Source organism: Schistocerca gregaria, chromosome 4, assembly GCF_023897955.1.
Source record: "Schistocerca gregaria isolate iqSchGreg1 chromosome 4, iqSchGreg1.2, whole genome shotgun sequence".
NCBI lineage: Eukaryota > Metazoa > Arthropoda > Insecta > Orthoptera > Acrididae > Schistocerca > Schistocerca gregaria.
This window is the reverse complement of record NC_064923.1, coordinates 567,119,498-567,263,676: the sequence shown is the minus strand read 5'-3', so window position 1 is coordinate 567,263,676 and position 144,179 is coordinate 567,119,498. Positions and strand designations below refer to the sequence as shown.

Sequence of the window (144,179 nt, the reverse complement as noted above, 5' to 3'; positions counted from 1 at the left end):
GGCAATGTGGAACGACGTGCTGGATCCCAACGTCCTAGCAGTCGAGATGACAGGCATCTTATCCGCATGGCTGTAACGGATCGTACAGCCACGTCTCGATTCCTGAGTCAACAGATGGGGACGTTTACAAGACAACAACCATCTGCACGAACAGTTCGACGACGTTTGCAGCAGCATGGGCTACCAGCTCGGAGACCATGGCTGCGGTTACTCTTGTCGCTGCATCACAGACAGGAGCGCCTGCGATGGTGTACTCAACGACGAACCTGGGTACACGAATGGCAAAACTTCGTTTTTGCGGATGAATCCAGGTTCTGTTTACAGCATCATGATGCTCCTATCCGTGTTTGGCGACATTGCGGTGAACGCACATTGGAAGCGTGTATTCGTCATCGCTATACTGGCGTATCACCCGGCGTGATGGTATGGGTGCCAGTGGTTACACGTCTCAGTCACCACTTGTTCGCATTGACGGCACTTTGAACAGTGGGCCGTTACATTTCAGATGTGTTACGACCCGTGACTCTACCCTTCATTCGATCCCGGCGAAACCCTACATTTCAGCAGGATAATGCACGACCGCATGTTGAAGGTCCTGTACGGGCCTTTCTGGATACAGAAAATGCTCGACTGCTGCCCTGGTCAGCACATTGTCCATATCACTCACCAATTGAAAACGTCTGGTCAATGGTGGCTGAGCAGCTGGCTCGTCACAATACGCCAGTGACTACTCTTGATGAACTGTGGTATCGTGTTGAAGCTGCATGGGCAGCTGTACTTGTACACGCCATCCAAGCTCGGTTTAACTCAATGCCCTGGTGTATCAAGGCTGTTATTACGGCCAGAGGTGGTTTTTCTGGGTACTGATTTCTCAGGATCTACGCACCCAAATTGCGTGAAACTGTAATCACATGTCAGTTCTAGTAGAGTATGTTTGGCCCAAAAATACAGGTTTATCATCTGCATTTCTTCTTGGTATAGCAATTTTAATGGCCAGTAGTGTAAACTGTTTCAAAGCATAAGCGAATGGAGCGTCTGTCGGAAACGCGTCATTGTAGCTACGGTTTCTTATAATAAAATGAGAAGAAACGACGTATTGACAGGTGAAGACGTCGTGTAATTGACGTTTTTAGTATTATAACATGCATGTCACGAAACTATACCATTTCAATGATTCAGCACAATGATGATCTATCAAAAGCGTATGTTTTTGCTATAGTTTCCTTTTTAAATATCAAATAATGATATCTGTTTAAACAGTCTTTAGAGTATAGACAAGTCTGTACCATATACGGAGGCATGTTTTTGTGTCGATGGTGTAGCGTAATTGATAGCGTCATAAACTACTCAGGTGTTAGGTGAAATGTAGGAGGTAGGCGTACACTTACTTGCAGATTTCTTTACCTTTTTCTCTTCTAAAAGAGTCGAGGTCTTTATTATTTAATACAAGTATAACCCCTAAAGTCGATGTTATTTATCATAAATAACGTATTTGCTGCAATTCTTGTTGCAAGGGCCGAGGACTGGAATGCTCTTCTAGTGGCCAGAAACCTTAACGTGATAGCTTTTGTCTGAAGATAAACGCAATTTAGACACTGGAAGTTTTTGCTATTATAAATTTATCTGTAAAACAGATCTCTGGGTTAATGGACTGGCTCCTGTCTATAATATGCCGGTAAACATCTTTTTCATTGATGTTGAGCAGTTTCGAAAAAATCTCCTATTCCATTCGAATAAAATTACGAAACGAATCTCGATCTTGAACCCTATGTGATGAAGTACGTTATTTCAGAGTGTTGACAATCAATGGGCAAACTGATATTATACACTATAATTTAACCATATTCAATTTAGAATCGAAAATGGGATGGTAATTCAATTGAGTTAACGAATAACGTCTACTAGTACGTACCTCAGATTGTTGTACAGCAATATGTAGTATTCCTCATCCAGCAGTTCGTTGTTGCGGGCCGAGGACGAGTTCAGAATATTCCTCGTGATTTTTTCCGCTATTCTTTGACAATGGCGAACTGAGTTAACGCAACCATTCCGTACGCATCCATTGTCGTAGAGGAACTGTGTGGTCTGCGAGCGAAATACAGCCGACGACGGCCGCTGGAGAGCGCTGAGAGCGCAAATCACGTTATGCAGCTCGTCCCTAGCGAGGTCGGGTGTTCGTCTGTGACCACGTTAGCTGCATCGTTCAGTGTGATGACAGCTTGAGCAGCATACGCCAAGACTATGTATATTTGACTCATTACTGCGTAATCTAGTAGCCATATTATTTATCAGATTGTGGATATGTGTAAATTGTAAATATTCACTACTGGCCATTGAAATTGAAGCGTCAGGAAGGACAGCACATAACGAAATTTTACTTGTGTGTATGCAATATAACAGGAAGAACATATGACTAAATTTGTTAGTGATTGTGGGTTATACACAGTGCGAACTTTAGTACACCCACAGCTGCCACCACCTGCAGTAAGAACAACTGCACCAAACCTGTCTTCAAACTGAAGACCACATCAGCACATAGATACAAAAACTAACAGCACATGGGAACTTTTAAATAGGAGATGTGGAATTGTCTGTAGCCATCAAACTGCTCACATTACGTAGATGAAATCCACAAGTGGAAGTTGTGGAGTGTTTGTATGCCGAACTCCCTTAAAAAAGGAATGTTTCTGTGGTCAAATGATCAAATGAACAGTGACAAACATTTTATATTCCTGAAAGTGAGGATGTATGTGGAACTTTCTTAGAATGACTGGATATTGTGCGAAAACAAGATTCGTCATTGCTATTGTCCTTGAAATGCTTTCACTGAATTGTATTCCGTGGTACATGTTTTGGATCAACTCTGAGCATTGCGAGAGAATATTTTTAGCCCAGGAAACTGCAGTCAGACCATAGTTCAAGTGTCAGAATTCCCTGACATCCTTGTAAACGTACTGCTTTGATTTTTGGCGTTAACTGTATGGATTCATACGGCAGAGGAAAGGTTTCTGCACTGATAACAGCTCTTTAACCGCTGTACAGAAATGTATGCCCTATTCTACAGATTCCAATTTAAGTATACTCCAGCAGAACTAAACAATTTGAGCAACTAACAATGTCTTATCAATTCTAAGTTGAAAGAGTCATTTGTGTGCACGCTCTCGTATCAGAAGAACGCATGTCGCTTTAATAACCTATGAGGGGATCCGTGCGAAACTTTCGCACTTTCATAGTTGAAAATAATGACAGTTTTCGGAATAGGTTTAGTCACTGGCTTATGGGCAGTTGTGGGAATGAAGAGAAAACATCTTTAAAAATGAAACGAACGACGTGAACTAACAATCATGAATTTATGATCCATCTTTGTATATACATCTAATTTTGAACAAAATTCTTTACAGAGCATTACACTATCTTGGTGTAAACGATAATTGACGTAAGAATGTAATCCACGTGTACTTTTCATTTTTCGTTTTCTTTAAGGGATACAAACATGTTGGTTTATTTAGTTACCATTGAAAAGGCTCCATACAGTTGTGCGTGAGTAAGGACCGGATACGGTAAATACAATCCATTTCCTTAAGAGTTTGTTTCTGTGACTTGTTTGATGAGATGGCGTTAATGTTATCCCTAGTATTAGAACAGTTTTCCCGGTGCCGGTTAGCTGAGCATTAATTGTGAATTTATTGAGTTCCGTTACAACCAAGCCAGCTTCATTTCCTGAAGCCTGTTCAGAGTTCGGCTGTCTGATCAACATGACAACAGTGTTTTTCTTTAGTATATGAGGCGGTAAACCTGACGGCTCTAATGAATGTTAAGACTTGTACGGGACATAGTTGGTTGTCAGTCCCCGCGTCGGACTGTACGGATTCACAACTGTATACAAATTATCCAGTTAATAAATACTTTAAAATAAATAAAATGAAATTTGTAATACGACAACATGAAAAAGGAGTCCCTTTTTCGTGATTAATAAGTTAGCTTAGTGAAACATATGGATGAAGCTGGTCATCCATGACGCCCTTTTGCCATTGATAGTTAAGTCCCATTTATATTAAAATTTCCCGCAGATAGTTTTAGCACAAAATCGGTATGCAGTGTCAGAAACAAGTTAAAAAATCTTTCTAGCGTTACCTCATTCATCCCTTTACTGTTATGATGTGTTGAGAAAAAAGGATGTTGACTTGAGAAACAATATACACAATTTGTTGAATAAATTATAGCAAATCTTGGTTGTATATTTATTATGCTACTATTTATCTTTTTTTAATGTCTTCTCACAATTCTGAAAATAATGTTGTTACTATGTCCACGACGGTGTATCATCGGCTATCACGGTCCCGTAGAATCCGAAAATAAATGTTAATAAAAGAAGCTATTCTTTTGCAACGTGGTTCTCCACTTGGCGCAACTCAGTTAGCAGGCTCGTGAACTGTAAGCGTGCTAATCAGTCTGGAGAGGTCACGAGGGCCCCGAAGCGCTGCCGGTGCAGCTTCTCGCTCGTGCTGGCATCGCTAAGTGCGTAAGCGGATGAGGGGGCTCTGGGCAAGGCGAGACTGCGGCTTACGACCCCAAGCTGACAAGACCGCACGGCAACACACGGGTCTCACAAGTACTGTACGTAATTCCCGCAAGCAAACACCGCTGGAGTTACATATTCCTGGAACCTAGCGAGCAACCAGTAGACACACAAACTTGACTTTTCTTACTTTGCTTGTAGTAAAAGTGCAACTGGGTACTATCACAATAAAGAACCATTAATATAGTGTCCACTGTGTTATAACGGTGATGTAGCTAAAACACCGAAACATGTCGAGGTGCGGTTTTCTCTGAGTTACAGTGGACAAGGTGACCAATTCTCTGACGTATGCATGCAATTTATAACGTTCATAGCACCGACGATAAAAGAAATTACGCAGATAGTTCAGAGAGATGAAAATGTAATTGTGATGGGAGGCTGGAATGCGATAGTAGGAAAAAGAAGTGAAAGAAAAATAGCAGGAGAACATGGACTGGGGATAGGTTGAAACAGAAGAAATTTTAGAAGGACCGAAAGTTAAGGAGCCGGAACTTGAATGAAATGAAAGAAAAGAAAGTTACTGAAAGTTTCGGAGGAAGCATTAGGCAATGGCTGACTGCCGCAGGAGAAAGCAACGCAACAGAAGGGAAAGGAATAGAGAAAGAGAAGAAACTGTGAAGGCGGCAGAGGATCTAATAGGCGAAGAGACAAAACCCGATAACAATACTTCGATGTTGAATGTAAATGACGAAAGAAGAAAATATAAAGAGTGCAACTTCACCTCTGCTTGGGCAGCTTTACCACTGTCAAAGTGCATAACTAATGGAAAGATAGATAGCGACTACAGGAAAACTGAAGAGTCGTTGTACGAATGACAATAGCTCACATCACAGATTTAAATCAGATTGGGCCAAGTCGGCACCGTACGTAGGATGATTGGTGACAGCGAAGCCAAAGCGTCGGATTGTTGCAGACGTAGCAGCGCATGCAGCGCTCTGGCGTTGTCATGTGAAAGGCCAGCGTGTGCCATGTGTGCAGGAACTCTTCGAACTCGGAACTCGATTACAGCGCGATGGTTGGCTCTGAGCCTTATGCGACTTAACATCTGTGGTTCAGTCCCATAGAACTTAGAACTACTTAAACCTAACTAACCTAAGGACATCTCAAACATCCATGCCCGAGGCAGGGTTTGAACCTGCGACCGTAGCGGTCACACGGTTCCAGACTGAAGCGCCTACAACCGCACGGCCTCACCGGCCGGCACAGAGCGATGTTTTTCATGCACCAACATAGGGGTAAGATATATACTGCCTACAGGAAAATTAAAGAGACCTTTGGAGAAAAGAGAACCACTTGCATGAATATCAAGAGCTCAGATGGAAACCCAGATCTAAGCAAAAAAGGGGAAAGCAGAAAGGTGGGAGGAGTATACAGAGGGTCTATACAAGGCGATGTTCTTGAATATAATATTATAGAAATGGAAGAGAATATAGATGAAGATGACACAAGAGATATGATACCGCGTGAAGAGTTTGACAGAGCACTGAAAGACCTAAGTCGAAACAAGGCCTCGGGAGTAGATAACATTCCATTAGAACTACTGATAGCCTTGGGAGACCCAGCCATGACAAGACTCTACCATCTGGTGAGCAAGATGTATGAGAAACGCGAAATACCCTCAGACTTCAAGAAGAATATAATAATTCCAATCCCAAGGAAAGCAGGTGTTGAAAAATGTCAAAATTACCGAATTACCAGTTTAATAAGTCACGGCTGCAAAATACTAGCACGAATTCTTTACAGACGAATGGAAAAACTGGTAGAAGCCGACCTCGGGGAAGATCAGTTCTGATTTCGTAGAAATGTTGGAACACGCGAGGCAATACTGACCCTACGACTTATCTTACAAAATAGATTAAGGAAAGGCAAACCTACGTTACTAGCATTTGTAGACTTAGAGAAAGCTTTTGACAATGTTGAATGCATACTCTCTTTCAAATTCTGAAGGTGGCAGCAGTAAAATACAGGGAGCGAAATGCTATTTACACTTTGTACAGAAAGCAGATGGCAGTTATAAGAGTCCAGAGGTATGAAAGGGAAGTAGTGGTTGGGAAGGGAGTGAGACAGGGTTGTAGCCTATCCCCGATGTTATTCAATCTGTATATTGAGCAATCAGTAGAGGAAACAAAAGTAAAATTCGGTACTGGAATGAAAATCCATGGAGAAGAAATTAAAACATTGAGGTTCGCCAATGACATTGTAATTCTATCAGAGACAGTAAAGGACCTGCAAGAGCAGCTGAATGGAATGGACAGTGTCTTGAAAGGAGGATATGAGATGAACATCAAAAACGAGGATCATGGAATGTAGTCGAATTAAATCGGGTGATGCTGAGGGAATTAGAGTAGGAAATGAGACGCTTAAAGTAGTAAAGGAGTTTTGCTATTTGGGGAGCAAAATAACTCATGATGGTCGAAGCAGAGAGGATATAAAATGTAGATTGGCAATGGCAAGGAAAACGTTTCTGAAGATAAGAAATTTGTTAACATCGAGTATAGATGTAAGTGTGAGGAAGTCATTTCTGAAAGTATTTGTATGGAGTGTAGTCCTGTATGGAAGTGAATCATGGACGATAAATAGTTTGGACAAGAAGAGAATAGAGGCTTTTGAAATGTGGTACAGAAGAATGCTGAAGAGTAGATGGGTAGATCACATAACTAATGAGGAGGTTTTGAATAGAATTGGAGAGAAGAGAAATTTGTGGCACAACTTGACTAGAAGAAGGGATCGGTTGGTAGGTCATATTCTGAGACATCAAAGGATCACCAATTTAGTATTGGAAGGCAGCGTGGAAGGTAAAAATCGTACAGGGAGACCAAGAGATGAATACGCTAAACAGATTTAGAAGGTTGTACGTTGCAGTAGGTACTGGGAGATGAAAAAGCTTGCAGAGGATAGAGTAGCATGGAGAGCTGCATAAAACCAGTCTCTGGACTGAAGACCACAACAACAACAACATAACTATGTTGCACAACGCCATGTTACACGCTACAGCTCGGAGACTTGTAGCGGCCGAGGGCTGCAAATATGTAGAAGAATGAAGATGTAGACAGTAAATGATGTTTTTATTATTTAAAAATCCTTAAGAGTTATCTCGTAAAATATTCGGAGGCATTACTTTTTAGCACACCATCTTAGAAGCAAGTCAGGCAATACTGATCCTATGAGGTAGGCTGGAAGATACATGTAAAAAGGCAGACGTATATCTATAGCATCTGCAGGTCTAAAGAAATCTTTTCAAAATGTTAACTGGAAGACATTCTTTTAAATTTTCGAGGAAGCAGAGATAAAATGTAGGGAGCGAAATTTATTTACAACTTGTGCAAAAACCGGACTGCCCTTAGGCCGAATGACATGAAAGGGAAGTGTTAGTTGAGAAAAGAATGAGAAAGTATAAGCGTCTACAGACAACGTTATTAAATCTTTACATTGAACAAGCAGTAAAGAAAACCAAGGAGAAATTTGGAAAGGAAATCAAAGTTCAGGGAGGATAACTTTGAGGTTTAGTGATGACTTTTATAAAACTTATATAAAACTCGAAATGTCAACAGCAGGAAATCATTTCTGAAAAAGAGAAATTTGTTAATATTGAATTCAAATTTAATATTCAAGAAGTACTTACGAGGGTTGTTACCCTGAACGTAGACTTGTAAAGAGATAAATTGTTCTGCCAAGAAGAGAATAGAAGCTTTTGAAATATGGTCCTACAACAGACTGCTGAAGTTTAAGTGGGTAGAGTAACTAATGAGGAGGTGCTTAATAGGAATCGGGGACAAAAGTGCTTTATGGCATTACTTAACTAAACGAAGCGATTGGTTGACAGGGGACATCCCGAGGCGTTCATTCAAAATCAGGGAGCAACCATGTCTGGGACAGATGGTTACCCGTCCTCACAGCTTTAATTCCGCCGCCAGTACCTCGTCTCCTGCCTTCCAAACTTCGCAGAAACTCTCCTGCGAACCTGGAGTGCTACTTCTGCAAGGTTCGCAGGAGAGCTTCTTTTGGAAGGTAGGAGAGGAGGTACAGGTAGAATTGAAGCTGTGAGGACGGTTCGTGGGTCGTGCTTGGGTAGCTCAGATGGTAGAGCACTTGCCCGCGAAAGGCAGATCCGGCACACAGTTTTAATCTGCCAGGAAGTTTCATATCAGCGCACACTCCGCTGCAGATTGAGAATTTCATTCTGGATAACAGAAATTAATCTGAAACGTACTTATAGCCCGTGAAACCAGGGACTGAAATAAGAGGGTAATTTCTTCTGCTCAGTACAACAAAAATATAAGTAAACATTGTGCCATATAACAAGAATGATAGTTTACAGTGTATTACCCTTGGCCATATACACTAAAACGCCGAATGAAAATAAGTTCCACAGATAACCATGTAGAACAAACAAAAAATCAGAAAACAACTCTCTGCCTTAATTAGGGCTTATTTATGTGGCCCCTTAACTAAATCTAGATCTTCGGGCACTCACGGCACCAAATCCTTACCTAAACAATGCTACCGTCAACTCACTAGAATACTTACAAACTACGCAAATTTCGCTCATAGCGTAATGATAATCATAAATATTTTTCTGTGTTAGATACTGTATATAAAACTGATCACACTAACAATGAAAATTACAAAGATCAAAATAGCTTTCTCTTAGAGAAAATAACCATATTTCCAGCATGGTAACACAAAATAACCGCCGGCCGGGGTGGCCGAGCGCTTCTACGCGCTACATTCTGTAGCCGCGAGACCGCTACGGTGGCAGGTTCGAATCCTGCCTCGGGCATGGATGTGTATGATGTCCTTAGGTTAGTTAGGTTTAAGTAGTTATAAGTTCTAGGGGACTGATGACCTCAGAAATTAAGTCCCATAGTGCTCAGAGCCATTTGAACCAACAAAATAACCTCGAAACATCGTACTGTACACATGGAGTGTCGATGTGAGGTATTAGTGATGATTCACCACACTGAATCTACTGAGTCTACGCTTCAAAAAATGGTTCAAATGGCTCTGAGCACTATGGGACTTACCATCTGTGATCATCAGTCCCCTAGAACTTAGAACTACTTAAACCTAACTAACCTAAGGACACCACACACATCCATGCCCGAGGCAGGATTCGAACCTGCGACTGTAGCGGTTACGAGGTTTCAGACTGAAGCGCCTAGAACCGCACGGCCATACCGGCCTGCGTCTACTCTTCACTATACGTTATGTTCCACCGACCAAAATGACAATGTTGATCGCTAAATCACCCTTCCAGTGCTCCTGTCGTAATGTCAAAGACCCCGTCTGCGTTTTCTATTGAATCGCTGTCCTCTCACCTGGGAAAAGACAGCAATTGCCCCATAGAGTTGCTCTTGTCCACACAGTAGGCAGGGCCCGTACTGACATTTTGTGAAGTCGCATACTCGGCTCCTCCACGCATCAGTTTTGGAGGAAGCTTCCCGTTCTTGACTGTCCACAGACTGACTCCACCAACCACTTTCCTCATGCCTTGGTCCCAGAGGCGCTCGTTTCATCATGTTCCAAAGCATCCCGCCCTCTAGCAGCGCGACACAGCGCCAAGCTGCCAAGCTCAACAGTGGCCGCGGGCCAAACAATCGTGTTACTCAACAATGCACCAGTTCTCTTGTGTTACATCTCTAGCAAATAGTAATGTGATGCCATATTTAAACCGGAATATGCTCTTTACACATGACACCCGTTTTTATGAACTGTCTGCTTGGTGTTGAGATAACTCTCGTGGGCAGTAAAAGTTCTAGGTTTCTCCACTTGGGATTTTACTTCTGTCCCACTGTCAGTATCCAGGATCTTCGTAAGTGGTACATACTGCTAAATTGTTTGAAAATTTGACTCGATACTGTAGCCACGGGGAAAACATCTCATAGCCTGTCAGCTTGTGCAGTTTCACTTCGTTTTCTCCTCCCTGCTGAGTGCATTGTCAGGCAGTGTAGTTCTAAGTCAACAGCCTTGTCGCAGTGATAACACCGGTTCCCGTCAGATCGCAGAAGTTAAGCGCTGTCAGGCTTGGCTAGCCGTTGGATGGGTGACCAACCGGTGTACTGCTGTTGGCAAGCGGGTGTGAGAAGTAGTGGCTCTGGTCTCTTAAACAGACAGACGGACAGCTGGAGAGGGGTTTGCTGACCGTATGCCCCTTCATATCCACATCCGGTGTCGTCTGTGGTCTAAGGATGACACGGCGGCCGGTCGGTAATGTTGGGCCTTCATGGAACTTTCCTGCTGCGTTTGGTTTTAGTATAGTTGTGAAAACAACATTAGCAACCAATTTTATTAGACATGCCAGCATCCCGTCATAACAGCGAAATGCTAACCTTCGGCTGTCATGAATTTGGTCCGGTGGCACCGTATAAAATTTCTGTCTTGGCAATCAGAATTTCTTGCATTGAAAGATATGTTGAGTCATCAGCGCCAAAGCTTACTCCGATTAGAATTAATTAGCATGGTGTGTCGATGAGTGTATTGCTTGTCACCCACAAGCAGCTCCATCAGCCAATGCCCTTGTGACAGGTTATCGACAGTGCAGTAATATGTTGCACAAAGGGACTAGGCTAGCAAAGCACACTAACAGAGTGACCCCGCTCGCTCTATCCCGTCACACCTTGTGTGTAGGGTGTCCAAAACAACTACACCTCTTGTGTTAGGTTGCTACATCATTAATACTTTCAATACTGGGTTATTTCTTATATCCCATACTGCATAAATAACTGTTAGAGTTTTTCTTGAATGAATTCTGAATATGTGAATTCATGTAATTTTCCCACATTATTTATAATTCTTACATTATATTAAGTGGAACATAACATGACACTGGACATGAGTTAAGTTTAAGGGAACCACTTTATGAGGAAAGGGCGTGGGATCTGATAATCATGAGTATAGCCAGCAGTAACTAGTGAATATGATTTAAAGATTCAAAAGTTAAGAGCTATGTATTTTTTCGAAGCAAGGATGGAAATATCTACTGTCATTTTGTAATAATTAAATGAGATATTAGTTATTATCTACTACTTTTTGTGCTGCATTGTTTGCATTACCTCCTTGTGCTGTGTACTAGAAGACATGCTTCTACCGCTTATGCTCACATATAGTCAGAAATTTCATTAACTCCTGTTTTGTGAGAAAATCTTGTCGTATCCTTCTGTTTGTCTTTCATCTATGTGGAAATGGCCGTTTGACAGCAAAGGAGAAAAGACCTAAGTCACAATGACTATTTTTGTTATACGAGAACGTGCTGAAAAGGAATGCCTTCGTGAATAACACAAACGCTATCAAAATTCTACCTCCATATTTGCATGCCTACACATTTGCTATCTGCCGCTAGAGGGCTACAAATTGTAGCGTTTAACGTGGCATTGAGTAACGTAAATAAGTCGGTACCTGGAAAGCAGTATGCTGTAATCGTGTTTCGAATTCGAAGAGTCCGTCCACACATGTAGCGCCCTCTCCTTTAGCGTGAAAATGCCATGCTACACGTTAGCGATATCTGCAACAATCCGGCGTTTTTGGTTAACTGTCATCGATAAACGTCCATACTGTCCCGACTTGGCTCCATGTGATTATCATCTGTTAGCAAAACCTGAAGAACGCCTCCGAGGACTTAAAACTTCGACTATGATGAAGTAGTGCAAGCAGATGGAGTTTGTGGTGCCGTCAACAAAGTCAAACTTTCTAAAGTGACGATAACAACAAACTGGTCTCTCACATGGAGGTACGTGTTCGTCGCCAGCCTGTCTGTTGAGAAATAAATATGTAAGCGTGAAAAATAAAAACACAGAATATCAGTAACGTTTCTTTAAGGGGAGCAGGAGGTGGTCAAATCCAAAAATTTACGATTTTTTTTTTGCTACCGAAAATTAATTGGAATATTCCTCTTTAATGTAAACTTTGAATTATTGTTCTACTCGCCGTAAAAGTGGAATTATTACCATTTTCCCCCACGTCTGCAGAGGAAATGGGCGGCTGCCGAATGCATCTAACACCCTCTCGTGACTTCCTGGCGAACTGCTTGGGATTTTCTCGGCCTGTTACGCATACAGCGCCTTATGTTCCGCATACGGTCAGTGTGCAAGGGTTGGCTACATTGTTTTCTGTGACAAATGAAGCGCTAAGAGCGCGGAACACGGTCTCTTTGCTCTTTACCGTTTCGAATTAGTTCAGTATTGCGCCTGTTGTTGGTAGTATTATACTTCTTGTGTAAAGCGTTGTTCTGGTTACGATGCCATGTTTTAGTAACCGTGTATATAAGAAGAGGAAGAACGTAGGGAAAAGAAAATTAACACTAATACCAAGTAGCGATACTACAATTACTGATACAGTGCGTTCTTGCACTAAGCAATACATGGCCGGCCATAGCCCTCTGACATCTTCTAACAAGAAGCTCACTGGTGGAAGTGACAGATTTCGTGAATATGTTACTTATAGTGATGATATTAACGAAGTACTGAATATTGGATTATTATCTTCTGTGCTGAAAGAAAGTGTTCTGAGCAAAATGTGTTCAAGTGTAGGAGTGAGACTAGAGATAACAAAGCACTTTGGTTTAGCTTGTGAGATGAAGATAATCTGTGCATGTTGCAAGTATCAAGTGACTTTCTACAATCCACATGCCAGTCTCTTTGGTGAAAATTGACGATCTAGAGTGTTTGACGTGAATGTTCGACTTATGTATGGTCTTCGATCCATTGGAAAAGAGTCTGCTGCTGGTAAACTGTTTTGTGGTATTATGAACTTGCCATCGCCTCCAAGCAAATTTGGGTACTTCTGTGAACTGGTAGGATCCTCTGTTGAAGATGTGGCTTTGAAAACCATGAAGGAAGCAGTGGAGGAATCTGTAGAAATGAACGGTGATTCTAGGGATTTGGTAGTGGCATTAAATGGTTTCTGGCAGAAGAGGGGTCATAAATCCCTGAATGGGGTTGTAACTGCTACTTGTGGTGATAGTGCAAAAGTGATACATGTTGCAATATTATCAAAACATTGTAGGTGCAAAAATAAAATCATAGGAGAGCATAGTGGAACCTGTGAGGCAAATTTTAGTGAATCAAGTGGAGCAATGGAAGTGGGTGGAGTGAAACAAATTTTTGAACGTTCAGTTCCCAGATACAACGTTAGGTACAAATACTACCTTGGGGATGGCGACTCCAAAGGTTTCAAGACTATAGAGGAATTGAAACCATATAGAAATGAATTTGTAGTTGAAAAGTTGGAATGCATTGGGCATGTGCAAAAGCATATGGGTGCACAGCTTCAAAGGCTCAAACAAACTTTGGGTTCAAGTAAGCTGAGTGATGGAAAGACAATAGGAGGGAGAGGCAGGCTTACCGATGAGGTGATTGAATGTCTACAGAAATACTGTGGGTATGCTATAAGGAAAAATACTAGTAATGTTAGTGACATGCGAAAAGCAGTGTGGGCATTGTTCCTTCATACTGCCTCTTCCAATGAATACCCTCAACACAGCCTGTGCCCAAAAGATTCCTGGTGCAAATACAATGCAAAAAAGGATTATGATCATAAACATGGTTTGCCAGCAGCTGTGACAAATGCAATAAAACCAATTTTTCATGACTTAGCACAGCCAGAATTGTTACACAAATGTCTACACGGAAAGATGCAGAATCTTAATGAGAACGTAAACATTTTAATTTGGAAAGTGATTCCTAAAAGGGTGTTTGTAAGCATAAAAACACTGCACTTTGGCATTTATGATGCAATAGCAACCTACAACCAAGGGAACAGTGTGAATTGTGAAGTTCTGAAGGCATTAGGATTTACAGCTGGGGTGAACACTGTACGAGCACTAAGAAATATTGACAGAGAAAGAATAAGAGGAGCAGAAAGAAGAGAAAGGCATATGAAGAGGAAGCTTTTGGAGGATGAAGAAGAAGACCCTGATAATCCATTCTATAGTGCAGGAATGTATTGAGGAACTTTGATAGCCATTTCTCGTAAATTAGAATTTTTCGAATATAAGGAACATTTTCTCAAAATCCACTCAAGCTAGAGAGATGAAATTTTTATACAGCACTCTTAGTGGTCAAACTTACATTGTAACACAGCCATTTGGCAATAAGTTCAGTAGTTTCATTTCAGTTTAATTATAAAGCAATTATTTGTAAAAAAATTTGGGTCATGAATAAAAAAAATAATTGGAATTAAACTAGAAAAGGTACTGTAATATCCCTCTGCCATAACTGCAATACTAAACCACTCTATATGTAAAAAAAATCGAAATTTTCTATTTGGTAGTTTATTCATAAATGTTCCTCAGAGTTAGTGGTTTTAACATGTGCAGCATAGGCACCTCCGGCTCCCCTTAAGCAAAAAGCTGTAAGAGTTGTCACATAAAAAATTCGAAAATTACTTATCATCACGCCCTCATAATTTCATGCAGTAAGAATGTTCACTACTGACTTGTGGAAGGGAAAATAAAAATAGACAATTCTATGTTTTAGAGACTTAAGCATATTTTTTGCGAAGACAAAAGGAAGTACAGTATTCTGTAGAAAAACGTTAGAATATAAAAGCTTAATTTGAAATGCAAATAAGTGGATGAAAAGTTATTTCCTATCCGGACAGGCTGAAAACAATCAGACCGGTTCAAGAATAATTTATCTCCAAAAATGGAGACAGCAGAGTCGTCGTCGGCTGACACTGGATTCCAAGATTACATTTTCCCACTGTGTTTGCATCACTGCATCACAATTCTGCTGTGGAGATGGCAATGACGGCGCAGTATAATAGTCTTGGCACGAAACAAGCGGCGACATAGGTTACACATAGTCGAGGGCGGAGGGCGTGGCTGCGCCTGGCGAAATTTGCATCTCTGCCGTTTCCCATTTTGTAATTTTCTATGTAACGGCTCAAAATCTAAAGCAGTATGTGAAGTACTGTAGTTGTGAGCCAGCGAGTACGTCCTTCTGCTGTGGCACACCAATTACTTGGGTTAATTGCTTTATGCATTTACTTTCATAAATACCAAATTTTTCGTACTCCTGCGTTAAATAAGGATTTCTGATTCGGATTGAAAGGTTAACGCCAACGGCCTTGCCGCAGTGGTAACACCGGTATCCATCAAATTGCCGGAGTTAAGTGCTTTCAGCCTGGGGCAACACTTGAATGGGTCTGCCGAGCGCTTTTTGCAAGTGGGATGCACTCAGCCCTTGTGAGGCAAACTGAGGAGCTACTTGACTGAGAAATAGTGGTTTTGTTCTCGTAAAGTGACATCCGGCCGGGAGAGCATTGTGCTGACCAAACGCCGTTCCATATGCGCATCCCAGTGACACCTGTGGGCAGAGAATACATGGCAGCCAGTCGGTACAGTTGAGTCTTTATCGTCTGTTCGGGCAGAGTTTAGTTTAGATTTTAAAAGGTTAGTTACTGGTGTTGCATTTTAAATTTATGTTTCAATAAATTAATTATGACTTTTTTACTTAAATTTGTCGAAGCTCCTCTCTTTCTTCCAGCTTTGAGGTAACAGGCGAGTTGTGGCGCCCTGGAAATATTCTAAGTTCGGAATTGGCGTGGCCACAAAGGGGCGTCTAAGCAGGCCGCGACCTGGCAGCAACCACATGGTGCCGAACGTTAGCTGAGCATGAGGGGTAGTCCCAGCGCATGGTCCATCGGCCGCGTGCCTGGGATTTCTATGGTGGCGCTGTGTAGATGAAAGAGACTTGTATGCGGAGAGTGCCAAAGATGGTGGACTTTGTGAAATCTTAATGGCAGACATTTCACAGTTCGTATAGAAATTAATATTAGCCAGATGAATCATGATACCTCAAAAAGAAACATGTACATTACCATTATTTGGACGACGATTCTGATGGTGTAATCAGTATCTGACTAAATTATACAAGTGACTCCCAGCAACGAATTTCCAAAATCTAAACGGTTCATTAGATTTTGTCGATGGAAGTGACTTTAGAAAGCTATTAGTGTAAACCTAAATTGGTATAAATTACAGGCATGTATCTTGAACAGTACATGAGTTATTGGAGGTCAAAGTGGCCAATTATTATCGATCGTGTCAGGCTATAAGTACCACAGTTACACGAAAAAACGGTAACAGCATGCTTGTAAATATATTTATTCGTCTATTTCTTTGTTTATATCTGAGATACACTATTCATGAAGAAATTGGTTAAATATTTACTGTGTTTTAGAAAGCACAGAGACATTAGGCTGCTGGCCTACCTTCTGTTTCTACTCCTTTGATATATGTTTATTTTATCTGTTTATGTATTTAATAATGTGTTTTAGAGCGTGTTTATGGTCCAGCCATAGGAATATTTATTTAATTTCAAGTTATTTAAATGTAAGTTCAGTATTTCGAAAGTGTTTTGTGTTTGTGAGTGTACGTTTGCTTGAAGACATGGCGGGAGCGCTCTAGCCAATCACAGCACTCGTGAATGGGAAGACTCGATGGAAGTGGCAGGACAGTCGCACAGGACACAGGGAGTTCAGGACAGTACGGCGCAACGGACGCACGGTCGCGGAAGAGACTTGGAGAGAGTGGAGCGGATTGCCTGTATTCGCGGGAGATAGAAATACTTCGGAGTACCGACTTGTGCACTTGTGAGATTTCCGTAGCTTCTACAGTGAAGACGTAGTGTGCATTTAGAAGTGAATATCTCGCGAGCTATGTTGTTGTTCATAGCTAATTACGTGCAGTAGGAATCTATTGTTTCCCTGTTATTCAACTTATATTGTATTTAATTGCTGGACCATCGACACCAATAAGTATTTTGCAGAAATATACCGCATTCTCAAAAGTACTTCTACTGTCGTACTCATCATTTAAAGTCGTTTAGATAGTACTGCAGAGTTTATTTAATTGCAATCTTTCATTTACAAAATTGGCAATTGCCGAGTGATAGGAACCTTCGACCATTCGATTCGTGTGTATGTTCATATTGTATACTGTAGACTTGTAATGCGGCAACTACATACCCCAGACCCTAGACAACAAAACCAGCCAAAGCTTTTAATGTTTCATCTCTGAGTCAGAGGATACGTAGTTGAGGGCCACACTACACCATCAAATCATTATTTATTATTTGAAAGTTCGCACCGATAATTCTCTTTCGGTAATGCTGTGTTGACTTAGGACTAGAAAGCAATATGATATATTTTTTAGATTCATCGATGACTGAATCAGTTGGTTTTTAAGCCTGTATTGTCAGTTGTCGAAAGTGTTTCTTTCGCAAGAAATATTTGCCATCATTCGTTAATGTCCTTTGAATTTCCGTAATACAGTTAATAGGAATCTTCTTGCTGATATTGAGTATCGCACTGAATTTATCCCTAAGATCACTTTCTGCTCACTTACGTAATTGACTCCATTCGCAGTTCCCATGCCCCTGAACATTTCGACGTTTTAACCCACGCCCAAAGTTCACTTTTAGGTAAATGTTTATTCACAAACATCGGGGGAAAAACGAACCAAAAGCTACTCATTGGTGGTTCCGCTCATAACTGTATACAGCAGGGAATGCGTATAAACAGATTTTTTACAGTGATATCTAGAGATAAGCTTAACTGTCAAATGTGTGAAGGTGAGTTGTACTTTCTGATGCTTGTGAAACGATGTAAGCTTCCTGTTACTTTACAAATGCGGTAAATGTTAACTATTTTTTATGATTTCTATGTACTTAGCCATTAACGTAATTTTCCTCACAATGTATTTATAGTCCTTTTACAAATAGATGAATGAGGAATCCCTAGTTCTGGACCGGTGGAGGTTGGTAGACCTCATTCGAATTTGGCCCGCTCTTGTTTTCTGTCTGGGCCCTGCGATACTCACCGATCTAGTACAGAACCCTGCGAATTGATTAATGTGCCGTGCTGTGGTGTTTCGCAAATTATTGCATTTCTTGATGAATGCCCATTCGGATCTGGCCCCCCAGTTCTTGGAGAAGAGCAAGTGACAGGAAAGCAAAAACCAAGAATTAGTGTCGGCCTGATTGGAGCATGATTTGATTTGCGACGGGGAGTGTATTGGCAGCACTGTATGACATAAGCGCGACTTGGTTTCGCTCTCAACCCTCTGTAGCCCATGCACTGAGAGTCGGTGGGCAGGGCTGCCTTTCACCGCTGCCCACATAACCCCCCCTTCACCCCCCCCCCCCCCCCCCCCCCAGAATTCCTTCATCTCGTTGAGAACAGACTACGCCTGCTACTCAAATAAATGGCAGAAAAAGTGTTTAGGGGTTACAGTCAAATGATGTTTAATTACCGAACATCATCAAATCTTTTCACGAAAACAGTATGTTAACAGTTGTTGAAATTTGGGAATGTTCCTTTTTTTTTCATATATAGGACTTTATGCTCTACTTCGTACACGTCAACTTAATTAGTTACACGTTAATTTCATCTGCAACAATTTAATCTAAAGCAATGTATTACACAGTTTTAAACGATGAAAAGAAGAATTACTTATCTTATTAAATGAAAATGTATAATGCTTGTTTTAACTTTGGTATACCCTCTGAGAAGTGTACACCTACACCTAGGCGTAGCGTTCTCTCTACGGTTATGTCCACGTTGGTTGTGTATCACTGATTTACTTCAACTAATGAAAGTACTGCAGACTGGTTTCATTCAAATGAATGAATGGATGGATCATTCAACTAAATCACTGATGAGCGGTTTCATTTGAAAGAACGAATACAGAGTTCAGTGTTCAACTGACAGAAAAACTAGAGACTTGCTTGATTTGAAATGAATGAATTAAGAATTCAGCAAGTATGGAAAAGTATAAGGTAATGTGTTGGCTGTTTTCATTCGGTTGCTTCCAGTGAGTTGCTTCACTCAGAAGAAATGAATGAGTAAATAAACCATCTGATTCAAAACTGTAACAAAATTAGTCGAGTTTTTTCATTCGTTGGCTCCCACAGACTGGTTTCACTCAAAGCAACGGATGAACAGTCCAACTGATACGTAAAACTGCAACCAAATGAATCGATGGTTTTTATCCGGTAGCTCCTGGAGACTGACGAACTGAATGAATGAATAAAGGAATGAATAAGTAAACCGATACTTAGAACTACACCGGAATGAGTCGATTATTTTCCAGCAACTGACTGAACCGATTGTTTTCAGTCAGTTGTTCCTGTCACTACCGTAGGGCGAGGACCGCTCATATTCTGTGTTGTGCTGCTGGTTGTTGGGTTTATGATCTATGCTCGTTATCAATTGACAGACGTCATAATGTTTGCACGTTGCTATGTAAGTAACCACACAGACTCAAAGCTGCTTATTCGCCGTGATGCCTCGCTGCCGTGTTCGCCGTGTTTACAATTAGCGCCCTGCTATCTACAAATAACTGTATGATGTTGAGATTGCTTATAATATTGCTGCATTACTGGGATGACACTTAGCTGCTATAATTTGACAACATTTTAACCCTTTCATGATCAGTGACATACACGGATTCCACCAACCCACTCGGTTCCCATAGCCTGCAGGGCCAGGAATGTCCCAACCCCAGGTGACGCTGCAATCTCTTGTTGGGTTGATAATCTTTGTGAAGCCATTAGGCCCATTTTTGTGCTGACTGGAGCTCCGGTTTTCACTTACTTGTTACTATGGCTGTGATGTATCGAGCGTATCTCGTAAAGGTGGTTTCCGCCATTTAACATCTTTTTGTATGAGAGGTAAAGTCATTGAAGATATTTACTATCTGTGTGGAGTCATTTGCTACAAATACACTTTTCGGCAAGGAATGTTACAAAAAGTTTCGGCTGCCATGAACCCTATGTAGAATTGATTCAATCTCTTCGCGTTGATATGTCTGGGCGAATGCTGTACCAGAATGAATCGTCCGACAAATTACATGTTACTCATTGGAACAAAAATGAGTTCTCATGTCAGTACTGTTTCCCTGCGCTTCGAGCCAAGTTTTATGAGACAGCTCTGTAAACAATGCAGGAGTAGAACTTACAAAATAATTGCTCAATGGACGTGGAAAACAGAATACGTGCTGCGAATGTTACTTTTGGGCATCTCTCTCATCGGGTCTTCCTGAATTAATATCCGACACTACTCATCAAACAGGTGTTGCATGAAGTAGTAATTGTTTCTGCCCTGCCCAATGGTTGTGAAAGCTGGATGTTGTAACGCATAAATCGTAAGAAACTAAAACACTTCTACCAGTAGAAGCTTAGATACCTTAAGAAGATCAAATGGGATAACTTCATATCAAGCACAACTGTTCTTGAAAAGACGTAAATGGACATTATAGAAACCTCCGTCACTGGTCACTATATAAGATGGATTGGGCATCTCCAGTCGATGAGAAAATGAGAAACGATAGACTTCCTCGACTAACTTTGTGTAGTGAAGTGAGCACAGGTAGAAGGTCCCATGGTGCTCCGCTGAAGCGATACAAGGTTCAATTCAAGGAGAACCTAATGAGTTCAAACATTCTTTTTTAGAAATACACTTTTTATTCACCTCTCCATGAAATAAAATGCTTTATCTGACTCAAAAGTTGGCAACCTTTGTCACGATTGATGTGCAAGGTCACATTGAAAAGTAACGCCTCCGATTCCTTATATGAAAACTCATAAAGCTTTTTAAATATAACAAACATTATTAACATTCTACATTTTTGATCCTCATGTCTACATATTTAATTCTCAACAGTGTTACACTAGCGATGAACACATTTCTGCCAACTAGAGACCAGTTTGCTGGTACCACCACTGTAGTACGACTTTGTTGACGGAGACACAGCCTCACCTTTACCTGCATAGCTTCATAATTAACAAAGAGAAGTTGTCGTAGATTTTCTTTAGGTTTTGGAATCAGATGAAAATCGGATGGGGACAAGTCGAGGCTGCATGGAGGATGATCTTTGACAGTGAACCCAAGGCGTCGGATTGTTGTGCCCAATTCACACCGGCATGGCTCCATGTTAACAATGGAACAATTCACACAGAGATGTACTCGTCGCTTCGTGGTCCACGGCAAGTCCGTTTGTCGTCATCAGTGGTGCACCGACGGGATGCGTGATGGAGACAATATAGGCCCTGAAATATCATATTTAGCCGCCGACACCGGGAAAGTGACTTTCAAGACTTTAATAGGGGCCACCGCTCGCGATAGGTGGTGACTCGGGGTTCGAGTCCTGTGCTGGCACAAATTTTGGGTAGGGTTGTTTGGGGGAAGAGACCAAACAGCGAGGTCATCGGTCTCATCGGATTAGGGAAGGAAGGGGAAGGACGTCGGCCGTGCCCTTTCACAGGAACCATCCCAGCCTTCAGCGATTTAGGGAAATCACGGAAAACCTAAATCAGGATGACCGGTCGCGGGATTGAACCGTCGTCGTCCCGAATGCGAGCCCAGTGTGCTAACCACTGCGCCACCTCGCTCGGTCACACAGATTTTCATCATTTCATTTTACAGGTCACGGTTATCCATAATCGAAACTGCGAACACATTTCATGAAAGCTACATCCTTATCTGGAGAGAGTTTCTCAGTAAAACTGTTATCTTCCGCGTAAAAAATTAAAAACCACTGATCTGGGATTCACACGTGTTCTCTACTATGAAAAAATTTTTTGTTTTCGACATCTTGTAGTCTGACATCATAGCTCAGTGGTGAACCGCTTTTATTTTCGCTGTTATCCACAGTTATTGTGATACATTCCAAATACGAATTTTGAGAAATTTACAGTGAAGGATCTAGTCAATGGTCCGTTTATGTTCGGTAAGTTTTAGGTCATAGGTTGCTGTGTTCAAAATGATAACTCTTTCAGCTCCCAAATCAATAAGTTATATATTTTTGCTTTTGGTCGCGACGTGCTACAACACGCAACATTCTACGTTCTGGCCATGTACTAAGCGGATTTGTTGCTCTTGTTTATGAAGTTAGTTACAATCACATTTTAAGTTAGTATTGCATTAAAGATTATTTTCATTTTCACCCTAAAGGTAGACGATATCTTATCCAGCGGCACAGTTAGCTATATACCATGTGCGTAAATTGTTCTTGTCTGCACTAACAGTTTAATTCACGAAAAGTTCAGTAACTATTTTCGTTCACATGTTGTCGAACAAATGGCATGTGTTCCAGCAAACAATGAATGAGAAATGGGATTCTGCTATTGATCTACTGGTAACCGAAGTGGTCCCTGTTGTGGATTCGTTCTCTGTTCTGCATATTTTATGCTTACCTGTTTGAAACGTACTTCATTCTTACCTATTCGGGTTTTCTTGATGCAGGCAGTGTACATCAGGTAAAACGCCATTTTGCACATTTTTGTAACAGTTACTACTTAATTACTGATGTTGTCTTTGACAAATAGCACTATTTTTTTATTTTCCTGGGCGTACTACTTTGGATCTGTGCAATTAAAACTTTGTTGTCCTGAAACACTCTAGTTTCTCTCTGTTACTTATTGCACAAATAGAGACCTTGCTTTGATAAGGTGCAACAACACAGGTCAAAACACACAACGTTTATTGCAATGCAATCTGCAAAAGCAGCAGAAGCAGGTACGGAAAAATTCAACATTATTACTGTTACAATTACTCTAAACATGTTTAGTCAGTACTGCATTTTCTGTCATCTGTTAATGCGTTTGTCAGACAGAGGTGCAAATCCACTATTCGCTTGGTATTTGCTCACAGAAATTCCTTTCTTCAGCTGGCATACATGGACACATGTCAAGCAAAGCTTTCTTCTTTGCAATTTTTCTGGCAGAATTTTAATCACAGAAGGTAGGCAAAACTGAAATGTTATCTTACAGCAGATTTCTTTTCCCAGTACTTCTGAGCTTCTTTGCAATGCTTTCACAAATCCACGGTTGCTGGATGTTAGGACTTTTTGTTCCCTGTAGTGTAGTAGGATTATAAGATGAAATGTGTAGCCAGTCATACTCAGTGATACTGAATGAGCTTCTGCGTAACCCGTGATCTAGTGAGCTAAGATCGCTGAATCCCTCTGGTTACGTCTTGCACAAAAGAATCCGTCAGGGTTGCCAATGACTGCAATCCAGGTTTATGAGTGACAAGATTTTTGTTCCTCCTTGTGAAGGCAAGATATCGATCACATGGTAGGAAACTGTTCCCTATAACGAGAAATTTCTGATCTACAGCAGTGAAATATTTATGTATCATCAGTTTTGGAAAATTGTGGAAATATTTGGAACATCTCTCACAAAATCTGCAACATCCAGGTGTATCTACAAATAAAAATCATCTGAAAAATAGAAATTATGATCAAAAAATTCCATTTTCGTTGCTTTTCTCTGAAAACAATCCTTCACTTCGTTTAGAGCAATAGAGAAACAGTTTTGAGGCATTTTGTAAAAATGCTGGAAAAGTTCTGGGCACACGTTCAGTTCTTTCATTACATCAAATGTGTCATGTTTCTTCCACTTTTTCAACAACAACAGATGTACACAATATCTTCTTCGCTGCACGACATTTACGACTTACAAAAGATTTAATGAATTGTGAGGTGTGCAAATGGATAAAACATCTGAACTGTCTTCTCAAACTCAGGGTGTTAAAGAGACATTCTACATAATTATGAACCTGGTCCTATAAAGCAGCTAATATTAGTTTTGAATCGTAACAAAAATAGCTACAAATACAGCTGTCACGTAACTAGACTGCATGAATTGATAAAAGTGAAAGTTTGGGATCTATTCTAGAAAGACAAAACAGCTATTCCCTTTTTCATTCTACATATAATTTACCAACTGTGCTTTCAGGGGTCAAGTGATACACAATAATAACGTTCAACAAAATTTTTAACCCTAGACATATTCAATCGGCGATTATTAAAATTGTTATATCTACGTATGAAAAATTTTATCTCAGGAACGAATGAATAAATATCTTCATCAGCTAACTTACATCTACGCTGATGTAGCTGGTCAATGCACTGAGTTGATGGAGAATAATTTTACTTTGTAAACCAATGAAAAACTCTCATGTACTGAATGTGAAAGGGTAAGTTAGTATCCTATCTTTTGCTATTCAATGGCCAATACGTACGCAATTTGAGTGAGCAAAATGTCAACTCAACATTTACTGTGACCTAATGTGCGGTGGTAATTTACCAAGCGGACTCTGCAATGGTTTTGTCGCCGTACTGAATCTGGAACGCTAATTCCCTACTCTGGCCTTGACTGAATTCACTCAGTCTCAACTTTCCTGCATTCCATAGAACATTAATTTTTCCTTAGTCGAAATAATGGCTATTGCACACTCGCTAAGGGTTGGAGCAATGTGCACAATTTTTTTGCCCACAAACGTTCCCGCAGGAATAATTAACTACTGGTACCTCTTTGCTATCTGTCGCCACAATATGTGAAGCATATCGTCCACACTTCGCAGAAGCAAAGCTCTCAACGCCCTCGCGATTTTCCCCACACTTCAGCGGTCCGCTGTGAGACGAGAGAAATATATAAATTTTAGTTCTCAAAATGCTTTTATATAATGGGGATATCTCCACTGCGTAGCATCTGCTTCACCCAGTATGGCTTCAGCCAATCGCTGTCTCATTTATTTTCCTTTCCGGGTCACCGCCTAGCCCTGTTAAAAGCATCCAGCCACTTACCCTTGGTCTCGGCCATATTTATGTTAAAAGGAATACTGTATTGTTCTGGCGTTATCCCTTTCTGCTCTGAAGCTCGCTGTTGTCTTGTTAAGTGGGGTTTCCAATGCCATTAACCACATGCACAGTTCGTCTCCAAAACGCATTTCACTTTAACTTATTTATGCATGCCCCTGTCCAAATATTGGTAGATACTGTTTTGCTAGTTTTCGGTACATGACATTACTGCAATTGCTTTTTGTTGATGTAATATAATTATTATTTTCTGAGGATATTGTACTGTGTCGTACTGTCATTATGGATTAAGCTCATGTAAGATCTGTAAAATCTGGATGCTTTACACATGCTGTCCCTTCTGAATTAATTTTGTGCTGCTGTGACCAATGGTTGAGGTATTGCTCATTGCATTGCAAAATTATAAAATCAATTTATTTTAATCATTGTCTAGCTACAGCTCTATTTTATACTAGACGCTGTTGTTTTAATATTCCATTTTGATTTAAAATGTATTGCTTTACATGGCATTTTCTCTCAAGTACTTATGGTTAACTTCTATAAAAATAGGCCATCTGCCCTTTAGATTCTCTTTTTACAATAACTTCAGGCATTCCACAATTCTCAAATATTTATGATATTGATGATTATGAAAGATGAGTGAAGTTAAGGAACCATTTGTTTCTCTTATCTCCATTCTCAACAAGTAAATACTACATCAATATTGAATTGTTATCATATTTAAAATAGTTAATATTTTTCTGTTACACAAACTTCATAGTCATTCAAATTATTTATCATTGAAACACATGTTTCCAAAATATCTGCAATACACAAATTGTTATTAACATATATAGATTTATTGGACTTTTCAAATTTGTACATGAAATCTGCAATTATTAACATATTTAGGTTTAATGGACATTTAAAAATTTGTACATGAAATACAAAATTTAAAACATGGGACATTTATGAATATACTTTCACAATTTACAAATTGACATATAAAATACAAATTAAACACATAAAGTACTATTTCTCAGTGGTACAGGTGCAACTGTATATTTACAGGCATCTTAACTCATTGTTGGAGCGATTATCTTTTGTGCTCTTTAAAATGTTACAATAACTTTGTCACACACAACTCTTTCTTAACGCAGTTTACACTTTAAACTTTGGGCTGGGTTTGCTTCCTGGTGCTGCTGTCGATCAGTGGTGGTTGAGACTGCTAGACAGTTGTAGACACGACATGATGTTGATGAAGATTATCGACATTTACAATTCTGAGTGTGTGATCACAAATGCCATTATGTGGTTAATTCCATGTTGCAACGTTTTGACGACAAACTGCTCATCCAAGGCAATGCCATGATGTAACAACGTAGGTAGCCTTGTGCTTTATTGACATCGTTGCTACTGAGGTTGAAGAGTGTAGCCCCTAGATGGTTGCTACAGTTTGATGTCCCCATTATGTGTACACTGTTTGATGGTTCGACCGCCTTTGGTTGGCTTAATAGCTAGTATGAAATAACTGCCACGGTTTTGTTGGATATTGCCTTGTGTTGATTCTGCCAAATCTCATACTGGTTTAAGATATAGGATTTAGAAAGGAATCTTGCTGTCTTCTGACCTCATCTTGGGACCTGTTCTTCTCTTCATTTCTTGTGGTGTTTTCATGTCTTCTTTCTTGGAACTTGCAACTTCTCGGGCCTAGGGATTCGATGTTATTCAGTGAAAGTTATTTAGAAGTATTGCCAGTAATGTTGTTATGAGGTATGGTTAAGTTTGAATATATAATTTCGGAAGTGATATATTTGCTTTCAGTTATCAGCTTCTCCATTTCGTATTGTGAGAAATAATTTGAGTTTAATTTTCCAGGTAGTTGTACTATGGAGGTGTTACCGACGGTTTGCTAATGTTAGTCGCTTCTATTGTGTCGCCACTAACTGTGTCACTTCACTTTCCTTGCAGGTGTGTGTTCTTTATACCTCGCTGCTGATGGTTTTCCCCATATTCACGCTATTGGGGTGAGGAGTGGGACAATATTCTTCAAAATACACCTGGCTCGGTCTCCACATTAATGTGAAGTGTTAGTCAGTAAATTCTTTACTTCAGTCTCTGGTTTGTTGCCAATACACTGTTGTGCAATCGTATAAACTCTCACACTCAGACTGAAGCTTCCGGTCGACTTACCCCTTCTGTTGTTAGCTTGTATACCTTCCCCAAACGATTGTAGTGATGTGGCACTGCGTGTGTTCTCTATTTCACCTCATTAACAATACTTACAATTTTCTTTATCTACATTTTCAATGAACTTTACATCGAATATTTACATGAATAATAGAATGCATATTTAACTAGTTTTACCCGCACTTTACAGAAATTTATTATTTACACCTTATGTTATTTAATTTTTAACGGTTCCTTCAGTCCGTGAATGAGCATTGAATTTTGAAATGTAGGTTAGTTAGTACATCAGACTAGTAGTTTTCTTTCATTTTCTTCTGACCTACTTTAACCATTTAAATGATTAGTATTATTGTACCTATATTTGAATATTTACATGTTTGTGGCTCATCCAGTCTGTCTCTTGAGATCTGCTACTACCTGAAACATATCTACATTCGTTTGCTGTATCATCTATGATCCATTTATATCTTAATTTTCATGCCTAATTGCCATATGACTAACGCAAATATTTCTATTCAATGCATCTGTAGAACAGCACGACATTCTTCAAGAAATAATGCTGACGAATGTCAACCGAGTCCTTGTATTTGCAGTTACGTTTGACTTTTAACACCTCTGGATCTTTGTTCTGTTAGAATAAGTCATTTTCACCATTGCAACAACTGAATAACGGCTCTGATATCTCTGTTAACGCACTCCCACTATCTACTATTGTGTTAACGACAATACCCTTGACTGTTACTCGAAGTATCGGACTTAACCTCCGAAGTACTCTCGTCTTTGACTTCCTGCATTAATGTGTCCTCTATTCCTTCGTAATTTAAAGGATGTATGTGTGTCTGTTCTGTCACAACTGGATGTTTATGAGCACCCATAGTTACGTCGTCTTCCAACAACACTGGATGGTCTTCATTGAGAGTTTGGGGAGAAGTATTTCCCTTTTTTAAATTGTCCAGTTGTATTCACCCTGCTTCTAGATCAGCTTGTACCATAACCAATCTAGATTTTAAATCCTCATTTTCATACCTTGCTACTTCCTTTAAGTTTGTCTCCTCGTCACACATCTGGAAACTGTCCAGCTGCACGAGACGAAGGTTATGTTAGTGTACTTTATTTAATTTGGGTAGGAAGCTAAAGTAAATATTGGTCCTAACTACGTAATTAATCATAATAATTGGGCCTAATTACACATCTTTATACGTAGTTCTTTACAAGGAGCGCCTAAAATCGAAGCACAGCCCAAAAATTGACTATATCATGCAATTGTTGTTATCCTTCTGGGAAAAAAAATTTACAATACAACTCTAAAATAATGGGGGATACACTCAAAATAAACTCTACATAGAAGGATCCCCTTATTTACAAGCTGGCGGGAAAAATGCTGGAGTGGAAGGTACTATCTTTACTTTTGGTGGGAAACGTGTTCAACTGAGATGATGTTGCTGTTGGCCAGAGAGGAAATTAATAAGTGTATTACTTGTAAGCAAACGTCAGAGGACTGTGTCTATCACTGTTTCACGTCCAAGTTCGCTACAGACGCCTCCTGCTGCATTGCTCGACAAACACCCTACAGCCAGGGTGCTCGAAATTCAAGAAAACGATGCTGTCTTGGTTTCTTCACAACTTCGTCCTATTCCACTGCCCCCACGAGGTCCTCTTGGCATAGCTGCTGCATAACGTGTAAATAGTAAGATGGAATACGGCCGCAGACCATCGCTAAATTGTAAGAAGGCCGATACATGCTAGAACAGCTGTTGGAAAATGCTTCACTATTCTAATTACACATCGAAATTGTCGTAAGATAACCTGCACTTATAAACAACGGACCATAATGCAACACATGTGCTGGGAACTGAGAAAATTCATTGTAATAACAGAACTACCACAGAAGCTAACCCCTAAAGATTGCACCAGGAGAAAATGACGGCAACTGCATGTGTATCCACATCGACGGGTGGTCGCAGATTAACCAACTTAGAATCAGTCTTATCTCCCCTCCCACCACCCCTCATCGCTCCCTCTTCTTATTGCAGGTACGGATACAGGCCTGTTCTATCCTGTCGCCACAGAGATCCATGTGGTAGCAGTCGTATACTGTTTCTGGTCTGTGGAAATCAGTCACAGATGGGCAAAAGTCCCTAGAACAGGACGCACCCTGCAAGCCGTTAATCATATTTCTCAGAAAGACTGGCCGCCTTAGAACAATAGCGAAATACGTGTCTGTCCATCACAGATGAAGAAGTGAGTGGACAATAGTGTCGTGATTTCAAGCATTTTGTATGTCCTGGCAGTTGGTTGAGTAAAATCAGGGTCATGTAGGAAAAAACATTGAAATAATATAAGGGGCGTTAAAAAAGAACGAGCCGGAGGCATAATTACAGAAACCAGTACCTCTATGTTAGAAGTATTGACGTGGGTGTTGGGACACTTGTCGCACTGTGACACAGGACGTGAATCACTGTCTCATAACATTCCAGGGGCTGCGACGTTAACCAGTTGCGCACGTACAGCTGGACGTCGTCATCCTAGTATTTCGGGAATGAATGCTGCATAAGCAAGAAAGAGAACTATAGCCATTATGGAAGTGTATCACAATCTCGAAAAAAATTAATAATTTGCTATGAAATTTTATAACTGTCGCAATGTGAACTCATACCTTTTTTTTATGAACACTTACATGGCAATTGCTCCAAGTTTGGCCATTTTCTATCACCACTGCCATTGGCGCTGCTGCTGGCTGAGCGTATCATCTTGTGACAAGCAGACGAACTCAACTAGGCACTGCCACAGACATTCTGATGGTGGTTGTGTGTGTGTGTGTGTGTGTGTGTGTGTGTGTGTGTGTGTGTGTGTGTGTGTTGGGGGGGAGGGGGGAGTTTTATATACCTTCAAGCTCCACTCTCTATTTTCTGTACGACTAATAGGAATTGAGAATGCCATGCCAGCAAGTTAGAGCACGCTTTCTGTTTGTTCAAGTGGCCTGGAGCAGGTTTGGTGCAGGTGGCTGAGGAAACAGAACGCTGCTGTGAGGGGAGAGATATCTTCCAAAAAAAATTCTGGGACAGGCAGATAGATGGAACCTTCAAAAACATCCTTTGTTTGCTGGCAAGTGGCAGCATGTTGCTAGAAAATAGGAAACAATTTCTTTTGAAAAACACCCTTTGTTCATTTTTCCTTTGATTCTGCTACACGTGGCTGGAAGCATTGTTTTTTGTTTGTAGGAAGTTTGATTTATTCGAAATCAGGCTTTGTCGTCAGCTGCATCCTTTGAAATACATGTTGTTGTTTATCATGGCACAGCTGCGAAATGAAGACACTAACTTTCGAAAAAAAGTCTATTGTTCGTTCTAGAGGCTGTAGGAGACACCCATTGCCACACGCTTTGAGAACTGTGGCTCACATTGCAATCGTCTGTCACTTCTCTTTGAACCCTGGCTGGGTGCAGGACATGCCAGGTGGGTAGCTCAGCGCGGACGCAGAGGGCAGGGGGGGGGGGGGGGGCGGCCAGGTTCATGTGGGCTGAGCCCTCAGCGTCACACAAGGCATCTGAGACATGGCCTGGGTGGGTCCCACGGTTCCGCTGCAGGCCGCCAGGTACCGTGACAGCTGGCGCACAAGGTGCACCTAGTGTGGCTGCTCATTCAGTCACACATGAGCGCAATGTGTAGCAGCAATTTCAAGTGCCACTGTGCTAGCACATGGCAGTCCACCATGTGTCATAATGGCAGTTTGATTTCAGTATTCATTACGATCAGAAGGTAAACAAGACTACCCTATGAAATGAAAATTATGTCCTCTGCTGTAAGCAATTCTCCGATTTCCTGCCCTCTTAATTTTTTCATCTCAACCACCTGTTCCCACTTTGTAAACAATTTCCATTTTGTAAACAATCTGCATCAACGATTTTCGTTAATATTACATTATCTGATTTAATAATTGAATTTTACCGCCAAGATTCAGAATTCCCCGAAAAATTCGAAATTGCCAAAATAGGGAAGGCTGAGCAGGTGTAGCAGAGGGGAAAGGTACGGGTTGAGGATCCATGTGCTGGCTGAGGAGAATGTTTGACGTCTTCAGGGGGTGGGGGTAGCTGAATGAACAATTTAATTAACTTGATATCAATTGATATCAAAAGTGCACCAGTACCTCCATTGTCCCACTACTTGTGAAATGCGAGATCCTTGAAAGAAGAATGTGTAAAACATCCTATTTCAAGTAGTGAAAGCACTCCTGTGGCCGAAGTCATTTATTTACTGCATAATTACTGTTATATTTTCTGTACTTTTTGTACAAGTAGTGGTGTTCGTGCATGGGAACATGTGTGTGCATCTGTGTTTGTGCTCAATGCACAATATTTATGAACGCATTATGTATTCCAGAATCGCAAATTTTATAGGGTGAATAAATAAATAAACAGGGACTGACTGCGGATCAGAACGTGCCATAGACAATAGTCTTCTGGTTTATTAGTCCATATTCCCTGGCATGTTCACAAAACCAAACAAAGTCATTCCTGAATTGTCAATAACATCAAATAGTACAGGACATTTACGAAATTGAAAGAACGAGAAGCTTTTAGGGTATATGGAGGTGAATGTAAATGTCGTGTCCTGCCCACTCGTCTAAAATAGTGTGCCTAGGTAGCTGTTTTCTTGGATAGCTAGACAATTCAAGAGAATCTTATTAGTGTAGTTTATTACACTAACTTAAATTGACAATAATTAAATCTGTGTTTTCACATAGAGGCGTCGCAAGCAATTGGCGACATGCAAATAATCAATGTCCTTTGGTATATACAATTTGAATGCAAGCAAAATACAACAGTACATAAGTCACGGCTAAGATGTTTCGATGACGGCTCGTCTTCTAGTGCGCCCGCGGCTAGGCGGAGCGGCACTTGTATTCTCTTCATACAGGGGCCGCTCCTGTCATGGTGCCGTCCTAGTCAACGTAGTATCGGCTGTCGTCGTCTCACAGCCCTCTCTTCTTTAACGCTCCAGGCCCACGTGCCGGCGGTTGATGTTACGCCGAAACATTTCTCGCCCCTCTCCCTCCCCCCTCCCCAAAATGGCGGACCGTCGTCGTGTAGTGAGCGCGACAACGGCGGAGGAGGCCGGACAGTGGACGCTGCGCTGGACCGGAAGCTGTGGCTGTAGGGGGCGTCAAGCACCCAGTCGTACCCCGCCATCCGGCCTTCGCTCTGCCAAAAACGTCCCCCGGAAAACGATCAGAAGGGTACGTGTCCACCTCTGGAAGCCAGTAACCAGATGTGGAAGTTGTTGGCTGCTGCAGTGTGGGTGGGTCCAGCTCCATCGGTAGGACGACAGCAGGCTGAGGAGGAGAAGGCTCCGTGGCGTCGTCCCGCAGTGTCAGCAAATTTGCAATATGTTGTTCCGGTGTACGACTTGCAACGACAATATCGTCCAAATTATTTGAACATTTTGGTATTTGCGCAGTGAGCTGTTCCAAATGCCGTTGGAAAATGGCGGGTACGGAAGCACTGTCAAAAGGCAAAGGCAAATATTTAATCAAGTCCAAATGAGTACTTATTACACACACTTTTTCAGATTCTTCATAGAGCGGTATTTTAAGATACACGTCGCGTAAATCAATTTTTGAAAAGTGATTACCAGCACCTAATCTTTCCATGAGAATGGATAAGTATCAATCACAGTTTCTGGGTTGACTGCAGACGAAAAGTCAACACAGAGGCGAAGGCGAACTGAAGGTTGGGGGAGCAAAACCAGTGTCCTTGCCCATTGACTAGCCTGTATGGGCGCAATAGCTCTGCTATCTTGCAATTCTTTAAGTTCTGCAGCGACTTCGTCCCGTAACGCAATGGAAACAGTTCCGGCCCATCAAACTTTCGACTGAGCTTTGGCTTTCAGAGTAATATGTGTACCAAAATTGTCAGCCTTGCGTAAACCTCCAGAAAAGATTTCCAGGAATTCTTTTAGCAAGCTAGCTACACTGTCTTTTGCATGGAATGCAGACACTGACAACAGATTGTCCTAGATGTAAAAGCCAAACAAATCGTATGAGTCAAGACCAAACATGTTCTCACAATAACGTGATGGTAGCATCGTAAAAGTCACTGTTCGCGTATGCGAGCGATACATGGCAGGCAAATTACATTTCCCATTATAAGCCATCAGTTGCGTGCTAGATTTAGACAAGCATGGGGAGCCTAACATTTCTTATGTGTGACGATCTAGTAATGTGACAGAGATTCCTGTGTCCAACTGAAATTTCACATGTTTCCTACAACGAAGCAATTGAACAAAAAGTTTGTTCGACTGCTATTTCACTGAAGAAACAGCACGCATGCCAGTCTTGTTAATGCCTGTTGCAGACTTTGAATGTACAGCTTTAATGAGATGAGCCTTGTGTGCGTTCCTGGTAGCTGAGTGGTCAGTGAGACAGAATGTCGTACCTAACGGCCCGGGTTCCATTCTTGGCCGCGTTGGACATTTTCTACACTCAGGCACTCGGTGTTGTGTTTTCCTTATCATCATCATCATTTCATCCCCATCGACACGCAAGTCGCCGAAGTGGGGTCAACTCGAAAGACTTGCACCAGAGGTACGGTCTGCCTGACGGGAGGCCCTTGCCACACTTCATCTTCATTTTACATGAGCCTTGTGACTAGATTTTTGGGAGTGGGCCGAGTTCTTACGTTTGTTCCACTGCAAACATGCACATCGTACATGTTCTTTCTTGCCACAATCGTAAGAATAAGCTTGTCTGGAGTGCAGTCTTGACGTTTGTGCCACGAATAACACCGAGTGCAAGATGTAATTCCATTCACCCGTGTAGCGAGCTGCTTATGCGGCGTAGAGCATTGTTTACTCGGCGTGGCGAGCGCAGAGCGCAAGCTGCCGCAGCCTAATGGGCCGGTCGCAAAGGAGGGACGCAATCCGACAAATTGATGGTGTCTCAGATTTATAGGCCAATAGGGCAACTGAATCATACTGATCTAGTAGTTGCACTACCTACTGAAATGATGGATGGACTGTTCCAAAATCTTTTCTTTGAGTTTGACACCAGGTACACTGTACATCATCACATCACGCAACATAACATTTGAATATAAAGAATCACAAGCACATTTGAATTTGCATTTCTGCTTCATGTCCTGCAGATCTGTTACCCATTCGCGATAAGTTGGTTCTGACCGTTTTTTGCTATTAAATAATTGTTTCATAGATCATGGATACGACACTTCGTAGAATAATTTACCCCCTTCTGAGCCAAAGTTAGATTTAATGATCTTGAGTAGTGAAGATCATCCTTTCTCCTAGTGTTGTAGCTATGTACGCTGCTATTACTTTTGAATTCGTTCGGATTGTTAATAAAAATTTTCATAAGTGAATATGTATGTTGTGAGGCTACAGTGAAGATCCCTAGCTCTTTAAATAAGTGTCTGCAGGATGATCTTGGATGAGCTCCAGCAATTATTCTGATTACACGCTTTTGTGCGATGAACACTGTTTTACTTAATGTGAGGTATCCCAGAATATGATGCCATACGAAAGCAGAGAATGAAAATAGGCGTGTTAAGCTAATTTACTGAGATGCATATCGCCAAAATTTGCTATGACCCTAATTACGTAAGTATCTCAACTCAAACGTTTCAGAAGATCTTCAGTTTGTTTTTTCCATTTCACCCCCCCCCCCACCCCCCCGTCAATGCATACACCTAGAAATTTTGAATATTCTGCCGTAACTACCTATTTCCGATCGAAGTCTATATTTATTAATGGTGTCATTCCATTTACTGTGTGGAACTGTATATACTGTGTTTCGTCAAAGTTTAATGAGAGCAAATTTGCAGAGAACCCCCTAATGATTTTATGAAAAACATCGTTTGCAATTACATCAGTTAATTCTTGTCTGTTGGGTGTGATAGCTATACTTGTATCATCGGCAAAAAGTACCAGCTTTGTATCTTCGTGAATATAGAACGGCAGGTCATAAAAGTTAGTTAGCGAATCTGCAACCTGATCATACGAAAGTTCACTCAGAGTGGCGTTAGGATGTAAGTTCTGCATAAGTCTGAACACTGCACTTCCTACTGCGGACAAGTAATAGGGTAGTTTCAAAGTACCTGGGACGTTGAGAGCAATTATGTGGGCTTAAAACTATTGCAACCACTCGAGCCATTCGTCTTCTTGTTCATGAAACTGGCGGAAAGGTGGTAAGCCTGTTGTAGGTGTTGCTTGTTCCAGCAGGCGCATTGTGTTGGCCAGGCGCTGCTTTACAGTGCTGAGCAGTGTAGGTATTTTCTGAGTCTGGAACTGAAACACCTGCATTACCTGTGTTGCCTCTAACGCTAGCGGCTGTGGCACCTGAGCAGAGGGTGGGATAGATGGCGTGGGCGTGTTGGAAGAGACTATTGCATGAAACAGACAAGGCAAGCAAGAAAAATAAGTACAAAAGCAAAGAAAATTTCTGCAGCGCCCGCCAGAAAACACTGCTTAACAAAAACACGATAAGAGATTATTAAATCTGCGCGCGATTAGCCGAGCGGTATAAGGCGCAGCAGTCATGTACTGTGCGGCTGGTCCCGGCGGAGCTTCGAGTCCTCCCTCGGGCATGGGTGTGTGTGTTTGTCCTTAGTATAAATTAGGTTAAGTAGTGTAGAAGCTTAGGGACTGATGACCTTAGCAGTTAAGTCCCTTGAGGTTTCACTCACAGATTGTTAAAGCAAGTAAACACGCCTGCAAAGTAAAGACAAGAGAGAATCAAGGCACCAGCAAAACACAAAATGAAATTCCACGGCCGTGAGGCGCGGGGTTTGTTTGTGAATCCTCGTCGTCAAATGTATCCTGCCCAGTCGTCTACTATAATGCGTCTAGGAAGCTGTTTTCTTGGATAGCTAGACAATCATTCATGGAAATCTGATTAATGGAGTTTATTACAGCAAGTTATATTGACAACACTTAACTTTGCGTTTTCACTAAGAGGTGTCGCAAGCAATTGGCTACATGCAAATAATCACTGTCCTTTGGTGTATACAATTTCAATGCAAGAAAAACACAACAATACATAAATCATGGCTAAAGCATTTGGATGACTGGTCGTTTTCTAGTGCGCCCTTGGCTAGGCAGAGCGGCACTTGTATTCGGTTCATATAAGGGTCGCTCCTATCGTGGTGTCGCCCTAGTCAGCGTAGTATGGCTGACGTCATCTCACAGCCCTCTCTGCTGTAACTTTCCAGGTCGACGTGCCGACCCTTGATGTTACGCCTAAACGATAAAAAATATGAACAGGAAGCGAATTGGTAACCTTTTAGATCACAATATGCTCCCTATCCACTACACAACAATTCATACAAGTTCTATACATCTATGCTTTTGATGATATAATGTTCCGGAAGCCTTAACCACCGATATGTTATTTGCAAGGACCTGACATTGTTGGATGTGGGAAAAAAAGAGATATGTTTCATTTATTACAAATTACAAATGTCTTGATCTCAATGTAATGAATTAACAACTAAATGATTGTAATATTAGATTCAAACACAGACTTTAAAAGTTGTCATTTATTGAAAATACAGAGGTTATACAGGTATGTCTTGAATTATATTTTGTTTGAAATTCCTACCATTTGATAATTACTTCTGTATATATTAATGCAGACACAGATTTAGTCAGTTTTATATTTGTACTGGAATTAAGAATTTTGTGCACGTCTTTGTACTTATCTCTATAATATTGAAAGTGCCTCATAATATTAGTTAATTTATCCCTTTGGTTTTCAAAATTGTAACTGTGCGTCCTTGTCCACTTGTCAGTTATAATTAGCAAACCATGAAGGTCATGGGCAAGTGCATGCAGCAATTAGTCTCCTAGTGGGTTTATATGCAAATAGTGATGCTATAACAAGTCTTCGGATAATGGCAAGTTGTTGTTGTTGTGGTCTTCAGTCCTGAGACTGGTTTGATGCAGCTCTCCATGCTACTCTATCCTGTGCAAGCATCTTCATCTCCCAGTACCTACTGCAACCTACATCCTTCTGAATCTGCTTAGTGTATTCATCTCTTGGTCTCCCTCTACGGTTTTTACCCCCCCCCCCCCCACGCTGCTCTCCAATACTAAATTGGTGATCCCTTGATGCCTCAGAAAATGTCCTACCAACCGATCCCTTCTTCTGGTCAAGTTGTGCCGCAAACTTCTCTTCTCCCCAATCCTATTCAATACTTCCTCATTAGTTATGTGATCTACCCATCTGATCCTCAGCAGTCTTCTGTAGCACCACATTCCGAAAGCTTCTATTCTCTTCTTGTCCAAACTATTTATCGTCCATGTTTCACTTCCATACATGGCTACACTCCACACAAATACTTTCAGAAAATACTTCCTGACACTTAAATCTATACTCGATGTTAACAAATTTCTCTTCTTCAGAAACGCTTTCCTTGCCATTGCCAGTCTACATGTTATATCCTCTCTACTTCGACCATCATCAGTTATTTTGCTCCCCAAATAGCAAAAGTCCTTTACTACTTTAAGTGTCTCATTTCCTAATCTAATTCTCTCAGCATCACCTGATTTAATTCGACTACATCCCATTATCCTCGCTTTGCTCTTGTTGGTGTTCATCTTATATACTCCTCTCAAGACACTGTCCATTCCATTCAACTGCTCTTCCAAGTCCTTTGCTGTCTCTGACAGAATTACAATGTCATCAGCGAACCTCAAAGTTTTTATTTCTTATCCATGGATTTTAATACCTACTCCGAATTTTTCTTTTGTTCCGTTCACTGCTTTCTCAATATACAGACTGAATAACATCAGTGAGAGGCTACAACCCTGTCTTACTCACTTCCCAACCACTGGTTCCCTTTCATGTCCCTCGACTCTTATAACTGCCATCTGGTTTCTGTACAAATTGTAAATAGCCTTTCGCTCCCTGTATTTTACCCCTGCCACCTTCAGAATTAGAAAGATGGTATTCCAGTCAAAATTGTCAAAAGCTTTCTCTAAGTCTACAAATGCTAGAAAGCTAGGTTTGCCTTTCCTTAATCTTTTTTCTAAGATAAGTCGTATGGTCAGTATTGCCTCACGTGTTCCTCTATTTCTACGGAATCCAACCTGATCTTCTCCGAGGTCGGCTTCTACTAGTTTTTCCAGTTGTCTGTAAAGAATTCGTGTTAGTATTTTGCAGCTGTAGCTTATTAAACTGATAGTTCGGTAATTTTCACATCTGTCAACACCTGCTTTCTTTGGGATTGGAATTATTATATTCTTCTTATTTACAAATTATGCTTAGTAATGATGTTAATCTTGTATTTCAGTACCAATGTAGAGTTTACTGTTTTAATGGTTTTAGACTTTCATTAAGAAAGTTGTTTTTAAAAATATTGTTACGATGTTTTCATTTTAACTGAAAGGCAGTATTTATGTTTGTTTCTTTAGATCTAAGGGTGGTTGTTCGTCAACTAATACCAGTCGTTATCTAATTGTTATTACTATTTACTCTTTATATTTAACGATCAAGATCATTAAAATACATGGTGTATATGGGTTAAAGGGGCATTTAATTATAACGAATCATACCAAAAAGGAATGTTTTGATAATTCATCATTGCATCGATGCCTTGAAGCGGTGTTCTTATAATAGCACCCAAGTTAGGATGCAAAAATCTCGGTCAACGGAAAGCCTTAAACAACCAATACGTCGTTTTCCGTCATCTTATCGTAATAAAAGACCGCTTTAGAATTTTCCAAATCTATTAAAAACTGTGGTAAAAATTGAGATAGTTGACTATAAAATTAGATTTTTTTTCTAAACATGAGGTTTAAAATGTAACAGGTCATTTATTTTTTCGTAAGTCAAATAAATTCTAGAGTTTTCTTACATCTGTTAGTATGGTTTGTATGCTGTGCAAATTTCATCGAAGTATCTCTCTTACTTATGAAGAAAAACGTACTTATAGCAACAAATGCAGCCAATGGTAAGTGAAAAAATGATGAAATTTCACATGTAAAAAAAATTGTTGTGTTTTTGAACTTTCACTGTTATAAGTGTGAATCCTGAATCCTTCCTGGTCATGCTGACAAACTTTTATGTATTTATTTGTGAAGGCATAGACAGTAGAAATTAAAATGTCCCATGTTGCCTCTCTTGCTCCCAGTCAATCCTTTCCCCCGTAAGGTGTTGCCCCCTTATTGTTCTTAAGAAATCGCTAAATACGGAAGGATATTAACACATTTTTCAGCGTTGTGTATTGCATACAGTAGAGGAACAGTTTCAATACGATGACTGTGTGTATCAGCATAGCAACGTACCCTGTCATTAAGTAACAACTGTGACGAAATGGTTCTATGGACGACAGTAATCCTGAATGGATCCTCTCTTCAATGTAGTAGAAGGAAAAATCTCCAACTCCGCTGTAACATGTACTCGTAGGCTTCCGTGGTCACTGTTACAAACAATAAAATTCTTCGGGGTCTGTGACCGCACTACCAATGTGTAGTGCTCCGACATCCTGAAGAAGGCTTCTTGGCATAACGGCCGAAATGTCGACAGTTTTACGCATTGCTAATGCTGTCACAGACCTAGAGGAATTTTATTATCCACTGGAAATAAAAACTCATTATTCTCCCTACTAAAGTACATCGTTCGATGCATTTGCAGGTGTTGACTTTGATCTTGTTATTATGGTTGTACATAGCACTATTTTTTGATGAATGAGAAGTAGAGTTTACGAAGAAGAACACTATGAATAGACTTATATGTTACTTAAAACAGTTTCTCAAAATTTCCACTGTTCAAAAAAGGTATCTGCGGTATATTCTAAAATTAAATCAGATATAATTCTTTTAAGTTGCTTCTCTGTTCAGAAAGTATTGTTCATTCCGTAACTTTTTAATGAATGTAAAAATTGCAAAATAGACTAGTTTCATAATTTTCACCAGTTTCTTTTAAATCTGACGGTCTCACCCCAGTAAGAGATAGTATTGAGTTCTGCCTGTTAGGAACCATATAAAAGAAACTTAAAAAATTATTAAAGGAAAGACTGTATGCCAATTAGATTCCTTTCTAAGTATGTCCATAAAATAAGTCAGTTTTTAACAATCATGCACAACCGCTTGCTCGACGAAAGATCTATACCTAAATACTAGAAAGTTGTACAGCTCACACCATTACAAAATCCGGTTCAAAATGGTTCAAATGGCTCTGAGCACTAGGGGACTCAACATCTGAGGTCATCAGTCCCCTAGAAATTAGAACTAGTTAAACCTAACTAACCTGACGACATCACACACATCCATGCCCGAGGCAGGATTTGAAACTGCGACCGTAGCGGTCACGCGGTTCCAAACTGAAGCGCCTAGAACCGTCGGCCACAATGTCAGTCCAAAATCCGGGAAACGGTATTAATCCACTGAATTTCATACCAGTATCACTGACGCCAATTTGCAATAGGACTTTGGAGCTTATACTGTATTCTATTATTAGGTATTACCTTGAAGAAAACCATCTGTTGACGCGTAACTAGCACAGTTTCGGAAAATATCCTTCTTCTGCAAACAGAACTGGCTCAGTTCGCACTGAGTAGTAAGTACTGTCTGCCGGGAGTCTATATTTCTAGGCTACAGGAAGATTTCTGACTGCGTTCCTCATAAGAGGCTTCTAATCAAATTGCATGCCAACGAATAATTGTCTGAGTGGTGCGACTGCATCCGTGATTTCATCTCAGAAAGATCGCAATTCTTCCTAATTGATGGAAAGCCATGAAGTAAAACGGAAGAGTTTCGTATCTGGCGTTCCCCAAGGACGTGTTACATGGCATCTGCTATTATTAGTTTGTGCAGACGAATTAGGAGGCAATTGGAGCAGCCATCTTACATTGTTTGCACATGATGCTGTCGTTTACAGTCTAGTAAAGCCATCAGAAGCTCAAAACGAGTTACGGAATGATTCGGAGTAGAATTCTGCAAGTTGTGAAAAGCGTGAAATCATCCACGTGAACACCAAAAGGAATATGTTAAATTTCCACTACACGATAAGCCACACAAACCTTACGATTCTCGATTCAACTAAACATCTAGGGAGCACAAAAAATACTTATGTTGAAGATTAATCAAAGATTGCGAGATCACTTACACAAGATTAACAGATTTATTGAAACGACTACTGCACAACGCATTTCCGTCCTCTTATGGAGTACTGCTGTGCGGTGTGAACTACTTACTAGATAAGATTGTCGGAGGACGTCCAAAAATTTCAAAGAAGAGCAGTTCGTTTTGTGTTATAGCGAATAAGGGAGAGGGTGTTATGGGTATGATAAGTGAGTAGAGGTTTTAAAGGCACATTGGCACGCTGAGCCGTTATTTAGGAAAACGTCGTAGTTATAAGTTGAAAAATAAAGATACATTAAAAAACCACAGATGAAATCCACGGCTATGCAAGCATTGCTGCAGCCGCTAGAAAACAGAGTAGGAATTACTATCGTCAGATGACGAAAGTACTGGTTACTTTTTGTTGGATAGGTCCTGTACAGATCGGACGTGTGTGGTAACCGCCATTAACATTGTATTATTTCAATATTTTATTCATGAGTTGCAATCACCGGCACTCGTAGTCACATGATGTTAGTGTGTTTTTAAGTTATGTTTCTATTTCAGAATATAATTATTACTAATCGATGTATGTTTTATTTTGTGTCACTAGTTACTTGTAAGATTGTTGAGTGTCTTGGCTTGGCAAAGAAAGGATCCGTAAATTGAAAAGATAGTCGTCTAGCATGAACCATCGACGTCTTCGGGTGCTGATCTGAAATACGAAGTCCGATATAAAAGATAAAAGGTGAATCTGCAAGAGCGCGGTCCTAATTAACATACCGGACAAAGATGCCTTGCCCAAGCACATAAAAAAGCAAAGTTAGTAAAATAAGCAATAATATTGTGTACTGTAATCTTTCTTCGGTGTGTGTTAAGTTCAGATACGAAAAAGACCCATTTATATTTATAAGCTGCCAAACATTTTCAGTTGCAGCGAGACCTTGCATGAAATTACAATCACCAACTTCCTCATCCAAATGACAAAACAGTTTGTTGACCCCCAAATACAGTGTGAGAAATGACCATCGTGATAGAACAAGAGAAATTAGAGAACAAGAGAAATTAGAAGTCGCAGGGAAGGTTATAGGTTGTGTTTTCCCAGTTGCTATTGGAGAGAGGGAACTGTAAAGAAACTGTCAGACAGTGGTTCTTTTAATCATCTGCCAAACATTTATGTGTGAACTGCTGAGAAATCATGTAGGTGTAGCTGTAGATGTGGGTATGATCTCATGCACGAAGATTTCTGTTTGCAGAATCAACGTTGATTCCTATAAAGGAAAGTTTATTACTCTAGATGCGTCATAATATAAGAGAATTAAACGCGTTCCAGAATTTTGCAAGAGCCTGACGTTCGGCTCACGATTATGTGCTACATTCGAGCGACTGCTCTGCGACGTCCTCTCCTTCAGCAGCCTCTCTGATGCAACAGAACATCTGCAGCCCTGCGTCACGTGACGCACCGACTACCAATCCGCGTCGTTCCGCTCCCTCCCACTCTCCCACATCTCGTTAGCTGGCGCCCAGCTCTTGTACAGTGCTCCAGAGGTGCCTTGTATGTCCGGCTGGTGCAGCTAACCGAGGTACTGTTACGTTATTCCTTGGTGCACTATCAGTAGCTTACGCGTAGAGAGCTATAATCTTGCACCACCAGTGGTAGCGTGGAGCAAACAGCGGCCCAAGAGCTGATACATGGATTGACGTTTCGTATTTGGAGATACCGTTTGTCATTGTCTCGCTTACGAAAGGGAGAGGTCGAGGAATTGTCCGATGCATATTTGAATTCTAAGTAACTTTACATTTCAGCTTATCTTGAACAGAGTGACTGCCGTCGAGGTCGAATTTTGTTTATCCTTAACGCTACAGAAGAAGAATTTACCGAATATATTTTATGGGTAATACAAAATGTGACACAGTGAGTGTTAAAGTTATATTTTTTAACAACGACGGTATCGATCACTATTTCTAACTCTTGATCAATGTTCAGAATAATGTCTGCACTTGCATCTGGGCTGTGTTCTATAATTACTGCAACAAAAGCGCTTTGCGCGACTTCAGCCAGATGAGGTTACATCTTTTAACGTTCGCCTTTGCGAAGGAAACGTTTGAGAAGCAGAACCGACTAACAAGAGAAAATTTACTGTCTGACCAAATTTAGTCTTGGCTATTTAATGTTGGGTGTGCGGTGTTTGAGTTCGATGTCATAACTTTGCAGGTCGATTATGTGCATAAGTAACAATCTTTCAACATAAATGTATTTCTAAGCTCCAACGCTGCTACTCTGATAGACATGCTTTTGGAACAGCGATTACGGAGCAAAATCCTTGGTATTACAATAAAGCGAAGTATACATACTGGATGCAGAAATAAAGATGCTGGTGAGAGCAGAAAAGGGAATATTTGATACTGCAGAAAATGTCTAGGTAAGCACCAGACGGAAATGTGTCGCTATGGAACTTTTACTATTAATCGGCAGCCAGTCAGGAACACTGTGTACAGTTAACCTACCTGGGCTCAGCTAATACCTGTTGTGCTGAAATGGTTACTGATGCTTACACTGAACAATCAAGATAGGCAAACTTTATGTTACTATCCATGGCTGGTTTCATGAGACGCGATTTTTCTGTGATGTTTACTGGATAAACCCCGATTATTTCCACAGTTATTGGCTAATTTAGCTGAAGGGTAATGTTTAAGTTGAACAGCCAAGTGTGGGGAACTTTTGTATTTCTACAGTTGGCTGGATTCGCCACGAGATTTTTTCTGCAATGTTCACTGGGTAAAGCCTCATTATTAAATTAACTATACTAAAAGCACCATAATACCACTAGTTTGTGAAGATAATTAGCTTCACTACACGAGCAGCACTTCAGTTCCGATCAGCGTTTGTGGTATTCATATAAAAAACCCAAGTGTTTTAGTTTCTGATAATGTACGGAGAGCATGAATAAACTTCTACTTTATCAAGTAAATCAGTACTTGTAAGCTAAGACACCGAGGAAGAAGGAGACAGAAATCATATTTTAAAAACTATTGTTTTCCCAGATACAATTTTTTTTTACTGCAAACGTTCGAAATTTCTGCCTTCAACGACGCTACAAAGTTAACTTCATCGAAGAAATTACTGGCGCATCTTCTGGAGAATTCTTAGCGTGTCGCAAATGATCGCCGAGGCCGTCAAACATTCTTGCCACCAGTTCTTCACAGGTGTTGACTTCTGAGGATTGGTTGTTGGTTGGTGGCGGTTCCGTTGTCCTAGCTCCACAGCGTTATGTTTCAGACCTATTGATTACAGAAAAATAAAAGGTAGAAATTGCTAAACAATTTAATTTGAACCTAAATTTTAAAAAAAATTAAAATTGGACCAAATGAGTATCATATAGAAAGAATTGATTCTATGAGAGCAAGGTAAGGGCAAAAAACCGCTAAAAGCAAGAACAAGGAAATATGTGAAAAGGCCTAATTTTAAAGTGAATCATTAGTTTTCTGCTAGATGGCAGGTTTTTACATGGTAACTCTCTATCTTCTCCTCTCCTTTGTCACCCTCTTCAGGTCCATGTAATTTTCGCTTCCCTTTATGCCGTCTATCATCTTGTATCTCCTCCTTCCTTTCAGTCTTCTCTCACGAACTAGTCCTTCCGAAGCGTCTGTTAGCCGGGGCTCCTGTCTCAACGAATTTCCTCTCTGTTATAACCTTCAGCTGTCTGATGAAGACGACCAAAACTGTCTTTGTACTTACAATCTGGAACGAAACAACCCATCAAAAATAAGTCAGGAATTAGTACAGTGTCTTAAATGTAAAAGGCTGCACAAGAAACACATTTTTGTCTCCATTATTTTTCACTCTTAAATGCAATGTTGTGTTAGAAATATATATACTAACTATACTTTAATAAACATATTATAAGATCAAACAACCTGAAACACTTTAAATGTAACTAAAAAGAAAAAAATATTTCTAAAGCAAATCCCATACTGTTGTACGACTGTTATAGATTGTAAATACATGTACATTGCAGTAATATGTAGATTAAATCTACTCGTTTAATCTGCCGAGTAGTAACTTCATATTGTCGAAAGGTTTCGATGAGTTGCCCCTGAAGATGATAACTGGGAAATTCATCGAAACGTTGCCACAACACGATGCCATGACTCGTCTGATTAGCAGAAAAGATTTCATGAATGTAATTCACCGAGAAACCTGTTTTCCCATATAGTAACAATACTTAGGTTGATTCTGCCGGATTAAGTCACAAGTGTAAGTAACATCCCGTCGGTGACGGGGTCATTAGAGACGGATTTTCACTCTGCAGTCTAGTGTACAACAATATTATGATTTTTTTTTTTTAGATTGGACTTCACAACAGCACGGTGGAGCCTATGTTCTGGTAAGCGGTAACAGGGAACCAGTTTAGATCTTATGGTCTGTCTAATAAAGATAGTGTCTATTAAAGATAATTCATAATAAGCAGTACTCTGATAAAAACAGAGGCTCAGAGGTTCAAACAGGCATATTGTACTCTCTGTGAAATCATTGCATTGCAGAAAACAACTGAACAATCTTTCGAATTCATTTTCCGAATCAAGAACTGCAGAAGTTCTTGATGTAACTCGTCTCCGTAGAAGGTGGAACGTGAACGATCGCCTCGGATTTGCCCATCAGCTTAATGGTTGCTTCCTTGAAAGTGACCGGGAAATATTTTGCTTATGCAGTGGGTGAACGTTTCAACAGATAATTAGAAAACAAAACACTCTTACTGCCCGGACGATCTGTGAGCGTTATGGTAGTTTTGCCCCTGATTGTTCCGAAAAGTGCATTGCAGCAATACTCACCCAGGATAATTTTGCGTCACGTGGAACTGAAAAATAATTCCGCCCAAATACTAATATTCTGGGTACTTGGGTAAAAGAAGTTATTTTTTGCGTAGACAGTTGTTTTATTTTGATATACACGCTGTATTTCATTATTTATCAAATAACTAATTTCGCCCAGAGGGGCATTACCAAGCTACATCACAATTATATGTGTTATGATTACAGAATGTTGTTGTTGTGGTCTTCGCTCTGAAGACTAGTTTGACACAGCTCTTCATGCTACTCTGTCCCGTGCAAACATCTTCATCTCCGAATAACTGCTGCAACCTACATCCTTCTGAACCTGCTTACTGTAATCCTCTCTTGGTCTCCATCTACGTTTACATCTCACATTTCTCTCCAGCACTAAACTCGTGCTTCCTTAATGTCTCAGAACATGTCCTACCTACCGACCCTTTCTTTTAGTTAAGTTCTGCTACAAATTTCTTGTCTACCCAGTTCTATTCAGTATGTTGTCATTGGTTGCTTGATCTACCCATCTAATCTTCAGCATTTTTCTGTGGTGCAATCTTTGAAAAGCTTCTATTTTTATCGTGTCTAAACAGTTTGTCGTCCATGTTTCACTTCCATACATGGCTACACTACAAACACCTTCAGAAAGGGTTTCCCAACAATGTAGCCTATATTCGACGTTAACAAACTTCCTTCATCAGAAATGCTTTTCTTACCATTGCCAGTCTACGTTTTATATCCTCTGTACTTCGGCCATCATTAATTATTTTGCTACCCAAATAACACAACTCATTTACTACTTTCAGTGTCTCTTTTCCTACGCTAATTCCCTCAGTATCACCTGATTTAATTCGACTACACTTCATTATCCTTGTCTTGCATTTATTGATGTTCATCTTATATCCTCCTTTCAAGACAGTATCCATACCGTTCAAGTGCTCTTTGATGTCGTTTGCTGTTTCTGATAGCATTTCAACGTTATCAGCAAACACCAAAGTTTTTACATTACACGTATTGGCAGTTGCGAATATGTACGACCATCAGTTGCAAAATGGAATGACGACAGTGAAAATTTCTGCCGCGCCTGGAGCTGTAGAATGGAATGACTACAATAAAAAATTGGTGCCTAACTCCAGTATCGTATCCTATCGTTATTTCCTCCCTGAACTTTAATTTCCACTCCAAAGTTCTCTTTTGTTTCATTTACTGCTTGCTCAGTGTACAGATTGAATAACATCGGAGATACGCTACAACACTATCTCACTTCCTTCTCACCACCTGCTCCTTTCATGCTCCCGACTGGTTGCTGTGCAAGTTGTAAATAGCCTTTCATCCACTGTAGTTTACCCTCACTACCTTCAAAATTTCAAAGACAGTATGACAATCAACATTGTCAAAAGCTTTCCCTAAGTCTACAAACGCTGTAAACGGAAGTTTGCCTTTCCTTAACCTATCTTCTAAGGTAAGTCGTAGGGTCAGTATGCTGCCTCGAATGTACCTACTTGCTCTGAAATCCAAACTGACCTTTCCCGAGGTCGGCTTCTACCAGTTTTTTTAGTATTCTGTAAGGGATTGGTGTCAATATTTTGCAACCATGAATTATTAAACTGATAGTTCGATCATTTTTACACCTTCACAACGTTCTTCTTCTTCACACTGACGAACGAATCATAACATGCTTGAAGCATAGCAATTTTTGTTGGATTTAGTTTGATAATACCTAAGGGGGTGAATTTAACTAATTCCTAAGTAATCAAATAAAGTGTTTATTTTCAACTAAATGTTAAGCACTCTACGCTGGAAAACAACAGCAGCTGTGAACTCAGACACAAGAAAGAAGACTTTTGGGAAATTAGTTGACACAAGTACTCGAAATTTTTTCTTTGTTGTAGAGTTATCATTTGCTTCTAAATAAAACTGTCCTGTGTATGTCTGTTTGCTGCGTGTAAACACGAACTGAACACTGTGCGTCAGATACGAACTCCCATTTTGAGATAAATGTTTATATTTTCAATTGAAAGAAAATAGACCTCGGTCACTATTTTTAATGTATTAACCGGGTTTCTTGAGCTGCTAGGAGTGTCTTCCTCAGAATTTAAATTTAAGAATGGTCTATAACATGGTCACAAAATTATGACTAAAAACGTATGATACAAAGTATAAGTACGGAATAATCGTGAAAGACTGGCAGTACTTATATGTCATTTATAAAATAATATTGTATAAATGGCATATAAGTACTGCCAGTCGTTCACGATGATTCCGTACTTGTACACTATATCATACATTTTTAGTCATAATTCTGTGACCATGTGATAGACCATTCTTTGATTTAAATTCTGAGGAAGACACTTCCATCAGTGTTGAAACTCGGTTAATTCATTAAAAATAGTGACCGAGGGCTGTTTTCTTTCAATTGTAACTATTCACGGTCTGTGAACGTGCAGCCATGTACAAAATTTTGTGTTTATATTTTTCTATTACAGCGTCTGCGTTACTGGCGATGGATTCTTCAGCCCTGCAGTTTACCGCGCCGTCTGTGGTAAGACGTCACAAACTTTATCTCTTATCTGTTCTACCATTACTTGTAAACACTACCGACACTGAACGGTGACGTGCACAATGTCCAAGCAAATAATTTTTGTAGTCTATTAATCACCAGTGCAACACAAACACAAGAAAGGTACTTCGTAGGCATTTTTTAAGCTGTTTACGCAACGCCTCCACTTTAACATGTGTTTATTGCTCATACCACAAAGCCCCAGCATAGCTATAATGTCTCAGTGGATGTTCCAGTTCTGTGCGTGGAACACTCTTCTAACATGACATATCTCCAGAGTAGAAATTTCCAGTGTGCTCGCAGCGTTTGCTTCCGAAGGTCAGCCTTAATCTGTGTTGACGGCCACTGTTCGTTTGGATATGATTAGAAAACTTTCTTCACAGCATTTAGGCCTGCACACAGGTATTCACCTGTTCACTGAGTTTCCGTAACTTTTCGTGATGCAACTACTAATAGATGTAAAATTGTAAACATGCTAAGCAGTAAGCCAACAAAACGCAAATTTCGTAAAACAGCAACCTTCAGACGGAATCAAGGCAGTGCAACTGTACATTGTTAACACCTAACTGAACAAAAGAATTAGAAAGTGTATTTTGTATCGGTGTGTTATATTTCACCAAAGGTGTCCTGTTACGACTGTGTACGATAGAGTGTTGGATGCTACAATTTACACAAGGTCCTAAGCCACAGATTACTCCTAGCTGTTAATTTTGTGTTTGAAATATCAATAGTAATTCGCGGGCGTCATTCTCGTGTATATCTTGTAGTTTTTGTGCAGCCGTTTTCTGAAACTCTGAAGGCGTTTATGAATAACATCGTATTGAAAGTTTATCTAATCATTATGAGAGTGAAACAGAGAAGCTCAACTAATTGCATTGGGCGACATTAAAAGAGAGAGACTGTGTTTTGCAGCGAGCAGTACTTGAAAAATTTCAAGAATCGATGTTCAAAACTAGTTCAAGGAATATATTGCTTCCTTCAGTTAATAGCTCACGTAATGATGACGACGGTAAAATCAGAGATAATACAGCCCATACAGTTGGGTACCTAAAGTCGTTTTTCCCGTCTACCAGCCGAGAATGGTGTAAGAAAGGTAGGGCAGGTTTGGTGAGAGAGAAAGGGAAGTGGGGGGGGGGAGGGCCATATTGCAAGACTTTCCACTACGCTTCGCATGGTGAATTTCGAAGGACGGATATGGTGTAGTTGTACTTGTAAATATAAAGGTAGAGCTCTTAAAGGTAAATTCTAAACTGACAGACAAGGCCACAGAACTCAGATGTCACTTAAAGATTTCAGTACACATATCAGAATGAATTACGGTAAATTCCAACGAACACACATAGTCATCTACAAAAGTCTGGAGGAGTGCACGGCTGTAGAGAGGTGAGAGTAGTTAATACTTAACGTTATCTTCATCACGCTCATCTTCATATACGTAGTCGCACCTCTTCGAGATGTAACGTCCAGACAGGGAAGAAAACAATACTACGCACAGACAGGAAATGTACAATGCTACTATCATGTCAACTACAAAGTGTTGACTGACACAGATGCGTGGATGTGTGGGCGAAATCTACCGACGGTATAGACGAGTTATTGCTGTAATCCGGAGAAAAACACCCTTCAATGGCAACAGCACACAACACAATGGATATGTACATCGTGTAAACACCTGGCCGACAAACTCAAGAAACCGACTTCAGACGTCTGTGACCCACACCCCATTGACAACTAGATGATTGCTAACTAACTAAACCAACGCTTTACGTCATTCTGTCTATATATGTATCTGAGCACACGATTAAACAAGAGCAAAATAGTTTTGACACATTTGCCTCTCCAAAACCTGTAAATAACTACAACGTAATTTTAATAATATCTGTGTTAATATTCCTTTTAGACTTTTGGATTTAATATTTTTTTCAAATTTAGTCGAGTACAATAATAATTTTGTCCACTTTCTAATTTTGTCCAACTTCCGAGTATCATCAGCTTTTAAAATTGCCCATATTCTAATTAGGTTGACTTTCTAGTACTGTTAAACTTCTCACTGTATTTATCCTTTAATATTGATCAGTTTCTTTTCTTTTTTCAGCCTCTAATCCTATTAAGCCTGCATTTTCAAAAATTTTTGTTCTAATTGCTCTGGGAACTGGCACTTCAGTCAGAAAAGAAGAAATATCTATGTAGTTGTAGGAACATAGAATATCAACAGTATTAATTACCTCATAACAGAAATAAAACATGTAACAAAGAACTACTTCAATCCTGGATAATTAGCAATCTCTTTTACAACAATACCACAAATTAGATGTAGAACACTAAAATTAGTATTAGAGGATAAAACCGGTCTTGCTGGATTAAGATAATTCTACACCGGGCGTCCAAAAAGTTCTGACGGATTTTATTTATAGCGTATCAGCGACGACAGCGCAGTAATTACGGCGGCAGTTTGAATAATTACGGTGACCGTTTCACTAACAACTGTAAAATGTGTATCTGACCGGTCATTTTGAGCAGCCAGTGTTAAATAGTGTAAATGCGACAGTAGCGTGTCAAAGTTTCTGTGTCACAAATCAAAAAGGAACACTTCTAAATCAAGTCTGCAGCAAATCCTCCAGCATGTTTTGAAGATAAGAAAATAGTGTGCAAAGTTTATCCTGGACGCCATTACTGCTCAAGAACAACAACGACGCGTTGACCCGTGCTGCTTTTGAAATACTAGACGAGGACAATTCCTTTATGGAAAAAATCTTCGTTGATGACGAGACTTGGTGTTATCAATACAAACGGAATGCAAAACGTCGAATTACATGGTTGTAGTATATGAAGTTTTAATAAAAATGACTTATCAGCAGCTAATTGCAGATGAAGTTCATCTCATGAATTCAGTCTGAATCACACAAAATCAACATTACTACTAACAATATAAGTGGCCGGCCGCGGTGGTCTCGCGGTTCTAGGCCCGCAGTCCGGAACCGTGCGACTACTACGGTCGCAGGTTCGAATCCTGCCTCGGGCATGGATGTGTGTGATGTCCTTAGGTTAGTTAGGTTTAATTAGTTCTAAGTTCTAGGGGACTGATGACCACAGCAGTTGAGTCCCATAGTGCTCAGAGCCATTTTTTTAACAATATAAGTATTGCAATACAGATGCCTTGCTTTTTTTGTATTGCTATTGTACTTTCTCCCGACAGTAGCCTGTTTAAGATGCGTATTCCCACAGTGATAAGCAGGAATAATCCTTTTTTGTTATGATAAGAATAATTAGACGCATCAGAAAATTTAAAAACAGGTTCAAAACAAACCTGTCGATACGTCCGTCGTAACGAAACCGTATGGGAGGTCGATTGGTACTTCTACATCTACATCTACGTGATTACTCTGCTATTCACAATATAAGGTGCTTGGCAGAGGGTTCAATGAACCACCTTCAAGCTGTCTCTTTACCATTCCACTCTCGAACGGCATGCGGGAAAAACGAGCATTTAATTTTTTCTGTGCGAGCCCTGGTTTCTCTTATTTTATCCTGACGATCGCTTCTCCCTATGTAGGTGGGTGCAACACAATGTTTTCCCAATCGGAGGAGAAAATTGGTGATTTAAATTTCATGAGAAGATCCCGTCGCAACGAAAAAGCCTTCGTTTTAATGATTGCCTCTCCAATTCACGAATCATATCTGTGACACTCTCTCCCCTATTTCGCTATAATACAAAACGAGCTGCCCTTCCTTGTACTTTTTCGATGTCATCCGTCAGACCCATCTGATGCGGATCCCACACCGCACAGCAATACTCCAGAATAGGGCGGACAGGCGTGGTGTAAGCAGTCTCTTTAGTAGACCTCATGCATCTTGTAAGTGTTCTACCAATGAATCGCAGTCTTTGGTTTGCTCTACCACAATATTATCTATGTAATTGTTCCAATTTAGGTTCTTTGTAATTGTAATCCCTAAGTATTTAGTTGAATTTACAGCCTTCAGATTTGTGTGACTTATCGCATAATCGGAATTTAGTTGATTTCTTTTAGTACTCATGTGAATAACTTCACACTATTCCCTATTCATCGTCAATTGCCACTTTTCCCACCATACAGACATCTTATCTAAATTATGTTGCGTTCGAGAGGACCATTGCGTACGTCAAATTATTTCGCGTTATACATCCCCGACAGATTTCCGTTTCGGAAAAGATGAATATATAATTTACTTTTCAGATTTCCTTTGCATAATGTGTTCACATATTTTCAGTAACAAAAAATATTTTCAAACGTAGAACATTCAATAGTATCGTCAGAAAAAACAGTTTTTTAATCAGCTCATATATCGTTTTAATAGAAGGGACATTGAGATGAAAACCGAACACCGGCCACAACGAGACCATGGAATGGTTTCATTAAAAAGTAATCACCGCACGTGTTAAGAGACATTTATCCGAGTGGGAGAAGTTCAATTGCTGTTTCATAGAACGCAAGCGGCCGCTGACTGATCCACAACCGCGGCCACTCTAGTAGTTCCTTGTCCGTCTGAAACCGACGTCCACGCATGTCTCTTCAGGTTTCCAGAGATTTGAAAACCACACAGTGAAAAATCCAGGTTGTACAGAGGACGTTGCAGTGTTTCCCAACCAAACCGCTGAAGCGAAGCCTTCGTCCGATTGGCAATGTGGGGGCTGGCGTTATCGTGAAGTAGGATGATTCCGTTTGACAGGGTTCCTGGGTGTTTTGACTTTATGGCGCACCGCAGGTTCTGCAAAGTGTGTTCATAGCGCTGGATGTTGATTACGGTTCTACGCTCGAGGAACTCTAGGGCTCCTGCAGTCGAAGAAGGAGCTCATCATGAGTTTACCAGAACTTGTGTGAATAGCTTTGGATTTCTGTGGCTGTGGAGATGTGCGATGTTTCCCCTGTTGGCTTTGGCGTTTGCCCTCAGCTGTCGCAATGCTGCCGGGTGGAATCATCCTGTTGTACAATAACACTTGCACCCACACTGCCACTCGGGTGAAGGCTACGCTTCAGCGATTTGTTTGGGAAACACTGCAACACCTTCTGTACAGCCCGCATCTTTCACCATGTGATATTCACGTGTTTGGTGACCTGATGAAAGACATTTGTGGACGGCGGTTTGAGATGGTCGAAGAAGTGCAAGACTGGGTGCGGTCGCGGATCCGTCAGCGGCCGACCGCCTTCTGCGAAACAGGAACTGACCGTCTCGTCTATCAGTGGGACAAGTGTCTTAACGCGTGTGGTGTTAACTTTCGAATGGAAATATTCCATAGTCCCACAGTGGCGGGTGTTCGGTTTCCATTTGACTGCCTCTCATAATCTGTTACCGCCGATGAAACTAAAATCAAAACATAGTATAACCCTTCCAGAACAAGCTGAGGATAGCTCGTTCTTTGCACGTCGTACAGTTTACCATTTCAGGAATTTGAATAAAATGTAAGATTGCGTACGAGCTCAATATGGGATGCGCTGTTCTGTTCCACGGTTCCACTGTCAATCCTAAAGTAATTTAGAAGGAACTATAATAACTGAGCAGTATGGCGCTTGCGTCAGTGACAGGCACCTCATTTTGTAGTACGTTTTCCGTGCCTTCTGTCGGATACCTGCCGGTGCCGACTTATATAGAGGCGCGGAATGATACCATTTTATTTTGTGGGCGTGGCCACTTGTGGTGACCTCTATTTTCTTAATTTTACGACTCCACCCCTCAGTATTGCGGCGAATAAGGGAGAATAAAGAGCGAACTCGGTGTCCACTGGAGACCAGCCTGGAATTATCTTACTGGGCTGCCTCTGGAGCGGCACGTACACGGCCGATCTCACAGTTTGTGGGAGGAAATATGCTGTTCGACTCTTCTTGAGCCGTACGCACTCGAAATTTCAACAGTGAGCTTTTCCATGATGCACAACGCCTTCCTTATGCGCCTGTCACTAGAGGCTATTCAGCATGTCCGTGAAGCTCTCGCACCGAGGTCAACGATCCAATGACGAGGCACCCGGTTCTTCATTGAATCTTCTCTGTCTCTTGTGTGAATCTTACTTGTTACGAATCTAAACTTATGGACAATACTCAAGAATAGGTCAAAAGAGTGTAATGTAAGCCACTACTTTCGTTGATGATATACTTCCCTTAAGATTCTCCTATGGATTTCACGCTGTAGTCTACTTTTTCTACTATTTGTCTTATGTGGCCGATCCCCTTCAAGACCTGCAGCTGTGTCCGAGCAGTCCTTGGCGCTTCAGTCTGGAACTGCGAGACCGCTACGGTCGCAGGTTCGAATCCTGCCTCGGAATGGATGTGCGTGATGTCCTTAGGTTAGTTAGGTTTACGTAGTTCTACGTTCTAGGGCACTGATGACCTCAGATGTTAAATCCCATAGTGCTCAGAGCCATTTCAACCATTTTTGATCCACTTGAGGACACTGCGCGGGGTAGCCGTGAGGTCTCAGGCTCCTTGCAACGGTTCGCGCGGCCCCCCTCTCAGAGGTTCGAGTCCTCCCTTGGGTGTGTGTGTTGTCCATAAAGTAAGTTAGTAAGTTAGTTCAAGTAGTGTGTAAGCCTAGGGACCGATGACCTGTGCAGTTTGGTCCCATAGGAACTTACCACACTTCCTCTTCAGGACACTCCGGATTCTTACTCCTACATGTTTTACCGTTTCCAGCGATGTGTTGCCTGCAGTGTAATCGAACAGTAATGGCTATCTCATATCACGATTGCAATTTCGACGATTTGCTATTGTCATGTGACATGGGGCAATGATTTTACAATGTACGGTGCCATGCAGCCGTACCTGACAACTTCATGTTGTTGAGTGTTTACCATTGCCCTATATCACCTGACGGTGGCAGTATGTTGAAACTGCAGCCGTGATATATAGACAAAGATTTTTGGTACAGCCTAACCGGAATTACAACATTCAGTACCGTTACATAAGTTATTCTTATTCCGTTAACAGCCATGTGTTGAATTATATCTGCAACAAAGTCCTGAACCTTATCGCAAATTATGTACGACGGCTGAGAATCTCATATTTTGTTCGCTAAACAGCAGTGCAGAACTGTATCGAATTCCTTCCAGAAGTCAGGGAACATGGCACCAGCAAGGTCAATGTACCTACGACGCGCTGTTTGCTTAATGGCAGTATACTCAGGTGACAAAAGCTATGGGATACGTTCTAATATCCTGTAGTAAATCCTTTTGTGTGACGTAGTGCAGTAACTCGACGTGGCAACGATTCAACGAGTTGTTGGAGTCCCGTGCAGAAACAATGAGCTACGCTCCCTCTATAGTGGTCCATCATTGCGAGAGAATTGCCAGTGCAGCATTTTGTGCACGAATAGACCACTCGATTATGTCCAATAAATGTTCGATGGATATAATGTGGGGCGCTCTGGGTGGCCATATCATTCGCTCGAATTGTCCAGGATCTTCTTCAAGCCAATCTTGAATAATTGTAGCGCATTATTATCCATAAAAATTTCATCGTAGATTGGGAACAGGAAGTCCATGAATGGCTGAAAATGATCTCCAACTAGCCAGACATAACCTCTTTCAGTCAATGATCCCTGTAAAAAAACACCAATATGGAGCCACCACCAGCTTGCACATTGTCTTGAGTCCTTGGCTTCGTGGAGTCTGCGCCACACTCGAACGCTACTACCAACTGAAGTCGGAACTCATCTGACCACGCCAGATTTTCCAGTCGTCTAGGATACAACCGACATGGTCACGAGTCCAGGAGAGGCGCTGCAGGCTATGTCGTGCTGTTAGCGAAGGCATTCGCATCAGTCATCTGCCGCCATAGGCCATCAACACCAAATTTCACTGTACTGTCTTAGCGGACACGTACGTCATGGCACCCACACTTATTTCTGCCATTATTTCACGCAGTGTTGCTTGTCTCTTAGAACTGACAACTCCAAGCAATCGCCTCTTTCTGGGTCGTTAAGTGAAGGCTGTTGGCAACAGCGTTGTCCGTGGCGACAGGTAATGCCTGACATTTGCTATCCTTGGTACACTCTTGACATTGGGGATCCCGGAATATTGAATTCCCTAAAGGTTTCCCAACTGGAATTTCCCATGCGTCTAGCTCCAACTACCACTCCGCGTCCAAAGTCTGTTAATTTCCATCTTGTGGCCATAATCAGGTCGGAAATCTTTTCACATGAATCTCTCAATGCCAATGGCGGACCGACCGAGGTGGCGCAGTGGTGAGCACACTGGACTCGCATTCGGGAGGACGACGGTTCAATCCCGTCTCCGGCCATGCTGATTTAGGTTTTCCGTGATTTCCCTAAATCGTTTCAGGCAAATGCCGGGATGGTTCCTTTAAAAGGGCACCTCCGATTTCCTTCCCAATCCTTCCTTAACCCGAGCTTGTGCTCCGTCTCTAATGACCTCGTTGTCGACGGGACGTTAAACACTAACCACCACCATCCAATGGCGGCTTCGCCAGTGCAGTGCCTTTTCTCACCTTGTGTACGCGATACTACCGCCTTTTGTGTATGTGTATTTCGCTAGGCCATGACTTTTCTCACCTTACTGTATACACAGCGTTTTAGAAAACGATAGTAACAGACTTACAGGTGCTGTAGAGGTTGTGTCGAGGAACAAACTGAGGATAGGCCGCTAGGTCCGGAAACTTCATCAAACGGTGCTACAATGCAACGAAGTACAGGGGCCGGCGCCTACCGCTCCTTTCGCAGCAACGGCGGGTTTGTATATTGACGAACCCGTGGCGGGGCTCATCGCAGTGAGCCAGACAGCGTTCCTGACGTCAGATAGCGTCTAACGCGTACACGATTATCAAAACATGGTCAACCCACTAACTCACGTTTTCTGCTCCAGAGGTGTCCAAGCGGCAGCCGTTGCACACTGGAACTCCGACGCTGCGTAGCGTAATCGAATGAGAATTCCACACATGGGCCGATAGCCGCAGTTTGTTCCTCAAGACATGCGATAGACCCCTTGAAGTTTGTATAGCTAAGTGACACATTGTACATACCCTGAAGCGCCAAAGAAACTGGTACAGGTATGAGTATTCAAATGAAGAGATATATAAACAGGCAGAATACGGCGCTGCCGTCGGCAACAAAATGGTTCAAATGGCTCTGAGCACTAAAAAAGAATTGTAGGAGCGCCAAACGGCAAATTCCTACGTGACCTACGTGGTTCAAAAATGGCTCTGAGCACTATGCGACTTAACTTCTGAGGTCATCAGTCCCCTAGAACTTAGAACTACTTAAACCTAACTAACCTAAGAACATCACACACATCCATGCCCGAGGCAAGATTCGAACCTGCGACCCTAGCACTCGCGCGGTTCCGGACTGAGCGCCTGAACCGCTAGACCACCGCGGCCCGTCGGCAACACCTTTATAAGACAAGTGTCTGGCGCAGTTGCTAGATCGGTTACTACTGCCGCAGTGGCAGGTTATCGGGATTTATGTGTGTGTGAACGTGGTGTTACAGTCGGCGCACGAACGAAGGGACGCAACATCTCCGTGGTAGCGATGAAGTGGGGATTTTCCCGTAGAATCAGCTCACGGGTGAACAGTGAATATCAGGAATCCGGTTAAACTTCAAATCTTCAGTATCGCTGCGGCCGGAAAAAGATCCTACAGGAACGGGACCAACGAAGACTGAAGTCCAACCCTTACACAAATTGCTGCAGATTTCAATGCTCGGCCATAAGGTAGAGTCAGATTACGAACCATTCAACGAAACATCATCGATATGAGCTTTCGCAGCCGAAGGCCCACTCGTGTACCCGTGATGACTGCACGACAGAAAGCTTTACCCCCCGCCTGGGTCCGCCAACACCGACGTTGGGCTGGTGATGACTGGGAACACTTTGCCTGGTCGGATGAGTCTCGTTTCAAATTGTGTCGAGCGGCTGGATGTATACGAGTATGGAGACATCCTCATTAATCCATGGACCCTCCATGTCAGCAGGGGACTCTTCAAGCTGGTGCGGCTCTGCAGTGGTGGGGGGCATGTTCAGTTGGAGTGATGTGGGACCGATGATGCGTCTAGATACGACTTTGACAGGTGACAAATACGTAAGGATTCTGTCTGATCACCTGGATCCATTCATGTCAATTGGGCATCCGGACAGACTTGCGTATTTCCAACAGGACAATGCGACATTCCACAGGTCCAGAATTGCTACAGAGTGGCTCCAGGAACACTCATCTGAGCTTAAACACTTCCGATGGCCACCAAACTCCGTAGACATGATTATTATTGAGCCAATCTGGAATGACCTGCAACGTGCTGTTCAGAAGAGGTCTCCATCCCCTCGTATTCCTACGGATTTATGGACAGTGCTGCAGGATTCATGGTATCACCTTCTTCCAGCACTACTTCAGACTTTTGTCGATTCCATGCCACGTCACGTTGCGGCACTTCTGCGTGCTCGCGGGGGCCCTACACGATATTGGTCACGTGTATAAATTTCTTTTGCTCCTAGGTGTTAGTATTAATAGAAAAAGAGAAGCTTAACTACAAAGTAAAACACTGGTGTGCAAAACGTAAGATCGAGAAAAACTTCCCTATGATGTGTCACTGCCAAGTAACATAGCTGGATGAACCTTGGTGATAAGTGGTTCCCTTTTCGTGCCACTTTTACCCACCATATCTTAGATACCATAAAAGTGGAAGCGGGATGGAATCATGGTTGGTAGTTACAATTAATAATTAAGACTTTTATTGAATTTACGCCTTTTAAGCAATTTGAATATTACAAATTGTGGACGAGCCACTAGATAAAGCCTAGCAAATACGGTTAGAAATCCAACGTACTCCGTACTCAAATAAACAATCCCTTAAAAGAAAGTTATAACAAACTTAATGTGCCAGGGATTTATAGAAACCTTCATGACATCAATTATCAGTTACTTCATATAGCCACTTTATCAACCTCCTTAAAACCGGTTACTACATTAGGATGGCCACACTTAACATGCTTCACTAAAATACCCTTATGAACTTACTATTTCACTCCGTTAAAGAAGCACTTGTTAAAAGCTCAATTACAAACTTAATGTTGCAGGGCACTAACACCCTCGCTTTATTTTCCCTTATTAAAGAAACAGAATTACTGGCAAAGTTCATATAGGATTTCCCTCAAAATACATATGAAAACAGTTACCAATAAAGGGTGACTTAATGACACTTCAACACTAATGACAAGTTAAGATCCAATTACATAACATGATACAACCACTTATATAAAAATCTACAACAGAAACACTGATCTTTAAAAATGAGTGTTAACGTGCTCAGACGTGTTAATTAACGGCTACTAGAAAGAGCTGTGCAAGGAACTCAGGAGATGCTATGGAATTTAAAGTTTAGCCAGTTGCCAGTCGCTAATGTTTAAGGGAACAGGTTCATATAAGAACAAGTAACATACTATATATATTTATATATCTACTAGCTTAACACACCTTGGCGGAAGGAAGATAAATGCTAATCTTTGGAAGGCGGTATGTGATCAACTCCCGGTGGTGGCCAGGTTCTTAAACACTGCCAGGCCCAGACCTTGGATGACATTTCACTCCTTGACAAGGCGCTGGCGCAATCAAAGGTTTTTGCGCGAATCATAAAGACATTCCAGTAACTCTGAAAAAGAGAAACACTCGGCAGAACCTTTGACTCGATATATGGGTAAGCGTATAAAGGAAGGCGTTACACTACTGACAAATTCGCAACTTTGACCTTAAGGATTTTACACATGAACAACTATATTAATAGCATGCAGACTTTGTAAACGCCAACATAAAATCATTTGATTACAAGAAACACAGAGCACTAGTAAAACTTCTCAGAAAACTTTCAAATAACGACCACCATTTAACTAGTCCAACTGTACTCTTCCACATCATCTTAAATTACGACTGTGAAGTCTCACCATTATAATAAAATTTAAGTGCCTCTCAGTGTGTCGGTCAACAAAACATAATTACGACCACGTACTTCTTATCACGTACACAATACGAAGGAGCGGGTTCCACAGCTTCACCGCTTCACTTCAAATTTTGTTCCCAGCGAAGTCACAAAACTTGTATCTCTAAGCTGCCTACGTCGCCAAAACGCCCGACCGATTTCACATCACAACATATAAAGGTCATCAAGCTCGTTCGGCAGCCGTTGACACTCGTCTCCCTGTGAAATGTCACGTGATCTCGAAGGTTGCCGGGAACGTAAGACACGCGAAAAGCAAAGGTAGTTTAGCTCAACCTCAATGGATCTCAACGATATAGGAACAAAATAACATGGGTGCCAGCTCACCACGGCTCACTTGGACCATACGTAGAAAGAACTGCTACATTATAGCACAGAAGGTAACTTAACAAAATACGGAATGAGACGAACAGCAATGACACTTTTATTCAATGTGACAAATTACACTTACGTCACTGTGATTCATGATGGTCCACTGGACATTACAAAAGGCGGGACATGGTTCTTAAAAGGATCTTTTATCAATGCAGACGGTAATACAGGGTGTCCGAAAAGTCTTTCCCTGATTACATAAACTGATAACTCAGGTTAGAAGTAAGATACAAATATGAAACTGGTGTCTAATTGTTTACAAACTATACAAGTTTTTTTCGCACATCAGTAAACTTCCACATGAGCACTCTTGGTAGCACGTAGCACACCTAGGCGAAATTCTATTTCCGTCCACACATTAGCCAACATCACTGGAGGGATCGATTCAACGACTGTGGTTATCCGTTGCCGCAGGGTTTTAAGATCTGGTACACGTGTTCGGTAGACCTCGTCCTTGACATAACCACATAAAAAGAAGTCCAATGGCGTTATGTCAGCAGAGCGCGGAGGCCAAAGCGTTGGCCCATCACGACCAATCCATCGCCCAGGAAAGGTCATATCGAGATAGGCATGGACGTCCAAACCCCAATGAGGCTGTGCACCGTCTTGCTGAAACAAGACATCGGGGTGATACCGAAGCAGCTGAGGAACAGCATGCAGTTGCAACATGTCCAGATACAATGAAGATGTGATGGTAGCCTCAGCGAAGAAGAATGGCCCGATAATTTGATCGTGCAATAGCGCGCACCAAACATTCACCCTTGGACTGCCTCTGGTGCACTCCATGACCTCGCCAGGGGCGATACACTACTCCACTGACAAAAAAAAGGTCGCTTCGTCGGAAAAGGCAATTCGTCTGAGATAACCATCATCGTCCCTAATACGTGATAGCATTTCGACCGCAAAGTCATATCGACGTGTACTGTCAATGGGCAACAAGGCCTGAACGATATGCACTTCGTATGCACGAAATAATAAACGTTTGTGTAAAATGGCATAGAGAGAGCTTTTTGGCATCTGTAATTCACGTGAGGCGCTGCGCACCGATTTCTTCGGAGTTCGCAGAAAAGACTGCCTTACAGCTTCCATCCTGCCTGCTGAGTTTCTTGGTCAACCAGACCTCGGAAGGTCAGCAACCGATCCTGTGTTCTTGAACTTCTGATACCAGGCTTTAATGCTCTTGACATCAGGTGGGTTTCTTCCAAATGTTGTCTGGAAGTGTCTCTGCACGGTGGTTGGTGATCGTGTCTCACGGTACCACAGGACACACTCTGCCTTCTCCTGATTGGTTAACATGGTTTCTTGGGCAGTGCACCTCATCCACTACTTACGTACTGCGAACCTAAAACAGAAAAAAACTTTGATAGTTGTAAAAAAGTCGACACTAGATTAATATTTGTATCTTACCTCTAGTCTGAGTTATCAATTTATGTAATCAGGGAAAGTCTTTTCGGACACCCTGTATTTGCTCCACAGCGAGCTCCCTTCCTGGTCAGAAGGTTGGTAAGAAGTTATTGTGTTCCATTGTTCCACCAGTGAGGCTGGCAGTTGCTGGATGGTCGTTGATGCACGTGGATGTGCTGAAATACGTCTCCCCAACGTAATCCACACGTGTCCAGTCGGATCTCAATCAGGATAACTGGCAGGCCACCCAATCACTGATTATCCTCTTGTTCCAAAAGCGCTGTTGAATCCGGTGGCACAATTGCCCCCTTAAAAATTAAGTTGGGGCCGAATGCACCCCTGAAAAGACGCACTAAGTGGAGGAGTTCAGTGAAAACAATAACGTTGCCCGATAAGCCTACCGTGTTCAAACACAAGGAGGTCAACACATACATGCAACATATGCCGCTCCACATCATAACATCTTGATCACAACAATGATCACGTTCCGATGGTTGGATGCACCCAGGAACATTGTCGAACGTGACCTTTCCGGTGGTCCGGCGCTACACAAGAATTTCAAAAGTGCCATTTACTAAATCCGCTATTTACACATTTATTGAGCAAAGAATAAAATCTTTAAACCATCAAATACCCTCAGTTGAGTTCTGCTGTGACATATCACAGGCATTTGAGTGCTCTAATCATAATATTATTTAGAGAATTTAAGTTTTTCTGGAATATGTGGCCTAGCAAATATCTGGCTTAGGCCTTCCTTAAAACTAAAACGCAGAAAGTTACCGTAGGCTGTTGGAGTAACACAAAATAGGGTTGCTACCTCACCTGAATGTGGAGAAATTACAATGGGAGACCCAAAGACTTCAATCATTCGCACACTACCATTCTTGCTTTATGTTAATGATCTGAATGAGGGGGCAGAATTAGCCCTATTTGCTGATGAATCAAACACTGTTGCCAAGCCGAGCAAAGAAGCATCAGCAGAGAAAATAGTAAATGAAGAATTTGTGTGGGTTACTGACTGGTTTGCACAAATAGGCTAACTCTAAGCTTATCTAATTTTTGAACAGTCAGGAATGTCCCACTTCCTATTAACCTAGCATACTGAAATGGAAAAGGAAACATGATAGAAAGCAGTAAGTTCTTAGATGTGCACATATTTGTGTAGGTTACTGACTGGTTTGCACAAATTAGCTAACTCTAAGCTCATCTAATTTGTGAACAGTCGGAAATGTCCCACTTCCTATTAACCTAGTATACTTAAAAGGAAAAGTAAACATGATAGAAAGTAGTAAGTTCTTAGATGTGCACATATTTGTGTAGGTTACTGACTGGTTTGCACAAATAGGCTAACTCTAAGCTCATCTAATTTTTGAATAGTCGAAAATGTTCCACTTCCTATTAACCTAGTATACTTAAAAGGAGAAGTAAACATGATAGAAACTAGTAAGATCTTAGATGTGCACACTAGTTTAAATTTAAAGTGGACAACAATTTACTGTAGTAGAATTTTAATATGTTTAGGTTCACCTATTTCTGATAGGAGAATAATTGCGAAATTTGGGAAATTAGAAGTCAGTCATTTTTCATGTTTTCGTTCACGGTGTATTGTGGGATACTATTCTGGGGTAACTATGAGTACATTTAGGCAAGAAGTACCCATTAAACAAAAGAAAAGTGATTAGTATTATAACTGTGGTTCACACACGTACATTTTGCAACAATTTCTGTAGACAGTTGGGAATATTAACTACAGTACATTTATCACTTATGAAATCTGTTATTAACAAAGCATTTGAGTTTGATGGTAACAGAGATATTCAAACGTACAGCACTAGAAGAAAATTGATCTTCATTTTAACTTTGGCACAGAACGGAGTAAAATATGCAGCTATACAACTTTGACAATCTAGCAATGAAAATAAAATATCTCACTCATAGGGGAAACTTTTCCAAATTTAGATGAAAGACATTTCTCCTTAACAGTTACTTCTATAACGGAGAGGAATTCTTGAGTAGGAGTAATTAATAATTTTTCCAGGTAAAATCTGTAAATGGCTGGGAACTAGCCATATAAATATTCTTTTACGTTTTTTAAAGATAATAATGAGAAGGATTCGTATTCCGTACTTCATGTTATTGATTGTAACGTTGCCATTGGATTAAAGTTGAGTTTTTCATTTAAAAACTGTTGAAATTCAGTGCGCTAAATCTGTACAGAGGTTCATCAGATTTCAGTGAGTTTCCTTTATCAATAAAATACTCAGACAAAAGTGTTTTATACCGACAGGGTATTCCGCCTGGACCACTTCAACGAAATACGCACTCAACGCTGGAAATTTAAAAATCTGAATAGAAGAAAACATCTGCACCACATATACCAAAAAAAAACATAATGTATTATAAATGTACAATACTTTGAGCAACAACTCTACACCTGCTTCTCTAAACCTAACAAGTAGTAGACTACAATATTGTCTACTGAAACAGTTCAGACAATTAACGCAATGGCAGGTTAAATGAGCCCCAGCATGAAATCAGCTTTAGTGGCTCAACCTGTTGCTTTTGGAGTTAAAGATCATCATCGGTCATGTATGTGTAGTGTGTGTGTGTGTGTGTGTGTGTGTGTGTGTGTATGTGTGTGTGTGTTTGTGCGTCTTTTATGAGTGTGTTTTGTCTGGGGAGGGGGTTTGTGTGTTTGTAAATTTGTCTTCCGATGATATTTCTTTTATTCACAGATACGGGCAACGAGTGCTACTCGTTCGGTACTGTCTGTTACCTTGAGTGGACATGGCGACTTCGACAAAGTCAAGGTAAGTAGTCGCATCACCTCCAGAATTCATTTCCGATCCGTACGAAATAAATTCAGCGTGATTTGTGAGTTCAGATTCACTAAAAAGTAATCTAACTCAAAGATGGATCACACAAATTTTGATGATTTTCCATTTCCATTCATCGCGTCTTAACCTGCCGCAACCTCGCCGTTCTTGCACATTCTCTAATATTGAGCCACCAAGGAGACCTTATGGCCTGTCAGTCACTCATTCGCCTTCCTGTATGTTCTGTACCCCTCCTATTTTTATTTTTTTTGTTACTGAGGTCGTAAGTACTTTCTCCTCTCCAATCTTTTCCTTGCTGCATTTGTTTCTTACCTGCCTGTTCTAACAATATCTATCTTAGTTATCTCCGTTAATCACTAAGCAATCCCCAGTGTTTGAAAGTCTTTCGCCGTAAAAGTCAGTGCTTCACTTTCACAAGCCAAAACTGTTATACGCAGTGTTTGTTAACTCACCTTTTCAACACAGCGGGGCATTCTGATTCACCAAAAGCACTTCAGCCCATTTTCACTCTTCTGTTAATTTATTTCCCTGTAGAACCAGCCATTGTATACAACAGCATCAAATACTAATTGATCTGTATTAATGGTGGTTCAGCTCCGTCAGGATGGATTAAATTACTTGAAGGAATCCAGCAAGAAGGGCACATTATTTTTACTGGATGCTGTATTTCTTCAAGTAATCTCGTTAAATATAGCGAATTGTCAACTTGTTCCGTAATTTGCTATTTAATTTGCTCCACTTTTTTCAAATATATTCGTTTTACACTGAGGTAAAAAGTCATGGGTTACCTCCTAGTATCGTGTCAGACATCCTTTTGCTCAGCGTACTGCAGCAATTCGATGGGCACGTACCCAACATGTCACTGGAAGTACCATCCAGAAATTTTGGGCCATGCTATCCTTACAGATGTCCACAATTGAGAAATAATTGCCGGTGCAGGATTTTGTGCACGAAGTGACCTCTCGATTATGTCCTGCAAATGCTCGAGCGGCTTCATGTAAGGTGATATGAGTGGCGAAATCATTGGCTCGAATTATCTAGGATGTTTATCAAACCGTTTCCGAAGAATCATGGAACATATTTTGTGTTCGGAGATAATGAACTTTCTAGACCCTGAGAAGCTCATCTGCAGAAACCAGCACGGTTTTAGGACACAGCTGGCCCTCGTTGCGCATGATATACAACAGGCTCTAGATACCGGCTCGCAGGTTGATGCCATATTCCTCGACTTTCGAAAGACGTTCAGCGCAGTCCCGCACTGTCGGTTGCTTCAAAAATTTCTCGCGTACGGTCTATCCAATGACATACGCGGTTGGATAGAAAGTTTTCTAACAAAGAGGGAGCAGTATGTCGTCCTGAATGGGAAGACTTCAACAGAAACAAGCGTAACATCAGGTGTGCCCCAGGGCAGCGTAATAAGTCCACTGCTTTTTACGATTTACTCATACATACACGATATGGTTGATGGTATTGAGAGCGGCATTAGACTGTTTCCCGATGATGCTGTAGTCTACAGGGAAGTAGTATCACACGAAAGCTGTGAACAAATCAATGAGGATTTGCAGAAAATAAATGTGTGTTGTGCCGGCCGGAGTTGCCGTGCGGTTCTAGGCGCTACAGTCTGGAACCGGGCGACCGCTATGGTCGCAGTTTCGAATCCTGCCTTGGGCAAGGATGTGTGATGTCCTTAGGTTAGTTAAGTTTAATTAGTTCTAAGTTCTAGGTGACTGATGACCTCAGAAGTTAAGTCGCATAGTGCTCAGAGCCATTTGAACCATTTGAATGCATGGTGTAATGACTGGCAGTTATCTCTCGATATTAGCAAGTGTAACCTACTGCGTATAAGAAGGCGTAAATTTCCATTAATGTACGAGTACAAAATAAATGCCCAGTCTTTGGAAGCGGTAACATCCGTCAAGTATGTGGGTATGATTATTCGAAATGATCTCAAATGGAACGATCAGATTACAAAAGTAACGGGTAAGACCAACTCTAGATTGAGGTTTAGTGGTAGAATCCTGAAGCAATGCAGTCCTTCAGCAAAGGAAATTGCTTACAATACTGAAGTTCGTCCAGTCTTAGAGTATTGTTCGTCTCTATGGGACCCTTACCAGTTGGGTTTGATTCAAGATATTGAGAAGCTCCAAAGAAGGGCGAAATGATCAGTGACTGGTACATTTAGACATTGCGAAAGCGTTACAAATCTCTTAGAAAGTGTGAAATGGGACACACTTGCAGATAGACGACTGCTCACTAAATTCCAAAATCGGATCTTCGCCGAGGATGTAGAGCATATATTATTATCACAAACTTTCACATCGGGTAATGATCACCGTTTAAAGATAAGTGAAATTGGAGCTCGTACTGAGGTGTTCAGACAGTTGGTTTTCCCTCGCGCGATCTGCGAGTCAACAGAGGGAGGAAATAGTGCCCTCCGATATGCACCGCTTGGTGGCTGTAAATGTAAATGTAGATGTAGATGAAGAATTATGGCCTAGTGGCATGGGGTATTGTCGTCCACAAAAGCGAAGTCCATGAATGGATGCAAATGGCCTCTTAGTAGCCAAGCATAAGCAATGGTCGCTGCAGTTGGACCAAAGGACCCAGTTCACTCCACGTAAATACCCCCCACACCATTATGGAGCTACCATGTTGCCCGGTGCCTTGTTGATCATTTGGGCCCATGGCTCCGTGGAGTCTGCGCCACCAGCTCTTACCAACTGATATCAGGACCTAAACACGTCGCGGTTTTCCAGACGTCTAGGGTTCAACCGATGTGGTCACGAGCCCAGGAGAGGCTATGCGACGTCGAGCTGTTAGCAAAGGCGTTCGAGTCGATTGTCTGTTGCCACAACCAGTTAACGCAAAATTTCTCCCTACTGTCCTAACGGATACGTTCGTCGTACGTCCCGCATTGGTTTCGGCGGTTATTTCACGCAGTGTTGCTTGTCTCTTAGCACTGACAACTATACGCAAATGTCTATTCCTACGGTCGTTATGTAAAGACCATCGAGCACTGCGTTCCAATTCCGAGTTCAAAGTCTGTTAATTGCCATCGTGCGCCTATACTACGTCGGAAAAATGATGAATCACCTGAGTAGATATGACAACTCCAACAATGCACTGCTCTTTTATACCTTGTGTACACTCTACTACCGCCATCTACATATGTGCATATTGCTATCCCATGACTTTTGTCACCTCAGTGTACACTATTTTAGAATGTATCCCATGAATACTTCCATATTTGGTCTATAATATCTTTGGACTCGCTGTTGAAGTTTATTTGCTCAAGAAACAGACAGCGCAGTGTCAAAAGAGCCGCAGGTGGTCCACTTGCTGGACACTAACATATATTCTTCCTTCATTTCTCTCATTTTAAGAACCAGAAAACTTCCTATAGGGTCGCCTTGAACTGTTTAAATTATGAAATCTCCATGCCTAGCTCCTTCAGTTCTTAATTTCACACTGTAGTCATGGAACGACATCGGTACCTTTCAGTACTGGTTGAATCAATGACTTCTTTCTCGAGTGCAGTTAATAATGATGTGGTTCATATTGACTCAGAATTTCCTCGTTCTATAATTTCATTCAGAACTTGCAAGTGGACAGTTATGCTATACCCTTTTCTAAAGCTATTTGTTTTTCCTGATTAACACCTTTTTTTCTATGCATTTGGCAACACTTTAAGAGTTTGTACCTTGCGAATACTGGACAGATATGTTTCGTGGGTCATTTATGCCTTGTCACCCATCTTGTGATGTTCTATCACTTTTCGAGATCTGTCTTCTCATGACAACGTTCTGTAAGCAGCTTCGTTATGTCATTTCGAATAACTTTTCTTCCGTCTTCACTCTTTCTTCCTGGGATACCGTCGTCTCCCGATGGCTTTCTTTCCCACACTTCGAATAACTCAATAAAATGCTCTGGAATTGATTCCGGAATTATTTTATTTTCACTATGATTATCTGAGTTTGCGATTCACCTCTTGAAAGACAGAACCTTCAACGAAATGATGAGATATTTGTGCAAATTCATCTTCATTGTCATTTATTGTGCCATTTGCCATTTACGTTGATGAAATGTGGCGTCTACTCAACACAAATGTTTGTTCTGGCCCTCCATATTTTAGTTTTTCTGTTGTTTCTTTTAACAGTTCTCCATTGTATCGTATCACGTACTCTGGAAGGAGACTTTTCCAATGTACCTTGTTATTAGGTACATCGGAAGGATTAGTAAGTACTTGCGATGCTTCTGGCCTGTCTTTTCTTCCATACTTCTGTTGCTACCTTTTCTCGCGTCTAATTCCTTTTACGAGAGTTATAAGATCTAAGAGATTTTGTTGCATGTGTTAACTACACTCCTGGAAATTGAAATAAGAACATCGTGAATTCATCGTCCCAGGAAGGGGAAACTTTATTGACACATTCCTGGGGTCAGATACATCACATGATCACACTGACAGAACCACGGGCACATAGACACAGGCAACAGAGCATGCACAATGTCGGCACTAGTACAGTGTATATCCACCTTTCGCAGCAATGCAGGCTGCTATTCTCCCATGGAGACGATCGTAGAGATGCTGGATGTAGTCCTGTGGAACGGCTTGCCATGCCATTTCCACCTGGCGCCTCAGTTGGACCAGCGTTCGTGCTGGACGTGCAGACCGCGTGAGACGACGCTTCATCCTGTCCCAAACATGCTCAATGGGGGACAGATCCGGAGATCTTGCTGGCCAGGGTAGTTGACTTACACCTTCTAGAGCACGTTGGGTGGCACGGGATACATGCGGACGTGCATTGTCCTGTTGGAACAGCAAGTTCCCTTGCCGGTCTAGGAATGGTAGAACGATGGGTTCGCAGACGGTTTGGATGTACCGTGCACTATTCAGTGTCCCCTCGACGATCACCAGAGGTGTACGGCCAGTGTAGGAGACCGCTCCCCACACCATGATGCCGGGTGTTGGCCCTGTGTGCCTCGGTCGTATGCAGTCCTGATTGTGGCGCTCACCTGCACGGCGCCAAACACGCATACGACCATCATTGGCACCAAGGCAGAAGCGACTCTCATCGCTGAAGACGACACGTCTCCATTCGTCCCTCCATTCACGCCTGTCGCGACACCACTGGAGGCGGGCTGCACGATGTTGGGGCGTGAGCGGAAGACGGCCTAACGGTGTGCGGGACCATAGCCCAGCTTCATGGAGACGGTTGCGAATGATCCTCGCCGATACCCCAGGAGCAAAAGTGTCCCTAATTTGCTGTGAAGTGGCGGTGCGGTCCCATACGGCACTGCGTAGGATCCTACGGTCTTTGCGTGCATCCGTGCGTCGCTGCGGTCCGGTCCCAGGTCGACGGGCAAGTGCACCTTCCGCCGACCACTGGCGACAACATCGATGTACTGTGGAGACCTCACGCCCCACGTGTTGAGCAATTCGGCGGTACGTCCACCCGGCCTCCCGCATGCCCACTATACGTCCTCGCTCAAAGTCCGTCAAGTGCACATACGGTTCACGTCCACGCTGTCGCGGCACGCTACCAGTGTTAAAGACTGCGATGGAGCTCCGTATGCCACGGCAAACTGGCTGACACTGACGGCGGCGGTGCACAAATGCTGCGCAGCTAGCGCCATTCGACGGCCAACACCGCGGTTCCTGGTGTGTCCGCTGTGCCGTGCGTGTGATCATTGCTTGTACAGCCCTCTCGCAGTGTCCGGAGCAAGTATGGTGGGTCTGACACACCGGTGTCAATGTGTTCTTTTTTCCATTTCCAGAAGTGTATAACAGAAATCTAAAACGTTACAACTGCTTAATCGCTCTGCGTGTACATTGATTTTGCATTAAAACTTGTTCTAAAACCTGCAAAGAGTATTAAAAATATTATTTTTTTGTACATTACTGTTACCAATCATAAATATTAATTCTTTCCTGTTTTTGCTTCACTGACCGATTTTATAGTTTGCCTTATTATCATCAATTATTATGTGCCAGAGAAATACAAATTCCGTATTTGAATTAAGAGTTGCTTGGTCTAGCTACAGTGAAATACGCAACTGAAGTGGGTAGACCGTTATGAGTTTCTAAATGGGGCATCCAGAGTGGTTGTCTGGAGAATTGGGGGGGGGGGGGGGGGTGTCTGGATGAAAGACATTGCAAATTCGTAAAACAATACTTTTTAAATCATACTTGTGACCAGTAAGAAACCCGCCAGAATACTGTCATAGTCTTATAGTTCGAACTATGGCGACAACTTCAGAATAATTGCATTCACTTAGAGTAGAGGAGAGTGTTAAACCTACAGCACAGTGTACACAGGAAAGCACTACGTTCTTTGGTCGGTACGTTGGTCTAGTGATTGATTTAAGAATCGCATGAAAGACTGCACACTAGAGACATCCATATCCAGTTTCCGATATTTGCTAAGGTTTTTGTTGTTATTAGATACGACACTGTGTTGCGCGTAGAAGTAGTAAATTTACGTGTTCTGTACTTTTAAGCACTGTGCAATATATTAATACAATTTGAAATACATTATTCAGTCTTCAGTCACAGAATGTTATAGTAAGAAAAGTCTGTACGTATTTAAAACGAGTGATACAACGTGTGGATGGTTCAGCCATGCATAGTAGGTTGTGCACCATTTTGGACCTTGAAACTGAAGGTCTTTTACTATGTAACATGTAATTTTTTGCAAAATAACAGAGTTTCGGTAGTTACATAACAGTTTTACATGTCTTAAAAATGGAAATTTGTGTTAGTTTTCAATAATTTTAGTTTCGAAATGTGTTTAACTTGTAAATGGTTTTTAATTGTACTCTGCTTGATTTGATTTCACTTACTGATTGTCCATACATAGTAGAGTGATAACGGTACTGATAGACAACTACTAAATGCACTATTGACAAAATTTTCTCTATTGCAATGCTTTTAAATTTCGATCGAATATTTGTTCCTAGGTATATGACCATGTTGTGCGACGGAACATGTTTTCACATTTGGAAAAACCTTAATATTCCGCAGCATGTTTTTGTAATTTTAGAAAAAGACTGCTGCAGAAAAAAAGTGAAAGCCATGATTTGAAAATGGAATAACAAAATATAAAAAACTTTTATTAGAGAGGGGAGAGTCTGGGAAGTACCCCGAAACAAGGCTCACCGTTGTACAACATTATGTAAAAGCATCACCAAGAATTATTCCTTTGCCAATAGCATGTAGGATCTGTCTGTTAAGTAGTTAGCTTCAGGATAGGAGCAGTGGTGGAGGAAAATGAAATTTAGTAGTTTTGTATATTCATGAATGATGTCGGGACCGTCCATGGGAAAAACAATGGCCGCCGTTGCGGCCGAGCGGTTCTATGCGCTTCAGTCTGCAACCGCGCGACCGCTACGGTCTCAGGTTCGAACCCTGCCTCGGGCATGTATGTGTGCGATGTCCTTAGGTTAGTTAGGTTTAAGTAGTTCTAGGTTCTAGGGGACTGATGACCTCCGATGTTAAGTCCCATAGTGCTCAGAGCCATTTCTTTGAAAAATAATGGCAAAGAACAAGTTAAATAATCCTTTACATACAACAAATATTTTCCCAATTTGTAAATGATGTGACCGTTTTTATCATCTTGGCAGTATGCCGGAACTGTTGAAACACATTAAACAGTGAGTGATATGGTGGCTTAGTAGCTGACTGTGTAAGTGCCAAACTGCTTGGTCCATTCCTCAATGGATCCTAGAATTTGTTTCTGTGACTTTTCTCTTCTTTCACCTATACCAAACGTTTGTTAAAGTGCAAAATGCCGAGTTGTCGTAGCACGGAGTCGACGATAAAATGTTGGTAGGTGGTAAATCGCTTTAATTTGCGTCACAAGGGATTTAACAGTTTAGTTGAATGTTTATGGGCGTACTATGCTGTCTCCAGCACTGCGTGTCAGCAGACAAAGCGGGAACAGAACGTTCAAGTGACTTTAAACATCGAACCGTCAGAAAGCTCCCCGTCATAAAATTTGCAGCCCATTCTATTTTCCTCTTTGAATGTATCTCTACTCTTGTTTGATGGATTATAATTTCTGTAATAAATGCGCTGTAACAGTGACTGAGTTGAACGTTCTCGTACACATCGTTGATCCCAGAATTCATGTCTTACATATTCGTGAAATTCGCATTCATGCCCTTATACGTAATATTGTTTCAAAATTCATGAATTCAAATAATTTTTTCATTTTCGGTCTATAATGATATTTTGTTGCTGTGTGAGAATTTTCTTTGACGTGGGTGTACAAATGTCACGCATTTTCGTGTTATTAATAAATAAACATGATTTACGATGTATACCATCTCTTGTTATCGTTTGTCATCATACGTGTTTTCTAGTGCCTTTTCAAGTATGTCCTCTTACATATTATATGTGGTCTACTACTTTAATTAATGAGTCATCTATGCGTTTCTGTTACACTTAAAGAAATACGAGCTGTACTTTCCGCCATTACAAGTCTACATTCTGTGGAATCAGAACACAGGACCTTATTTTTCATTGGTTTGAATGTCATGGGTGTCATTGGTTTGAATGTCATAGGTGTCATAGGTGGAGACGGAAAACTGCGTTTACTTTCTGAAGCTTGTCGCATTGCAGTTACCTTGAATCGTAAATCCATTTACTTACTCTTTCAGTAAATTTGGTACCGTATACACGTCGGTCTATGTCGCAGAAGTGCTTGGGTTATATACCTAATCTCTACACATAAAAGAGCAATGTACCGACTGAGTCGCCTACTCATCATCGTCCAGCCCTAACCACTAAGGGTAGGCACTTGAAATTTGCAGAGGATGTTGAGGATGTTGATCTTATACTATAGGTGTCCTTTAAGAAAGGATTTTCGATATTAAACCCCCAAGGGAGTGAAGTAAGGCATGAAGTGTTTCTGAGAATATGTCGCTATAAAGGCAGTCTTGAAGCTAGACCTAAGACAATTGTTATTTGGTTCCTCGATCACAAATAAAGGAATATATAGGATTTTGGAAAATTAACCGCCATGGGTTTGAAATAGTGGATGAATTTTTTTTAAATTAAATAATTATTAAAGAAATACAAAAGTATTTCTAAAGCTACATCTGCGAAAACTGGTATTTAACTTCTCAGCTACAAACAAAAAAGAAATTCTTTCAGTGCTTCTGGAAATTCAATCCCTAATGGGCTGAAATAAGAGATGAAATATTTTTAAGAAAATACTCCACTTCGAAAGCATTTTTGAAGTTAGATGTGTTAGAATTTGAATTTGCACTCTCGATTAGAAATAAAGAAATACGTGTTTCACCGTTTAAGGAAATTCAGCCCATATGTGGATGAAATAGGCGAAGTAAATTTTTGCGGGAATATTTCATTATGCAATCATTTTTGAAGCTAAACCTATGAAACTTTTTATTTGGTGTTAGAAATAAAAAATATGCATTTCACTGCTTTTGTAAATCTAACCGCCATGGGGGTGAAATAGGGGGCGAAAAGTCTTATAAAATATTTCATTATGAAAAACATTTTTAAAAGTAAATCTCTGAAAAGTGGTAAGTGGCTTGTCAGTTGGAAATAAAAAAATGGGTGCTTTACTCTTTCTGAAAATTCTGCTTCTAAGCGGATGAAATAGGACCAGAGTGATTCACTTTCTCATCAGTGCCCATCCTAAACCACTAAGGACAGTGAGTTGAAATTTGGAGAGGGTGTTGACCTCATAATGTAGACGTAGTTTAGGAAGAAATTGTTCGAAATTCCTCTCCTAGGGGTGAAATAAGGAATAAGAGGGTTTTCGAAAATACGTCGCCATGAAGACAGTTTTCATGGTACAACTACGAAATCAGTCAGAAATAAAAGAAATAAGTGTTTCGGCATTCTCGTATATTCAACCACTAAAGCGGTAAAATAGCGGGTGAAATGTTTTTTGAAAATATTTTTAAAGATACATCTGTTGAAAGTGATGTTTGGTGTCTCGGTTGGAAATTAAAGGCATATGTGTTTCACTATTCCTGAATATGGAAGCCCTGGGGGTGAACTAAGGGATGAAAATTTTTAATAAAATATTTCGTTATATTAAAATATTTTTAAAGCTAAATCTATCAAAATTGGTATTTCACCTCTCGGTTAGGTATAGGGAATGAAAGTTTCTACAGAAAGATCACCTCAAGAACGCAAAAGGCACGGTTAACGAAAACCTTCGACTCCAGCTATCAGAATCGCTTTTTGTTTAGAAGTGGTGTCGAAAAGACCGTGTCCATAGCCTTAATTAGCGTGAATACTTTTGAAGGTGTTGCAATTTGTGAACAATATAAAACATCGATTGAAGAAAAACAAGAAAATTTCTGCCGACCATACAGTCTACGCAAGCAAAGCAGCGGGAGTTAAGCTAGCGTACAAATATTTGAGCTCGATTCGTTATAGTGAGCGTGACAGTCTACGATAACTTTGACATAGTGACGGTTTTTCCGTCTCTAGAGGCATTCATGTTAATTATGACGAATTTGTCATGAATATTTTGTCTTGCATTGGTAAACACGGCTGAAGTTTAGTTAATTCATTGCACACAGTCTTACAGTGACTGTATGTTTTTTTAGAGAGTATAGATCGACACAATAACTAAGATATCATCACTTAATTAAAACAAGGAGCATTTGAGGTGGTCTTCTGGTTCTTTTATAATACTAATACAGCGCATCATCATCGCATAAAAGGATGTTCGCTGCTGTATTCTGATTTATTTATATGCCTAGGCTTACATCTTCCTTCCACCTTCTACAATGTCTACTTGTGACTTGTATGAGTGGATGTATTTGTATACTTATTAACTAATGTAAGTATGCTGTACTGTGCTACGAGAAGACCTTAACAGCTTAGGCTGTAATACTTTATCAAGTAATTATTTTTAGACCTTATTTGTAGTGTGTCATACGCCATAAAAGTAGCTCCAGATATACCGGCGAGTCACATGAGACATTCGCCGCAAATTTACGGAAATGGAAAGTGCAGACCATTTTCCGCGGATGCTAGAAGACGTTCCTCTGCAGACTAGGAGCAACCTGTGTTACCAACAATATGGCTGTCAAGCCCATAATGCACAAAGACTATAGCATACATTCACGAATTGTTAGCAAATCGTTGGATTAGACGCAGTGGACCTGTACCTTTGCCAGCCCGTTCCCCGGATTTCACGCCTGTAGACCTTTTTCCGTGGGGGAATCTAAAAGGCGCTGTCTACAAGGACGTGCAAAACCACATGTAATGATTTACAACGATGGATTACTGGAGCCTGCTCGGGTACATTCGCTGAAATGCTAGCATGTGTGCAGCAGTCGTTCCATACCATGCTGGAAGCGTGTGTTGCCACTGCCGGTGTTCATTTTGAACACAACCTGTGATCGTCAGCTGTCTCGTTACTTGTCAGAATCCATATAACTAGTGTATGCACTTGCGTTGTTCATTAGTGTGTGCTACCACAAGTGTCAATGTGGAAACTTTTCAAAATACGATATCTCGCCTAAACGACTCACACTAAACGCCTGCCACAAACACCACTGATGTTCGAATTTACTCCACCTTTGATTTGTTAATGTCGGTAGGCATTTTTCCATTTAAAACAGTATGTTTGCACAATAATAAAGTTCATATACATCTACACGTACATGGTTACTCTGCAAGTCACGCTTGAGTGCCTGCCAGAGTGTTCATCGAACCATTTTCATGCTACTTCTCTACCATTCCACTCTCAAATGGCGCGTGGGCAAAAGGAACACCGAAATCTTTCCGTTTGAGCTCTGATTTATTTTATTAAGATAATCATTTCTCCCTACGTAGGTGGGTGTCAACAAAATATTTTCGCATTCCGAAGGGAAAGTTGTTGATTGAAATTTCGTAAATAGATCTCGCCGCAAAGAAAACCGCCTATTACTACAATCTGTTGTTTGATCGAGCGAGGTGCTGCAGTGGTTATCACACTGGACTCGCATTCGGGAGGACGACTTTTCAAACCCGAATCCACCCATCCTGATTTACATTTTCCGTGATTTCTGCAAATCAATTCAGGCAAATGTCGGGATGGTTCCTTTGAAAGAGGACGACCGACTTTCTTCCCATCCTTCCCTCATCAGATGGGACCGATGACCTCTCTGTTTGGTCCCCTGCCCCAAATCAACCAACCAACCAATGTGCTGGTTGGTTGGCAAATGAGTCCCGGTCTGACAACCCATTCTGTGAAAACTGCACTTCAATAGCTCTTTCCCTTTCCGCGATATTTGTGGTAGTTTTAGGTGATTCGTCCTGTATGTTGTCCATAATATCCTTACTAAACAAGAGTTTGTAGACTCCATTTTGGCAATGATAGTTATCCAGTAGTATTCGATGGTATGCCCTTTGTTTCGGTATGAGGCTTATTCCAGTTAATATAATATGATGTCACTTCTTCCTTGAACTTAGCAAGTGAGCAAAACCTCTCCTGTGAGAGTATTTATGTCTGTCTTTTCTCGCAGTTTGAGAAGGCACCATTACCAGTGAGGCTGAAGGCGGACCTTATCGAAGTGGAGGTCTTCTACTGCGGCATGAATTTCACAGACAACTACTTGCGCCTGGGAATCATCAGAAGCACAGATTTCCCAGTCATAATGGGTAGCGAATGTACTGGGGTCGTGAGGCGTGTGGGATGTGCAGTCACCAATTTTGAGGTAGGCCAGCTGTAGACAGAAGCATTGGTGGTGAATGTTTCCGGCAGCACGCTGGAACGTGCGCGGTATGCTCGTGCTTCTGCTCAGGTCGGACAGCCGGTGCTGTGCCTGCGCATGCAGGGCGGCCTGTTCCGGCGCCTGGTGCACGTACGGCCGAGGTACTGCTTCCCGCTGCCGTCCACCGTCAGCCTCGTCAACGCCGCGGGTCTCGGCTTCAACTCCCTGCTGGCCTACCTCTGCCTCTTCTGGTCCGGCCGCCTCAGGGAGAATCAGACCCTGTTCATGCAGTCCATAGGAGGTGGGCACGAGGAACCTCAGACATTTTGTAACTAGACTGCGGGCCTTAGGGTCAACTCTATCCTTTACCTGGGTTTCTTGTTGCAGACACACTTGTGATTATGCGTTTCGTGACTACTTAAACTCGAAACCGTCAACTTTATAGCACCTAAAACAGCCTATTTCGAAGTTAACGCATTTTTTGCCTATTTTAGAGTAAAAATTCCAAAAGGTACCTATTTATTTAACGCAACCTAGAATTCTTGTATTTTTCAATAGCTTGGATTTGATTACAATAATGAAAGGAATATACAGAGTGTTACAAAAAGGTACATCCAAACTTTCAGCAAACATTCCTCACACACAAAGAAAGAAAATATGTTATTTGGACATGTGTCCGGAAACGTTTACTTTCCATGTTAGAGCTCATTTTATTACTTCTCTTCAAATCACATTAATCACGGAATGGAAACACACAGCAACAGAACGTTCCAGCGTGACTTCAAACACTTTGTTACAGGAAATGTTCAAAATGTCCTCCGTTAGCGAGGATACATGCATCCACCCTCCGTCGTGTGGAATCCCTGATGCGCTGATGCAGCCCTGCAGAATGGCGTATTGCATCACAGCCGTCCACAATACGAGCACGAAGACTCTCCACGTTTGGTACCGGGGTTGCGTAGACAAGAGCTTTCAAACGCCCCCATAAATGAAAGTGAAGGGGGTTGAGGTCAGGAGAGCGTGGAGGCCATGGAATTGGTCCGCCTCTACCAATCCATCGGTCACCGAACCTGTTGTTGACAAGCGTACGAACACCGCGACTGAAATATGCAGGAGCTCCATCGCGCATGAACCATATGTTGTGTCGTACTTGTAAATGCACATGTTCTAGCAGCACAGGTAGAGTATCCCGTACGAAATCATGATAACGTGCCCCATTGAGCGTAAGTGGAAGAAACTAAAATGAGCTCTAACATGGAAATTAAGCGTTTCCGGACACACGTCCACATAACATCTTTTCTTCATTTACGTGTGAGGAATGTTTCCTGAAAGTTTGGCCGTACGTTTTTGTAACACCCTGTATGTATGCAGTTGATACAACCCTGGCCAACTACACTCCTGGAAATTGAAATAAGAACACCGTGAATTCATTGTCCCAGGAAGGGGAAACATAATTGACACATTCCTGGGGTCAGATACATCACATGATCACACTGACAGAACCACAGGCACATAGACACAGGCAACAGAGCATGCACAATGTCGGCACTAGTACAGTGTATATCCACCTTTCGCAGCAATGCAGGCTGCTATTCTCCCACGGAGACGATCGTAGAGATACTGGATGTAGTCCTGAGGAACGGCTTGCCATGCCATTTCCACCTGGCGCCTCAGTTGGACCAGCGTTCGTGCTGGACGTGCAGACCGCGTGAGACGACGCTTCATCCAGTCCCAAACATGCTCAATGGGGGACAGATCCGGAGATCTTGCTGGGCAGGGTAGTTGACTTACACCTCCTAGAGCACGTTGGGTGGCACGGGATACATGCGGACGTGCATTGTCCTGTTGGAACAGCAAGTTCCCTTGCCGGTCTAGGAATGGTAGAACGATGGGTTCCATGACCGTTTGGATGTACCGTGCACTATTCAGTGTCCCCTCGACGATCACCAGAGGTGTACGGCCAGTGTAGGAGATCGCTCCCCACACCATGATGCCGGGTGTTGGCCCTGTGTGCCTCGGTCGTATGCAGTCCTTATTGTGGCGCTCACCTGCACGGCGCCAAACACGCATACGACCATCATTGGCACCAAGGCAGAAGCGACTCTCATCCCTGAAGACGACACGTCTCCATTCATCCCTCCATTCACGCCTATCGCGACAACACTGGAGGCGGACTGCACGATGTTGGGGCGTGAGCGGAAGACGGCCTAACGGTGTGCGGGACCGTAGCCCAGCTTCATGGAGACGGTTGCGAATGGTCCTCGCCGATACCCCAGGAGCAACAGTGTCCCTAATTTGCTGGGAAGAGGCGGTGCGGTCCCCTAAGGCACTGCGTAGGATCCTACGGTCTTGGCGTGCATCCGTGCGTCGCTGCGGTCCGGTCCCAGGTCGACGGGCACGTTCGCCTTCCGCCGACCACTGGCGACAACATCGATGTACTGTGGAGACCTCACGCCCCACGTGTTGAGCAATTCGGCGGTACGTCCACCCGGCCTCCCGCATGCCCACTATACGCCCTCGCTCAAAGTCCGTCAACTGCACATACGGTTCACGTCCACGCTGTCGCGGCATGCTACCAGTGTTGAAGACTGCGATGGAGCTCCGTATGCCACGGCAAACTGGCTGACACTGACGGCGGCGGTGCACAAATGCTGCGCAGCTAGCGCCATTCGACGGCCAACACCGCGGTTCCTGGTGTGTCCGCTGTGCCGTGCGTGTGATCATTGCTTCTACAGCCCTCTCGCAGTGTCCGGAGCAAGTATGGTGGGTCTGACACACCGGTGTCAATGTGTTCTTTTTTCCATTTCCAGGAGTGTACTTGTTTCCACAGACACTCGTAAGCTTCGAACTGAGCTTACATGAAAAAAAAGAAAAAAAAACCTACGCCGGGCGAGAGTTAAAATACCTAGCTGCTGTAGTAAAAGAAACATCAACTCTCTTGTCGGCTGTGCACGGACTCTCACTGTAGGAACATGAGGCCGTTGTCGAATTTTTGTTATGCACCCGCCAAACTAAACTAGTATGTAGTGTACCGATGTAGATAAAATGTAACATGTTCATTGTTCGTGATACATTCTAGGTCCAATGCGCGAATTGTTCAACTGAAGGAAACGCCGAAAACAGGACCTATGCTCTGCAGCAAACGTACTTACCGGGTCTGGGTGTGTGTGTTGTCCTTACCGTAAATTAGTTTAAGTTAGATTAAGTAATGCGTAAGCCTAGTTGCAGCGGCAACAGTCTGGATGATTGACTTATCTGGCCTTGTAACATCAACCAAAACGGCCTTGCTGAGCTGGTACTGCGAACGGCTGAAAGCAAGGGGAAACTACAGCCGAATTTTTTCCCGAGGGCATGCAGCTTTACTGTATGGTTAAATGGTGATGGCATCCTCATGGGTAAAACATTCTGGAGGTAAAATAGTCCCCCATTCGGTTGTCCGGATGGGGACTACTCAGGAGGACGTCGTTGTCATGTGAAAGCAAAACTGGGGTTCTACGGATCGGAGAGTGGAATGTCGGATCCCTTAATCGGGCAGGTAGGTTAGAAAGTTTCAAAAGGGAAATGGATAGCTTAAAGATAGATATAGTGGGAATTAATGAAATTCGGTGGCAGGAGGAACAAGACTACTGATCAGCCGAATACAGGGTTATAAATACAAAATCAAATAGCGGTAACGCAGGAGTGGGTTTAATAATGAATAAAAAACCACCAGCGCTGGTTAGCTACTACGAACAGCATAGTGAACGCATTATTGTGTCGGAGATAGACACGAAGCCCACGCCTACCACTGTAGTACAAGTTTATATACCGAATAGCTCCGCAGATGACAAAGAGATTGAAGAAATGTGTGGTGAGATAAAAGAAATTAGTCAGATAGTGACTGGAGGCGAAAATTTGTTAGTCATGAGGGACTGGAATTAAATAGTAGGAAAAGGAAGGGAAGGAGAAGCAGTAGATTAATATGGAATGGGGGTAAGGAATGAAAGAGGAAGCCACCTGGCAGAATTTTGCACAGAGCATAACTTAATCATAGCTTACACTTAGTTTAATATTCATGAAAGAAAGCTATGTACGCGACAGGGGCCTGGAGATTGTGGAAGGTTTCAGGCAGATTATACAATGGTAAGGCAGAGATTTCGGAAGCAGGTTTTAAATTGTAAGACATTTCCAGGGGCAGACGTGGAGTCTAACCACAATATATTGGTTTTGAATTGTAGATTAAAAGTGAAGAAGCTGAGAAAAGCTGGTAATTTAAGGAGACGGGATCTGGATAAACTCAGATAACCAGAGATTGTCGAGAGCTTCAGAGAGACCATTAGAAAACAATTGACAAAAATGGAGGAAAGAAATGCAGTAGAAAAAGAATGGGTAGCTTCGTGGGACGAAATAGTGAAGGCAGCAGAGAATCAAGTAGGTAGAAATCCTTGGGTAACAGAAGAGATATTGAATTTAATTGATGAAAGGAGAAAATAAAAAATGGAATAAATGAAGCAAGCAAAAAGTAATACAAACGTCTCAAAAATGAGGTCAACAGGTAGTGCAAAATTACTAAGCAGAAATGGAAAGAGGACATATGTAAGGCTGTTGAGGTATAAACCACTAGAGGTAAGGTAGATACTGCCTACACTGAAAATTAAAGAGACCTTTGGAGAGAAGAGAACGACGGAACACAGAAAGGTGGAAGTATATAGATCGTCTATACAAGTGCGATGTAGTTGAGGGAAATATTATGGAAATAGAAGAGGATGTAGATGCAGCTGAAATTGGAGATATGATACTACGTGAAGAGTTTGCCAGAGAAAATGAAAGACCTAAGTTGGCCCTGGGAGTAGACAACATTTCATTAGAACAACTGATTGCCTTGTAACAGCCAGACCTCACAAAACTCTACCATCTGGTGAGCAAGATGTGTGAGACAGGCGAAATCTCTCAAACTTCCAGAAGAATATAATTATTCAAATCCCAAAGAAAGCAAGTGTTGACAGGTGTGAAAATTAGCAAACTACCAGTTTAATAAGTCACGGCTCCAAAATACTAGCACGAATTCTTTCCAGACGAATGGTAAAACTGGTAGAACTCGGGGAAGATCAGTTAGAAATACTGGAACACGTGAGGCAAGACTGACCTTACGACTTATCTTAGAAGAAAGATTAAGGAAAGGCTAACCTACGTTCCTAGCATTTGTAGACTTAGAGCTAGGCTCAATACCGTTACTTCCAAAACCACCAGAAACAAACGCAAAATAATTTTATTTAAAAAAGCGGATAAAGTATCACTAGAAGCCTTACTAAGAGACAACCTCAGTTCCTTCCTAACTGACTATGCAAATGTAGACGAGATGTGGCTCAAATTCAAAGATTTAGTAGCAACAGTAATTGAGAGATTCATACCTCATAAATTGGTAAGACATGGAACTGATCCCACGTGGTACACAAAACAGGTCCGAACGCTGTCGCAGAGGCAACGGAAAAAGCATGCGAAGTTCAGAAGAACGCGAAATCCAGAAGATTGGCTAAAATTTACAGACGCGCGAAATATGACACGGACTTCAATGCGAGATGCCTTTAATAGGTTCCACAACGAAACATTGTCTCGAAATTTGGTAGAAAATCCGAAGAAATTCTGGTCGTATGTAAAGTACACAGGCGGCAAGACACGGTCAATACCTTCGCTGCGCAGTGTCGATGGTACTGTTACCGACGACTGTGCCACTAAAGCGGAGTTATTGAACGCTGTTTTACGAAATTCTTTCACCAGGGAAGACGAATGGAATATTCCAGAATTCGAAACACGAACAGCTGCTAGCATGAGTTTCTTAGAAGTAGATACCTTAGGGGTTGCGAAGCAACTCAAATCGCTTGAATCGGGCAAGTCTTCAGGTCCCGATTGTATACCGATTAGGTTCCTTTCAGATTACGCTGATACAATAGCTCCCTACTTAGTAATCATATACAACCGCTCGGTCACCGATAGATCCGTACCTACAGATTGGAAAATTACGCAGGTCGCACCAGTGTTTAAGAAGGGTAGAAGGAGTAATCCATCGAACTACAGACTTATATCATTGACGTCGGTTTGCAGTAGAGATTTGGAGCACATACTGTAGTCAAACATTATGAATCACCTCGAAGGGAACGATCTATTGCTACGTAATCAGCATGGTTTCCGAAAACATCGTTCTTGTGCAATGCAGCTAGCTCTTTATTCGCACGTACGAATGGCCGCTATCGACAGGGGATCTCAAGTTGATTTCGTATTTCTAGATTTCTGGAAAGCTTTTGACACCGTTCCTCACAAGCGACTTCTAATCAAGCTGCGGGCCTATGGGGTATCGTCTCAGTTGTGCAACTGGATTCGTGATTTCCTGTCAGGAAGTTCGCAGTTCGTAGTAATAGACGGCAAATCATCGAGTAAAACTGAAGTGATATCATGTGTTCCCCAGGGAAGAGTCCTGGGACCTCTGATGTTCATGGTCTATATAAATGACCTGGAGACGATGCTGTAATTTACCATCTAGTAAGGTCATCCGAAGACCAGTATCAGTTGCAAAGCGATTTAGAAAAGGATGCTGTATGGTGTGGCAGGTGGCAGTTCACGCTAAATAACGAAAAGTGTGAGGTGATCCACATGAGTTCCAAAAGAAATCTGTTGGAATTCGATTACTCAATAAATAGTACAATTCTCAAGGCTGTCAATTCAACTAAGTACCTGGGTCTTAAAATTACGAAAAACTTCAGTTGGAAAGACCACATAGATAATATTGTGGGGAAGGCGAGTCAAAGGTTGCGTTTCATTGGAAGGACACTTAGAAGATGCAACAAGTGGGATCCTTACCAGGTGGGATTGACGGAGGACATCGAGAGGGTGCAAAAAAGGGCAGCTCGTTTTGTATTATAACGTAATATGGGAGAGAGTGTGGCAGATATGATACGCGAATTGGGATGGAAGTTATTAAAGCAAAGACGTTTTTCGTCGCGGCGAGATCTATTTACGAAATTTCAGTCACCAACTTTCTCTTCCGAATGCGAAAATATTTTGTTGAGCCCAACCTACATAGGTAGGAATGATCATCAAAATAAAATAAGAAAAATCAGAGCTCAAACAGAAAGGTTTAGGTGTTCGTTTTTCCCGCGCGCTGTTAGGGAGTGGAATGGTAGAGAGATAGTATGTGGTTCGATGAACCCTCTGCCAAGCACTTAAATGTGAATTGCAGAGTAGTCATGTAGATGTAGATGTAGAAGCTTTTGACAATGTTGACTGGAATACTCTATTTCAAATTCTGAAGGTGACAGGGGTCAAATAGAGGAAGCGAAAGGGTGTTTACAGTTTGTACAGAAACCAGATGGCAGTCATACGAATCGAGGGGCATGAAAGGAGAGCAGTGGTTGCGAAGGGTGTGAGTCAGGGTTGTAGCTTATCTCCTATGTTATTCAGTCTGTACATTGAGCAATCAGTAAAGGAAACAGAAAAAACGGCTTGGAGTAGGAATTAAAATCCATATACAGGAAAGAAATGAAAACTTTGAGTTTTGCCAGCGACGTTGTAATTCTGTCAGAAACAGTAAACGACCTGGAAGAGCAGTTGAACGGAATGGACAGTGTCTTGAAACGAGGAGATCAGATGAACATCAACAAAAGCAAAACGAGGGTAATGGAATGTAGTCGAATTAAATCAGGAGATGCTGATAGAATTACATTTGGAAATGAGACACTTAAAGTAGTAGAAGAGTTTTGCTCTTTGGGGAGCAAAATAACTGATGACGGTCCAAATAGAGAGGAGATAAAAAGTAGACTGGCAGTGACAAGGAAAGCGTTTCTGAAGAAGAGAAATTTGTTAACATCGAGTATAGATTGAAGTGTCAGGAAGTCTTTTCTGAAAGTATGGAGTGTAGATATGTATCGAAGTGAAACATGGACGATAAATAGTTTAGACAAGAAGAGAATAGAAGCCTTTGAAATTTGGTGCTACAGAAGAATGCTGAAAATTAGGTGGGTAGATCACGTAATTAAAGAGGTGGTTTTGAATAGATTTGGGGAGAAGAGAAATTTGTGGCATAACTTGACTAGAAGAAGGGATCAGATGGTAGGACACGTTCTGAGGCATCAAGGGATCATCAATTTAGTGATGGATGGAAGCGTGGACGGTAATAATCGTATAGGGAGAGAGATGAAGACATGAGTAAACTAAACAGATTGAGATGGATGTAGCTTGCAGTAGTTGTTCGGAGAAGAAGTTACTTGCAAAGGATAGAGGAGCATGGAAAGCTGCATTAAACGTCTCTGGACTGAAGACCACAACAACACAACAGGATACTACGTTTTTTGGTTTTGTGAAATGCACAGCTTTTTATTCCCGAACATTTAAAGCAAGTTGCCAATCTTTGCATCACTTCGAAATCTGATCAAGATCCAACTCAGTTTTAGGGCAGCTTTTTTCACACAATACTTTATTATATCACATAGGATAACAATTATTGAACTATATAAATAAACGGAAATTAGTGCTGAACGTGTAAACGCCACCACTGATATTGGGATTTAGGTTGTGACATATTCGATATGCCCGCCATCTTTGTCGATAATGTGACGGAGACGAATAGCGGAATTCGACGTAACGCGCTGAAGTGCCGGAACATCGATGTTATCGATGCCCTCCTGAATGGCTGCTTTCAGCTCAGCAATGGTTTTGTTGTTATTGCTGTACACCTTGCGTTTAATACAGCCCTACAAAAAGGAGTCGCCTGTGTTCAAATCCGGAGTATACCGCAGCCAATCGAGGCCTATGCAAATAGCCTCTGTGTATCCCACAGCAAGAACGCGGTTCCCAGATTGCTCCTTCAGGTCATCAGACACTCTCCTATTTCTATGGGATCGAGCTCCGTCTTGCATTAACCATATCTTGTCAAAATAAGAGTCACTTTGGATAATGGGGATGAAATAAACTTCCAAAACCTTCACGTACCTTTCGGTAGACAGCGTGCCATCAAGAAATACCGCACCAATTATTCTGACACCACACAGTAACCGGTTGAGACTGCGAAAGCGATTCTCAGTCCCCAAAATGCGTCAGTTTTGTTTATTGACCAACCCATCCAAATGAAAGTGGCTTCGCCGCTAAACCAAACAATACTAATTCCCGTCACTCCGCGCTGCCGCCCGTACAGTTTGAACGTCATAACGCAAACCATTCTGAAGTTATGACGATTTTATTTCGTATAGTTCAATAATCGTCACCCTTTAACAGTGAAACGTCCCCTTAGACAAATTATACGTGACTGTGCTTAAACTGACACATAATATTTTTTTAGCGCAACTCTATACGTTTCACAACTCACTTACCTCACAAAAATCTTCGTTACTCAAACTACTGCAATACAGCGAGCGCCAATACTGCTCAAACTACTGAAGGCACTAACTACTGATAGGCATAGTTAGCAAATGAAAGATTTTGATAGAGAACAAACAATTTATTTACCTTAAAAGTGTTCAAAAGTCATAATATATATAGCAGTTCATGTCATCCATTCTTACAAATGTACTGTTTCTGATAGACACACGTCCAGATCATCCGCTCTCAAAATTCCGCCATCTCTCTCGCCACATCCACCACTACTGGCGGCTCACCTCCAACTGCGCAACGCTACGCGCTGTTAACATCCAGCTGCCCAACACTACAAAGGCCAACAACAATGCAAACCAGCCACAGACTGCACACAGCACAGCCAGTGATTTTCATACAGAGCGCTACGTTGCGTTACCAGTATAAAAACCTAAACAGCCTACTTGCAACAGCACCAACTAAAGAAAGACTGACGTTGTATTACTACTGTCTGCAATGTCATTAATACAAAACGTGAACAGCATGGGTTCCAACAAACATACTTGCCTGCACTATATCTGAAATTACTCCTACATTTGTTAATGACTCTCCATTCGAGATAACACGCTCCGTTCTCTATACCAAAAAATCCTCAGTCCAGTCACAAATATCAATTGATACCCCATACGACCGTACTTTTAACAATAAACGTAGCATGAGTCAAATGCTTTTCGAAAGCCAAGATATACTGGATCTAACTGAATGCCTTGATCCATGAATTTGAGGATGTGGTATGGGAGTTTGATACGGACACCGTGGAACCTAGGATATATTTTCAATTTCAGTGAATTCAGATGTTTCTCATCACAACTCCAATATCTGTATCACTAAAATTTGCAGAAGTGCCAGAATTAAATTGGGGATCAAAAATGGTTCAAATGGCTCTGAGCACTATGGGACTTAACATCTCAGGTCGTCAGTCCCCTATAACTTAGAACTACTTAAACCTAACTAGCCTAAGGACATCACACACATCTATGCCCAAGGCAGGATTCGAACCTGAGACCTTAGCGGTCGAGCAGTTTCAGACAGAAGCGCCTAGAACCGCTCGGCCACAGTGGCCGGCTTATGTTGAGGCAAGGCGCCCGAGCTCTCATTTGTAAGGAAACGTTTGAAGACAAGAGTCCACGAGTGTCAGGGCACTAGCTTTGGTACTACTAACAGCCTTCAAGTGTGATCCAAATGTCTTCAACTTTTGTGATTCATCTTTCGATAATATTTTGCTACAATCGTCGAAGACTCCACGCATTGCCCCCGTGACAGCCAGATGCGTTTCATTTAGGATCTCATTATCTATAGCCCTATATTTTGTTTTGCACATGTCTTGGAGTAGTCTGTTTCATTAGAAGTTTCCTTACAGTGACTCTACACCAATGAAGGCCTTTCCCATTATGAACTTTTCTGGTAGGTCCAGGTCTGTCAATTGCGTGGTCAACTAATGTTCTAAGCTAGAGCCGTGTTTCTTCTACGTGCTGCTGTCCGGAACTAAACGTTTAAAATTCATTATTGAGATATCACTACTGTATTTATGCACTTGATACAGGGGTAGGAAGAATATATTTTTTTAGAAAATATAACAATAACTTTGTTTCTATTAAAAATGGAGAACGGAATGTGTCCTTAAATTTGAACTGGTATTTAAAAATCTTATGTAGTGAAACGTTGCGCGAATCGATGTGTCGCGCCGCTCCCTATACAGGTTCACTTTTGGAGAGCGGGCTGCCTGGCTAGCGCATCGAGAAGGAGGGACCTGGTACTGGGCGAGGCCCATGAGAAAGAAGGGCTACGGCACGTGCGTCAAAACACGTCACACCGCAGGTATTACGAGTGCCTGTAGCAGTCTCGGGTTGGGAGCGACTAACTACTTCAGACGAGTTTAATGAACCCTGAGCTTGTGTTTAAATGCAAGATATCTCTCATCAGCACAAGACATAATTAAGACCTCTGGTAGATAACTTTTCAGTTAAATCATTTCCCATTGGCACTGCACGGAGCCGAGTTTTCACAAAGTGTGGCGGACAAGCCAAGTAGTGTGATGTCACAAGTTCGTTGCAGCGCCCGTAAATCTCGTTGGCCGCGGTACTCGGAACTCGATGCAAGCGGTGGCGATGGCAGAGGTCGCGATGAATCGCACGGGAAGCGCCAGTTTGGAGTTCAGCGCGTATGCTGGCCGTGGAGCCCCATGTTGCGGATCCTATTGATTGTAGCAGATTTATCTCCTGAACATGCTTCCCTTGCTTCCGAGGAGGACCTGGAAAAGGTAACTCAGTGGTTTGACACAGGGACACACTGAGGGGAGCAATTGGGAGGAACCTGTTGGCTGCACCACCCGAGCTTCAGACAAGACCGGGAATTTTTCCATATTTTCGAGCTTAACTTTAACGGAGCAAGCGTCATTTCGGAGCGGTTGCCGTGTCTCAGTGTTTGGTGTTCTCGATGTTCTTCCCATAGCTGTGGGAGCCTCTGTTTTAATGATTACTCTGCGACTTAACTTAGCGCTTAGCGAGTTGCGTGCTTTGGCTCAGCTTCCTGTTTTAGGTTTTCGTGGTTGCTGCCCATGCTCTGTTTCCAGATTTGGATGTAACGGCCTGCAATATATGCACTGCGTTTGCTTGCAGTTGGGTCTCACTGGTGCCGTATTTATCTCAAGAATTAATAAATATTTGTCATGTAATGACTTAAACTTTATTCCTATCCCGTTTACTCATGTTTTATATTATTATTATTGTTATTGAAGTACTGTGCTGATTCCCTGCTGGAGTTGACTCATGTCTTGAAATTTAAGTCTGTGGCGTTTTCGTGAACCATTAATTACTACCGCTGGCCAGTAAAAGCTTAATGCCACTGTCTGGAGGAAGTTCTCTAGTCAACCTGTCGATAGTTCGAAAATTGCGGTAAGTTCTTAGGGGCCCTAGGCTTACACCCCACTTGCTCTAAATTAAACTACCTTACGCTAAGGGCAACACAAAAACACCCATGCCCGTGGGACGACTTGAACCTCCGACGGAGGCAGCCTCGTGAACCGTGGAAGACGCCTTAGTCCGTGCGGCTACCCCGCGCGGCTGTCGATACTATTTAGCCACGCGAGATGATTTCTCCCCTGTGTGCCGATCCATGGATTTGTTTCGATTCCACGCCAAGGACGTAATAATGGAATTTGGTTAACAGCTGGGGTGTGAACTTCTTCTGGTGTAGAGGGACCAAGTGGCGGCGCCCTTTCCAAACTGCTAAATTTATTACCTCAGCTTAAGAAGTTTTCTTATTACAAATTACATTGAGTGCATTGCTGTCAATTTATTATTGTTTTGTAATGGCTCTATAACAGGTATGCGAATTTTACAATTCTCATGTGAGTCTCCGAATATAATTACCTTGGACGTTACAGTGCTGTCTGACATAGTCTCCTCTAACTTTACCCCTGATCTCAACTTGTCTAGTTGTTAATGTTGTGGTTGGCAGGAGAGCCAACACCGTGTTACTAGAGGAGGCCGAAAGGCACGCGATTTAGCTCACGCAGGCTGGCGTGAGGTCTGGAACAGGACAAGGAAATTAGAATTTAGAAAAACGGACGTAGCGGGTGGAATGCTTAACTTTAATCCATTAATGACGTACGTTGCTCTTGACGGTACATGATGTACAATATCAATATTAAATGATAATAGCGCCTTGCTAGGTGGTAGCAAATGACGTAGCTGAAGGCTATGCTAACTATCGTCTCGGCAAATGAGAGCGTATTTTGTCAGTGAACCATCGCTAGCAAAGTCGGCTGTACAGCTGGGGCGAGTGCTAGGAAGTCTCTCTAGACCTGCCGTGTGGCGGCGCTCGGTTTGCAATCATTGATAGTGGCGACACGCGGGTCCGACGTATACTACCGGACCGCGGCCGGTTTAAAGGCTACCACCTAGCAAGTGTGGTGTCTGGCGGTGACACCACAGTTAATTATACATTGCATTATTACATAGTAACATGGGTCGACTGTGCGTGTTCTAGAAGGCGAGAGCCGGAATTTTTACCCGTTTGATTTGTTAGCTGTCCTGACTTCGGGCCAGTGGCGGCAGGCACTGTTGATCAATTGTCTTTATAATCTTTCTTAAATCGGGTTTGCTGAAATTCAATTGGTCAGAGCTGAGTCAAGTTGAGCTCTGGAGACCTTTGGTATTCTGAGTTACAAATTTAGTATTAATATTATTAATTCCCACGTCTTAATGTTAGTGTTTGTTGAGCTCTCAAGTAAACGTATTGAATCTCAGGTCTCGATAATATTAAATGTTGTTAATCTTGACAAACTAGTTATACGTTTAAAAAGAAATTAGATGTTTCCTTTTTAAAAGCGCTGGCTTAAAAAGTTTAGTTCAATTACTTTCACTTTTTAGTGCTTATGCACCTTTAACTGCTCTATTCAACTTTCATCTCTTGGTATGTGTTTCATTAAATGTTTTGGATGTTAATTTTTGTTGTTCTGAAAGTTGTCAATGTTGCGAGCGATGCTCGAGTCCCGAGCTTTCCCAGTCCTGGCACTTGGAAGCAAGCAAGCGCCTAATCTAGCTACACAGGTAGTTAAAGCTGTCACCTGAGAAAAGCATAATATGCAGAAATAGCGATTACGGTGCATAAATAAGTTTAATAGGAGGCCACTAAGAAAATGTTGCATTTCTAAAATATTGCAGGACTATGGACACAAGCAAACCGACCACAATTATGACCTATTCTGTTTGTTACACTAATTACCTTCATTTCTGTGGAATATCTCCACAGTAATAAAAAAAGCCTATGAGATGCAGTCACCAAAACGCAAAACACAAAGCACGGAATAATACAAAGCTCCTTGCATTCAAAATTTCTGAGATTGTTTTCGTCGTTGCGTCAACACCTCAACATAGCGTCGTTGCGCTAATTTCCCATAGCATTCCGTGGGGCTGTACACGAAGAGCGTATATGCCCACTATCCATTAGTGCACCTACCCATACTGTTGTGTGTCACAGTTAATGAACATTGAATGTCGCCGAAAAAGCGAGCTTGAACGGGAGCCGAGTAGTACTGAATGCAGTGTTGAGTCGAACAAGGAAATGAGTATTAATGTTCTTAATAGCACGTTAATGGGCCTAGTTTGTTTCCAGACAAAACACACAGCACATACCGTCGACATTTGCGCTGTTGTGGATATATTTTCAGTGCAGTACAGATACAAGGATATACGGGGAGGGGTGCAAAAATCAAAGGAAATAAAATTACTGTGTAATATAACTAACAACGGATATTGAACCTATAGAGAGAAGAGCAATATAAATATTTACATTGTTGTTCGGCCTCCGGGAGAGTGGCAAGGTGACTATGAAGAAACTGATCAGTTTGCTTGAAGAGAGACGCAGACTGTATCGTGAAAGATAACTTATGAACTTTCTAGAACCAGCAATAAATGATGAATATACGTATACATTAAAGCCCCCAACGTATCACTCCCGTAGGACAAGATTAAGTTAATCACAGCGCGCACATAGACGTTTTAGCAATATTTCTTCCCACGCTCCATACGCAAATATAAGGGGAAGAAGTTGTGGAAAACGTCGATCCACAACGGATACAGTAAGGACTTGGTAATAATGAGTTAGCACAGATAACTCACTTGCTGATACATATAACATGAGGAAATATCATCTATATCTGGCTGCTCTGGCCTCGCGGTTCTAGGCGCTTCAGTCCGGAACTACGCTGCTGCTAAGGTCGCTGGTTCGAATCCTGCCTCGGGGATGGATGTGTGTGATGTCCTTAGGTTAGTTTGGTTTAAGTAGTTCAAGTCTACGTGACTGATGACCTCAGGTGTTAAGTCTCATAGTGCTTAGAGTCTTTGAACCAATATCATAGATTACTGAGTGCCAGACACCACAAAGGGGGAAGTTAATCGCAATGGAAATATAGATATTCCACACTTCAGTGACTGTTCTACTGTTGGATTGTTGGATTAGTTGCGTCGCTGGAAAGCAATAGTAACTGGTACAATGAAAAGTACCATCTGCCATAGGCTTCACGGTGGTGTTCAGAGATGCAGATGTAGAATGCACAATCGTTCTCGTCACGAGGACACCATCCTTGTGTCAGTCATGCTTATATGTTCCTTCTGCATAATAAGAAACTGATCAGTTTGCTTGAAGAGAGACGCAGACTGTATCGTGAAAGATAACTTATGAACTTTCTAGAACCAGCAATAAATGATGAATATACGTCTTCATCATTTATATAAAAGATGTCACTAGAGCAATACCTCAGACAAGGAGTAAAGGTATTAATGCACAAAATATCCGTACAGTAAATTAGTGAATGCGGAAATGGGAACTATGGAGGTGATTTGTCATATGCGTCCAGACAGGACCAACGTGCTCTCATTATTTTCTCGGTTGGCGAAGGAAAAATACCAGTAGACATCCATGGGAAAATGAAGAAATTGAATGGGCAGCATGTCTGTCGAAAACCACCATTGTGGAATGGGGTGCCAAGATCTGCTCTATGTGCAGCTCTGACACGTCTTCACAGAAAGGAACGTGTAGAATGGAACAGTAAACATGCCATCCGGACGGTCGAACAGTGGACCACTGTTCTTCCCACACATGGGTCTCGATTTGGTCCGGACCGTGACTCTCGACGGATTCGCATCTGGAGGGAACGTGGAACACAACATCGGGACCCAACCATTGTGGAAAGAACTGATATCAAGGATGATCCCTAATAGCATGGTCAGGAATTACGTTGACTACTCTAACACTTTTTCATGAAATCGAACGGTTAAAACGGCAAGGATTAACTGCTGTCAGGTTGTTGTTGTTGTTGTTGTGGCCTTCAGTCCTGAGACTGGTTCGATGCAGCTCTTCATGCTACTCTACCCTGTGCAAGCTTCTTCATCTCCCAGTACCTTTTGCAGCCTACATCCTTCTGAATCTGCTTAGTGTATTCATCTCGTGGTCTCCCTCTGCAATTTTTACTCTCCACGCTGCCCTCCAGTACTAAATTGATGATCCCTTGATGCCTCAGAACATGTCCTACCAACCGATCCCTTCTTCTAGTCAAGATGTGCCACAAACTCCTCTTCTCTCCAATTCTATTCAATACCTCCTCATTAGCTGTGTGATCTACCCATCTAATCTTCAGCATTCTTCTGTAGCACCACATTTCGAAAGCTTCTATTGTCTTCTTGTCCAAACTATTATCGTCCATGTTTCGCTTCCACACCTGGCTACACTCCATACAAATACTTTCAGAAAAGACTTCCTGACACTTAAATCTCTACTCGATGTTAACAAATTTCTCTTCTTCAGAAACGCTTTCCTTGCCATTGCCAGTCTACATTTTATATCCTTTCTACTTTGACTATCATCAGTTATTTTGCTCCCCAAATGGCAAAATTCATTTACTACTTTAAGTGTCTCATTTCCTAATCTAATACCCTCAGCATCACCTGTTTTAATTCGACTACATTCCATTATCCTCGTTTTGCTTTTGTTTTGTTCATGTTATATCCTCCTTTCAAGACCCTATCCATTCCGTTCAACTTCTCTTCCAAGTCCTTTGCTGTCTCTGACAGAATTACAATGTCATCGGCGAACCTCAAAGTTCTATTTCTTCTGCATGGATTTTAATTAATACTTAAAAATTTTCTTTTGTTTCCTTTACTGCTTGCTCAATATACAGATTGAATAACATCGGGCTACAACCCTGTCTCACTCCCTTCCCAACCACTGCTTCCCTTTCATGTCCCTCGACTCTTATAACTGCCATCCGGTTTCTGTACAAATTGTAAATAGCCTTTAGCTCCCTGTATTTTATCCTTGCCACCTTCATAATTTGTAAGAGCGTATTCCAGTCAACACTGTCAAAAGCTTTCTCTAAGTCTACAAATGCTAGAATGCTAGGTTTGCCTTTCCTTAATCTGTCTTCTTAGATATGTCGTTGGGTCAGGATTGCCTCACGTGTTCCAACATTTCTACTTTTCCAGACTCATCTTCACCGAGGTCGGCTTCTACCACTTTTTCCATTCGTCTGTAATGAATTCGCATTATTATTTTGCAGCTGTGACTTATTAAACTGATAGTTCGGTAATTTTCACATCTGTCAATACCTGGTGTCTTTGGGATTGGAATTATTATATTCTTCTTGAAGTCTGAGGGAATTTCACCTGTCTCATACATCTTGTTCACAAGATGATAGAGTTTTGTCAGGACTGGCTCTCCCAAGGCTGTCAGTAGTTCTAATGGAATGTTGTCTATTCCCGGGGCCTTATTTCGACTTAGGTCTTTCAGTGCTCTGTCAAACTCTTCACGCAGTATCGTATCTCTCATTTCATCTTCATCTATATCCTCTTCCATTTCCATAATATTGTCCTCCAGTACATCGCCCCTGTATAGATCCTATATATACTCCTTCCACCTTTCTGCTTTCACTTATTTGCTAAGAACTGGGTTTCCATCTGAACTCTTCATATTCATGCAAGTGGTTCTCTTTTCTCCAAAGGTCTATTTAATTTTCCTGTAGGCAGTATCTATCTCACCCCTCGTGAGATAAGCCTATACATCCTTACATTTGTTCTCTGGCCATCCCTGCTTAGCGATTTTGCACTTCCAGTCGACCTCATATTTGAGACTCTTGTATTCCTTTTTGTCTGCTTCATTTACTTCTATTTTACATTTTTCCCTTTCTTCAATTAAATTCCATCCCTCTTTTGCCACCCAATGATTTCTACTAGCCTCGTCTTTTTACCTATCTCATACTCTGCTGCCTTCACTATTTCATCCCTCAAAGCTATCCATTCTTCTTCTGTTGTATTTCTTTTCCCGTTCTTATCAAACGTTCCATAATGCTCTCTCTGAAACTTTCTACAACCTCTGGTTCTTTCAGTTTATCCAGATCCCTTCTCCTTAAATTCCCACCTTTTTGCAGTTTTTTCAGCTTTAATCTACAGTTCATATCCAATAAATTGTGGTCAGAGTCAACATCTGGCCCTGGAAATGTCTTACAATTTAAAACCTGGTTCCTAAATCTCTGTCTTACTATTAGATAATCTATCTGAAACCTGTCAGTATCTCCAGGCTTCTTCCATGTGTACAACCTTCTTTTATGATTCTTGAACCAAGTGTTAGCTATGATTAAGTTGTGCTCTGTGCAAAATTCTACCAGGCCCCAGTCCATATTCACCTACTACGTTTCCTTCTCTCCCTTTTCCTACTACCGAATTCCAGTCACCCATGAGTATTAAATTTTCGTCTCCCTTCACTACCTGAATAATTTCTTTTATCTCATCATACATTTCATCAATTTCTTCATCATCTGCAGAGATAGTTGGCATATAAACTTGTACTACTGTAATAGGTGTGGGCTTCGTGTCTATGTCGACCACAATAATGCGTTCACTATGCTGTTTGTAGAAGCTTACCCGCACTCCTATTTTTTTATTCATTATTAAACCCACTCCTGCATTACCCCTATTTGATTTTGTATTTATAACCCTGTATTCACCTGACCAAAAGTCTTGTTCATCCTGCCACCGAACTTCACAAATTCCCACTATATCTAACTTTAACCTATCCATTTCCCTTTTGAAATGTTCTAACCTACGTGTCCCATTAAGGGATCTGACACTCTACGCTCCGATCGGTAGAATACCAGTTTTCTTTCTTCTGATAATGACAACCTTTTGAGTAGTCCCTACCCGGAGATCCGAAGGGGGACTATTTTACATCCGGAATATTTTACCCAAGAGGACGCCATCATCATTTAATCATACAGTAAAGCTGTCAGGTATCGTGACGGTATCTTCGGATCTCACGTGCGGTTTTTGCGAGGTGCTGTGGGTCCCGACTTGGTATTGCTGGACAAAGATGTTCAGCCTCACCGAGCAGAAGTGGTGGTGTATTCTTGAAAAAGGAAAATATTTCACGCACGGTGTGTCCTGCTCGCTCTCTCGATTTGAATCCCATAGAGCACATCTGGGATGCAATAGTTATAACCCTAATAATACTGTTGTAATTTAGTATGCTTTTACCTAAATAACAGAACCCCTGTCCCTACATTGCCACGTATAACTCTCTACTAAAATTTAGTTCCCAAATAAAGTACACTAAGGGAGGATAGTCCTGTTAATAGGAAAAGCTAATCAATAGAGTGACCCTTTTTACAGGAGTTAACCATGTCCTGTGTCTAATGGATAAGTAAATCAGACCATTCAGTTCTTTTCCCAAGATCTTACAAAGCGGTTAGAATGAAACGCAGTATGAATAGTATTATATTGAAGCTAGGATAACTCAGATCGAAGTCCACTTAATGATCTAAAACATATACTAACGGTCGCCAGCCTATCCAGGAAATGAAACAGTGAAGTACTGGAAAAACAGAAGTATGAATTTTGCTTACTTTCTTGCTACTGTTTAAGTTGCTTCTTTAAATAAATATTATTCCACGCAAACAATATTGGACTATACCCTTATACATTATGTTTTTGAAAGAGAAAAAGCCCAGTAGATAACTTCGAGGAAGCTAAAAGAAATTTGGCAGATACCAAAGCACGCACTTTTTACACGGAACATTTCACTTCAAGAAAACCTCTTTCTTACTGAAATTTTCTTTCGAAAGCTATAATTCTTTCAACTAACTCTGTATAGTCATTTATCAGATTCTAGTAACTTAGCTACACTCTGACTGAATTTTCCTTAAGCAAACTTTTACTATAACACTTTGCAATAGTGAAGAAAACACAAAAACAATTTAAATGATGCCTCTTTATATTAACTTCGCACTTTATAAATCTGTAAAACAGGATACTCGGATTAATCAAATACCAGGAAGGAACCCTGTATAAGTGTATGTTTAGGATTAAATAACAGGGTGAACCAGTTTCTTTAAAGTTCAAGAATGATTATTAAAACACAATTTAAATTAATGGTTCACACTGTAAAAAAGCAAAAAAAAAGGAAAACTTAGTTGGTGGCTGTAGGCTTAGGTGTGGCGAATAATTATGACGGCTACACTACCCACAGTACTGCCTGCAAGCAATTAGCTGTATGGGCTCAATTTCTGTTCTCGGCGTTATTCAATTTTACATGCAGTAACCCAAAAACTCGCAGGAATGCCGTAAGCATTTTGCAGTCTTCATCCGAGGCAATTTTGTGCAAATTTGCAGGCAGTACTTCTCCTGATCCACAAAGGTGTTGCCTCAATCACTGCTGCCTACAGACTGTGTGACTTACTTCCCGCGCTTGCTGTAGATAGCGCCCAAAATCGCCCTTGCCACCTTTATCACTCCCTAGAGCAACTTTCGTTTCAAACAAAAGCACACTGGCTTTTACGTAACACCTACTTCTTACATAGTTCCTAAGCGTGACTTCTTAAATTTTCAGGTTTACATCAACATGAAAAATCTATACACACAAATATTTTAAAATACAAAATGACATCAGAAAATTATTTAACGTAATAAGCAGTTTGCATGGTCTTTTTCATACCTTACTCACATACAGTGGAAATAACTTCAAATTCTAGCTCACTTTACTTTACATCTACATAAAATATAGTACCAATATTCGAAAATTTTAAAGTAAAAATTTAAATGAACCATAAACATATAATGTCGTACAGGAACACGGGTTATATCATGTCAGCATCCACCAACCACTCTCAAAGACCTGCGAGTAGCTGAGACGAATAATGGGCATTATTGCCTCAGCATGAGATTAATGACGTCATTCACAGCATGCCTCGTCATTTCTCTGGCCTGAATTGCTGCCAGAGGTGGCTACACTCCATACTGAGTCCATTAACCACTTTTCGGAATCTGTGCGTAAATCCGTTAAGTAGGAAAAAAGAAGAACATTTTTGTCTACGTTACGCATGTTGCTAACGTTTGACTTTTGTTTCGTTATATTGTTTCTACCTTACTATCACCTGATTATACTGTTTTGTGGCAAAATAAACGCAGCCTTGCAACATTTCGCTTTGTTGCTTTAAGTTTGGACCCCAGTGTAGGTAAAGAGTCCAGGAAATAGCTACCCAAGTGCTTTGTTTGGAGAGGGGCACAGTATGGTGGTGAAAGAGAGCAGGTAATGGGAATGGAGACATTTGAGATGTGAATGTGGAGCAAGATGGAAAAGGTCACGTGGATACAGAGAGTAACTACTAAATAGTAGCTGGAAAGAATAGGGGAGAGGAAAAGACTATTGGAAGATACACGAAAAAGAAAGACGAACTGGCTTGGTCAAGTGTTGTGACAGATTATTTGACGATGAAAGCATTGGAAGAGCTAGAAAGAAGAATGAAATGAAGTAGAAGATACAAGCTGTTAAATAACATCGAAGAAGGTGGCTGGTTCGTGTTGGAGAAGAGAGCAACTGGAGACAGAAGGACAGGGAGAGTAAGTGTGTGAAGACCTACCTTCGGGTGGAACTCACATGACAACTCGCACTTATACATGCACACACACACACACACACACACACACACACACACACACACACACAGAGAGAGAGAGAGAGAGAGAGAGAGAGAGGGGGGAGGGAGATTTTGATGCATTGCTCTTCTCATTGATGTGTCTGTATGTGATCACGCATTTCTTACTGATGCATCTGTATGTGATCGCGACCTACACCAGACTTCTCACGGTCATAGAGCCAAAACTTTAACGGCAATGAGCTCTTTTTATAATATTGAGTGTTGCTTTACAGACCATTCTTATTGTCAACAGCACGGCAACTTCCCACGATCTACTGGAAAACCACCAGTACACTGTACTTATGTCAGCATCAATATTGTTGTTATTGTTGTTGTGGTAGTGAATCCGAAGGCTTGTTTGATGCAGCTCTGTACGCTAGTCTCTCCTGAGCAAGTCTCTTCATCTTCGAATAACTACTGCAACCAAAATCTATCTGAACTTGCACATTGTGTTTGAGCTTTGGCCTCCCTCTACAATTCTTACCTCTCAAGCTTCCCTCCATCGACGATCCCTTGATTTCTCAGGATGTGTGCTGTCAGCTGATCCTTTCTTTTACTCAAGTTGTGACATAAACTTATTTTTCTGTCAGTTCGATTCAGGACCTCCCCTTCTGTTACTTATCTATTCTTCTAATCTTCAGCGTCCTTCTATGAAACCAAATTTCAAAAGTTGCTATCCTTTTCTTGTCTGAACTCTTTACAGTACATGTTTTACTTCCATACAAAGTTACACTCTAGACAAATACCTTCAGAAAACCACGTACAGTTGATGTTCCTGAGATATACCGAGTCCCGCGTCTATCTACAATAATCCCGTAGGCAGGATTGGAATCCAGGTTCCTCTTACCAGGTAGACGCGCTAACCACCGAGCCACACTGTCACTATGGCTACCATAACTGCACAGATTACCCTAGTTTGTCTCCCTCCCCGATACAAATTGCGGCTCACGTCTCAGCCCATCGCTGTTCCCCTTCTAAACTCCATCAGTGTTGTAGAAGCTCTCCAGTGCTGGAATAGCACCTTAGCAATGAGGTAAAGGGGGTTAATGCTGCCTGCATCTCTGGCATAGATGATACGCTAATCATGTCCTGAGACATATTGATTCCGACCTTTATCTATGATAACGATGTAAACTGAAACAATGAATTAAAATTTGTTCAAATCCCGACACTGATACAAATTTTAATTCATTGCATCAGCCTACATCATCACTTTAAGAAAAGTTTTACTAACACTTAATTATATATCAGATTTTCCTTCTTTAGAAACGCTTCATGTTGCATTTTATATTCTCTCTACTTTGGCCATGATCGTTTATTGTTCGGCCCAAGTAGCGAAACTCACCTACTACTTGTAGAAAGTTAGTTACCATCAGTATCATTATCTTTGAACAAAGCAATCTCCATATCTATATTCCGCTGACGCTTTATTGATATTAGTACATGAAACCTCAAACGATGACAGAAATAATAGTACTGGAAATCATTTTAATTGCAGGTGGCGTTGGAACGTCTGTTGTGCAGTTAGCCCAAACTGTTCGCGGAGTCACAATTTTGGGAACTGCTTCAGACTCGAAACGTTCAAAACTTCTGTCTCTCGGAGTAACCAGGGTTTTTCACCACGAAGAAGATTACGTGGAGGAAATATTGGAGGCGTATCCTGGCGGAATAGATATGGTAATTAACAGCAATGGTGGAGACGATGTCGAAAAATGCATAAAGCTGCTTAAACCGTTTGGGAGGTTGATCATTATTGGTAAGTTACCAAGTAAATAAATTTCGACTGATACTTGTAAATACTGTAACATTTGTTGTGCATAATATAATCTTTACCAGATCTTGGTCATACTCCAAAATTTCATGAGAAGTAATATCCAATAAGTCGCTTGGAAGTAAGCTATGTTGATGTCCCTTTCAGATAATTCTATACTAGTAAGGTTTTAGTTGTGTGCCAAGTAACGATTTTTTATTTTGCTGACAATAAATCAACATTTTTAAATACTGTACTTCTTACGTGAGTGCAGGATGAATAAAAACGGCGCATCTCGGAAGATTCAGATTGTGTTCATATTGCTGATTTATCGAAAAGCGTGCAAACTCACGACCACTATCAAATCTAGGGTATTTCCGAGAACGGAGGAATGAATCGTCGATAGTCGTGAAAGTTGCGTTTACGGGGACGTCCACTACGAATAACGACCAGCAAGAGTGAGCGAAAAAGTGGTCAAAAGAAATAATGGTGCAATTAGTGAGAACAGATGTGTGACGAGGATCGTAAGAACAGAATCAGTTTCATTTTTGATAAAAAAATTTCACATGGTTAGTAAACGCATTGAACACCGGTCAACATTAGCAGAATCTTATTTATGAGACTGTTCACCGACAATGGAAACAATTATGCTCAATGTTGATACAAGATGCGTAGTGATCCAATCACGTATACACTTGGTTCTCAACATTGTTACAATTGGTAGGAACGAAATTTTGCCAATACAGAGCAGGAAGTGGCAAACAGTTTTCAAGATAAAGGCATTTAACCTTTAAAGTTCCTCGTAGTCTGTTTCGATGCTGTCGCTTCAGCAACAATAATTATGAAAAATACACGTCCGAGCGAGAGCAATTATTGCTCATAAATCTCTGCTGATACACGTTCCACGTATCCGGAATACAATACGTCTTTCTACGTAGTTTCAGTGAGAAATAGAATAAGGCTACAAATGAAAATATAGCTGCTTTCAACTGCCCGTTGTAGCTTGATAAACTATTCTGAGAGAGTGCGTCACAATTACGTGTGACATAAAAGACATTACCATTTCATTTCTAGCACTAAATAAACCACTTCCCCCGATCGTCAACAAACTTTATTACCATTTACCTTTCTGGGAAGCCAGTGAGGCTTTCTCCCATCTGTCACCAGTTTTTGCATACACAGCCGAGGGCTTAGCGGTGACTTCACAGCTTGTTGTGAAATAAACTTTGAGCCGCTGAAGAACGTTTGTGCAGTAAACGTAATGTTATTAATGCACAGAGCGTTCCAAGACAGCATTTGCTATGAAGTCAAATGCATTTTTCCCTAAATGTTAGTGTTTCTTCGCTATGTTTACGGCCGCTAAGGAATGGCGTTAGGGAGCTGTAATGTGTATTTGGTAAATAGCAAACGTTAGCAGTTCACATTTAGAAATATCTTTCCGTTTCAGGAAGTCATTGTGATATCACTGATTTTCACTAATTATTGTAACCTGTTTAGATTAACTACCCTACGCATTAAATCCCACAGTACAGAGATTCTGACGCACTGCATAGTATAGAAAATGGTTTGGATGTGTGGTTTTGGAGCAGTGTAAAGTAAACACTCCAGTCGATGAGAAGTTCGTACTAGTTTTTTGAGACCCCGTAGTCAGCCGTGTCGGCTCTTTAAATAATTCCTTTGCCTTTCTTTCTTAAACCTGGGCTTCACTCTGCAAAAAAAATTTCAAGCTATAGTGGAGGCCCTAACAGGGACGCTATGTGTGATTTAGTTGGGGGATGGACGACCCCCTGCTCGGGATGATAACAGCCACTAACAATTTGAGGTGAATTCACCGTCCGCCGACGCTCCTTCAGATGAAAGCTGCGTCGTTCACCTGCCAGAGGACAGTCACTATGATACAGAAATGGTTCAAATGGCTCTGAGCACGATGAGACTTAACATATGAGGTCATCAGTCCACTTGAACGTAGAACTACTTAAACCTAAATAACCTAAGGACATCACACACATCAATGCTGGAGGCAGGATTCGAACCTGCGACTGGAGCGGTCTCGCAGATACAGACTGAAGCGCCTAGAACCGCTCGGCCACAATGGCCGCTCATGGTGATAGAAGTGCGTGGTCATTGCGCTAGTCTGCCTCAGAAACCATTATGTGTGTTAACTTCTTCACATACTAGACGATGAATGTAGGAAAAATCTATTTGATTTCGAACTCAAAATCTAGTCCAGTAGCTGTAGCAATGTAATCATTTTAAACTGTGTGAATTGTTAACGTATATACCTTGTGGCAAGTGGATTCTTTCCATATTAATGAACTTGTGGTATAGCTATGATGGTTCTGGTACATTTTGCACTTAAATGCGGTACGTAGTGAAGCGTACAATACCACTGTCATCACAAAAAACAAGACAGTGGAGATTCAACCGTGAAAAATGAAAGTGTTAATGTGGGGTGCGTGCATCTCAGGGGTCATGACATCACAATAGATTTGGACACAGGGCATCAGCGTTATGGTGATGAAACTTAAAAAAAACTTTGTGTTCTGCCTTATGGCAGGTCTTGTCATGGGGGAAGCCTCATCAGATAGGTCCACCGCATGAGCTAGGAAGTGATTCCAGTGGTGGTTTCCCATTTCTGTTCACACGTGATGATGAAACAGCCCACCATGTTGCTTAAAAATGTGACAGGCAGGGAATTTTTTTGCGGAACAACCAGTGCCAATGGAACATGTTTTTGTGATAAGGCCCTCCATATTCAAAGATATCAGTATTTCTAAAGACCTCTTCACCTGAATTGGCGTAATGTCCAAGAAAAGTATGTTAATACCAGAGTATTTCTGAAAAAGAAAAAAAAGGGTATGAGCTTCTACGTCTTAATTGTATACATTGATGCCACTCATATAAGACCCACAAACACACACTCAGTCACACACACACACACACACACACACACACATTCACACACTGCTTAATGCCTGTCTTTCATTTCTTTCTGTTTTCATACTGCGCTAAAGTTTATGTCAAATACTTGGCCATTAAAATGAAATAGCCAGTACCAATGTAGTCATCTTTGCCATGCTTCAAAATATTTTGTTTTGCGCCGTGTTCGAAAGTATACACCCAAAAAATTATGTTAAGGGTCTACTTTGCAGTATTTCCACATCTAAGAGTACTTCACATAACATTAAAATGTAAGTCTATCACAATTTAGACATATTGACCGTGCTGAAAAGTATCCAAACGCTCCCAGATTTTTGTGTAATAAGTTACATAGAACAGCACTCGGTTGGATGCAAAGTTCGATTTCCTTTACCATAGATGGTGTGACGCACTGCGGAACACCGTTTTAATTACGCTCTAAAATGAAATTAAAGACTTACGAAGAAGGTATTACTCGAGTTGGACGGAAATCGGTAAATGCGATGTACTCGTACATATACAAACAAGTGATTACAGTATCAGAAAAGTTGGATGATTTATTAAAGAGGAAGAGCTTCACAAATTGAGTAGGTCAATGAAGCATTAGTTCAACTCTGGCTCTGACGCAAGCAGTTATTTGGCTTGGCATTGACTGAGGGTTGTTGGATGTCCTCCTGAGAAAAATCATGCCGCATTCTGTCCCTGTCCAACAGGCTCGTTAGCTCGTCAAAATCCTGAGATGGTTGGTGGGCCCTATCCAAAATGTTTTCTGTTGGCAAAAGATCCGACGACCTTACTGGCCAAGGCAGCGTTTGGTAAGAACGAAGAAAATGAGTAGAAAACAGTGTGCAAGCGGGGATTATCTTGCTGAAATGTAAACCCAGGATGGCTTGCCGCGAAGACTAACATAACGGGGATAGAATGTCGTCGCCGTACTGATGTGGTGTAAGGGTGCCGCAGGGATGACAACCTGCTATAAAATGAAATTGCACCAAAGAGTATCGCTGTAGGCTGTTCGGACTAATTGTGGAAGACAGTCAGGTTGGTATTCCTCGCTGTCCGGGACGCCTCCAGACACGCTGGTCATTGGGACTCAGTTCGAAACTTGACTCATCACTGAAAGTTCTACTCCATTCAATGAGATGTGCTCGGTACCACTTCAAATAGGAATGTTCGTGTGCAGAGGTCAATGGTATTCGACGCAAGGGGCGCCTTGAGCTCACCCCTCTTCCTTTGAACCGACTATTAATGGTCCTTGTGGTCAATAAAGCACCAGTTGCCAGTCGGATGGGTGGTAATGATGAATCTGCACCATGAGTGCCTCTCTGACGATTGCTCGGTCCTCACTTTCTGTCTTGTCTCTAGGTCGACCGTTTCCTGTTTGACGCTGTGTTCGGTCGTGGTTCACCCATTCCCGCCAGTATCATCGAATAGTGACATCGCTCCTACTCGAATGTCCAACGATTCGCCGATTACTCCAACCGGCTTTTTAGAGCGCAGCTACACGTCCTCTTTCAATAGCTCACTTGCCTGTTTGTGAGGCGCTGTCCCCTGTTTACTATCACTGTCAGCTGCGAGGTGGAATTGCGCAGCACCTGCCGGATCCCCAAGTTTACAGTTTTGCGTTTTCCATCGATACCCCAATGAATATCAGTTTGTGACGAATTTGCATACTTCCTGCACTGCGAAAACACACATGGGTCCTATTGGTGATGTAAGTTACAGCTTAACTAGCGTTTGTCGACGGCAGTTTTCAAAGTAAACCATTTTATTCCCTCGGCAAAAACTCGGCTCTGAAACCGATATCAGAGCCAGCCAAACATTATAGTGACTCCGTGCTAGGGTATTACCTTCATCTTGCAGTTCAAAACGTTTGTCGTTTTCTGCTGTCACATAGTGTAAACTATATAACACTTTAATGGAGTAGCAAAGTGAACAGTAGAAATACTCTGAAACGAGGTGTGCTATGCTTTCAAAGTCATCCAAACTTTACACAGACCCCATGTTAGCATGTGAATATTATCTTGCAGTACAAAACGTTAGCCGACAATTGCCGATAGTGCCGTACATTGCAGTACGGTAGTAATACATTCGTATAGGTAAGAAACCGGGGTTGCTATGCACTCGGCTACCCACTTTCAAAGTCAGTCAGCTATTATAGTGATCCCGTGCTAGAACATTAACTTTACCTTGCAGTACAAACCATTTTTAATCTTTTCCTGAGAATGCTAAATGAAGCCGTTAGACAGAGGAAATTGGATGAGATTTGCGTGAAATAGGATACAGAATGGTAGATGATGGCTGCCATTACCATGCCGAACAGTTACTACCATTGCCCCAGTCATGGTAGCGTTCGTTACCACGAATGGTGACTACCATGGCCTCAAACTCTGATGGTGACTGCCATTACCCCAGCCAGGGTGCCTACCATTACTCCAGATGCATGGTGTGTGCCGTTGGGGTGATGATGATCAGCTGGCACGGTGACTACCATTACCTTGATCACGGTAACCATCAAGCATGGTGGATACTATTAGGGCAAAGTTGAACAGTTACTATCAAAAGTATACGGAAGACCTGACTTAACGTAAACTAGCGTCATGATAAAAAGTATCGAATGATTTGAATACTGCGTCATTTTCAAAAGTTTCCGAAAGACCAGAATTTTTGTAATGATCAAAAGAATCCGCATAACCTGAATTTTGCGTGAGTTAGTGCAATGATCAAAATTATCTACCTATCCTGAATTTTGCTTCAGATGGCATCATAATCAAAAGCATCTGAACACTCGGAACTTACGTCATCTTCAAATGTGTCTGTAAACTCTGAATTTTCGGTCATTATCAAAGGTATCTGATGGCTTGCGTAAGCTAGGGTCATGACCAAAAGTATCTGAATGATCTGAATTTATGTAAATTCGCTTCCAAAAGTATCCAAACGACTTGATTTTTTTGTGTCATGATCAAAAACACCAAAACCGTCTGGATTTGCCTAAGTTTGTCATATGTTCAAGAGAATGTGAACGATTTCAATTTTTGTGCCATGTCCAAAAGAGCTTTGTGCAAATTAGCATAACGATGAAAAGTATCCCAACAATCAGTTGGATGCTTTAATAAAATTTTACTTTTTATCCTACTTCTTACTTTATCTGCATGTAGGTTAATGATATGATGTCTTACAAAATAATGCTTGATGTTTTTATTAACCCTTTGCGACGTATTTCCACTGATTCCTTGATTACGGAATCCCAAAATCCGGAAACCGGAGCTAAAATACGTCTTGCCGATAATCTTATAAATCGTGACAACGGCTTTCAACTGGATAAAAATTGGAATCCTGTTATTAAAATTATACAATCACAGCGGAATAGACAGCGTCATTCGATACTCAATGACTAGATGATCTTTTACTTTCACCACCGAGGGCAGCACATACAACTCGGCTATGCCGCGCATGTCAACACGTGACGCATGCGCTGTAGGATGCCAGTACATTTCGCATGCGCGAGATTCGGCATAAATACCGTGACTGCACCTGGGCTCTTCAGTAGTTGTGTACTTACCTGATGATGGCCGGACGTCTCTGGGCCGAAATATCGTGGCAGAATGTCGACGGGATCCGGCTGCATACCCGGAAATTATTAGAAAAACCAAAAAGATGTTTAAGACGACGTAAATCAATAAAAATAGACACAAGTGTGTACCTTTCAGGGATGATAGCTAAAGTGCAATGCTATCATCTGAGATGACGTTTGTTGAATAGCGAGAAGAGATTAAAAGTTGTTAATTCAGAGGATCGTTTTTAAAATGTTTGTTCGCTGCGAGTTATTGACCTCTGTAGTTTTCAACACACCAAGCTGTTATTGTGTCATTAAATCTGAGACTCTACCACTTCCTTTAGCATATTCTGCAGATAGGCATTGCTAGGATGAGTCGTCGAAATTCCTGGCTCTAGGATTTACTCGTTTCCGGAGACTCGCTCATTGTCTCTGCGCCTGTATGGCCGCAAACGGTCAACTACCCGGGTTGGCCGCGGCGCCCCCTGTGGTCTGCGCCGCTAGCGTTCAGCCGTGCAACAAATTCACCCTTTTCCTAACTATTTTTCTGAGCCATCAGTCTTCTGACTTGTTTGATGCGACCCGCCACGAATTCCGCTCCTGTGCTAAACTCTTCATCTTAGAATAGCACTTGGAACCTACGTCCTCTATTATCTGTTGGATGTATTCCAATCTCCACCTTCCGGCTTCTACAGCTCCCTCTAGTACCATGGAAGTCATTCCCTCATGTCTTAACAGATGTCCTGTCATGCTGTCTCTTCTTCTTACCAGTGTTTTCCACATATTCCTTTCCTCTCCGGTTCTGCATGGAACCTCCTCAATCCTTACCCTAATTTTCAACATCTGTAGCACCAGATCTCAAATGTTTCGATTCTCTTCTATTCTTGTTTTCCCACACGCCATGTTCCACTTCCATACAATGCTGCACTACAGACGTACATTCTGGGAAATTTCTTCCTCAAATTGAGGCCGATATTTGATATTAGTAGACTTCTCCTGCCCAGGAATGCCCTTTCTGCCGTCGCTGTTCTGCTTTTGATGTTCTCCTTGCTCCGTCCGTCACTTGTTATTTTACTGCCTTGGTAGAAGCATTCCATAATTTCGTCTACTTCTTGACCATCGATGCTGATGTTAATTTTCTGGCTGTTCTCATTTCTACTGTGTCTCATTACCGTCGTCTTTTTTCGATTTACTCTTAATCCATACCTTGTACTCATCAGATTGTTCATTCCATTCAGAAGATCATGTAATTCTTCTTCACTTTCACTTAGGATAGCAACGTCATCTACGAATCGTATTACTGATATCCTTTCACCTTGAATTTTAATTCCACTCCAGAACCTTCTGTACATCTTCCTCGATGTACAGATTGAACACTAGGGGTGAAAGTCGACATCTTTGTCTTACACCTCGTACTTTAGCAACAGACAGCAAAAGGTCATTATTCAAAATGTAGAGAATGGCTGTGATGTGGGATCTGGGTGGGGTACGATCAAGTGGGGGATGCTGCAGGGATCGGTGTTGGGGCCACTCCGGTTCCTTGATGTTGTGAGCAACATTGGATCAGTTTCAAATAATGCAGTTCGTGACCTAAGTTCATGGCTCATAGAAAATTAATTAGTGATAAATCAGAATTTGATTCGTTCCACATCATTACGAAATATCGTATCGTGATCCATGGAACTACACTCCTGGAAATGGAAAAAAGAACACATTGACACCGGTGTGTCTGACCCACCATACTTGCTCCGGACACTGCGAGAGGGCTGTACAAGCAATGATCACACGCACGGCACAGCGGACACACCAGGAACCGCGGTGTTGGCCGTCGAATGGCGGTAGCTGCGCAACATTTGTGCACCGCCTCCGTCAGTGTCAACCAGATTGCCGTGGCATACGGAGCTCCATCGCAGTATTTAACACTGGTATCATGCCGCGACAGTGTGGACGTGAACCGTATGTGCAGATGACGGACTTTGAGCGAGGGCGTATAGTGGGCATGCGGGAGGCCGGGTGGACGTACCGCCGAATTGCTCAACACGTGGGGCGTGAGGTCTCCACAGTACATCGATGTTGTCGCCAGTGGTCGGCGGAAGGTGCACGTGCCCGTCGACCTGGGACCGGACCGCAGCGACGCACGGATGCACGCCAAGACCGTAGGATCCTACGCAGTGCCGTAGGGGAACGCACCGCCACTTCCCAGCAAATTAGGGACACTGTTGCTCCTGGGGTATCGGCGAGGACCATTCGCAACCGTCTCCATGAAGCTGGGCTACGGTCCCGCACACCGTTAGGCCGTCTTCCGCTCACGCCCCAACATTGTGCAGCCCGCCTCCAGTGGTGTCGCGACAGGCGTGAATGGACGGACGAATGGAGACGTGTCGTCTTCAGCGATGAGAGTCGCTTCTGCCTTGGTGCCAATGATGGTCGTATGCGTGTTTGGCGCCGTGCAGGTGAGCGACACAATCAGGACTGCATACGACAGAAGCACACAGAGCAAACACTCGGCATCATGGTGTGGGGAGCGATCTCCTACACTGGCCGTACACCTCTGGTGATCGTCGAGGGGACACTGAATAGTGCACGGTACATCCAAACCGTCATCGAACCCATCGTTCTACCATTCCTAGACCGGCAAGGGAACTTGCTGTTCCAACAGGACAATGCACGTCCGCATGTATCCCGTGCCACCCAACGTGCTCTAGAAGGTGTAAGTCAACTACCCTGGCCAGCAAGATCTCCGGATCTGTCCCCCATTGAGCATGTTTGGGACTGGATGAAGCGTCGTCTCACGCGGTCTGCACGTCCAGCACGAACGCTGGTCCAACTGAGGCGCCAGGTGGAAATGGCATGGCAAGCCGTTCCACAGTACTACATCCAGCATCTCTACGATCGTCTCCATGGGAGAACAGCAGCCTGCATTGCTGCGAAAGGTGGATATACACTTCCTGTCAAATGTACACTACTGCCCATTAAAATTGCTACACCAAGAAGAAATGCAGATGATAAAGAGCTATTCATATATATTATACTAGAACTGACATGTGATTACATTTTCACGCAATTTGGGTGCATGTATCCTGAGAAATAAGTATCCAGAACAACCACCTCTGGCCGTAAAAACGGCCTCGATACGCCTGGGCATTGAGCCAAACAGAGCTTGGACGGCGTGTACAGGTACAGGAGCAGATGCAGCTTCAACACGATACCACAGTTCATAAAGAGTAGTGAGTGGCGGATCCTGACGAGCCAGTTGCTCGGCCACCACTGACCACACCTTTTCAATTGGTGAGAGATCTGGAGAATGTGCTGGCCAGGTCAACAGTTGAACATTTTTTGTATCCACAAAGGCCCGTACAGGACCTGCAACATGCGGTCGCGCATTATCCTGCTGAAATGTAGGGTTCCGCAGGGATGGAATGGAGGGTAGAGCCACGGGTCGTAACACATCTGAAATGTAACGTCCACTGTTCAAAGTGCCGTCAATGCGAACAAGAGGTGACCGAGACGTGTAACCAATGGCAGCCCATACCATCACGCCTGGTGATACGCCAGTATGGCAATGACGAATACACGCTTCCAATGTGCGTTCACCGCGATGTCGCCAAACACCGATGCGACCATTATGATGCTGTAAACAGAACCTGGATTCATGACGTTTTGCCATTCGTGCACTCAGGTTCGTCGTTGAGTACACCATCGCAGGGTCTCCTGTCTGTGATGTAGCGTCAAGGGTAATCGCAGCCATGGTCTGCGAGCTGATGTGGAATTGTTCGTGCAGATGGTTGTTGTCTTGCAAACGTCCTTATCTGTTGACTCAGGGACCGAGACGTGGCTGCACGATCCGTTACAGCCATGCGGATAAGATGCCTGTCATCTCGACTGCTAGTGGTACGAAGCCGTTGGGATCCAGTACGGCGTTCCGTATTTCCCTCCTGGACCCACCGATTCCATAATCTGCTAATATTAATTGGACCTTGTGCAACGCTGGCAGCAACGTCCGGATACGATAAACCGCAATCGCGATAGGCTTCAATGCGACCTTTATCAAAGTCGTAAACGTGATGGTACGCATTTTTCCTCCTTACACGAGGATCACAACAACGTTTCACCAAGCAACGCCGGTCAAATGCTGTTTGTGTATGAGAAATTGGTTGGAAACTTTCCTCATGTCAGCACGTTGTAGATGTCACCACCGGCGCCAACGTTGTGTGAATTCTCTGAATAGCTAATCATTTGCATATCACAGCATCTTCTTCTTGGCTGTTAAATTTCGCGTCTGTAGCACGTCATCTTCGTGGTGTAGCAATTTTAATGGCCAGTAGTGTAATTCTCGGGTGCGACACGTTTTCAAATATACCACATCACTTATATATAACAGGACGATTTCACAAAATTCTCCCTTTTGGACAAATATCTGGAGACTTGCATGGTAAAGACAGACAAGACACGTGCACCTACTTCACAGACTGTTCTTAAATTCAGCAGGGAAACTACATTATGCTATTATTATTATTTTTAGTAGTAGTTGAATTTTGTTAATAGGTCTGACACTATATTATTGTCACCATAACGAAGTCAGTAGGGCTTTGAGTGTCAACAAATTACCCTTATTTCCACGGAACTAAAAGAATAATTTACACGGGAGCGCAAAGCTTGAAGACAAAACTAACTTGTGTGATGTTCCATTGCCAAGTAACTTAGCTCGGTGAAACTTGGATCATACCGAGAACTGTTAGAGTATGGTACAGTACTGTACAGAAGATAACTGAAAGAAATACTCAGTGAGATGAACAGAAATGATACTGTGTAGGGGGTTCCATTCGTCCATCAGGCCGGCCGAAGTGGCCGTGCGGTTCTGGGCGATGCAGTCTGGAACCGCGAGACGGCTACGGTCACAGGTTCAAATCCTGACTTGGGCATGGATGTGTGTGATATCCTTAGGTTAGTTAGGTTTCACTAGTTCTAAGTTCTAGGGGACTAATGACCTCAGAAGTTGAGTCCCATAGTGCTCAGAGCTATTTTCCGTCCACCACACGGTTGAAAATTGCTGGGTGGTCGCTGATGCGTATGGATGTGCTGCGGTACGTCACCCCAACTCATCCCACACGTGCTCGATAAGATTTAGATCAGAGGTACGTGCGGGCAGTCCATTCGCCGAACATCATCTTGTTCCAGAAGCCTCTTCACCTGTACTGTTCGACGCTGTCGCGCATTTTCGTGAAGTTGGAGGCGAATGTACCCTGAAAAGACGTACAGGGAGAAGGAGTACAGTGACACAACATAACTGACAAATCACTGTACCGTGTTGAAAGATCAGCAGTTCGGTACGTCCGTGGGACACTATGCATCTTCAACCCGTTCAAACCATAACCACTGGACAACCAAAACGATCATGTTCGACAAAGTACCTTGTTGCATCACGTATTACCGCCCCTCGCCATATGAGGATGCGTCCTGAATCACTATTCTGACTGAATCTGCTCTCATCCGACAAGAGCGCATGATCCCACTCTCCGCTGGTACCTATGCTATCGGCACCATCGCAAAAGGTGTCGACGAGGTATCAATGGAACACAGCGTACTAGTCATTAGCCAAAGAGACCACCCACACGCAGCCGCTGTTAAATCTGGCTGTTCTGTTAAATGTGGCTGCAATTGCAGATGCTTTTTAATGTGGATCTCTTCTTTCCAGTTGCACCATGTAGCGGTCATCTCTGTTGTAGCTGACTGTGGTCGGCCGCCTCCTCACCTTTCGGCTAAGGAGTGCCTGTGGTTCGGACTGCAACTCATGAACGTGAAACATTGCTGTGCACAGTACCAAACTCCTGGGGTGCATTCATCACACTGAGTCCCTCTTCCATTTTCCCGATGATTCTTCCCCGTGTGAAATGTCGTCCCTGGGCCGTGTTGTAATGAACACCAACACAATACCTCTTAACTACTCGCTGATTAAGAAACACAGTCTTCTCCCGTTCCTTCATTTTCCTCGTGTTGTGGGACCTATCTAATTTTTCGCGAAACTATAACGCTGACCTCACCCCATGTGAAGTCCATATTTCTGTGCACAACTGGGAGGCCTCTGGAAACATGGTCCTGCACTTTGATTCATTTCCACTGAATATTTAATATGTAATGATACTTTATCCAGCTCGTCCTTAAGTTTACCAGAGCAGTGTACTTGTATTTTCGGAAAACAAATTACAATAGAAAAAAATGCCTCTGAGCATTATGGGACCTAAAATCTGAGGTCATCAGTCCCCTAGAACGTATAACTACTTAAACCTAACCAACCTAAGGACATCACACACATCCATGCCCGAGGCAGGATTCGAACCTGCGACCGTAGCAATCGCGCGGTTCCGGACTGAGCGCCTAGAACCGCGAGACCAACGCGGCCGGCCAGGTGCTATTAACTTGTAACATTGGCTGCGAATGAAACATTGGATTAAATTTTTTTTCAGGTTCAAACAGCTCAGCTACATATCCAAAAGCGTGTTGGTTGGGAAAACCGACTTGGAACAGCGGAAATATAGCCTCTTCGGAGATAATCAGGAAGAACGTGATTGTAACGGGTGTGAATTCTGGGGACTTCCTGGAAAACAGTCCTCAGGGCGCACGATGTGTAATGGAACAGATATTTCGATTGCACGCCAGCCGGAAAATAAAGCCCATAGTTGACTGCTTTTTATCTCTCAGCAAGGTGAGTATTATGGTGTGAATGTTGAAGGAAAAATTTTAAAAGTGCTTGATGCAATCATAGACTTTTCGGTTCCAGGTAACTGACGGTTTGCGGAAGCTGAGCAGCAGGAAAAACTACGGCAAAGTGGTTTTGGTCGTACGGCTTTGATCAGCTAAACAAATGAGAAAGCGGGACTGAGTTCAGATTCCATAGTTTTCACAAGTAAGAAGTTTAAGGGCCAACGAGTGGGAACGAAAAAGTATGCAAGCGTTACAAGACGAATCTGAAAAAGGCACAATTTAGAGTCGCTGAAAGTCATGACATATTTACTCTGAGATAATGCGAGACTGTGATGTTTTAAAACAGTAATCCTAGTAATTCTTGGGAATTTTATTATTCTTGTAAAGCAGCAGCGTTGTTTCCATATTGCTGACGTCGTAAAAAATATATACCTTGCTTGCATTATAAGAGATTTTACTGTACGCTGTAAAATATACCAGCTTTATTTATTTGCTACTGATGCATTCTTCTGGTTCGTATAGTGACTGAAAATGTGTCATTACACATATGAGCACACAATTTGGTAAGCAGCTATGTTTACGGGCTATGTTCTAGTGCTGTGAAACCTAGCTGACAGAGATACTCATCCAGAAATTCGTCAGTAGCAAACGGGTTTGAATAAAAATTGCGGCTATAAAGGAGAAAACGATGTATTTCTATTTATTATGTCTAATACGTCTCTGAAAATAGGGTAATGGTTTATCATTATTAATGACGCTTCAATGACTTGGAAGTCCTGATCAAAGAACAGAAATATTGGGCAGGAATTATCGTATGAACCACTCAAGCCTGTTGCCTCTCATGAGCAGCGCGGGCTTTAGACACCACGCGACGAACGAAGGCGCAGCAAGCACTCAACAGTGAAAAGTGGAAAACACACCTTGTACGTCGAGTCTAAGTGTTACTTAGAAATAAGCGTAACTTAAACCTTCCTGCGTACTGCAAATGGTAACACTTGACAGTTTCAACCAAATACAGTATTTCTCTCACGAAAGTGTCAGTGTCAGGACACGGATTTATACACAAGAAAGTGGACAAAGCGAACATGACATTGTTTCCCATCAAGTAAAACTCGGCATTCACCTTTTTTCATCCATCGTTTTGAAAATAATTTAAGGTCGAAATTGGAGTGAGAATAAACGAAAAATTTCACAGTAGCAAATAGATATGGAGTCATTTCGAAATTGATGTTTCGTACGGAGATCAGAGAAAATGAGTGACTTAGTGCTGCTCACGAGGTTTCATTTGTCAATAAAAAATACAAATGCAAAAAGTTCAATATGAGAGTCTTCTCAGTGTGTGGCATAGTATTGCTGACACCGTTGAGAGAGAAAAAATGTCATCAATGAGAAGCGACAATGAAACATGACGGTGTGTTAGCTGATATTTGAATGAAAATGTTATCTTTGGTTAATATTTAGCTTTTTAGGTTTCCCATCGTTAAAGTTCATTAATAGAAATTGCTGGTGATGTATTTAATTCGTCGTAGACAGACATTGTAACACTAAAAATGGTTCAGATGGCTCTGACCACTATGGGACTTAACTTCTAAGGCCATCAGTCCCCTAGAACTTAGAACTACTTGAACCTAACTAACCTAAGGACATCACACACATCCATGCCCGAGGCAGGATTCGAATCAGCGACCATAGTGGTTGCCCGGTTCCAGACTGTAGCGCCTAGAACCGCTCGGCCACTCCTGCCGGCTGTAACACTAAATTCCATGTGAAATCTCTCGCCGAAATTAGATATCAAACAATTTGGATTAACTCCAGTGTTCATTTATTTGATCTCATACTATTTAACTGGGAACATAATTGTAACGGCTCTTTGTCACACATATGCCAGCAGCACAAAAAATTATATAAAGTCCATCTAATTAGAAAAAAAAAACATAAAATATTGGCAGGGCCAGGTCCGCCTTGTTCTGCGAAAGAAAGTATTAGTATCTGTTGCGCTGATAGAAAGAAAAGGTTTAAATTCAATTTCGCAGCTGAATGGCGGCGATCTGGTCGATCAGGTGCTGATAGATTGTTTTGCAGTCGGCCTGCTATGAACGCTGAAATAATGGAGATATCTGACGCAGGGAACACAAAACTACGGAATGAAGTCCTGAAATAATCAGCTTTAAACAATTATCCATTTTATCAGTTAATTCATTATATACACGGTTACAGACCAGATATAGCTGCATAAGCTGCTATCACATTTACGAGAGCAAGAGAACAAAAGAGAAGACAAACAAGAGAAGAGGAGCGCACATTGTCTCCTCTACATACAGAGAAATCATAGCTAATAATTCTCTTTAATACAATTACCATAAAATGTCTACACGACGCCTCTTGTCTGTGATTCAGTATATTAATAAGTTTTACACAATTTATTATTTTTGATAATAGGATTGTCCATAAGTCCACATGATTTCATTCAGTCTCATATATATTTCATCGAAGTGCATTTTGTGACAACGTATAGCGACGCCACAAAGCCCCCTGGAATGACCATGTACAGGAATTAATTGAGTGTGTAGTGGTTATTCTACTGGCGTTTACTGCTACGGTCGCAGGTTCGAATCCTGCCTCGGACATGGATGTGTATGATGTCCTTAGGTTAGTTCGGTTTAAGTTCTAGGTTACTGATGACCACAGCAGTTGAGTCCCATAGTGCTCAGAGCCATTTGAACCATACTGGCGTTTCTTTGCGTCGATCTCCTCCATCACTGGAGTCTTCTCCGACGAGGTTGAAGGTGTGATGTTGCGTAACGCCCGTCCGGAACCGAAGGTCGAGCTCCAGATCATCCACGGACGACAGCTTGGCTGCTGCAGCCAGTGTGCTGTGGAACTGTATCCCTGTACTGCTATTCCGTGCATCTGCTGTGTTCGTGTTCATGAACTCACTCAAACGTGGCATTCGACACAGTTTCAATCAGATGTTACACGCTGCGGAGGAAACGCACGAAGATTCCTTATTTATTATTAATCATTCAGGATCAGTACTGCAGAATATTTGATGGTGGTAAGTTCCTGTAGGACCAGAATGGAGAGGTCATCGGTCCCTAGGGTTAGACACTACTTAATCTAACTGGAACTTACACTAAGGACAACACACACACACCCATGCCCGAGGGAGGACTACAACTTCCGCGGCTACCCAGCACCGCTCAAAATATTTGTCTTGGCGTTGCATTTCATACATATTCTACTTCGTTTTGACACATTGTCATATGTGCTAAGTACAGTTCAGTATTTGTAAACACACACTATTTTGGTGAAGTTTGACAGTTCACAGCTAGCGCGGACTCGCCGATACGCCGCAACTCACGTACATTCGCCGTTGCTGGCAATTGCAGAAGCATACCGATTGTTGGCTGCGAATATTTTCAAGCAGTTGCAAACGCATTGGGCACAAACATTTACGTACGTCACCAATGTCTCCCAGTACTCATTGTTTTTGTACAGAGTTTAAGTGCATCCTAATTTCAACTCACAACTTGATTTTACGAATAAAATGGATTATATCGTCGTTCTTGAAATAACGTCCAATATTTGCTTTGTCCTCTACCAAGAGGTTTCCTTTTTATTTATAAACTCATTACTTCACAGTTAAGTGGCACAAACACATTTTACTAAAAGTTCCTGTTAGTACACAAGATACTTATAAATTTTTATGTACACAGTTTTTAGTTTGTGTTTGTCTTGTGGACAATAACAAATTCTTTTGGTATCCACATGAGATACATAGTTCTGTACCTTGCCCTAAGTGTTCATGCTCTATTCATATATTCCTACACCTGTGTCAAATACCGGACCACAAAATTTGCGGGCCTGGCTACAGACTGGCCTGACTACAATAATTGGCATAGATTTTATGCTCAGGTATATTATTACCGAATTTTAAAATTCCTATGGAGATGTCTCCACTAGGACGACAGTGGATGTTCCGCAGATTACATGAAGCATATACGTCCCTAACTAAAGCGTAATTATTAACTTAAGAACATCCAGATGGTATTGTATTCTATTCGAATTCGTCTCTGAAGGATGCACAAAAGATATCTGATTCTAACTACCTCTTTTCATTATTTAGTCATTCTTATACTGACTGACACGGCTATAATTTCTCAACACATACCCTGATCTATACATAAACATACTACATAATTATATTACACTACAAGTACACTGAAACTTCAATTGAAAATATTCAAGTACTTCTTATGGCAGGCTGACTTATGAGAATTCACCTTTTGTTCATAGCTTTCTTTTTAGTCGTTTACAGCGAGTACTCCATCTTTATGGCATAAAGTTGAAGAAGTACTAGTGCAGGCAGTTGTTTTCAAATATTTCTGTCGGATGATGGCCAGTAAGGTTACCTTACAAACTAGTAGCAAGCCATTAGATACATGAAAGTGGCGAACAAAGATCTACCATATTACACTTACATCTACTATTTACACGTTTTACACGTCAAATACGTATTTCTTAATTTCCTTACGGATAAAGTGTCTTGGTCTGGCAAGTTTTTATGTCAACTAATACATAGCTACATCTATGTGGAATGCTGATGATTTGGTATGAACCTGCATAAAACTGTTGCCATTTCTTATTCTTTCTCAGTAATACAGAGGACGTCAGATGACATCCCAGTAACATCATATCATTCGTTTCAAATGATTGTGTCCTGTTCACATGAGAGTCACACCTTGCTTTTTTTTGCCTGAGCGCATAGAGACAAATTAATCAAGGCTTCAGTATGGCTATGGTAATGCTGTTTGGTCTGCCTACGAAAGTGTGGTAATGGACTCAGCCATTCAACCCTATCTGCTTTACCCATCAATACCTCAGCTGGTGCATATCCTGTTGTGGCATGAGGTCAGTTATTATGAATCTTTTCGAAGGATGGTATACAAAATACCCGCTTCGTATAGTGGTTAGGTACTTATATCCTCATACGTAGATCAAATTCTTTGCATATTCTATCAACTGAGCTTGCCTATGGGTGCAAGCATGAAACTAGAAAAGCATTGTCAGTCACTCTCGCCTGAGAAATGTCGATGTTAGGTATATAAACCTTCACTAAGTGCCTGATCACAGCACAGCACAGCACAGCACAGATATTGTCACTGTATACAATTTCATGTATACTTAATCCAAATTCTGGCATTTGGTAACCATCCTGCAAGGTCGATTGATACTAATTACATTGGATTTGTGGGTATGCAATACGTTTTTGTTTGATCAGTTCATGTGTTTTACCTTTTGGCAGATGTCGAATGTTCATACAATATTTTACACTTCTCTCTTTATATTCTTTGCGTGGCAGTACAGTTTCATAGTAGTCACACACTGATTTATGCCGACGTGCCCCATGTCACGTGCATATACAACGTGAAGTCATTGAAACATTTTTGAGATACACAAACATACACTCACATGCACACACACACGTGAAGTCATTGAAACATTTTTGAGATACACAAACATACACTCACATGCACACACACACACATACACACACACACACACACACACACACACATACACACACACACAAACACACACCATCGAACAGATTCACAACCTTACAGTGGAACAGGTTTGGATTTTCGAATTTTTTGTTCTAGCTAAAGGACATGCCAGATCCTGTGACAATTTTGTCATTATTTCTGTCCATACTTGATTAGTGTTATGCAGAACAGACATATTGCGACACATCTGCAGAAACTTTCGCCTGTACGTTTGATCCTTAATCAACAGTACTTTATATTCCAATGATTGCACTATTAATTCTGAGTTTGTCCACGCCTCACAGTAAGCGAGACAAGACGTCTGCTATTACATTGTCACTTCCATTAATATTCATGGTCTTTAACTAGTAATCGAGGGGAGTAAGAAAGCATTGCGCTAATCGATCAGGCAATAGCTTACACTTCAACTGAAAACCTAACGCTTTGTGATCACAGTACACTTTTGTAGGTTCACCGTAAATGTAAAAGTGTAACTTCTATGCTGCCCACACCACCACTGAGGCTTCTAATTCCATCACAGAATACAAGCGCTCATAGCTTGTGAGTATCCTACCTGTGAAACAGATTGCCCGTATCTCTTTTCCACATAAACTTCTTCTACACTAGTGGCCATTAAAATTGATACACCACGAAGATGAATTGCTACAGACGCGAAATTTAACCAACAAGAAGAAGAGGCTGTGATATGCAAATGATTAGCTATTCAGAGCATTCACACAAAGTTGGCGCCGGTGGCGACACCTACAGCGTGCCGACATGAGGAAAGTTTCCAGCCAATTTCTTATACACAAACTTCAGTTGACCAGCTTTGCATGGTGAAACGTTGTGATGCCTCGTGTAAGGAGGAGAAATTCGTACCATCACGTCTCCGACTTTGATACAGGTCGGATTGTAGCGTATCGCGATTGCGATTTATCGTATCGCGACATTGCTGTTCGCGTTGGCCGAGATCCAATGACTGTTAGCAGAATATGGAATCGGTGGATTCAGGAGGGTAATACGGAACGCCGTGCTGGATCTCAACGGCCTCGTATGACTAGCAGTCGAGATGACAGGCATCTTATCCGCATGGCTGTAACGGATCGTGCAGCAACGTCTCGATCCCAGAGTGAACAGATGGGGACGTTTGAAAGACCACAACCATGTGCACGAACAGTTGGACACGTTTACAGCAGCATGGACTATCAGCTAGGAGATCATGGCTGCAGTTACCCTTGACGCTGCATCACAGACAGGAGCGCCTGCGATGGTGTACTCAACGACGAACCTGGGTGCACTTATGGCAAAACGTCATTATTTCGGATAAATCCAGGATCTGTTTACAGCATCATGATGGTGGCATCGGTGTTTGGCGACATCACGGTGAACGCCCATTGGAAGCGTGTATTCGTCATCGCCATACTGGCGTATCAGCAGGCGTGATGGTATGGGATGCCATTGGTTACACGTCTCGGTCTCCTCTTGTTCGCATTGGCGGCACTTTGAACAGTGGACATTACATTTCAGATGTGTTAGGACGCGTGGTTCTACCCTTCATTCGATCCCTGCGAAATCCTACATTTCAGCACGATAATGCACAACGCATGCTGCAGGTCCTGTACGGGCTTTTCCGGATACAGAAAATGTTCGGCTGCTGCCCTAGCCAGCACATTCTCCAGATCACTCCACAATTGAAAACGTCTGGCCAATGGTGACCGTGTAACTGGCTCGTCACAATGAGCCAGTCACTACTCTTGATGAACTGTGGTATCGTGTTGAAGCTGCATGGGCAGCTGTACCTGTACACGGCATCCAAGCTCTGTTTGACTCAATTCCCAGGCGTATGAAAGCCGTTATTACGGCTAGAGGTGGTTGTTCTGGGTACTGATCTCTCAGGATCTATGCACCCAAGTTCCGTGAAAATGTAATCACATGTCAGTTCTAGTAAAATATATTTGTCCAATGAATACCCGTTTATCATCTGCATTTCTTCTTGGTGTAGCAATTTTAATGGCCAGTAGTGTATTTGAAACAAGCAACATCCCAGCCCATAAGCAGAAGCATCAGATGGTAAATGAAATCCTTTTTGCATGTTCTGATGGTATGACTAGTTTGTGTCCAACAATGGTCTTTCGATTGTCACAAATTCTTGTTGGCATTCTGTTCATCATAGCCAAGGTGCGTGTTTGTTAAGTGAACCCAATACTGGTTCGCTGTTTAGGGTTTTATCGGGTACGAAACGCCTAAAAATTGACAAACACATTTAGTTGCTTCATGAAGGAAAGTCAATTGCTCTCATTTTCTTCGTATCAGGGGTATCACCCAATGGTGAAATGATACATTCTAAGAAATTTGTTTGGTACCTGCTGAACTTCGACCTTTCGAGGGTCACAGCCTACACAAATTTTCTTAGAAACTCTTCTAGTAGCTCCAGGTGTTCCTCCCACATCTGTGTTGTGATCAATAGATCGTCTACATACAGTGTTACTCTGTCCAACAATTCTGGGCCCAAGACAGTACCTAGAGCTATTATGAAAACACTTATGCTCTCTGGTACACAGTGTCACTCTGTCCAACAATTCAGGGTGCAAGACAGTACCTAGAGCTATTATAAAAACACTTATGCTCTCAGGCTAAATGGTAGTATCTTAAACTGCTAACTTCTACCACTGAATATAAAGGCTGTATGTATTTTAGGTTCCTCTGTTAAGGTAATTTGCCAGTAGGAAGATTTTAAATCTGTGGGAGTAAGGCAATTTACCCTACAGAACTTTTGTATCTGTTCATCCAAGTTCTCTGACCTGGTATGAAAAGTTATGATAATTCAGTTTATCTCCCTGACATCTAAAACAAGTCGGGGCTTTCCTCTGGATTTGGTTACCGCTACTACAGGCCTGCTATATGGTGACAGGAGTGGTTTTATTATCCAACATTCCGCCATCTTCCGAATTTCTTTCGTAACAGAATCCTTTTTGGCCCAAGGTGCAGAATAGTTGGCATGATAGTAAGTATTGTGTGGGAATACCACTATTTTGTATTGTTACCCATTGACAGTGCCTGGTTTGCCAGAAAACACTGGTCTGAATTTACATAACAGCTGTGATAATTGAACTTGCTGGCCTGTGTTAATATATTCTGACTCTTCAGTTTCCTAGGCAATCGAACTTTCAATTCATGGTAAGTTACTTTACTCAGACTCAAAGTAGCAAATTTCTTCGCTGTATTGTGTGTCACAAATTTGCAGCACATTTGGTCCCCTGCATAGCACCCAAATGCGCTGACAGTATTTGTCATGCACCTCTTTAGTTTTAACCATTGCCAGTAAAATCCTCCTCCCGTCATCATAATACTAATTTTACCTTTCGAGAGGTCCGTGTTTCTTTCTCTCTCACGGGGGAATTCCAGCTGAATAAATAGGCAACTGAGAGTTGGTTCAAATGGCTCTGAGAACTATGGGACTTCTGAGGTCATCAGTCCCCTAGAACTTAGAACTACTTAAACCTACTAACCTAAGGACATCACACACATCCATGCCCGAGGCAGGATTAGAATTGAGAAAAACGGACGTAGCTGGTGGAATACTTAACTTTAATCCATTAATGGCGAACGTCGCTCTTGACGGTACATGATTTACAATATCAATAGAAACTGATCATGGCGCCTTGCTAGGTCGTAGCAGATAACATAGCTGAAGGCTATGCTAACTATAGTCTCGGCAAATGAGAGCGTAGAAGTCAGTGAACCATCGCTAGCAAAGTCGGCTGTACAACTGGGCGAGTGCTAGGAAGTCTCTCTAGACCTGCCGTGTGGCGGCGCTCGGTCTGCAAACACTGACAGTGGTGACACGCGGGTCCGACGTATACTACCGGACCGCGGCCGATTTAAATGCTACCACCTAGCAAGTGTGGTGTCTGGCGGCGACACCACAGATTTGGTTGGCTGTCACCTGTAACTTCTACAATTCGCATATTTTGGTTACACTGTGGCTGGTGTGCATATGGGTTTAATGCATTGGCACTCCCTCGATTATTGTTACTTGATGCATTTGGGTTTTTATTCGGCGGTCCTAGATTATTATTCTACGACCCTGAATAGCTTCCTTGCCCCGTGTTTCGTCACTTCTCACTGTGGTTCGGACTCGAGTTATTCCTTTCCTCGTGTCCTCGTTTTCTGTTGAATGACTGATTGCCATTCCCGTTTTGTTGCCTATTGCCGTTACAGCTGTAATCATTCCTCTTGTTCCCATTACCATTACCATTTCCATGTGCGAATGGCTACGTTTTTCTCTTTTCGAAGGAGATGAACATGGTTTCTATTGTCGCCCCCATTCTGTAAGTCTTCCTGTATTAGTTCAGTTGAATCCAACACAGACTTAAATTAACTACTTTCTGACGAGTATTGGGTGGTAATCTAGCTTTCAACTAGCGGATCACATCCCTACTGTAGTCGGCTCTTCCCGATAACGCGTTTTATTAGTATACCTGTCGAAAAATTTACGTAATGACACCTGTTTTGGATTGTAAGATTGAGGACTGTCGACTTGTTACCTTAAACGTTCCTGAATCCTCGATGTCAAAAATTTGGGTGTCGAAAAATTTACGTAATGACACCTGTTTTGGATTGTAAGATTCAGGACTGTCGACCTGTTACCTTAAACGTTCCTGAATCCTCGATGTCAAAAATTTGACAGGGAATACTTTTACGTATCGGTCTTACGTAGTACACGGTTCATCTGCTTGTGTTGCCCACTTAGCCTGTTAGCCTTGATTATGTGAGAGAATGAACGCGATTCTCTGCTTTTCACTCCATGCACTGGGCAAAATATGTCTAAAGCCTTCGATAAACACAACCTGGTAAATCGATTTCTGTCATCTGTAAATGGCAAGAAGTGTTTGTGCTTAATTAAGTTTTCTTCCATCAGTCTATCTGATAGTGGAGGCGCTGCCTCCCTACCTATGAATTGTTGGCTTTCTATATGGCTATTACATTCCGATTTACCGGCGTATTGTGGTCTGCAATTGCACAGAAAGCTTCGTGCATTGCTTTACACTCCATCACATGGCACATCACTGTTCGTTGTATGTTTATTGCTAGCTACTGGGCTATGATTTTGACCGAAACATTCCCCCGCAACACATCGACAGAGTGTTGATACGCTTTTGCTTATTAGCTGTGTCGTTCGACTCAGCTGCAGAACTAGTAGTCTAACCATCATTGTTCGGTACTCCGTTTGTTAAACCTGAAAATCTATGCGCTCTGTAAGCTCTGTATCTTTCGTATCTAACCCATATTGAAACAGAGAATGTCTGTACTTAGTTTCCTCGGAATATTTTTTCTCTTCGTCTTTATTAAGCCCACAGAATTTTTCCGTTAATGTCCCTTCTTTTTCTTTCAGTACTAAGTGAGCAGATTTCAAGTTTTCTAACTGTGTGGACAACTGTTGCACTAATTCTGGCAAGTCCTTACATACATCCTTTATATGCTTAAAGCGTTCATGTAATTGTTTCTGTGCCTCGGCTAATAATCCTTCATCGCGTTCCTTTTCGCACTTTTTAATGCCAATTCGCGTTCTTTATCTTGCTCCTCTAGTTTGCATAAAATTTTCCGCAAATGGATCAGAAACAGGTGAACATATAGGTATACTGTGTTACCTATCTACTTCATGTTCCTAAATCCTGTCTTTTAAGTATCTGTTCACCCGTGCTTTCCATCTGTTCACTTTCCACGAATGACGGAGCACCTATTTCATTAACTACATTTGTGTCACGCCGAATTCCGGCTTCAAAAAGTTACGATAAATTATCTATGTTAGATTCATGCATAACTACAATAAGAGTTAAGCGTTGGCTATCTTCGTGGTCTATGTGTTTGTTTGGTCTGCCCATAGTTAAGTTACACACAACATTGAAAGTAATTAAGGCAAAGTACACAAATCTCTACACAAAGAAAAGGAAGGAACACAACTATGTGAACAGCACAATAGGAGTAAACGATTTAGTGCAGCACAACTACTATAGATTTCAATACCTGGACCAAATGCCTCCTCTACCTACGCCCTTGCGACTATACAGCGATCGGAATTGTACGCTGCCGTCCGTACCTGGTGGGTTCAGCGTTCCTCTCAGGTTCTGTTCTTTCTTCTCACATGTGATCTCGCTCAATAGTCATGAAAAAACATTCATTTAAGCAATTAATACACCATGTAATGTTGCCTCATACAACAGTGTCCGTTTATCTGTACAACAATTACATCGGCCACACGTTGGGCACCAGTATTATGACGTCTCTAAAAATGTTAATATAATGAGAATTTATTTGAATGATTATTGATTATTACTTTTGGTTACTATTCAGCATTTTATGTTTACCTTAATTCATTAATAGAAATTGCGGCTGATGTATTTTGGTTGGGTTCGAGCCTACGTACGTAACGTTCCGTTTACTAACTTTCTACCGAATTATTTCACTGTGTCTTGTAATGAATTATTGAAATTAATAATACTTTCTACCTTAGCTAATATAAGAGCATGATTTTAAAATCAACGGATAACACACATCTGTGGCTAGTCCAAACACATTATGTCATAGAGAGATTGTAACAGTAAATTACATGTGAAATCACTCACCGAAATTAAATAACTAACAGTTAAGGTTATCTTCAGCACTGATTTAGTTGCTCCCACACTATTTAACTGCTGAAATGATTGTAACGGCTTTTCGCTGCACGTAACAAGGACAGCAACACGAGAAATTATTTAAAGTCCACCTAATTGGAAAAAAACTACGAGGGCCAATCAATAATACAAGAGACAGATTGGTCTGGAGAAAACAGCGATTATTTTTAGAACACAATTCTTTTCTATTTTTCAGCATGATGCCCTTGAACATTTATGCACTGGTTCCAACGGGCTACAGGCTTGGTTATTACGCTGCAAAGAACTCTTTATCTTGATGTTTGAACCAATATACCATAAACTTCCTCGTTGTCCTGCAACTTCTTCCCACGTAATACCTCCTACAGTGCACCAAACAAATAGAAATCACTAGGTGCTCAATCAGGACCATAACGGGGATGAGGCAGTACTTCTCAGAATATTTTGTCGCTAGTTTCACGGCTTCGTTCAGCAATATGAGGACGTGCCTTATCTTGCTGGAGAATCACACCTATCCTCTGAGATCCACGACGTCTCTCATGACTGGCTTCACCTTGTTTAAAAGCAAATCCTAGTAGTATTGACTGTTCATTGTACGCTACTCTTCAAGATGATCACAAAATTTGGACGTTCAGCATCCCAAAACACCGTTAACACGACTTTTCCTACTGATGCTTGGGTTTTGAATTTTTTCTTGACAGGTGAGTTGTGCTTCCTCTCCATGCTTCGTCTTTCTGATTCTGACTCACAATAGTGTACCCAAGTTTCATCATAAGTTAAAATTTTGTTGCCGTGCTCACCTTCTCTTTCATAACGTTCCTGTAGCACTGTGCACACTCTCAACCTTGTTTCCTTGTGCAGCCTTTGGGACCCATCTTGCACATGTTTTGCGGTACTTCAGCTTGTTACAGATAACGTTATAAACTGTACCAGTACTAACTTGAACCTCACCGACTATCACACGGCGGTCGGTGTGAATAATATCATAAATTCTACTTTCAAGTGAGGGAGTTTAAACTACAAGTGGTCGGCCAGAACGGTGTCACTGAGTCGCAACCACTTTTGAACTGCTCTACCCACTTGTAAAAATTTGCATGATACATACAACCTTCGCCATAAACTTTAGACATTCTACAGTATATATTCACTAGTTTCTCGCCTTCAGCAAGTAAAAAACTAATAACAGACTATTGTTGAACGAATGTGGACGTTTCTAGCATACTCGCCATCTTGAAATGTATTGTCGAGGTTATACAAAAAACAATCTTGATACGTCGGCTTATCGGTGCTCATCCCAGTAATGCCAACTTAAAGCCATAAAAGTACCAAACTTGTCCTACTAACAGTTTTTTCTCCAGACCAATTTGTGTCTTTAATTGTTGAATGACCCTCGTGTAAAATATTGGCTGCGGCAGGTCCGCCTAGTTCTGTGAAAGAAATTATTAGTATTTGCTGTTTGATACGCGCTCTGCTGGAAAGAGAAGGATTTAAATTAAATTTTGTCGCTTAATGGCGGCGATCTGGTCGATTAAGCGCTGCTTCATTGTTTTGCCGTCGGCGTGCTATGAATGCTGAAATAACGCGGATATTTAGCACAGGACAAAAAAACTACGGAATAACCAGGTCCAAACAATTACCTGTTGCAACAGTTAATTAGTTACATATAGGGTTACAGAAGTAACAGTCTACGTAAGCTGTTATCACATTTACAAGAAAAAGAGAGACGACGAGCAAGAAAAAGGGCGTATACTTTCTCCTCGATATGTAGGAAAATCATAGATAATAATTCACGTTAATAGAATCACCATAATATGTCTGTACGACGCATATCGTCTGTGATGCAGTGTATTAAGAAGTTTTAACAAATTAATGGTTTACCCATACGTCCACATGCCATGTTTCGCTAATTTCATTCCGCCTGTATGTATTTTACCGTTTTCATGACAACATAGGAGACGCCGTACGAAGACGTCCTCTTCAGAGACAAGAATAGGACGCGTCCGTAGAGCATGACAGTCTAGCTTTGTAGTTGCGAAAATGCGTTTCCCGCATTCGTACAAAATAATGTGTAACGTTAAAATTACAACACGGATGTGAAACTGAAGATTTGAAAGGTGATATGAGAAACACCCTGTAATGTCGACACATTGTTATGGCTTGGCCGGCACTTTGTGTTGCATTAACTGGCCATCACGCCGCTGCTTTCACATTGTGGAGACTGTAAACGTTCTTGACATATAAGGACTAGCGGAAAAATAAATCGAAACATGAAGAAGCATCTGTGCGAGATAAAAAAAAGTTGGTAGGCGTGTTTCTCATCTGAGAGAAGCAGTATATTGAAATTGCACGCCAGTCGCTAGTAGCGCCAACGTCACCACGAGGACACAAATCAGGTTTGCTTTAAATAGGGCTGTAACGGTCTTGAACGTTAGTTACCTTTGAAGTTGTACGTGGTGAGTTGGTATTACACAAGAATGCTGTTAAGGCGACAAAGATGCCATTATCAACACTTGACTGAGTTTGTACGATGTCGTATAATAGGGCTTCGAGAAACTGGATGCTCCTTCCGTGGTATTTCAGAAAGATTTGGTAGGAATGTAAGCACTGTAGATGATTGCTGGCAGCGGTAGTCATAGGAAGGTACGGTCACAGGAAGACAGGGTTCCAGACAATTACGTGGCAGCACCGAGAGGGAAGATTCTCGTTTCAGCGTATGGCTGTGGTGCATCGTCCTCCGTCTGCAGCATCAATTCTAAAAGCAGTTGACACCACAGTGACATAACGAATTGTTACAAATCGGTTACGTCAAGGGCCTCGGTTCCCCTGATGGCCATATGTTGCTTATAATGAGGCTAAGTGACCACCTACAATCAACCTATCTGCGGCCAAGACACACTGGATCTACACTTGCAGATAGGGTATGTGGTGCGATTTTCTATGAAAGCAAGAGCACTCACGTTGTTATCCTACGCACCATGACTGCAAATCTGCACGTCAGTCTGGTTGTTCCACCTGTTGTACTGCCATCATGAACAGCGTTCCAAAGAGTGTTTTCCGACAGGATAACGATCGTCCACATACCGCTGTTGTAACCCAACATGCTTTGCAGTGTGTCGAGGTGTTGCCTTGGCCTTCTCGATCACCAGTTTCGTTTCCAGTCGAGCACGAGTGAGACATCAGCGGACGGTAACTCCAGTGTCATCATCAATGGGCACGTTTTATACTTGCTTTCAGTATTCTGGCTGCGACACAGGTTTCAAATTTACAATGGCTCTCCTCGCGCTTACATTAACCTGTAAACATGCGACATTAATCATTTATATACATTACCTAGACAAATGTATTTCCGAAATTTCATTATTTTACATGAATTATTTCATGGTGAGGGGATTTTTTCCTTCTGCGTAATTAGCGATTCGTCGATTGATTTTCCATGCAGCCATGCTACACTACTGCCCATTAAAATTGCTACACCAAGAAGAAATGCAGATGATAAACGAGTATTCATTGGATAGATATATTATACTAGAACTACCATGTGATAAGCTTTTACGCAATTTGGGTGCATAGATCCTGAGAAACCAGTACTCAGAACAACCACCTCTGGCCGTAATAACGGCCTTGATAGGCCTGGACAGTGAGCTTGGATGGCGTGTACAGATACAGCTGCCCATGCAGCATCTACACTATAGCACACTTCATGAAGTGTAGTTACTGGCGTATTGTGACGAGCCAGTTGCTCGGACATCATTGACCAGACGTTTTCAACTGGTGAGAGAATTGGAGAATATGCTGGCCAGGGCAGCAGTCGAACATTTTCTGTACCCAGAAAGGCCCGACAGCACCTGCAACATGCGATCGTGCATTATCCTGCTGAAATGTAGGGTTCTGTAGGGATCGAATGAAGGGTAGAGCCACGGTCGTAACACATCTGAAATACAAAGTCCACTGTTCAAAGTGCCCTCAATGCGAACAAGAGGTGACAGAGACGTGTAACCAATGGCACCCCATACCATCACGCCGGGTGATACGCCAGTATGGGGATGACGAATAGACGCTTTCAATGTGCGTTCACCGCGATGTTGCTGAACTGTTCGTGCAGATGGTTGTTGTCTTGCAGACGTCCCCATCTGTTGACTCAGGGATCGAGACGTAGCTGCACGATCCGTCACTACCATGTGGATAAGATGCCTGTCATCTCGACTGCTAGTGATACGAGGCTCTTGGGGTACAGCAAGGCGTTCCGTATTACCCTCCTGAATCCACCGAGTCTATATTCTTCTAACAAAGCTCCAATCCGACCTTTATCAAAGTCGGAAACTTGACGGTACGCATTTCTCCTCCTTACACGAGGCATTGCAACAACGTTTCACCAGGAAACGCCGGTCAACTGCTGATTGCATATGAGAAGTCGGTTGGAACTTTCCTCATGTGAGCACGTTGTAGGTGTCGCAACCGGCGCCAACCTTGTGTGAATGCTTTGAAAAGCTAATCATTTGCATATCACAGCATCTTCTTCCTGTCGGTTAAATTTCACGTCTGTAGCACGTCATCTTCGTGGTATAGTAATTTTAATGGCCGGTAGTGTACATCACGAAAAGGGCATTTAAGGAGAACGATCTCTATCCTGCATAGGTAACAAAACCTATTTGCGGTACTTAAGTCGAGCAGCATTGTGTGAACTGGTCAGTTCATGGACGTTGCTTTCTGAAGTTTGAGTTTGGGTACAGCTCTTTGAGCAGATGCTGCCGACAACCAGTATATAATGCTAAATGGCGCAACTGTTCTATTTGATTATTCCTTTCGTAACTCTTACACTTCGGTTAAAACCGTAACGCCCTCTGTCATAGTCCGAGGAAAGAACCACAGTGTATGAGGCGTCCAAAGGCCCCTCGGTCTGGTGTTGGGTACCGTGCAACACGTGATCACAGCACATGTGTCGTTCATGGAACACCATTTTCTTCTGAAATTATTTAGATGATAAACTTTTCCTGTGACTCTGTGACAAGGTACGCAACGTGTGGATTTATCAATTTCAGATATTCGTTCATCGTGTTCTACAAATTTGATCGAGAAGAAATACCTTCATGGCGGTTCAAATGTCGAACGAGATAAATTGTACATTAACATAAGAGAATCACGTGTATAAAATCATAATATATACAGTGTATTAACAACAACCTATCTCTATACTGCCTAACACTATTTGTGCTTACAACAGCAAAGCGTAACCGGGTAAAATATCAGGAAAGCCAGTACAGTGTGTTCATACATGACATAAACGGAAACGAGCAAAGTAGCAGGAAGACTGCTCCTTTCTCAGTTATATTAAAATGCCTGACAAAAGAAGTAAAGTGCCCAGAAGGGGAGGAGGAAGAAGCGAAATGGAACATCACGGGGTTGACATGGACTGGAATGTTACTTCGGTGGTCAGAAAACAGGGTAAACTTACAAAGAATTTGCCGGTATGAGCCCTCTTATCAGTATGGCGCTGCTTTCCCTCTGGCCTGGGCGCGCTCATTGATTAGTGTGGGAAGGACTGTCGTAAAGCCGCTGTACTCTCTCCCTGTAACTGGTCGTTGATATCCTGGGTACTGACACTGGGACGGAGTGTTAACGTATGAGCTGGACCCAAACATGTTAATAAAATTCAGTCGAGAAGTTTTGACTTGTCACATAGACCTGAATGCAAATAGGGCTACTGAAGACGCTCGTCACCCAGCTGGATTTTAACCGCGGACACTGTGACTCAAAACATTTGCCAGTACTTGTTATCGCAGTTCTCATTCTATAGTTTTCATTGCTTGTTATATAATCCATCGACTCATTTGGTACGATAAATAAACTGCACTGTTAGCAGCCATGGTAACTGGGGTTTACTGATAACATGTTTGCAACAAAACGCTATCCTTTGCGGCCAGAGCGTACACTTCTGTAATATCACATGACCTCCAGTCTCTACTATTTTCTACCGTACTATCCTGAGACACGACAACAGTCTGAAATATGTCCTTAGAAAAAGCAGCAATAAGCGATCATTTTATCATATTTCATACAATGATGTATCTGGATTTTTTACAATTTAATAAACATCCTCATTAATTAAACATTCCTGGCAGAATGAAACTGTGTGCTGCACTGGTAATCTAACTCTGCACTTTTGCCTTTCGCGGGCATGTGCTCTACCAACTTTTTTTTCTTTTTGATTTCCCTGTTGTCGCGTGCAGCCACGTTAACTACATTTGTTTTTAAAGGAAGTAGAGCAGTCAGCTTCAGGCTGGTGGACACAGGGCGGGCAGAACTCGAAACCCGAGGCGTAGCAACGATGCCTCCCCCTTCCCGTTCCTGCACCGCAACCTCCGATTCCTTTTTTGTGTGGAGCAGGACCACTGGTTAAACCAAACATCTTTATTCGTACAGTGTCGCTGTTCTGGGCCAAAAGAAGGTAACTAACAAAAAAAATTAAAGCATAGGAACATAAAGGCCATCTTTCCGGCAGAACGAACCAAGATCGGATACTACAACCGCTCCTATCGTCAATCAATATGTCAATGATTCCTTCAAACCCGCCGTTAAGGCACGTCCTCACGAAGAAAGGGTTTCTATGGTTCTGTCACTTGTTCCGCTCCGTTTCCTAAAATTGACATGCACATGCAGAATCAGCGAAAAAAAGTATGTCAAATTCAGAAGAACGCAAAATCCCCAAGACTGGCTAAGTTTCACAGAAGCTTGAAATTTAGTGCGCACGTCAATGCGAGATGCTTTCAATAGTTTCTACAATGAAACATTGTCTCAAAATATGGTAGAAAACCCATAGAGATTTTGGTCCTATACAAAGTACACCAGTGGCAAAAAACAGTCAATACCGTCACTGCGCGACAGCGATGGAAATGTTACCAGTGATGGTGCCACTAAAGCGGAGTTACTAAATACAGTTTTCCGTAACTGCTTCACAAAAGAAGACGAAGTAAATATTCCAGAACTCGAAACCATAACAGCTGTTAGCATGACTGACATAAAACAAGATATCTTAGGTGTTGCGAAACAACTCAAATCATTAAGAAAGATAAATCTTCTGATCCAGATGATATACCAATCAGGTTCCTTTCAGCGCAAACAAAATAACGCCTTTCTTAGCAATCATATACAACTGCTCACTGGACGAAAGGTCTGTTCCTAAAGACTGGAAAGAAGCACAGGTCACGCCAATATTCACGAAAGGAAACAGGAGTTACCCATTGAATTACAGACCCATATCACAGACCTCAATTTGCAATAGGATTTTGGAGCATATACCGCACTCGAACATTACGAATCACCTTGAAGAAAATGACTTAATGATACATAACCAACACGGATTCAGAAAATATCGTTCTTGTGCAACACAGCTAGCTCTTTATTCCCATGAAGTAATGAGCACTGTCGACAAGGGATCTCAGATTGATTCCATATTCCTAGATTTCCAGAAGGCTTTTGATACCGTTCCCCACAAGCGACTATTAATCAAATTGTGTGCATATGGATGTCTCAGTTGTGTGACTGGATTCGTCATTTCCTCTCAGAGAGATCACAGTTCGTAGTGATAGACGGTAAATCATCGAGTAGAACAGAAGTGATATCTGGCGTTCCGTAAGGTAGTGACATAGGCCCTCTGCTGTTCCTGATTTACGTAAATGATCTAGGTGATAATCTGAGCAGACCCCATAGATTGTTTGCAGATGACGCTGTAATTTACCGTCTAGTAAAATCATCACACGATCAATTCCAATTAAAAAATGATCTAGGGAGAATTTCTGTATGGTGCGAAAAGTGGCAATTGGCACTAAACAAAGAAAAGTGTGAGGTCATCTACATGGGTACTAAAAAAATCCGATACAGTCTGGGTATACGATAAATCGCACAAATCTAAGAGCTGTCAATTTGACTAAATGTCTAGGAATTACAATTACGAGCAACTTAAACTGGAAAGAGCACATAGATAATATTGTGGGGAAGGCGAAACAAAGACTGCGCTTTGTTGGCGGAACACTTAGAAGATGCGACAAACCCATTAAAGAGACAGCCTACATTACATGTGTACGCCCTCTGCTGTAATATTGCTGCGCAGTATGGGATCCTTACCAGGTAAGATTGACGGAGGACATCGAAAAAGTGCAAAGAAGGGAAACTCGTTTCGTGTTATCGCGCAATAGGAGTCACAGTGTCACTGATATGATACGCGAGTTGGGGTGGCAGTCACTGAGACAAAGGCGATTTTATTTGCGGCAAGATCTATTAAAGAAATTTCAATCACCAACTTTCTCTTCCGAATGCGAAAATATTTTTTTGACACCCACCTACGTAGGGAGTAATGATCATCATAATAAAATAATAGAAATCAGAGTACGAACGGAAAGGTTTAGGTGCTCCTTTTTCCCAAGCGCCATTCGAGAGTGGAATGGTAAAGAGGTAGTATGAAAATGGTTCGACGAACCCTCTGCCAGGCACTTAAATGTGAATCGCAGAGCAACCATGTAGATACGTTTAACGTCTCATATTCCTCATACCCAGCACACCGCCGACTGCAGGGAGAGTCCAAGAAGACACTAACCAGATAATTAGCAAAGTATTGACGGCAGCACGGGTGGTGTCTTAGACGAATGAATCGTTCTAATAGGAGGGCCCGAAAATCGAAAAAGTGGTTGTCACCATCCTGGTAAAGACACAGTGTGGTAAGACCCTTGCTCATGTCACTGCATTTATCATAGTATGTGGATATCGGACTCATTGCTGCAGAGGTCGCTCGCTGAATGAGGGCCAACATCAAGCTCGTAAACCTCCACATCTCTATGGCTGACCCACATTCCAGCATCTCAAGTGGTAGATGGCACTGAAGACATAATTGGGAATCTGCCATACATGTGGAATGGAGTCTCTGGCGATTCATATATTTGCGCTTGATTTCAAAATATCACGCAGTCTGGCGTCTGAGTCTAGAAGAGCGTCATGCAATGAACGCCAGACGACTGGCCATGTAACTGAGGGTAAACGGCTTTCAGTTGGATTTCTGGGATGACCTCGCATCCCCTGGCAGTAAACATCAAGGGGCATCTGCTGCCGCTCACTCGACATGTCAGCGTTGACGTGACTGAAGGCCACAAAAAAATCTTTAAGCTGAGATAGTGGCAGTGAAATAGGCACCACTGCAATTGGTGGTTCGTGAGAGATGGCGAATTCTTCTGTCAGATTTCCCATGGAGCAGCAGTGGTGGGGGCTTTGGTGCCATATAAAGCAGCTGCTCTAATCGGTACATTTACGATTAAAGACCGTCCATTGTGGTAGGGATGGTGAGCGTATTATGTTGCACTTTGATGATGGTTCCCATACTAGCGAAGCAACGAAAGACTACCTGTTAACTCCGTGCTGTCGTCTTCAGCATCAGGAGAACCAAGCTAGATAGGGTGTACTGGACACCAGATAGATGTTGACATAAGCCATCCACTGGGCCCTGTTCGAAGTTGCTATGGATATCTGTACATATGTCTTGTAGAAGACATGTGAGATGCGCCGTCCATCAACCGTTATACATAAAGATCATATTTGATCCTATCCTGGAACAGGTGTGGGACTAAGCTCCCTTGCGGGAGGCTGCCGGCAATGACCATCACTTCAGAATTCTTCAAGTTCAAGAGGATTCTGGCTTCGGCACGGTACTGGGAAGTCCAGTCCAGTGTTCCTTGGACTTCATCTGCATACACACAGCAGATGAAGTTATGGATTTCAACGTAAGCCCCTGTAGCTGGAATCGTAGTCCCTATACCAGTGGCTCCATGACATAGCATACAGAAATACCGACTGGGGGCAACTTTGCTTCACAGAGCGTGTGATAGCGAACTTGCCCGCTGTATGTCCATTGATCTTAACCTGTGAAATCGCGCCACACAGAAGAGGCGTGGCGGTGTTTATGAAGGACTTGGGGAAGGGCAGCTGCCGCAGTATTCTCAGGATAATCGTAACGTTTCCTGTCGAAAGTGTGGTCAAAATTCTGACAATAAAGCCACCTGCACGCGACATGCCCCTGCTAGTGCGATGTCTGCTGTAATCACTGAGTGCCATTTTGATGTTTCTGTCACCAGCGAGACACGTCTGATCTGTAGAGACAACTAGGTGCAGAATATTCAGGGTGCAGAATAGTCAGAATTCTCGTAATGATCTTGAAATCGCTGTTGAGCAGAAGAAGATTTAGGTAATGGTCAACTCTACTTCCGCCAGACAACTTGGAGACCGTCGAGACAGGCCGCAGCTCTCGACTGATACACATTTACAAGAAATGGTTCAAATGGCCCTGAGCGCTATGGGACTTAATTTCTGAGGTCATCAGTCCCCTAGAACTTAGAACTACTTAAACCTAACTTACCTAAGGACATCACAAACATCCATGCCCGAGTCAGGATTCGAACCTGCGACCGTAGCAGTCGCGTGGTTCCAGACTGTAGCGCCTAGAACCGCTCGACCACACCGGCCGGCCACATTTACAGAGCTGCAAGTTAAGTGTTCAACTTTTCCCGTCCTTTCCTCGTAGTAGTCTGTGTAAGAGATTTAATCTCACGTTTTTCTACGTGTAAATTCATTCAGTAGGTAGCACAGTAGTTTATTTTGTTTTGTTTCGAAGACAAGCGTCCGAGCGTTTAGTAAGCCAGTGAGGCTCGAACTCTCGGTTGATAGACATCTACAGAGCGGGACGTTAAATGTTTATCTTTTCCTGTCTTTTCATAGTAGTATATTTCTAAAATTTCGTGTGTGTTTCTGTATAAGAAGTGTAGGCTCGCATTTTGTAAATGTAAATTCTGCCAGTCTGTAACGTAGTTTTCATTTCTTCTGAACAGCCAGCTACGTGACTCATTGAGCCGTCGACGTCCGTCGTTGACACATCACGAAGATATTGAGTAGCATATTTAGTATTCTGCTTTTACACTTTACTTCTTCAGTTAGTCTTGCTGTGTACTAACGCAGGAAGAGCTGGCTGCAGTTAGCGAACAGCTGAATGCGCTTTTTGCTATGGTCAGTGCTATGCTTCGGGGTGTAGCTGTGGCGGAAAATCTAGCGCATTGCATGGGGCACCTCAGATGTCGCTTGATTCGACTACGGGCTCTGCTACCGAAGCAACTCCTAGCGCTCACAGTAGGGTGCGTGGCGGGTGGCAATGCGTTAGCATCGCTCTAGGCGGAGGACCAACGTCAGGCGTGTTATGGAGCCCCTTAGGCAGATAGCATTCAGAGCTTGAAACAAAGCCAGTATGCATTCGGTGTGTCTGCTGGGGGACCTTACCCGAGATGTGGAGGTGGCCTCGCCTGTACCTATCGAGCAAGCAGGGTGCAATCGTCTGCAAGTTGTGGCTCACATCTGTAGCAACGGCGACTGACTGTCACATGGGTTCTGACTATCCACAGTTCATGCAGGCGGCTGGCAGAAATGGTGAAGGTTGCTGGCCTCACGGAATGGTTGCAAGCAGAGCTCGGAATTTGCACCATTGTTCCCAGAGTTTATCTGGGTCCTTTGCTTTGATGCTCAGTGGAGAGTCTGAACCAACGGATTCGTCGAGTCTGTGACGTGCTTTACTGGAGATTTCTAGACCTGCGTTATCAGTTGGGGATTTGTAGGACTTGTCTCGATAGATCAGGGGTGCACTATACAAAGGAAGCATTTACCGGGTAGCAGAGTACTTTTGGAGTGTGCATAAGGATTTTTTTAGTCTAGGCGATATATGGAGGTACCTTGATTAACACTCGCTAGTCGATAAGCAGCAAGGGAAGTTAGATGGCGTTCAGAGTAAAGACACTTCGGCTCTCAAAATTTTATCAGTAAGTTGTCGAAATTTTGTTCCCTGATTTACTGCTCTCCAGGAAACCTCTCATGCTAAAAATTACTCTCGGGGTCAAAGGCAGGCTAAATCATGAAGTGGAAAATTCAGAGATGTTTAGCGAGACATGTAACTTGTATATAAAGGGCGGATTAGATGCCATAGGTGAGTTAGCGTAAAGTCGACAAAAATATTTTCTCTGCTGAGCTCGAAGTTGAGTGTGACAGTGAAACTACCTGGTCACGTACAAAAAGTCTAAATGAAACCAAATTAATTGTTGGATGTTATTAGCGCCCACTCGATTCTACTGCGACAGTTCTAGCGTCAATCAAAGAATGTTTCTAGTCAGTTGCACGTCAGTACCATTACTAGTTGGAGGCAATTTTAACCTACCGAATATAGACTAGGATGTTTATGGATTCAGCCAGCCGGGGTGGCCGAGCGGTTCTAGGCGCTACAGTCCGGAACCGCGCGACCGCTACGGTCGCAGGTTGGAATCCTGCCTCGGGCATGGATGTGTGTGCTGTCCTTAGGTTAGTTAGGTTTAAGTAGTTCTAAGTCCTAGGGGACTGAAGAACTTAGAAGTTAAGTCCCATAGTGCTCAGAGCCATTCGAACCATTTGTTTATGGATTCATTGCAGAGGGTAAAAACAGACAGCAGATATGCGAAGTGTTTTGAACACATTTTCTGAAAACTGTCTGGAACAGCTAGTTTGGTAGCCCACATGCATTGTAAATATCTTAAACCTTGTAGCTACAAATAGGCCGGACCTTATCAAATGGTTCAAATGGCTCTGAGCGCTATGGGACTTAACATCTGTGGTGATCAGTCCCCTAGAACTTAGAACTACTTAAACCTAACTAACCTAAGGACATCACACACATACATGCCCGAGGCCGGATTCGAACCTGCGACCGTAGCAGTTGCGCGGTTCCGGACTGAAGCGCCTAGAACAGCTCGACCACCGCGGCCGGCCTCCGGACCTTATCGACAAAGTCAGTACATAAAAGGGGATTAGCGATCATTATGCCATTATAGCAACTGTGGTTTGGTCTATGAAATCTAATAAATAAGTTAAGAAGGCTAGGAAAGTGTTTCTGCTAGAAAGAGCCCATAAGCACTTGTTAGCATCTCAGACAGTGAACTTGTAAGGTGACAGATTAAATCAAGGTCAATTTCGCACCTTACATAAGAGTTTTGTACATCGTAACAGGAAGGTAAATATGACACCTAACTTACTTCGGCAGTAATGAGCAGATTTACCTGTAAGCATGTAATGCAAAAGGGATGACACTCAGTTGACGGTATCAACACACCACTCTTATATAATGCATGTCAATGAGGAGAAGGTGAAACAAGCACCGAGAGGAAATGTTTTGTGTTTTAAAGTACTACCAGCAACGGTACCTACTGAACAGTATACAATCTGTGCTTGGCAGATAATTGGGCGAACATCAAGATCTGCTGAAAAAGCGAAGATATTGCTCCAAACCGATTCTCAATCTGAACAAAATTCCTCACACAATAACGAATTCCAAAGACATAGTAACGATATTCGTAGATTTTTTACTAGCTTTAAACTCTGTTGACAGAGAAACGCAACAGATAATACTGCGTGAATATGCTATTAATTTAACAAAACTATTCCGCGAAACTGTCACCATGCTGTCTCAAAAGTAAAAGGTTTTGGTGAGACACCCCGACGTTCAAACAGAAATCCACACTACTTTCGAACTGCACCGTGGGTGAAACTACGAAAGTTTGGATTGATAAAGTTAAAGAATACAAAACGTTATCACTCGTGCTGGGAATAAAAATTAAAGAAGTATCAATAAATTATGTACCACTATCAGTTTATTTTACCATATTGTCTGAAAGCCTGACAAACGTAGCGATACAGTTCAATATCCTAGAAGAGATAACCAATACGGTACGCTTAGGAATCGCTGCAAAGAAAACAAAGTTTACGATGAATATAAAAATTTCTCAGTGTTTTTGATCAGGTATTTGTCAAATACAGAATGCAGAGATAGTAAAATATTTCGGGAAACAATCCAAGAAAATGTTTTATAAATATCTGCTACCGAGGAAAAGATGCGCAAGGTAGGACGAGCGTACGTTTTGACTAAGAATACCTACGATAAAAGATGCTTATCTAAAAGTGAGACAGGAGAAGTGCTTTATATGAAGCATGGCGTTATATGGAGCTGAGACATGCACAGTAAAGAACGATAAAGAAAGAAGAATACAAACATTTTCGACTTGGATTTGAAGGCGGCTGAAAAGAATAAAATGGGCAGAAAAAGTGAGAAATGAAGAGGTGTTGATAAAGTGGGGTAAGACAGAGAAATTTTAAGAGGTAATCAGGAAGAGGAAACACAATTGGCTTGGGCATTGAATAAGAGGAGACAGTATACAGATGGATGCTACTGAAGGAAGGTCACTGGAAAAAGAGGAAGAGAACGCAGCAGATTCCAAATGGTGGGTAGTATAGGGACTGAAAACATTTAGAAGAAAACGAAGAGAGAAGCAACTGAAAGTACTGTGGAGACGTGCCCTAGGGCACAACACTGATGACGATTATCTAAAACACTTAAAATAAAGCACTAGGAGACGATAATGAAATGAGAATGCCAATATACTAGTGAATGCTTAGCACAGAATTACAACATAAAAAGTTGAAAATTTTTAAAGAACAACGATAAGGAAAGTGTCAGATCCTTTAAAATCTTCGGAATTTCGTAAACTGGTAGACAACAATGAAATGTATGAAAACATACAACACTTATCGGAAATAATGAAGAAGAGGAGTTCATCATCGTTTGCTAGTGGAATTCTAGCAGTAGATATGTTTACATATTACGTTTAAAGGAATTCAAGGTCAGTTAAATAACTAAACATATTTCAGAGCCTTTATGTCATCATCAGTAGGTACTGTTATACAGGTTTTATTGTCTAGAATGTCAAGGAGACACCACACGTAACAGTCCATGGCGTAAGGTCTGAAGAGTATTCATTGATCTTAGCGCAAATGCCTTGGAGCATGGTTGGGTACAAAGGAAACAGTTGTTGGACTTTTAAAAGGACCTGAATTCCCATAAAGAGATTCTCACACTATGGGATTATTTGCAAAATGTACGACATTAGATTAACGAAAGGTCGAGAAATACACAAATGAAAAAATAATCGCAACACTGAAAAATGAGTAGTATAGAGTAATGACATTTCGAGAATACATTTGTGCAGGTGACATATTTAAATGAACAATATTACAAGATCAGTGGTTAATGTACCCGCGAGATAAATGATTGCAAAGATGAAATGCTAATACATTAAAAACCGGTGTAACCGCCAGAATGTTGAATGTAAGCACAAAAACGTGCGAGCATTCTATTGTACAGGTGCCGAATTTCAGTTTGTGGGATGAAACTCAATACGTACTACACTTGGTCGGTCAGTAAACGAACGGTTAATGCTGTTCCTGGATGAGGCTGAAGTTGTCGTCCGATGATGTCCCATACGTGCTCGATTAGAGAGAGATTTACTGATCGAGCAGCCCAAAGCAATATGTCGATGCTCTGTACAGCACATTGGTTTACAACAGCGTCATTTGAGCAAGCATTATCCTGTTGGAAAACACCCCATGGAATGCTGCTCATGAATGGCAGCACATCAGCTCTAATCACCAGACTGACGTTCAGTATTTCCGTCAGGGTGCGTGGGATAACAGCGAGAGTGCTCCTGTTCTCATACGAAATCGCACCGCTGACCGTAACTCCAGGTGTACGTCCAACGTGTCTATCACGGAGACAGTTCGGTTGCAGGCGCTCACCTGGCCTCCTTCTAACCAACGCAGCGCCATCACTGCCACCGATGCAATACCAGCTTTCATCAGGAAACACAACTCATCTTCACCTTGCCCCTGGATGAGCTCTCGCTCGACAGCATTGAAGTCGTAAATGGCGGTGGCTTGTGGGTCAATGGAATGTTCGCTGGCTCAGAGCTGTCCTCGAAGCAAGTGATTTGTAACAATTCCCTGTTTCACTGTGGTGCCAAGTGCTGCTCGAATTCTGCTGCAGACGCAGTATGATGTGCCAGAACCATACGCCGAATACAATAGTCTTTCCCCTTGGTAGTGCCGCCTGGCCATCAGGAGACCGGTCTTCTTGTGACTCTACGTTCTCGTGACCACCGCTGCCAGTAATCATGTACAATGGTTACATTCCTGTCAAGTCTTCCTGAAGGAAAATTCAGCTTCCCTTAACCCTACACACGAATGGTTCCAATGGCTCTAAGCACTATGGGACTTAACATCAGAGGTCATTAGTCCCCTACTTAAACCTAACTAACATAAGGACACGACACACATCCATACACGAGGCAGGATTCGAAACTGACACCGTAGCAGCAGCGCTGTTCCGGACTGAAGCGCCTAGAAGCACTTGCTCACATGGGCCGACCCTACATACGACCTCGTTCAAATCCCATTAGGTGCTGACAATAGCATCCGTGTCGCCTTAAAGGCACACCAATTCACCACGTCCAGCATCGAAAATAACTAAAGCTCCTGACCGTTACAGCATGTAGTTAAAACCAAACCGATTAGAGTGGCGCTAAATCTTTAAGGTGTAGAAACACGCTTACCAACTTTAGTTTACGCCGAAAAACTCCTACTTGGTGTTACAATTATTTTTCGTCAGCATATATTTGGACAAATGTCAACAAAATGTGGGATTCTAGAGGACATGACAGACTTGGAAAGAAACTGAGCAAGGGAACAATATGTAACCGTAAGAGAAAAATTTGGTAGAAATGTCGTAAAAATGATAATGTTTCTGGATGATCAAGTAAGAGAAACAGCGTAAAAAGCAGTCTGAAGAAATGAAAAGGAAACACAGTAAGACATAGGAGGAACTCTGGAATAAAAGGAATAAACTAAGCTAGATGAGGATTTGATGTGTTCTCTAGAGCACACTACAGCAGAAAGAAGACAAAAGAATTCAATTTTTAAAATATTTGTGTAAAGAGCATAGACACTGTTCGTCTGAAACGTCGTTTTGCGACATAGGTAGTGTAAAAATTCATTCGTCGATGTGGAAAGAATATGACGACCATGGATCAAATGGCTCTGAGCGCTATGGGACTTAACTGCTGAGGTCATCAGTCCCCTAGAACTTAGAGCTACTTAAACCTAACTAACCTAAGGACATCACACACATCCATTCCCGAGGCAGGATTCGAACCTGCGACCGAAGCGGTCACGCGGTTCCAGACTATAGCGCCTAGAACCGCTCG

General features: G+C 41.9%; 1 protein-coding gene across 1 annotated transcript; it reads left to right on the top strand.

Moving 5' to 3' along the window:
* The first annotated feature begins 42,952 nt into the window (after positions 1-42,952).
* On the top strand, positions 42,953-115,341 carry LOC126267996 (synaptic vesicle membrane protein VAT-1 homolog). Its single transcript, XM_049973359.1, has 8 exons — positions 42,953-43,005; positions 48,736-48,791; positions 65,289-65,363; positions 77,886-78,077; positions 78,165-78,375; positions 101,417-101,674; positions 114,608-114,846; positions 114,922-115,341. Exons 2-8 carry the CDS (start codon positions 48,753-48,755, stop codon positions 114,991-114,993), a joined length of 1,086 nt encoding a protein of 361 aa, XP_049829316.1. The 5' UTR covers positions 42,953-43,005; positions 48,736-48,752; the 3' UTR covers positions 114,994-115,341.
* The last annotated feature ends 28,838 nt before the right edge of the window (positions 115,342-144,179 follow it).

Bases quoted from the DNA above. Each gene is read 5' to 3' on its own strand.
- LOC126267996 (XM_049973359.1), top strand. From the start codon at position 48,753: ATGGATTCTTCAGCCCTGCAGTTTACCGCGCCGTCTGTG. The intron at 78,078-78,164 runs GTAGGCCAGCTG...GCTTCTGCTCAG, and splicing joins GTGCAGTCACCAATTTTGAG to GTCGGACAGCCGGTGCTGTG. The intron at 101,675-114,607 runs GTAAGTTACCAA...ATTTTTTTTCAG, and splicing joins TGGGAGGTTGATCATTATTG to GTTCAAACAGCTCAGCTACA.